This window comes from Rhineura floridana, chromosome 3 (assembly GCF_030035675.1).
Source record: "Rhineura floridana isolate rRhiFlo1 chromosome 3, rRhiFlo1.hap2, whole genome shotgun sequence".
Classification (NCBI taxonomy): domain Eukaryota; kingdom Metazoa; phylum Chordata; class Lepidosauria; order Squamata; family Rhineuridae; genus Rhineura; species Rhineura floridana.
In genome coordinates this window covers 98,297,901-98,432,405 of record NC_084482.1, presented here as the reverse complement: position 1 = coordinate 98,432,405, position 134,505 = coordinate 98,297,901, and the positions used below count along the sequence as shown (strand labels likewise).

The 134,505-nt window shown below is 40.5% G+C and overlaps 3 protein-coding genes and 1 long non-coding RNA gene across 10 annotated transcripts; 2 read left to right on the top strand and 2 right to left on the bottom strand.

The window, feature by feature from the left end:
* The first annotated feature begins 18,247 nt into the window (after positions 1 to 18,247).
* Positions 18,248 to 20,125, top strand: LEAP2 (liver enriched antimicrobial peptide 2). Its single transcript, XM_061617025.1, has 3 exons — positions 18,248 to 18,394; positions 18,905 to 19,041; positions 19,783 to 20,125. Exons 1-3 carry the CDS (start codon positions 18,338 to 18,340, stop codon positions 19,817 to 19,819), a joined length of 231 nt encoding a protein of 76 aa, XP_061473009.1. The 5' UTR covers positions 18,248 to 18,337; the 3' UTR covers positions 19,820 to 20,125.
* A 531-nt stretch (positions 20,126 to 20,656) lies between these two features.
* On the bottom strand, positions 20,657 to 95,293 carry AFF4 (ALF transcription elongation factor 4). Of its 4 annotated transcripts, XM_061617021.1 has the most exons (23): positions 94,836 to 95,289; positions 77,393 to 77,480; positions 76,829 to 76,955; positions 72,246 to 73,037; positions 70,268 to 70,312; positions 69,145 to 69,231; positions 62,679 to 62,715; positions 59,484 to 59,532; positions 57,428 to 57,448; positions 56,322 to 56,376; positions 55,721 to 55,758; positions 55,347 to 55,509; positions 51,404 to 52,324; positions 39,279 to 39,367; positions 36,974 to 37,208; positions 34,257 to 34,354; positions 33,122 to 33,185; positions 32,846 to 32,982; positions 32,591 to 32,662; positions 31,805 to 31,898; positions 28,975 to 29,018; positions 27,843 to 28,063; positions 20,657 to 26,176 (listed from the first exon to the last, which is right to left on the bottom strand). In XM_061617021.1, exons 2-23 carry the CDS (start codon positions 77,395 to 77,397, stop codon positions 26,058 to 26,060), a joined length of 3,513 nt encoding a protein of 1,170 aa, XP_061473005.1. In that variant the 5' UTR covers positions 77,398 to 77,480; positions 94,836 to 95,289; the 3' UTR covers positions 20,657 to 26,057. The 4 variants fall into 4 exon arrangements, with proteins under 4 accessions (XP_061473005.1, XP_061473006.1, XP_061473007.1 ...); XM_061617022.1 differs by lacking the exon at positions 77,393 to 77,480; XM_061617023.1 differs by lacking the exons at positions 77,393 to 77,480; positions 94,836 to 95,289 and adding an exon at positions 75,890 to 75,957 and having other exon boundaries at positions 76,829 to 76,906.
* On the top strand, positions 42,199 to 43,527 carry LOC133380215 (uncharacterized). The gene is made up of 3 exons (XR_009761385.1): positions 42,199 to 42,283; positions 42,644 to 42,751; positions 43,067 to 43,527. It is a non-coding gene; the product is annotated as an uncharacterized LOC133380215 (long non-coding RNA).
* A 7,052-nt stretch (positions 95,294 to 102,345) lies between the features above and the next one.
* Positions 102,346 to 122,642, bottom strand: ZCCHC10 (zinc finger CCHC-type containing 10). 4 transcript variants are annotated; one of them, XM_061617020.1, is made up of 5 exons: positions 122,505 to 122,605; positions 115,028 to 115,033; positions 107,910 to 108,068; positions 105,918 to 105,959; positions 102,346 to 104,441 (listed from the first exon to the last, which is right to left on the bottom strand). In XM_061617020.1, exons 1-5 carry the CDS (start codon positions 122,588 to 122,590, stop codon positions 104,153 to 104,155), a joined length of 582 nt encoding a protein of 193 aa, XP_061473004.1. In that variant the 5' UTR covers positions 122,591 to 122,605; the 3' UTR covers positions 102,346 to 104,152. The 4 variants fall into 4 exon arrangements, with proteins under 4 accessions (XP_061473004.1, XP_061473001.1, XP_061473002.1 ...); XM_061617017.1 differs by lacking the exon at positions 115,028 to 115,033 and having other exon boundaries at positions 122,515 to 122,642; XM_061617018.1 differs by lacking the exons at positions 115,028 to 115,033; positions 122,505 to 122,605 and adding an exon at positions 122,439 to 122,461.
* Positions 122,643 to 134,505: the final 11,863 nt, after the last annotated feature.

Below are 134,505 nucleotides of genomic sequence, written 5' to 3'. Positions count from 1 at the left end.
CTGGGAACTAATATTAACGTTGTTGTGTGGTGTTTGCAAGAAAACTGTCCTTGGTTACAGAAATATCCCCAAACAACATTATATGGTTGGTGCTAACTCATTGACACCCTCACACCTAATTTCCACTGTGCTGTGGGCCCTGCAATAGAACTTCCAACAGCTGTTGACCATTCGTTGGTTTTCTTATCCTCTACTCTACTGCATTAGGTGGTAGCATTCAATTGTTCCAGAAGATGCTGGAGGTAGAGCTCCATAACCAAGAGCAGATGCCGCTGTCTGGGTGGTTGGATTTGGAGCAGGCACCCCTTGCATCCTTTGCTCTGTCTCTGGGCCTTCCCTTTCCATCCTAGCTTCTCAGAGAAAATGGGGTTTGGTGAGGCGGTGGGAATAGCCTGGGCAAATAAAGGGGTTTCTCTGCTTTGGATGCCATAAAGGGGGTGGGTGTTCATAACACTTTCCTGGCATTTATCATTCCCACAATTTGTAAAACAAAACTTACTTTGGTTGTAGAAGTCTTTTCCAAGAGCCAAAGGTGTGTCCTCTGCAACAATAGGACTTTGGAGATGCGATTGTGAGTTTGTTTCCTCCTTTGTCATGTGACTGCATGCTTGTTTGCTTGGGAGGGGAAATTTGACTCCAGTGTCCTTTGCTGACCTATCCCTGACCAATTTTCCATGAAAAAACTATGGGTGTGTTTTTTTATTGCCTCAACCCTCTAACATTGGCTGGGGTAGAAATACACCCCAATGGCAAAATTCAATGCATTTATGGGACATTTTACGCCCCAGGTGACAATTTTCATTGCATTACTTGTCTTGCTTATACATAAGGTTTTATATTTGACACCCAGTCTTGATATTGATCTATTTTCTGTTCTTTCCGTAAATTAAAACTTCCAAGCTGGCCTTTTGGATTAAAATTCTCATTCTCAACCAATAAAGCAATTGGCGTAATATCTTGATGGTAATGTTGGTTTATATTTATCCCATATTGATGATTATACATTAATTATATAGTTATCTTTTTTTTTAAATCATTAATTTTATTCAAATTTTCAAACACAAAACAAAACAAAAAAGAAACAGATTAAACAATAAAATGAAATGTTGACTTCCGATTTGTTGCAGATCAGTTATAGGTCTATGATATATAACAAACCTGTCTCTTAATATATTACAAAATCACTTTCCTCCAGTAGTTATCTTAATTAATCATCAAATCTCATTAACATCACTTTATTCTTTCCGCAAAAAGTCAAAGAGAGGTTTCCATTCCTTGAGAAATATATCCATCGATTTTTCTCCAAATAAACATGTCAATTAATCCATCTCATCAAGTCTGCTAGGTCCAGTAATTTCAATAGCCATTTTTCCATTATCAGTGTTAATTCCATCTTCCAACTTCCATCCTTGCACCCATAATAATCTTGCTGTCATAGTCATAGTCATATAGTAAGAGTCTGATGGGAATTTCCCTCATCACAAATATTTCCTTGCCGTCAATTCTGAATGTGTTGCTGAAACATTGTTGTAAAGTCATATCTCTGTTCCTCTTTTTTACGAAATGCACTAGCACATCTCTTGAGAGTTTTTCCATTGTCACATATCTGGAATTAATTCTATAAATTTTCTCTTTTTCAAGTTCCATCAAATCATTCCAGTCCAGAAATTCCATAGAAGCATTGATAACTTTATCTCTGATATCTTTATCAATTTCTCCAGGGACAATGCCGAATTCCAAACAGTAATCTTTATCTCCAGGATCCACAAACTCCAAATCTTTTTCCAGTTCCACATTTAATATATCTGATCCAATCTCCAGAATTTGCTCCTTCCCTTTAATTTCTTTTTCATCTTCTATTGCTTGTCCATCTGCTCCTTTTCTCATATAATCCTTTATTTCTTTCAACTCCTGTTTCACTTTACCAAATTCAGTTGCCATCTCTTGTCTACTCTGTCCCAGTTCTTGTTTCGTTATCTTAATCTCATCCATTATCTTAAACATATCCAGAGGGGAAAACCCTTCCAGGGATACATCCAGGGTCTCTGCCACTTCTTTGATTGTCATTCTTAAAGCTGAAGAAAAAACCCTTCAAATTTACAATATAGCCACAATTCCCAAGCAAAGAGTAATTTGCTTCTTTTTCCAGCAATAAGGGGGTTAATATTCCAGGCCTGTTGACATCATCTGGCCAGCACAGTTCTTATCTCCCGCACGTCCAAGAATGCAAAACAAATTTGGTTCACAACGCCGAACAATTAGTAACATACACAAACAGCAGATTCGTCTAAAGAAAGTAGTCCAAGAAAAAGTAATCCCAGACATATATCAATCAAATAATCATCTAGATCAGATTTTCTCTTCGGGTAAATTGCCCCTCATCCGTTTTAATCTTTATAGTTACCAAATTCAGGCCAGCTTTTTGCCATAAAAAATAAGATAAGCTTTTTAAATTTTCTTTCCTCCTCCTTAATTCCTTGTATAAAAGAGAGAAGTGTAACTCACCCAGGTATCTTGATTTCTGATTCTTAAACAAATCTCTTTTACTGTAGTAATTTAAGTCAAATGATAAGATTAGACAGAAGGAAGCTCGCCCGTTATCTTCAGTGTAACATCCAGTCTTTTATCCATAAAAAGTTTTTGAAGGTGCTAAAAGCTCTTATGTCTCATCCAGACAACTGTATAATGTGTGACATGATTGCTTTGTGTATTCATTATTTTTCAGTTGTCCATATGACGGCGTGCGCTTTTGCGCATTTTCACGCAGTTAAATCCGCTTTGGCATTACCGTGAAAAATGCGATTTGCTTTTTTAAACCAGTAATCATCTGCTGCAACATTAGGGGCTTGGATGTAATACCGCAGTTTATAGAAATGTAGGCGGTCCATGGGTGGACCTTGGGCGTGTCCCAGTACCCCTTCTGTCATTACCATCCAATAATGGATTTTCACTTCTGCGCATGTGCGCGAATGTGCTTGGAAAAGCCTGGGAAACTGAACCAATCAGAGCCATGTACTTCCCAGATGTGGAAATGCGCATTTCCGCACAAGCAGGTACTGCAGTGCACTGAGGAAGGTTTGGGATAGGAAGTGCTGTGAGGTAGCAAGCTCAGCGCAGCGGGAGGTGGCAGTGGCTACATTTCCCCCCCTTCTGGCAACATTGTTAACAAGCCAGGGCTTGGGGGAGGGGGATCTCTGCCTCCCCCCCTTGCACCCCCTCCCACCCAGCCCCCAGCAGACTTTCCTAGCTAAGGAACCCCGCAAGGCTGCTGGATCCCTTGATTCTTGGTGGCTGCTGGTAGTGATGCGAGTCCAGGGCCTCCCATCTCCCCTTTTGCACACGCACGCATGCACACACACACACATTTCCCTCTCCTCCCGCCGCTGCCGTTTCTGCTGGGCCTGGAGCTGATCCTTCCATCCAGAACCAATTGTTCGCACTTGGACCTTTGCGCTTGGACGCAAGAGCGCGAAATTTGAATTTACGAGCCAGCAAGCGGGCGCAAGGCAAGGGCAGAGGCGGGCGCAAGGCAAGGGCAGAGGCGGGAGGGACTGCAGCGATTGCCTCTTTCCCCTCCTCCTCCTCTGTGTTCCCTCCCTTTCCAGAGTTTTGGAGGGTCCCCATTAAAAATTGGTGCTGTTAGAAGGGGCTGCTCCCCATTAACATGACACGTCCTTACTTGCTTGCAGTTCCATGAGAAATAAGTGGAATTGCTGGGCGTGTTTACCCCCAGTAAAATACATACATTCAGTTTAGCGCAATATCGCAAATGAAAGCAATAATACATCAATTATTGTCAGATAAGTGGTTTGCAGGTCTCTTTTATCAGAGGGAACACTTCAAAGCGGAGAAAGGGGAATGGATGTGTCCAATATGCATGTGTGTGTGCAAAAGGGGCGAGGGGAGGCCCTGGACTAGGCACCACCAGCAGCAGCCACCAAGAATTGAGGGATCCAGCAGCCTTGCGGGGTTCCTTAGCTAGGAAAGTCTGCTGGGGGCTGGGTGTGAGGGGGGGGAGGTGGAGATCCCCCTTCCCCAAGCCCTGGCTTGTTAACAGTGTTGCCAGAAGGGGGGAAATGTAGCCACTGCCACCTCCCACCACACTGAGCTTGCTACATCATGGCGCTTCCTATCCCAAACCTTCCCCAGTGCAGCTGCTGTGAAGTAGCCTCCTCCACCACCAACTCGCAGGAGCCGTGGAAGCTCAGCATGGCTTGGGTGCTGCTGGGGCTCCTGCTGTTCCTGGGCTCCAGGGTGGCACAGGACCCTGTCCAGGCACCCATTGGGCTCCGGCTGCCCTCAACTGCACAAGGCAGAAATGTAATAGCTGTAAGTGGAGCTGTAAAAGAGCCAAAAACTCGGTGAACTCCATTACAGCCACTATTACCAAATCAACAGGAACTTCAAAATTTTGCACTCTTACGTTCAAATGTTTTTTGCTACAGCGTGTCGGGCACCAACAACCATAGAGACTGGTGGTCTACCTTCCTAGACATGACACACAGTTCTGGAGGAATAGGTAGAATTGCCAGCCGTGTGTATCTCCAGAATGTTTACTATGCATAAAGGCAAAAACACATACATTCGTTTTTGCGTAATATCGCAATTACAAGCAAAAGAATATATACAGCCATTATGGAGATACACACACCCCTGCTGGCTCTGCTCCAGAGTGGCGAACGGCAAGGAACTCCATTATAGCCACAGGAAATTCAAACTTTCACGCTCTTATTGTGCTTCGTTGCAAAGGGGGAGAGGAGCATATGTCATATTTTGTGGACCAATTGGCTGATAGGGGGGAGTTATGGGCGGAGCTGGGGAAAAGAGAGAAGTACAGGTACTCCCGCTGCATGTGCGGGCGCAAAAAAAGCATTTTTTTAATCGAGAAAGAGCGAACAAACAGGCAAAGTGAGGACTGTCCGATGACAAACCGGATATGGAAAACATGGATTATCCCGCTCCATTTGGATGAGCTCTTAGCGAGCAAAAGCTGACTTATTTGTATTTGCCACATAATACATGTATAGATCTGGAATTCCTGTTTCTCCTCTCCATGTCTTGCTAGATAACCCTTGTTTTATCTTGTTCCAAATGAAATTGCTTGTCATTCTTTGCTAGTCCCATGTTTGTGTTTGTTAGCCTACATAGAGCATTTTGAAATAGCAAGTTAATCAGTAGTATATTCATTTTGATTACATTAATATCCTTATTGCTGATAATTTTAATGTATTACAATTTGTCAGGTCTCTATAATTTTAATGAAAGAGCCACCATTGTTTTAAAAGAAATCATTAAATTCTCATGTACACCTAAATATTTTATATTTTTTTACTTTCCCTCTAGTTTTGCCCATCCAGCTATCTTGCTTCAATTATTTTTCCTGCAGAAAAGAAAGAAAGAAATATCATCTATCTTTTACTATACTTTTGAAAAACTTTCTTGTATGGAGACATTGCTATCAGACGCTTCCTACAATATCATCTGCATATATACCCATCTTATGTTTTATGTCTAAGATCTTCCTTTTAGTTTGCCATTCCATTTTTATAGTGAGATACATGCAATTACAATGCAATTGCAAACAGTAAGGGAAATGGGGGGGCATTAAGGGGGCAGTAAGGGAAATGGGGGTATGTAATACAAGCTGATGGGAAAGAAAAAAGGTGTTCTCTGAGAGCTCCAAATTCCTGTACTATGCTGCTAGCTGGAGCTCTGAACAAGAATGCTCCTTTTAGCAGCTGGGGATACTGACACACTTTTTTTGCAGCCTTTTAATTCTAAATTCTGTAGTATTCTAAGAATGAAATTCTTTACATGCCTGCTCAGTCATGCTCTGGATTAACTATAAATCTGTGTTGGACTTCTTCTTTGCCTTTCCTTTCTATGCTAATAGCTACAGGTGAGGTGACCGTGGCCCTGACTTCCAAAATCTGTGTCCATATGAATGTTTTTTATCCCAAATGTTTGGAATAATCATAAAAATGCAGTTTGTACTGGTTGTGGGTGGTAAACTGAGAGAAGGGTCCTAGTTTAGTGGGTAGAGCACAAGCTTACATACTAAAGGTCCCCGGATCAGTCTCCAGCTAGGGCTGTGAAAGACTCCTGTCTGAAATCCTGGAGAACTGCTACTGGTCAGTGTAGACGATACTGAAGTAAATGGGCCAATGGTCTGGTTAAGTCTAAGAGCCTCCTGGGAAACTGATAAAGCACAAGACACTTCAGAGTCTTAGAATCAGGTGAGTAACTGTTTTAAATTCTTAATACTATGAGGAAACAGATTCCTTGTTTAACCTGAAAACATAATGTCCTTAGGTCAGTATAGTAGGTAAGATTTTCTCTGAATGTTTATCTACTCTACACTACCAAGCATAAGTTGAGAGTAGATAGTTTGTCTTATTAATCCATGATAAGAATCTAAGCAACTCAAGACCAGGAGTGGTGTAAATATGTACATGTTATTATGAGGTCTGTTAACAGGTTCAATAAATCGACTAAATTGACTGATTAACACTAAACAGATACTTGAACATTACATAGGTATACATGTTCTGGAAAATGTGCAGCAACTGTGCCAGCCCTGTAGCCAGCCCTCCTCGCTAGGTGGAGCAGCCACATTTCTAGATGGGGCATTTTGGGGGTGAGGAGGTGCATAGTGCCAGCCAATCCCCCCTTCCCCCTCACTCCTCACCAACGCAGGGTGTTAATTTACATGAGTGAAGTTTAATCTGTTGAATTGTCTCACCTTTTTTTGGGAAATGGAAATGAACTGCCTTCAAGTCGATCGCGACTTATGGCTACCCTATGAATAGGGTTTTCATGGTAAATGGCATTCAGAGGGGGTTTCCTATTGCCTAACTCTGCGGCTAGTCCTCCCCAGCTGGCTAGGGCCTGCTCAGCTTGCCACAGCTGCACAAGCCAGCCCCTTCCTTGTCCGCAACTGCCAGCTGGGGGGCAACTGGGCTCCTTGGGACTATGCAGCTTGCTCACGGCTGCACAGGTGGCAGGGCACGTAACCCCTGAGCCACTCACTGTGGGGTGATCTTTAGCTGGCCCTTGACACCCAGGAGACATGAGCGGGGATTTGAACTCAGACTCTGGACTCCCAGCCAGGCTCTCCTCCCCACTGTGCTATACCAGCTGTTTTTGAGAGATCCCCAGAAATACCAGAGTCAAAAGCTTGACTTTGCCTCTATAGGTACAGTCCTCTTTCAGCTGTGGTCTGTCCCTCTGTTCTGATTCTTCATGCACTGAACTATGTCGGCAATGCCAGTGAGCTCCTGAGGTTGGTTTAGATACTGGATTAGGTATCTCAGTTTTAGATTCCACCCAAAAAACAAACTTGTCTATACTAAAGTTTAGGGAAGGGCAGAGAAAACAAATATTTTATGGTGTTTGTTAACTCTTTCTTGAGAATCCCCCATTCAAGGGAACACTTTTTAACTGGTTGCTATAGAAAGGACGTAACTACGTAATTGGAAACTAACTGTGGAAAGCAGTTGGATTTTTTTTTACTCATTGCTGGGTTGATTTTTCTACCCAGAAACCTCAAAAAGGCCTCAAGGTGAGCGGCACACAAAATCAGACAGTAGGTCAAAGTTACAGCTTAGGAGGCCAGCCAGCTAGATAGTTACAGTGTACACAGCAGCATTTCTATTCCTCTAGAGCTGTTTTGATCCTCTGCCATCAAGTACTCAAGAGAAAGGAAAAAATAGCCACTATAATGAATATTGTGATTGTTTAAAGAGAGTAAAGGGTAATGTAGTGTAGCTATTTTTCAGATCACTTTAAGTTACCTCTTTATTTCACCCTTGAGCAATAAGCACCCAATCTTGCTCTATTCATTATAATAACTGTAAAATAAACAAACTCTTCCTACTTTATGCAGGCAAACAAGCATACTACTTTATTATTCACTGAGTAGAGAACACAACCAACAAACAGAGAAGCAGAGCAAAGGAAAGTCCAAGGAGTGGAATCTATTTCTAGTTATAATAATACAAAGTTCTAATATTTAACTCTTCAAGGTTCATGTTACAATACAGGCTGTTTTTTCCGGGATCATTTAAGTATAGGGTGATTGTGACCATGAAAAATCTACCTTCAGTCAGGTAGTCTTGAACAAGCAGTGTTTTGGGGGCTCTTCCAGATGAGGCATTTGTTGTGCACTTGCCCTGCCTTATTCACTGAATTTTTCAGAGGACCCTATTCTTAAATTGCTCCTATCTTTATTTAAATGGAGGCTATCATTGTCTGTCATGTCACAAATTAAAATGAAGACAATTTTTAAAAAATGCAGGGGCAGTGAAGAAAAGCATGGGGAGTGCACCCATTTGTCCCACTCTGGCTACAGGGATGGTAATAATAAAAACAGTTACCTATGTAGAATAATATGAGAGTCAACTGCTGGGACTGAGAACATGTGCAGTGGCCATGGAGCCTCAAGCCAAATGAGGAACGCAAAGGCCAGAACATATACCCTGGATTCATTTGAACTTGTTGCACATACCTTGAATATTAATTTTCATATGGAAACACTAAGAAGTGTGACCTCTGATGTTGTTGTGCCACACAAATATAAATGGAGGTTAGAAAAATGGCAAATATAAATGGAATGCACACTCTTGTCTCTGTGTATAGATTTTACATTCAAGTTACAGATTAATTTAAAGATATGTGAGACACCATAACTTTTCCCATCCATACGGTGACTCTAACAATGTTTTATGGCATAAAATATTGTTACATTCACAGTATGGTCAAGAAAATAATAAACTATATATTTTATTAAAAATGACTCTCTTGTAAATGAATACCCTAGCTAGTTCTCTTGTTCTTGCTTCATCCTCGTGGAGGGTTTCTTATCTGCATTCTACTGAAGTACTTAGAAACCCTCTTCAGATCTTTACACATCTGAAGAACAGCTTGCACAAAGTGGTATGCCTCTAAGTGTGCTGAGCCAGCATATGTAATGCGGCACAGCACCCAGTCATGAAAATCAAATCAAATCAAATTTTATTATGCGGTCATAGACCCAATATACCCAGTCATGAAAAGTATAGTGTGATTATGCGTCTGATATTCATGAGCCTTACCTTTCATATGCTGTAAAAAGAGTCTGATGAACTCAGTATGTGTCCATGGGATAGATGCCTACTACTTAGATTCATGGCAGGAACATGAAAAGCTGCCTTGTACAGAGTCAAAGCAACAGTCCATCTACTTCAGTACACTGGCAGCAGCTCGCGAGGGTTTTAGATAGAGAGTCTTTCCCTAGATGCTGGGCATTGAATATGTATGCAAAGCAGATGCTCTACCACCAAGGTACAGCCCTTTCTCCATGCACTGTATAGCGCCCCCCCCAGTAGTCCAAGATGGCCCAAGTCATTATGATACCTAAGACAGAAGATCCAAATGGCTCCTGCTGCTGTGGTAAAAATAAACTAACACAATTGGCTGCCCTTTCATCATTTCTCGAAAACTGCTCCTTCATTCTTTCTAAGACAAGACTAGGAGAAGATCTTATTGGATGCTGAGGGGTGGGGAAGACAGAGATTCCTAATGTGCTCATGGCAGTCCTACCAAGCTCCCCATAATTTTTTGACCCAGCTTTGTGGTTTGGAAAAGGACTTATCACTGGATGTTACCGCAGACCTCATTTGCTAATTTCTCCCACATTTCAGCAAAACTAGCAGTGGACGTTTGATTTGGAGTTTATGGAAGCTGTTCTTCACCAGCCTTTTCAGCCAATGGGCGAGGAGCGCAGTAAGCATGGGTGAGGCCTGGGTGGCTTTTGCTCAGAAAAAAAGCGCATTTGGATAAGTTTAGTGCAGGAGGGAAGAGACAGGCAGCTGTTGTTTTGGCATGTGAAGGGGTTTGGGAAATTGAGCAGTGGACTCTTGAAATGCAGTTTGGATGCGTGAGGGGGGGGAGCTGAGATGGAGGACAGTGCTGCCACAGGGATTTTAGGAGGGCAGATGTGCAAGAGTCGTGCATTTTGGAGTGTGAAGGGTAGTGTCAGACACTGACAGCCAGCATGGTGTAATGGTTGTGTTTTGACTAACTCTACTCTAGCCTTGGAGCTCACTGGGGAGCCTAATCCGCGCCAAACGCTTGCTGTGAGGATGAACAATGGAACAGCAACGCTGCCTCCAACCCTCATCCTGACTTCTTTGGGAAAGAAAGGGTGAGACAAATGTAATACGTTAGTTCTCCATCCTAACAGCGCCTCCTCCACCAAAGGGAGAGGGGGGGCGTCTGATGCAATTGGCTCGTTGCCCCACATGAGGGTGGGGCCCCGCCTGTCGTGAACGCGTGACCCCTTCAGCTGAATTATGAAGCCGCCACCATACATGAGTGGAAGCTGGTCGGTCCTGAAAGGGTCGGCAAGCTTTCTACTGTTTAGCTGGAGTAATTCCATATTAAGCAGTGTGGAAGATGGCGGAAAGCAAAGGCTGAGAACTCGGGTCACCTCGCGTGTATGTATGTACGTACGTGGGATTTTCCCCTTCCCGCTCGAGTCCTGCAGAGGGCGCACCGAGCCCTCGTCCCTCAGCTGTGGTTGTTTCAGTGCGCAATGGAAGCCGGGGCTGAGTTGCGGGTACCTTGCGAGTGAAAAGCCCCCTCACACCCAGCCCCTCTTGACGATGAAGGACGAGAAAGGCAGAAACCTGTAGCAGACTATAGAAACGACAATTTGCCAGCGGATTAGGCTGTTGTGCAAAGAGTCAGCACTCTAAAGACTAACAAGTTGCTTACAGCATAATAAATATGTTACTTCTTATGGGGCCACCCAAGACTCTCTGTTGAAAATGACAAGTGGTCTGATGCGATATGTGACTTTACTTCTGGCACTGGCTCTTTGTTCTGAGGAACTTGTTTACACGCACACAGGAGCTTTTAGTTATTTATTGCAATTTTTTGTACAAGACTTGTTTTTTAAAACTGTTTTTCTTTTCTGCACCTGAAGGGCATTCCTAGAGTATGTATCTGCGAGGTGAACATATTTTGTACCAATCCCTAGGTTTACACACACACACACCCCGAATCCTGGGAATTGTAGTTTGCTGGTTATTGAAAGGTCTCTGTCCTTGTTTTTACAAACCTTTCCTTGCAAGATAGAAATTACTATTAAACTCAGGCATTCAGCACTCCATGTTTACTCAGAAGTTTAATCCCAGGTATAGCACAGTGGGGAGGAGAGCCTGGCTCGGAGTCCAGAGTCTGTGAGTTCAAATCCCCGCTCGTGTCTCCTGGGTGTCAAGGGCCAGCTAAAGATCACCCCACAGTGAGTGGCTCAGGGGTTACGTGCCCTGCCACCTGTGCAGCCGTAGGCAAGCTGCATAGTCCCAAGGAGCCCAGTTGCCCCCCAGCTGGCAGTTGCGGACAAGGAAGGGGCTCACTTGTGCAGCTGTGGCAAGCTGAGCAGACCTTAGTCAGCTGGGGAAGATTAGCCTCAGAGGGAAGCAATGATAAACCCTCTCTGAATACTGCTTACCATGAACACCCTTACTTACTTAAATTTATTACACACCCTTCACCAACAAGTCCCATGGCAGATTACAACTGTTTAAAACTCAATATTAAAAAAAATTAAAACAACTCTGGCCCTCAGGAAAAAAAAGCTTGCCACCCTAGCTGGATAGCAAGGGAAGCATTATTAACTGTAGTACTTTATGTTGGCTTTGCTGAAAAAGCTTTTTAACATTTGCACTATCTACCTTTGGTTGGTAAATGAAATATAAATATTCATGTAGCCTTTGCTTGCACAATGGAAGCATCTATTTGCAAACCTTTGCTGCTGAATGATAAATAAAAAGGTATCACAAAAAGTAAAGGTCTCTGTGTTGGGCCATAAGAAAAATTCAAAAATCCATATTAGACAGATACCCTTATTAGGCTAACCAAGATATCACAATTACACAATAGTGTGCAATTTTTCAAATTCTATAGAATTTGTTGTGAAACTAGACAAAGGCAAACATTGGTAACAGATGGGTTTCATATTCTCAGTTACAGACAATCAACCGTTGGATGTTCCTTCTTCCCAGCATCCATAGGGGTAACATGGAACCAGCACCTAACAAAGCCTCACCTGTATGCGTTTTATCTCCTTCCACATCCCATTTTAAGTCTTTGACCAGGTGCAGAATCCATGCCTTCACCATCAGCCACTCTTTTTCTCTGTCTGCACTTGTTTCCTCTGTTTACCATCCCACCCAGAGGTAGCCAACATGGTGCCCTCCGCATATTTCTGGACTACAGCTGCAACTACATTATCTCTGATTACTGACCATACTGCTGGAGCTGATGGGAGTTGTAGCCCAACATTATCTGGAGGGCACCAAGCTGGCTACTCCTGAACCCAATGAAGCGTTCTGAAGAAGATAAAACTTTCACACTATTTTGTGACATTTTTGTTGACTTAATAAAGTTATTGCATTAATAGGGATTTTAAAAAAGCAAGCCACTCTTCTTGGCTGCATGAGCGAGAACTTCTAAGGAGTTGGTGTCCTCAGTATTTGCTGTTGGATATGTGGAAATGGGTGAGAAGAAGAGGCAATGGCGAATCTGACTCACATATGGCCACTTCTGGTAACCTACTGGAAGTGGGAGCAAAGTGCTATGCACATTAACTACATTTACATACTGCCTTTGTACCAAAGCACTCAAGAGATTCTACCATTTTAAAGGAGTAATTTTCAAGCAAATATGCATGCTGCCACCACATGCCATAAGGCAACTGGAAAACCATGTTGGCTCTGAGGACACAGATCAGCTTTGGCCAGAATACCACCATTGAAATGATGGAATGATAAGAGCCCAAGGACACTTTTTTCAGCTGTGGTCTGTCTATGCTCTGTTTTAATAGGGGGTAAGGTATGTCTCAAGCCCAGCAGTTGAATGTGGGGGGGGGAGACTGGAAAAGAGTGATGGGAGACAGTGAGAGAGAAAGCAGTCCTGCCAAAAGAATATGTTATACCCCTCCACCCTAATGCACAGATTGTTGGCTGTAGCAATGGGCTGCTGTGTGTGAGAGATTGTGCGTGCTCACCCACTGATGGTTGATGCATGGCTAGAGGAGGGCACAGAAGGTAGAATAAATGTAGTGGTTGAGGCAAAGGGGCTCAAGTTTAAGAAGAAGCACTGAAGGCTGTGGGGGAGGGGAGGAGAGAGCACAAGTTAACAAAACAAATGTGCAAAGGTGGGATAGTTAAACAGGCAGTGGGCTTCATGTAGGCAGAATGCTGAAGGGTGTCTGTATGACCCCTGGTGAATAAGGATACGAGTGGCAAAGAACAGTGTGGCTGAATCCTGCTATGACGTGGCATTATCTTATCTAAATTATGCACTCACTTGGCATCATTCAGCATCTCTCCTTTGTGTAATTCTATGAACTGATAACCTCTCCTTTAAAAAAATGAATTGAGAAGAATCATTTAAGACATTTTGCTGCCTGAGGCAAAGGACACGATGGTGCCCCCCTCCCCACTGTTCAAAATGCAGAAGCTGACTAGACTGGCAGTTGAACCTTCAATACTGGCAATGGGACAGAGTCATCCACCACATCTGAGGAGAGCAAGCTAGTGTTATGGTTGTGTGGTAGGCTAGCTTTGTGGCAGGGGACTAAGGAAGAACAGCTAGGGGGCTGCCAGCCCACAGCACCTGCCACCTGAGGCAATTGCCTCACTGTTTCTAATAGCAGGATCAGCCATGTTTTAAGATTTTGCTTAATAGGGTGCATTGGAAGTATTTTAACAAAATTCTGTCTACAAACCAACATGCTGCTACAGGAACAGAAAGGTATACCTCTTTTCTGCCCTGTTTCCCTGAGAGGTTTCACTGCTGAGGTGAAAGGAAGCTGCAACAAATGGATTGTGCACGCACCCTTATTGTAACCACATCAGACGAAGTAATGAAAACTGCCGTTAACTCCAAGTTTTACAGATGAACTTGCAAGGCTCTCACTTCATGCTGTAGATCTGTCACTAAGATTCATCAAGCTTCTGGGCTATCAGAATCAGATTTTGATGTTATAATTTACAAAATCTATTCTTTGTGCACCTTCTTGTATTTTGAACACTGGAGCACAAAACGTCCATTTCATCTTACTGTACAATCTTGCCTTCATATTTAGGAATGGAAGCGAATTGTATCTTGCTTTCAAGATTTGCCCAATTAGAGTTCTTTTTTAAATATAACAACTGTGGGCATATGTCTTGGGTTGCCGTCCTGAACCACAATAGTGGGGTTTAAATCTGGGTGTAATCCCATGCATGTTTACTCAGAAGCAAGTCTTACAGTGCAGCTTTCACCCACAAAAGTTTGATGTCTTTGTTCTATCTGTACACCTTGCACTTTGTACTATGTACTAGTACAAGAACAAAAGTTCATGCAATTTTAACCACAAACCCATGTATTCTGTTCCAAAGACAGCGTGGAATCTTAAAATGCTGTTTTAAAATACAGTATATAGAAAGTTATCTTTATCAACTCCATCTGCAGACTTGATCTTAAAAATGTTCAGGAGTTGTGTTTAAAAAAAATAAGAACATAACACATTAGTATTTTAGCGTTTTTTAAAATCTTTTATTTCTTGTGTCAGCCCTGTTAGATTGCAACCATTCCTATTTCAAATATAAGGAACTGAAACTGAGAAGAACTCTTGCAAAGTTGCTGAGTTTACCTTCCTGAGCCTAACACAGCTTTACAGCTGCAGGTCTCTTCAAGAGGCACTACTGTTGGAGTACTATTGCACTCAACACAATCACCGCTTGTGTACTCTTTCCAGGATTCTTGTGTTTCAGTCATAGGGTGCAAGGCCTCAAGCTGATGATGATAACCCAGAAATGGGTCATCTTTGTTGGAACTGGGTTACCAAACACTGAGGAACCGCAAATGGATCTTTAAAAGAAGCTGCAGTATGTATTGGGGAACAAAACCTTTTACTGGGCATACAGAGAGAAAGTTATTTTCAGAAAGCAGATAAACTGGGGTGGCTGAAGGGACTGAGAAGGTTTGATTGAGAAAGTATAGATGAATAGTTTTGGATAAAGCCACACCAAATAAATCTTTGGTGTGTTCTCTCCTCTGGAAAATTTTAGCCAGGAATTCTGTTTGTCAAGTGAGAGCGCTATTTCTGTTGAGAGTATTTTGGAACAAGCCAAGATTAGCTTCCTAGAGATTTAATTAATAACTATACTTAGAAACACGTGAACAGAGCACATTAAACAGAGTGAACAGTGTTGGATTCAGAGAAAGTCAGCATTGTGATTTATTGGGGGGACATAGGTGAAATGAAACATTAAATAACTTTGGAATGTTTGCAGATATCTGCAGTCAAGTGGAACTAGGGCATAATACACCTGACCACTGAGCATGTGGCTAGGCACCTTTTTTGGACTTGGGGGATAAAATTGAAGACATATTGTAACTTATTCATAGTGAATGGGTTGCATGACAGCTCCACCATAGGCTCAGATTGCAGCTGGATGCTTAACACAGTCTCTCTCTCTGTCTCCCTATTGGAGTAGCCACTCAATTGCAATTCTGATGTGGTGGAGCTTTACATTTGTCTTCAGCAGGAATGACACCTATGGCCCACGAAATGTTGTTCGACTCAACTCCCATCAGCCCCAGCTAGCACGACAAATGATCAAGGATGATCGAAGTTGTAGCCCAGCAATATCTGAAGTGACCGCATTTTTCCCAGCCCTAGTGTACACTATAGCAATCTCAGTGGAAGGGTGAACACATCAAATCCTTCCTTAAAATGCAGAAGCTGTAGCAGGCACAACACATATGTTGCAACCAAGCACAAACTGACAACTATTCTATTGGCTACAATAGGGAAGGCCTCATTGGCAGCCACTGGGTTGGAGGGGGGCTATGTTCAAATTTTCATTCAGCCATAAATCTCAGGAGGGTAAGCCTGAGCCAGTGTCTTGGCCTAACCTTCTGCACAAGGTTGTTGTGAGGATAAAATGGAGTACCGTAAAAATTACCTGAGCTCATTGAATCAGGGGTAGCTCACCTCTTTTACCCTGTGGGCCACATCCACATCATCATCATCATCATCTAAATTTATTACCCACCCTTCACCCAAAAGGTCCCAGGGCAGGTTACAACAGTTTATACAGCTTTAAAAACCTTTAAAAACAACCCACAATCACAACATCACAAATATACATCTCAGGTGTCAAATGCCACGGTAAAGAGGTGCGTCTTGAGCATTCGCCCAAAACTGTACAGTGAAGTTGCCAGATGCACCTCTGGGGGGGGGGTGTTCCACAACTTAGAGGTTGAATGCCCTCTCCACCCACCCACCTCTGAACTACATCCATCCTTGGCCAAGCCTGCAGGGGTTCCATGCCAGTGGGGGGAGGGTTGCCACTTTACATGCACACACATAGCCCCCTTCCTCAGTTGATCTACAATATCCAGTGCCATGATGGGGAGGAAAACTGCCCCTTCCCACTCATCAGATATCTATGGGAAGCCTGCAAGGAGGACCTGAGTACAAAAGCACTCTCCCTTCCTGTAAGTCTCAGCAACTGGTATTCAGAAACATAATTTCATTGGCGATCACTCGTGGCTGAGTAAGATTGTCTTCCAAGAGAAGGTCTTTGCTTGGAAGACGCCTGTGCGTGAATTTGTTTTATGCGGGGAGATCGGCGCATGACAATCAACACGCAATCTTGACAGAAAAGGGCTTTGATCCAATGGCATGGATACCACGACGATTGGAAGTCTTTTATCTGCTGCAGCCTTCATCTGCCTTCACAGCCGTTGTAACATACACATTGTTATCCTCCATCTGTTCTGCTGTTGAGGACATTCTTGGATCGTTCTTTGTCTGGTTCCTCTCCCTTGACCTTACCACCATAGGTGACCCTGCTGGGAGTACATGACTCTCGATGGCATCCCTCACAGGGCTCATTGGAACACGCAAGCCCACTCACCACTACAAGGTGACAGATCATCCATCGTGGCTGCTTGATTGGCCAGGCTTCCCTTCAGCCTCAGCAGATTAGCTGTGGGATGGTGCCAGCAAGTGACATCCAGGGTGTGGCATGTTCCCACTGATCCCTTGGCATGTTCTGAAATGAACACCTTAAAGGCTGGGTATATAGGGCTTAAGGGTTGATCTGTTAACCATCCAGCAGCCTTTCCAAAAGTAATTAGTCAGGAACTGTATCCCTTGAGATGGGTGTGTCTGCTGAAAATGCATTTCCTCCTGACTGCAAAAAGACACTACTCACTTGGCAAAACCAAGTTGCTTAAATCCTCAATCGTTGACTTTTTCCCCACTTCTCATGATACAGGCAGTGGTAGTTGCTTCAGTTCAATTAGCTGTAAGAAACACTGTGTGCAAAAAAAAGCTTTCTGATCTTGACCATTGACTAGAGATGGGGAAGAAATTAGATTGTTTGCATTTAAAGTCCAATCTATCAAATTCACACTTTCCAAAGCAATAGAACTGAAACACCACCATTTTTCAAAATTTACTCTTATCCAAATTTTGTTATGCAGTTTTCCAACCAGTGTTTATAAAAATGCATATATTAGGGGAAAATATGCATAAAAATGTATATGCATTTTAAAGCTTTGTTAAAAATGTTTTAAAGTTTTTTTGTTTTAATATGTTTTAAAGTCTTTTTGTGATGTTTTAAAGGGTTTTTTGGTGCTTTTGTTTCCCGCCCTGAACTCCTACTGGGAGGAAGGGCGGGATATAAATTAAATAATAAATAAATAAATGCAATATATTAGTGAAAATAACATACAAAAATGCACATTAGGAAAAATGGATTGGAAAAATATGTACATAGTCAAATGCATACAAAAATGTGTTTTAGAATAAATTTGTGCCAAAGTGCCAAAACATTTTAATGAAGTTTTTTCTTTTAATTGCAAATTGCTGCAGAAATGTGGAGGATTGAATTTAAGATTGGAAAAATGAGAAACAGAGAACCAAAACTGACAGTTCTTTCTACCCCACCATTAACTCATTTGCAGGTACATGGTAAAACACTGGATGAAATCTAGGTTTAAAAAAAGGAGCAGTTGGCATGTTTGATACATTGATCAAAGTACAAGTGTTTGAAAAGTAAATATATTTAGCCTCCAGGACAGACCTTGGACTATCAGTTTAGTAGACATTAACTTATTAAATCCCTTTGCCTCACAAGGTGACCTTTGCTCCCTTAATAAGCTGGCAGCTGATGCAATGTTGATTTGTATCTATAAAAGTCCCAGCACAGCAGCTGAGCAAGTATGTCCAGAACATCCATAGCATCTTTTGGAAAACCCATTGTTGCGTGTGGAAAGGCATCCAAAGATAATGCAGTGTTTGAAAGTTGTGGCAGTCATCTTAGCTTGTTCAATCCTGCTGTCTCAGGTAAGAATGCTTCTGGTATTTCATTGTGAAGTTCAGGCAAATGCTACTTTGTTATTTGTGTGACATTGCATTACATGCATTTCAGCAGTTTTTATGCCTAGATATGACAAGTTAACTGAGGCCAGCATTAAAAGCAGCATCAAGTTTGGAAGAAAGCTTTGTATATTGTAAGGGCTTTTGAGCAGAGACATGTTGCGCTGACATACAGGATCTGCGTGTGGACTAGGCCATTCTGTGTCATGGTCAAGGGCCTGTTTTACCTTAATTGTAACAGAGCCCCACATTTTAACTGTTCACTTGTATAGGAGAAAGTTTGTGCATTTCTGCATGTGTGAAGTGTTACGTTTTTAAATTCTCACTGGCCTGGGGAATGGTTGGTACAGGAAACAATAGCTTCCATATGGAATGTTGACGTCAGACTTCAGTCAAGTGCGAAGAGAATCAAGAGGGCTTAATATCTAAATAGATCTGAATATCATGCATCACAGCTGCACTACAATTATGTTTCAGACACACTGTGCCTCTCTGCATCCACAAAACTCTCAGCTAGTAAGGCAGAAGCGAATGACACCTTTCTGGAGAGGGATCTCAAGGCCAATTGGAGCATCATGCAGGGATAACAGTGAATGCACCACAAGACTATGCAGGTAATTTCATTTTTGAAACAAAACACATGAGTTTCATGCTGCATGGGAAAGCCATTCAAGTCATCTTGAACATAGAGGAGAACCAGGGTTCACTGATGTCGCTTCAGGCTTGCAAATTAGGGGGGAAATCCAGGGGGAAAAGGATAAGAATTGCAAATCTAGGCTGTTCCTTTTATAAAATATTTTAATTTGAATAGCTGAACCTTTAAACCACACTAAACCTTTAGTAGTCTATGTTATATTTACCAAAATATTACCGTATAAATTACTCTTATTTATATAATTTATATCCTGCCCTTCCCCCAGTAGGAGCCCAGGGCAGCAAACAAAAGCACTAAAAACACTCTAAAACTAGAGATGTCTAATGTGAAAAGTTTGGATCAAGACACTAAAACCCATATTGATTAGCAATTTCTAGAACGTGTTCTCTAGACACTATAATGTTCCCTGCAAATATATATAAACTTACCACCAAGAATTAAAAACCCTCCTATTTTGGATATGCAGTTCTAAGAACAAAATCACTCTGTGCTAATGAAATGTTTGTTAGTGGCACCGTTACTCTCTCCTTAAAACAAATCCCAGAAATAAATTAGTTTTAAAAATAACTAAATATAAGAACATCCAACTTTGCTTTCATTTTAAAGAGCTCAATTAAAATGGTATTCACTCCTTTCTCTGTACTTTGGTTAGTACCAACATGCCTAAAACAAGTAAACCGATTGTTGCTTTCTTTTCCAGAAACAAACATTGTTCTTTAAGAGTATCACAGGAGTGATTCTTCACGAAGGAGAAGAAAATGCTGCTACTTTTGATACTGCTGCTCCCTGTTTATTTATTATCACCTCTCCTGACATCACATCCTTATATTTAAAGCTTTTCAGTTAAGGCTTCAGTTGTGTGGACAGCTATAAAGGACTTCAACATTCCAGAAGCACATTTTAATTTAGGTTACATCTTTCTGTTCTATTCCAAGGTGGCCCTTTAGCCAAGCTAAAACAGCTTAAATTTATCTTTCTTTTTGTATTGTTTGTTTATAATGTTTTTCTATGCAAGACATTAAAGAGCTGTTAAGCAAACACAATTTGCTATTTGTATTGCACACCAGCCAACAGGGAAGATCACAGTCTGAGTAGAGTACTCTGAGCAAAGCTGAACTATAGACCTTTACCATTCTGCAGGAGCTAAGGGAATTATGTGGTTTAGAGTCCATTGAATTCTCAAGCCATTATCCAGCTTTAGTAAATCAGAAAAAGCCCACATCCATAAGACCAGCAAGCTTCTCAATACCATCATTGATTCCATCTCTTTTTCAATGTTTACTTTTTTTCATCAGACATCATCTATTCCTTTCAAACTTTAATTGTGTGGTGGGTAATGTTGTAATTAGCTTAGTATTAAGTTTTACAGTGTTAATTATGTGTAACTCAATAAAATGAAGTTTCTCCCACTTGGACACATGGAACATATGAGAGCAGAATACCTGTTCACTCATTGTCAAACAAAACAATTTTTTCTGATCCAATTTGCAATGTGCAATGCTACTGTAGAAAGGCCCATACAAAACAATTCAAGCACAGTGCTTATAAAGTTTAATACAGAAAATCTATTTGATATTTATTAAACTTAGTTTCTCCAGTTACAGTTTTGCATTGTACAAAGCATTTAATGACACAGTAGTTAAAAAGATCTTTACAAATTGAAATGTGATACCCTTTTCTCCAAATATTTAATTGCCATAAATTTGTTTAAAAATACACATTAAACGCATATTTCAGACACTAAACTTTCTATAATCTCAATACCACAAAATACATAGATATACTATACAGATGTGGAAAAAAATCTAGTTAGTATATAATACTTTGCTCACCATTAACATACGTGAAATGCACATACTGACTTAGAAATCCTAATTTGGAGCCCCAAAGTACCCTTTTGAAATTTCAAATGTATTGCAAAGGAAAGGGGGGGGAGATCACAGTTTTGTTTTAAAAGTTTAGTTTTGGTTGAAAACAGATGACTAATACATTGATAAGTAACAAAACATATAAGACATGGACATGTCATGTACAAAGCATACAACAGAGAGCCATCCTGCCAGTCATTATCAGTACCAAGCTGCATGCTCAATGTTTTTTTTTCTGATAAACTAAAGGTTAAAAATAACCTCCCCCCAACATTTGCCCCAAAAAGAAAAAGCCACCTTTACCAAATTAAATGATAAAGGATCTTTAATAAATATATAAGCACTTTATCCTCCATATACAAAACTTCTTAAAACCATTTAAAAGGGGAATCAAATACAAATGTCAGCAACTGTGCTTGCAGAGGCTTTTTGCCTGGCCCACAAAGCCAGATTCTAAGGTATTTTAATGTAACCATCTTGGAATGCTGGCTGCCAATACTGATACGATCTAAAAACTAGGAGAAGGGAAAATTTTTAGTCCAGTTTGCCAGCATCAGTTCTGTTCACTGTTACGTTACCAGAAACAAATGATTTGCCAATACATTAACAGATGGAATTGAGAAGCAAAGCCAGAACTAGTTCTGTTATTCTGAGCGGGGAGCAGCAGTTCAAATGTCTTCAACTGAGTTTGCTTAAAGCTTAGGTGAACTGGGGGCGGGATGGGGGAGATGGAAGGGAGAAGGCATTATGTAAAAAATGCTTGCTTTTCCACAAACGTCTCAACTCCAGTGAGAATGTTATAATTAACCTATTTTCCATAACTACTATTTAAAAATGCCATAAACATCCCAGAACCCACCCCCCAAAATGAAACAATTTATCATACTTTGTACAGTTAGCCTGTATTTTCTAGGTCTTGGGGAAATCCTGAAGTTGCTGAACAGAGCACACTAGTAAAAACTTTGGCTACACTTTGTTGAAAGATATCCAACATTTACTTAACTATTGAAAATCCAAATTTCCCACAATACTGATTTCCACTCAATTTAAAGTTGTTCTGTCCTTGATCCAAATATTTATGAAATATTTGCCATTCAAGATTCTTATCATATGGTCTGGATGTTGCTTATTTCTTTTATGGGAAAAATGCATTCAAACTTGATTTGCTCAGGTCCACCTAAACCCCCTTAATAAAAATACTGCAAAGTTTACAGTGCAGGGAAATGTTACTATATATAGCAAAAGTAGTATTTCCCAGTATTTGCCAAATCTGGCAAGTGTTATGGTTATCTGCCTACAGCTGTGTTTCACTTGTCTTAGGCAAGCATTCAGTTATGCCCATAGACTCTATATCTGCTGTGGCCGCTTATAACATACACTACAGGGGCTCTATTGTATAAAATCGTGGCAATCAAGCTTCAATAATCTAAAAGAAACTGACAGCACTCCAGCATAATATGCAAAGTTTATCACCATCACCCAAATGAGGATGGCTCAGCACTCAATAAATATATTGATATAGTCAGCTGTACTATAACCTAACACAAGTATAACAAACTTTGGACAGACTTGAGTTCATTCATCTATATATGCATGTAGATATATGTATAAGAAACATGTATATTACAAATTGCATACTGCTGTCAAAGGTCAACAGCCAGTTGCTCTGCTTTACAGCCAAGATATAAATCATATTGAACTGAACATGCTGGGTTATCTTGGTCTGGTATTCTGAATGTTCATTTAAGACACAAAATGAAGTAGCCAAGTATCAACAAGGTCAGTAGCTCCTAGGTGTTTTGTTAAAGGGATCTGCCATCAGAATAGTTCTTTAGTTTGGGACCTGCTAATTGAAGTCTACTTCATCCTCAATCAATGAAGTGAAACATTTGTAGCTGCTTGTGCTACAGTGTCTCACCCACCCACTGCCAGCCGCCTGGTGAAACATCCAGAGTTCCACTGGTGGATCTCCCACCACCTTTCATGGATTGCTCTCCTCTGACTCTGCACCTTTGAGAGAAAATTCAGAATTACTTGAACACCTGAGCAAGCCTAGTCTATTAAGCAGTTTTTAAAGGCTCATCACTGGGATATACAGCAACACTGATATGTGTAAATACACAATCATAAACCCATTATCTAATATTCCAGAGTTTTCACATGAAGACAACAGCACAATATGTGTCAGTGCTCAAAATATACACATAATGCATCTTAAAGGCAGATTTAGGATGTCAGCTTGCTTTTGCTCTTTGAGAAGAAAAGCAAAAGCTTATGATGTGTTCGCATTTAACAATTAACTTTGGCAAATTACTCATGCGCTTCAGAGACAAAGGAATTCAGAGTTAGATGGTGTTTTGAAATTTTGTCAAAATTCCAATTTAACTGGTTAGAAACTGCTAGACAATTTGCATCAAGGAAGGAAGAGTACTGCTCATATTTAGGACATACGAATACCACCTCTGTGAGGCATACATTACAAAAAATAATGTCTGCTACCTTAGGTCTACATTTAAAAACTAGAGGGGCCTTGCTAAATTATTAAACATACAAATGTCTAGGATTCCTATGAAAAGAAGCTTTTTTTAAAAAAATCCAATGTGATATAGAGTATTTTACTTTTGAAAACAATGTTCTTTAAAAAAAAAAAGATTTTCCCACTGGCAGTTATGGTAACTGGGTATAAAAACAAGCCAAACCACCCTGCTGATCACCACAGAAATACAAAGCAAGTGAGCTTGTAATCCAACAACTCCTAACAATGTAGAGGCCTCAGTATGATGAGTGTACCAGGCACTTCTGAAGGTTAAGAAAAAAACCCAGCCCATTAGATCTGCTGTACCTCTTGGGACCAAATCACATGAAAGTGCACCTGCTTTAAAATTGCTTCTCATGATTGATACCTCTACACAAATAGCTCACAAGAAATGGACCACAGAAGTCTGTCACAAACCATTTCTTCTCTTTTTAAAAAATAACCTCAGACTCTCTTAATCTATGTGCTAAGCACATACACAGTGAACTGCTTGCCAAGGGAGCAGTTTAAAGACGGTTCCTTATGACAGCAGTTGTGTGTGCACTGGCTCAAACAGCAACACTGAAAGAATATGTAGCAGTTTAATACATTATCACCTATCAATGTTTAACAGAAATTCAGTTTAAGAAATCTTTTAAGAATGTTATCAAATATGTTGTGGCATAATCATTTGTATGCAAAGATGTGACTTTATATTCTTTCTCCACTCTTACAATGCATTCTTGTGGATACAGTGCAACAGTAAACAGTATTAATCATTGTGAATACAGAACCAGTGGGTAGTAATTTCAACTGAATCAATTCAGAGTATTAGGGTATGAACCTGTGTATTCCTTGAAGTACAAAACATTAGAATACAAGGCTCTATGAATAAGCAAGCTATAGTTTAGTGACTATGATTTATGAAGTTTCTCAACGTCCCAAGGACACACTGCAGTACTAATTAATGTAGAATTCTATTCCTTCTTTTGAAGCTTGCCATCATTTTGGCACATAGCTATTCAGCTAGACATAAATTTAGTGCAATCATTTTCTTGAACATGCACATTTGCATCTGGGGTAAGGTTCAGGGACAAGGGCAGGTAAAGCAGCATTCCACAACCCCACATTGAAGGGGTTCAGAGTTTGACTCTAACCAATGTGTATTCTCAACAAATGACAGCCACTAGCAGTATTAGGAAAAGGAAGTGGAATTTTACCAAAGTACTGCAGGAGACCAACTGGATACAGTATACTGGGTCCTAAGTGTAAAACCTCTTGTAAACAGTACTCAAAATCTTCATCTAAAAAGGCATAAGGCACACCAGACATATTAGGGACGCTAAGCAATATTCTTTTAGTCAGACAAGCACCTTCTATGGAAAGGTATTCTGGTTAGTAACCTTAACACAGTTAACTTAGAATTCCATGAATGATTTTTGCTGATCACAGTTATTTCCTTTAAAATTAAAGATTCTGTTCCCATCACAAACATTAAACGCTAATGAAGGTGTCATAAAAAAGGATAACAGCTAGATTTTAAATCAACTGGACATAACAGTTCAGAATGTCCCTGCAATCACAGGTCTAATCTCTACCCCACATTGCCCACTGTGTACTCCTGTCCGTGAGAAAACCAAGGTTATTGGTTACTGCTCACATTTTCCAATTAATCACTGGAAATGAGACAAGCATCAATTTCACATAGGAGTTAAAAGTTAGCAGCTTCAGTGTCTAACAATTACAAGCAAGGAAACAGAGGCTGCACCAAAGCACAAGATTGTCCACTGGAAACCATTCCTTATCTACATCTGCAGACTGAAGCTCAGTTGTGGCCCACATTATTTTAATATTGCATTAAATGCAACTATCTGTAAGGTTTTGAGATTGTTAGTGTTAACACATGTGTTTTGAAGCTAAGTTTCCACAGAGATCATTTAAAATCTCACTTAAATAAAACAACTTAATGTATAGAACAATATCCTTAGAACTTAGTACAATGGTAAAATTGTGGCTGTCATTTAGGGGTTGACTGAGATATTCATGAAAATGTGTCCCTACACTTTAGAATCTATCAACCCTGACTTTCTTTTACAAGCTAACCACCACAAGACATTACAGAATAACAAAGTTCACAAAATATTTAAATAAAGTGTCTACATTTAATCTTCTCTAAGTATTTGATCAGGTAAAATTTATAGGAAAAACTGCTATATCTTAAAACAGCCCAAAAATAGAGCTTTCAAAAACAAATTAAAATAAATACGTTTTAAAACAGAATTGTTAGGCATAATTACTAGAATTCCAATCCAATTGCAGCTCAATGAATCCCCCTTATATTAAAACATTGCAGAGTTTAAACTATTTTTTAAATATCTTAAAAATGGAACAACTGAAAAAGTTCATTAACATGATGGTTTGCAGGTTCTCACACACATGATGCTGGGAGACACATGAAAGCATTCCTTAATCTCAGTTTCTGGTAAGCAATGCATTATGGCAGTCTTCCTTATTTTTTATGACACAGTGTTGAAAAACTAAGAGGCAGCAAGAAAAGTATCTTCTATGATTTAGATTTCTTCAGTCCAGTTATCACTTGGCATCCGAACGCAACCAATGTAGTCCCTGTCTGGTGTAACGTACTAAGTCTGTCATGACACTTGCATTAAAAATCAGAGGGCCCATAACTTTATCCAGTTCAGCAAAGAATTCTACAGAAAAGAAGAAATAACCAGATTGAAATATACCTTTCCACAAGACATTTCCTAAGATTAAAATGGTGACAAATTCACATGTAAATTTTTCTGACTGTAGTGCTAATCTCTAAGCCAAAGTAGAGACTGGAAACAAAATCTAAAAAGCAAGACATGGAGAACTCTTCAGACACAGCAATGACTGAAGAGTTAATTAAGATACTCTAGTATTAAGAGTCTTGCTTAGGCACAATCAAAAACCACAAGCTGCTGTAGATGAAAAATGCATTCAGACTTTTATGTTTAATAATTAAGGAGGGAAATAAGAGGCTCTCCATCATTTCTTTTAAAAACATCATCTTGGTCTTCCTTTAGTTACACTTAGGAAGCGTTATGTAGTAGGGGTCACCATCTCAGTGCTTGCACTCGTGAAGGCCTTCATCAGCCACCCTGAGGGCAAGGGCCCAAGACCAGGAGCTTACATTATGTTCAAAAAGTAAGTCTCTAGCCCTCCTAGAAATAAGGTTTTGAAGCAAAATGTGCAGATACCCGTCTCAATGATCTCTGTGAAATGAGCCAGCCTGGCTGCTCCTGCCTGTCAATGTTTTTAGCCAATCAGCGAAGGCAGAACTGTGACTGAGAAGTGAGTTGCTTGGACATCAGGCAACAGGAATCCTTGCGGTCCTAAAGAGCTGTTGTTTTCTCCTCCCCTTTGGAGCATTTTCCTGCTTCTGTCCTATTTTCTAGTAGTCCTTGGAATCTCTGGAGTTTGCCCATCATTTCTAGTTACTCTAGCCTCAGGACATTTTAGATGGCTACCCACGACCTTTCTTGCAGCCAAACGAATTGTTATATAGATACAGATAAACAGGTTTTGTACTGTATGACAGCAACTTAAGAAAGATCTCCTAGATGCTTTTAAATATTTGGTCTATTTGCAAGGTTGCCCTTGTGTGCTTCTTTGAGAAATGAAGACTCTAGCTGTGCTCAGGCAAACACCTGAATACACGAGCTTCAAAAATGGGAATGGAGGTGTGGGTGTGCAAGCAATCCCTGCTCCCAACATCCCCTGGTCTTACGGGCTGCTCTTCATAGAATCATAGCAGAGTAGAGTTGGAAGGGTCCTATAAGGCCATCAAGTCCATCCCCTGCTCAGGGCAGAAATCCAAGTTAGACTCAAATTAAATCCACTTCAGACAAGTGAAGGCCCAAAGAAGGTTTCAGCTGAATGAGCTAAGAAACTCTCCCAGTTATCTGAAGGTTCCTGCTTGTGGAAGAGTTTCTTATGCATTCTACTGAATGTACTTAGAAACCCTCTTCAGACCTTTGCACATCTGAAGAACAGCTTGTACTGTTTGGGGATGAGGCTTGCTCCTGCCACCACTCCTGATTTTATAGTTCAGGTGTTCAAGCAAATGCCTGAACACAGCTTGTTAGAGGCTCAGATTGTTATCAACTTCGCTAATTTATGCTGCTTTTACGGGTTTTTTTTAAGTGTGAGTGTATGGGGAGGGTGCACATGTCTCTTGAGGTCACAGGATGTACCACCTAAAAGAAAGATATAGACATTTTACAATGTTGAGTGCATCATCAGCAACAATGTCTGATGTACTAATAAAAAAAATATTATTATGGTCTACTCATATGTCAAGATCCAACAGACCTTAATGCAGCCAAGTCTTACCCTTTTGCTCTCTGGCAAGCTGATCAGCTTGGTCCCAAATTTCAGTGGCATACAGAAAATTGGAAGTAACCTGGACATAACTGGCTGCCATCTGGTGTATCCTTTGTGGAATAGTCACTGAAGAAGTGCTCCCTGAAGGGTTGGTTGATCCTGAAGAGTAATTTCCTGAATTTCCTGGAGACAGCTTTGGAGAGACTGGCGATGGCATACTGGCTGGTTTGCTAATAATGAAAAAGATAATACACATTTGTTTGTTACCATCCACATTAAGCCAAAACAGAACATGTGTGATACCGATACGGTTATATAATATGAAACCGGGTTTCTGACACTACAGGGACAATTTGAACTATTAAAGCTGGTGACACCCATTAACTGTGGATCCAATTCTGCACAGTTCACATTGTGTACAGTCCAGGATGCCAGATATGACATTAATCTCCCATACAGCATCCTTTTGCATGCATATACCCTGATGCAGAGGGTGCTAAATCTTCCTGAAAGCATGTATGTTTAAGGTAATATATATTACCAATATATATTTGGTACTAGACTGGGTCCCAAATGTGCAAACTCTTATATAAACCACATAACTCCAGTAAGTGCTATGGGTGACATTACTGTTCTGATATATAATATAATCTTGCAAGTTAATTATTAGTGCTCGTCCCTCTCCATGTGTGGGAGACTGACTGATTATAGCCCTATGTGAAATGGAAATGAACAGTTAAAATCTGACCCATACATGAATCTCATGATTATAGAAGAAAAGAATTCTACCACATGAAAGCCAAAATCCTCAGAATACAATATCACACCGACCCTTGGAGAAAATGAAGGGATATGAGAGAACACAGAACCCACTGCTTTCCTGATGCTTCAAGTACAGACACCTAGATCTCACATTTCAGTTGTACCCAACCGTGTTGCTTAGCTGACTGTACAGCTTCCATCAGCAAACAGAAAGAGCTCCAGAGGATAGTGGGAACCCTCCCAGAGAAGATTTAGCGGGAGGATAGGAGGGGTAATTGCTGAAAATTACTTCTCTCCCTGTTCTACTGATAAAAGTCTTATGGTCATCTGAGTGACACCACTGCATACACCCAATATCATGCAGTGAAGAAATGCTTACCTTCCCATACCAGGTGATGGTGCTTGAGAATTGTTATAAGAATTCTGTTCAGGAAAAACAATCCATGAAGTTTACATTATTAAATGCTGAATCAATAAATTGTACAATAAAAACTAGAAAATACAGTGACATCACCAAGAGCTTTAAAACAGGTAATTAAAAAAATCACAGTACTACTGAGAGATTGAGAAATGACTGGAGCTGAATTCAGGCAAGATTACAATGTTGGTCATAAATGGTTACTATGACAATTTGCAAGTAAAAAGGTAAAGGTGTCCCCGCATTTATAGTGCGAGTTGTTTCCAACTCTTAGGGTGACATCTTGCAACGTTTACTAGGCAGACCATATATATGGGGTGGGATTGCCAGTTCCTTCCCCAGCCTTTCTTTACCCCCCAGCGTATGCCAGGTACTCATTTTACCGACCAGGGATGGATGGAAGGCTGAGTGGACCTTGACCCCTTTTACCAGAGATTCGACTTCCTCCTTCAGTTGGAATCGAACTCTGGCCGTGAGCAGAGCTTCGGCTGCGTTACCGCTGCTTACCTCTCTGCACCACGGAGGGTCATAATTTGCAAGTAGGCCTGTGTAATTAAGTAGTGAAAAAGAAAGTATCCATAAATACTGAGGTTAAGTGAAGATTTTCCTACATTTTTCATTATGTTGATGCAAGATTTCAATACTATGAGTGCAATGAACAGGGATGGGGAAGCTGTGGCCCTCAAAATGTTGTTGGACTCTCAATTTCCATCAGACCCAGCCAAAGTGACCAATGATCTGGGTTGATGAGAATTGTTATTTGACTTATTATTTGTCTAATATATATATATATATATATTACATATAATGAAAAAAAATCAGGTTTAACAATATTACCATCAACACTCAAAAAACCTGCATGCACAGAGGCAGCAGAAGCATTATTATCATAATGTCTGAATGGAACAAGAGATCTGCCTCAACCTGGTGTCAAAAGGATGTTAATGTTGGTGCTAAGCAGGCCTCACTAGGAAGAGCATTTCACAGTTGGGGACATGACTGAAAAGGTCCTCTTCCTTGTTGCCACCCTCTGAACCTCCCTCAGAGGAGGCACCTGGAGAAGGGCCTCAGATAATGAAGGCAAGGTCTGAGTACATTCAAGTTAGGAGAGATGCTCTGTTAGATCGGGGTTGCCGATGTTATTGGGCTCTGACTCATCCAACATAACCCCTGACCACTAGATATGCTGGCTGGAGCTAATAGGAGATGAAGTCCGACAACATCTGGAGGGCACCATGTGGCTATCCATATGTTACATATTGGGGTCTTGAGCTGTATAGGCCTTTGTAGGTTAAAACCAGCATTTTGAATTGGGCTTGAAAAAATGTAGGCAGCTGGTGTAGCTGTGCCTGAAATGGTATGATACGCTCAGACTGCTTTATTTCCATCAGCAGTCTTGGTCCTGCATTTTGCATCAGTTAACAGTTTCTGAGCAGTCTTAAAAGGCAGAGTCCCACATACAGAGGTTACTTCAGTAGAGACTACTTAAGCCAGGTTATCCATGTCCACATAGGGACATAATTGGGCCACCAGTAAGAGCTGATAGAAGGCACTCCACACAACTGAGGCCTCCTGCCTACAGTAATGGATCCAGTATATCCACCAAGTTATAGACCTGCTCCTTCAGGGGCCGTGCGGCTCCATCTAGAACAGGCTGTACAGCATTCATATGGCCAGAGAAACCACTCACTAACAGTATCTCAGTCTCGTTTGGATTGAGCCTCAGTTTATTGGCCCTCATCCAGTCCATTACCGCAACCAGTCACTGGTTCAGCACATTCAATGCTTCACGTGCAGAAGATGAAAAGGAGAAATAGAGCTGTGCGTCATCAGCATACTGATGAGAACACACTCCAAAACTCCATATGATCCCACTTAGCGGTTCATGAGATGTTAAATAGCATGGAGGACAATACCAACTCCTATGAAATCCCATACTGGAGAACCTGCAAGCTGGAACAATATTCCCCATGCACCACCTTCTGGAGCTGGCCTTCCAAGTAGGAGTAGAACCACTACAAAGCAGTGCCCACCACATCAAATTCAGAGTCTCCATAAAAGGATACCATAGTCAATGGTACTGAAAGCAACTGAGAGATCATGGAGAATCGTCTCACTCCCCCGTCTGTCTCCTGACACCATTTCTGTACCAAACCCAGGCCTCACAATCATTTCCTTCAGTAGGTCAGTGCAGGAGATTATCTGCTTTTGGAAAGTTCTTTTTCATCCCTATTTTAACTTTAGTGAGTGGATGATGAATTGGAAAAGTGACCACAAACCCACAATAATAGAATTATGTGATTATTAAGGCCACTGGAAGTAATTCAAAAGGAAACAGAATGAGGAATATAGGACAACAGAAAGGGAACTGCATAAAGCAGCCAGAAATATTAGTGCTGGGGTGCTTCTAAAAATGTTAAAGATCAAGTGAAGCAAATGAAAGAATACAAGCAATTTAAAAAAAAGGAAAAGAAAAAAATTAAACTCTTAAAACAATTATGGATATATCTGCAACTAGCCATAATAGCTTCAGGCAGTATTTATGAACTGCCATGAGTCATAGGTTGTACATGTGCACATGCACTTCTGGCAGACAACGCCACTTTGTTTTACTACATGCAAACACATGTCCAATGGTCAAAGGTCTCCATGGCTATATGGGCTCTTGATCCAACAGAACTGTTTACATATATTAATAACTATGATATTCATTTAGGAAAACTGGAGAAATGAATAAACTTTTGAGTTAGGTCATTCATTTGCAAAACCACACTGAATTTTTGTTTTTTACCTTTAGATGTTCAGTCAGCGTCTTGGAATACTTCAATGCACTCTCCTTCTTCAGCTTGAAAAGTCTTAAGTATAATAGGGACTGGCATCTAAGACTAGTAAAGGAAATAACACTATCACTTTAAAACCTTGCCAATCATAGTACAGGTAGCATCTATCAGAAAATATACAGTGCACTTCCATTTAGAGTGTAGTGTATCCAAGAATACTAGAATTAAAGACTAAACAAAGACTAAAGTGATCCTGAATATATTTTTCCACAAAATTCAGTTACAAAAAATATAGCCTATGTAAACTTTTCACACTGTCCTGATTGAGACTGATTGCTAACATAGCTTCGTATTTCTAGTAATGGCTTTGCAGAATTAACTTAAACCTACCAGTAGATTAACAGTTTGATTCAGTGCAGATTTCACATAGACTGTATCATTTTGTTTAGTGGTGGAGCACATGCCTGACTTGCAGAAGGTTGCAAATTCAATTCCTGGCATCATCAGTTAAAACAGGGTGGAGAACCTGTGACTGTCCAATGCTGCTGGACAACAACGTCCATCAACCCAGTTCATGCTGGCTAGGGCTGATCAGAGTAGAAATCCAGCAACATCTGGAAGGCCACAGGTTCTCAGGTAAACAAGATGACTTGAGATCTTGAAAACCTGCTGCAAGTCAAGAGCAAACAGTATGGGGCTAGATAGTAAGCTATGTTTTATCCTCATCACAAAAAGAAAGTTCATATGGGTATATTCTGGCTCAAATGCTATTCAACTCAAACTCAAAGTATATATACCACAGCACTGCTAGCCTTTTGTCTGCTGCAGTTGCATCTGGTGCTGAGTAATTCTTCAGTTTCATAGTGTACCTGCAACCAAAAAAAAAATAAACAATTGTCAGGTCAGCGCTTCCAGTTCTTACTCACTTTTCCTTCATGAAAAAATACAGTTAACCTGAGAGCAGAATATTGTTGTCCAGTGTTAGGCATTCATGCCTGAACTCCTAATCCCTGCTGTGATGACACAGTTGTAGCCTGCTCTGTATCACTTACTTGATCAACTCCACAGTTTCGGAATACATAGGGAACGGGGACTTTGATTCCTGAGCGTTTTTCTCCAATACATTCCCACATTCAATGAATGAAACTACAGCATCAAGGTAGTACACAGCTTTCTCAAACCTGTCGGACTGAAGAAATATAAAAACGTAGAAAATCAATTCATAAAAGGATTGAGGATTACTGCCGTGTCAGTCTGAAAACATTTATGCCAACCTAGGACAATAAGCAATACCTCTTAAATAGACAATGATTTAGCATTTTCCTTACCAATGCATCAGCACTGTGCTTTAACTTCTTTGCTTCTTGCAAGTAGTGATCTGCTGAGTAAGTTCTGCAACATAAAATGAAATGAAACCCATGAGTCTGATAAAATCAGATCAGTCTACTTATCCTTCTGTGCCTTTTCCATTTCTGAAAGTCTGCATTACACCCAGGAGGGGGTGAGGGAGAGAATGCAACAGCTAACTGTAGCAACCTAGAGTACAACTGGACAGCTATGTCTACACTGTAGTAAACAGAAGTGGGAAAGCCCTTGTTAAAGGCTTCTGCAGTGCCATCCTTGTAGCAGGAGATCTAAGCTGCTCTAGCAGCATGTAGGATAGGGTGACAGGAGCCAGTGATGGCTTCCTTCTCCCATGAAAAATAAAAAAACCTTAACTCCCAGGCCTGACAATGCCCACTGGACACCCCTCCTGCACTGGCACAATGCATTGTACCCCAACACTGCTGCTTTGGTCTAAAGCCTGCTTCCATGTACTAGAGCAAGAGGATGAAGCTTGCTCTTGTTCTGGTGTTGGGGCATAGCACCAGCTCTTCTGTGTCACTGGTGCTACACAGCAGATGTGTAGGATTGGGCTCCAATTCCACAACAAACATGTCTGGACTTTGTTTTATAATACCAGGTTTGGGCCAAAATCCAAACCATCACAGAAGAGAAATAACCCTTAAAATGAAGAGTTGAATTCATAAATATTGTGAATGACACCCTGTTGCCATTGTTAAGTATTAGCAATTCAAGCTAACAGTCCCTTCCCTAGCAACTTAGGACACTGCCTTATTCGATCCTCAGTCTATCTAGCTCAGTACTGTCTACACTGCCTGGCAGAGACTCTCTAGGATTTCAGTCAGGAATCTTTCCCAGCTCTACCTAGGGATGCCTGGGATTGAATCGGGGACCTTTCCCATGCAAAGCATGTGCTCTGCTACTGAGCTAGGGCCCTTCCCCTAATGCCTGAGACAGTGTATTTTGAAAAAAACCTAAACCAGTTCAAAGAAGACTTGCAAAAATGCTACCAATTCTTTAATAAGAACAGACACAACGCCATGCTGATGTTAGAAAGTATAAATATTCATCAGACATTCTAAACACAGAGACCAAATACTTGATTTCTATGGTTCTCACCTGTCATCAAACACTAGCTTTGTTCTCCGGGACTTCGAACTATCTGTAGTCATGGTGGAGGCAGAAGCACAGCTTGAAGAATTATTTAAAAGCTTTTCCTTTAAAGACAGATCACAATTAACACTGATTTTTGGAAAACAAATGTTTATTACTTGTGCTTCACTTGCTGTGCTTAGGCTGGCTAAATGCAATCCAGATGTGTGTCATCGTTCATGTTTACCACACATACAGCTTGACAGACACAGATGTTACCATATTGCTCCAACAATTCAAAATACAAACAGGAGAAATCTTTAATTAGGAATCAATTGTTATTGTTTGATATAATAATAATTTTTTATTACATTTATTTCCCGCCCTTCCTTCCAGAAGGCGCCCAGGGTGGCATATATTTAGTTAACAATCAGTTTATCTGGCATCTCTTAATACTCATAACTATATAGTTTTGTTGGTTTCCATTCTCAGTGCTGTTCCAACCTATGGCTGCAGTAGAACAATGCATGGAAGATCCAATTACAGTCATACGTCTGAGCAGAGGGTGAATATTGCCATTATGCCAATCCAGCATACAACCAAAGATATTTTTTCTTTCCAGACACACTGCAATATATTTTTTTTACAAAGAAAGCTGCAAGTTCCAGGATGGCCAACGTTCTAACATCTAATAAATGCATAACAAATTTCAGATACCCTCCATGCTTACCAGTGTTCCTATTTCTTGTAATGAAACAGTTCTCCCTAATGATTACTATTTCTCTCCCCCTCTTCCAACCCTCCAGCACCTGTTTCCTTACTCTTCATGCTAAGACAGAAGTGTAATTTGCCAATCACTCTCCTGGGACTTCTCGCACCTTTCTGTTCCTCTTACGTATATGTGTTCTTTTCGCATCTGAAGAGTATCTAGAATCTTATTTCTATTCAACTTTAGTCTTCCTTTCAATCATGATCTGTATCTTAAGGGCTTTTCATCTGAAATAATTCTAGAGAGGTTTGCCAACCAGATAAAAAAACTTCACTTCACCCTTTACTATTATGTAAAGATATCAGTTCTCAAACTCGGCCAACTAGGGTAATGCTTTATTAGAACACCACAAGCCTATGGTAGTAGGAGAATTATTAAAACCCAGCAGAACTATGAGGGCATACTAATTACCCTAATTTAAAATTGGTCCAGACATGACTCAACACAGGCTTAAAAAGAAGGGTGACAAAAATCTATTAAAATCAACTCCTGCCACATACACAAGCTGTTTGGAATTTCCCCTATGAAGCCACCATATAGGCCAACTCTATTTCTCATAAAAACCTAAGAGTCTGAGAAATTGCAGCTACATTCCTTAGCCACTTGTTTACTTCCCAAGTTCCTCCCATTGTCCTAGTTTCTAAAATTCTGCAGTTTTGCCTCACACATAAGTAAATTTACTTTTACTTACCAATTCATTCACTACTCCTTTCCTATTAATGAATAGCTGACTATGGATGAACAGAAAATGTCTAATTCAGAGTAACATTTGCACCTTTCTCCTAGCACCCAGCACACCAACTTTGTTGTCTATTTAAATGTGCTCTCATTTCCACAAAGATCCCCCTGACAGGTGTCTTATGACTCAATTAAATCAGAGAACTCAAATGTTTGAAACTATAGCCCTAGTCAGAAGGAACAGCTAAACTCCTACAACATGTGAGTGGAAATACATCTACTCGTCCCACCCTCTAATGTCCAGGCATATAGCATAAATGCTTGCAAGGAGGAAGCTTTTGTGTATACAGCTGTACTAACAAAATCATCCATGCAATCTGAATTCCAGATGGTGCAGGGTTCCAGATTGCACAGATGCCTTTGTTTGTACTACAAGTGCACACATGAAGGCTTCCTCCCTGCAATCATCTGTGATGCACACATGGACAAGAGGGGAAGGAAAGCCAGAATGATTCATGTTAGAGGTAGGGCTAGTGAGTGAGGTTTACACCCTCATGTTTAATGTCCTGCCCAAGCACATTGAAGTCAGATGCAGATGCGATGGTGGGTTTTTCTTTAATAGGGTTAATGGAAAATTTCGGTTCAGAGCACTTCATGAATCAACTTACACAGAATTCCACATCTATACAGCGTAATCAGGTACGACTACACAGAGCTAAGACATTGTTGCAGAAATTAGGCATGCCCCCTTACAACCCTTAAGTAAGTGTGGGCAGCCTTGCTCTATTACATGAGAAAGGTGTCACGGTATAGTATACACACATGCGAGCACTCCTCCTTCGTGGGACAGGGGGAACAGTTTGGGCCTACCAGCACAGTTGCCTATGTGTCCAAAGCGAGGGTAGCAGAGACACTTCTATGAGGTCCTCTTCCTTGGGAGGAGGGGTGCACAGCAGCAACAGAGGGGTTAGTGAGGAAGGGGGTGAAGGGAAGGTGAATGAGCGGCCTCCTGATCAACCAGCATCTCATCAGTTGTGATTGGACCTATGGGGGTGGAGTTATCACTGTCAGCAACACTGAAACTTTCAGCCTCAACCCCCTCCGATTACAAATCACTAGGGCTCTCCCCCAAGTCTCATTCCATTTCCTCCTCTTCTTCCTCATTGCTCCAAGGCTGTTACACAGCACTCATGACATCTTATTCAATGTGCAAGGGCTTCTTTTGAACAGGGCTTACTTATATGATTGGCTTCACAAAAAGAGCAAACAAAGGGCAAAGGACAAGGGAAAATCTTACCTTTGCTTCCTTAGTATTACTTGAGGCCTTCCCTTCAGTTTTCTTTTGTTTAGACGAGCTACCTTTACTGCTGATACTCTCCTTATTGCTGTTATTGCTCGATTTCAATGATGAAGATTGACTGATTGTTCTCTTCCGAGATCCATGCTCTTGCTTGGACTCTTTCTGGATGACTGGGGTTGTGGCTGGAGATGGGAGAGGATCCTTCTCTTTAACAGCAATTTGCTTTGTTGATCTGTTTCACAGGGAAGGAAATAAAAAAAATCAACCCGTGCAAGTTATTGCAGCCCTAAAGCTATGCAAATGAGGGTGTTGTTTTTAATTCCTCTGCCTCATCAACTACAAAGCAGCTCATTCTACAAAACTATTATATTTCTATTTGAAAAGGAGACAATATTTCTTGGTTCAAGTACCACTGGCAAAAATGACGAGTGTAAGCATGCAGATTGAATAAAAGATGACACCTCTAAAACTTTCAATTCTGGTAATGCAAGGAGACAAGGTACTTGTGCTCAATTTTGGTCAACTCTCCCTGACACATCCCAAGCTTTTTAGGGTGGTCTGACCTTCTGGAAAGACTTTGGGATACTGTGGAGGGGCCAGAAAAGTCTCATTCCGGTCACAGTACTTGAATATGAGCCAACAGTGTGATATAGCTGAAAAAAAAAACCCAAATGCTATATTAGGCTGCATTAACAGAAGTATAGTTTCCAAATCACGTGAAGTACTAGTTCCCCTCTATTCAGCACTGGTTAGGCCTCATCTTGAATATTGCATCCAGTTCTGGTCTCCACACTTCAAGAAGGATGCAGACAAACTGGAACGGGTTCAGAGAAGGGCAACAAGGATGATCAGGGGACTGGAAACAAAGCCCTATGAGGAGAGACTGAAAGAACTGGGCATGTGTAGCTTGGAGAAGAGAAGACTGAGGGGAAATATGATAGCACTCTTCAAGTACATGAAAGGTTGCCACACAGAGGAGGGCCGGGATCTCTTCTCGATCGTCCCAGAGTACAGGACATAGAATAATGGGCTCAAGTTGCAGGAAGCCAGATTTTGACTGGACATCAGGAAAAACTTCCTAACTGTTAGAGCCATACGACAATGGAACCAATTACCTAGAGAGGTAGTGGGATCTCCGACACTGGAGGCCTTCAAGAGGCAGCTGGACAGCCATCTGTCGAGAATGCTTTGATTTGGATTCCTGCACTGAGCAGGGGGTTGGACTCGATGGCCTTGTAGGCCCCTTCCAACTCTACTATTCTATGATTCTATGATACTTTCAAGCTATGGCTTAGGATCCAAGCCATAGCTTGAAAGTACTTAGTGAGAAGCTTCTTCTGGACTCCCATTACTTTTTGCTAACAGAACATTTTCCTCCAAAACAGGGGTGGGAACCTGGGACCCTCCAGGTGTTGTTGGATGTTAATTGGTTAGGGATGATAGGAATTGTAGAGCAGCAACATCTGGAGGGCCACAGGTTCCGCTGCTCTATAGCAATAACGGCAAACTAGTGGCCTACAACCAGGGTCTAGCTCTTGGCCAGTTTTCCATAACCCTAGTAGCTCTCTCAGGTATAGTATTATTTATTTATTTATTAAATTTATATCCTGCCCTTCCTTCCAGTAGGAGCCCAGGGTGGCATAGTAAAAGGTTTAGCTACAATTTCACCTGTAAGAAAACATACGTCACACTTTCTTACACACCTATTTTTTATTTTGTATGAAATATGCAAGAGAGAGTGTGTGTGTGATATATACGCTATGCATGTACTTCCTAAATCTTTTCCCCTGAATAACAACATTACTATGAAACCTGGTTTTTAAATAACCACAGTGAAAGAAAGCTGAGTAAAGAAACAACAAGTAAAACAGAGAAGCTATCATGTTATTGCTATCTAAAAAGATAGTGATGGTGAACTAGAAGATACTTGCCATGATCCAGAAAAGCACCCCCACACACAAATATTTTGGAGTTTCTCTTACAAGTCGCTTCTTCAAAAACTGTAATTAAAACCCCCAAATATTAAAGGTGTGGTGGGGCATTTGGCAATGCAGCTTATTAGAAGAACTATTGCTGGGAACAGAGATACACTTTTCTCCTAATTTTACCTTTAAACAAGTCCTATGCCAAACTAAAATTGATTTTTTTAAAGCAGTTTGGTAATTCTGTAGGGGCAACTGATGAGAAAAGGCTGGAAACTTGTGTGCATGTGGATCCTTTACATGGAGAGCTTAAAAACTGTGTGCTCTGGAAAACCTCCATTGTGCATTTCAGATCTTACATACTGTAGACAGGCACTCACTCTCTGTTACTAGAAGTTTTGTGTGCTGAAGGAGGCTTTTCTTCCAGTTTAGTTTTCTTGCTTTCAATGCCTTTGCTTTCTTCTGCATTCTAAAACAAAATAAATCACAAGAGATCCATTGGGACAAAGCTTGATGATCTCACATTAAGTAACCGCAGCTATGTTTCACAGATCACCCCAATGAATTAAGCCACTTGCACCATTAAGATCGTCATACAGCAAATATAAAAACATTATCTACAGAAATGCTACAAGATAGTGTCAATAAATTTTACTGACAAAATCCAACAGAAGGCCAAAGCACATTGTAGATGTCATACTCCTGCAACACAAAGAGAACTGAAATATGATTTAAATTGTTTCATGCATGCAAAAATGTGACAGCTCAGTTTACTCCCACTATAGACTGTCAAAACGGCAACGGGTCTTGTTATGCAGACATGAAAGCCTCTATATTGGGTCTCACTAATGCCAGTGGACATTTATTCTTATTTACTAGGTTAAGAAATAAGCGTTTAAAGGCTTACTTTAGCATTTAATAAAATATACCTATAGTATTTGCAAATTGCTCCTTGTAACACATGTGTTAAATCTTTCATAACAATAGAAAAAGAAAAATGAAGCATGAAATTACTTTTCTTATGGTGTTCAATACTGTAAATTAGATCAGAAAACAGGTTTACCATGTAATTAAAATGAAATATAAATGTATACTGCTGACAAAGTTGACTTCAAATTTGGCACGGAACATTGGAAGTGTTTGCATAATTAAATCCTGGGTTAACAAGCCAGGATATACATGATCTGGTTTAAAATTAACTTCTGAATCCTGCTTATTGGGGAGTCATTAGCCATAGCTCCCCATTCACATGTAATCAGAAACTATGGTTAACTGTGGCTGCCTAGTTTTGTTTCACTGCTTGTAGGACAGGAGAAGTAAAGCGGTAACAAAGGGATTGCATGCAGATGCACTCAGCTCATGCATATCCAGGCTTTAACCCAGGAGCTGATCATGCAAACATAGCCACAGGAAGTGGTGCTGTGAGCGACTTATGCGGAGTAGTGATTAAGAGTACAGTCCTATGCAGACACTTCCTCCATATGCTTGCTGTACACATTGAGGAGTGGAGTGCAGCTGCAATCTGCTGATTTGCTACCTGACATTACATGCCCCACTGGCTTTTCCTACTCTCTGACATCAATGCATTCAGTGTAATATTTGCGTAAGTCTACATGCGCAAAGCTGTGACCAGGATTCTCAATCGTGTAAGACCCTGTGTGTGGGTAAACATAAATGTCCATAGAAGATACAATGTTCAAGTGTTAGCAATTAGCTCACTGGACAGTCTTAAGGTCGGTTTCAAATCCCTCATCTGCAATACAGGAACAATAATGGAACTACCTACTATACAAGGTTGTGGTAAGGGTTCCTGGCAACGATTCACAAAAGCATTTGCCATAGTTGCCATGGCAGCCCTAACCTCTCCTCTCATTTCAGCGAATGAACCAAAATGCTCAAGGGAACATTAAAGCTGGGGCAAGGAATGCTTTTGAGCCCAAGGGTCACATTTGTTTGTGGCAAACCTTCCAGCCAAATGCCAAAAGTGCATGAAGTTGCATTTTTGATCCTTACCTTTGCCAGTCAATTTATTGTAATCAAATACTACTTCTAACATGATAAACCTGAAACACAAGCTATGCATGTATACTTCGTGGGCATGATGGGATGGAGCAGTATGCTAATTCATACATGCGTAAATTGCATGCATGATCACTTTGTCACTTGGCATGTGATGAATTGTTACTAAATAACTGAGGGTAGGTTTGCTTTAAAATGTTTTTAGATGTTCTAAATGCTTTATATGGTTTTAGTTTTTAAGTGTTTTAAAACTTCAAACTTGTTCTTTTTATTTTAACTTGTACTGTTTTAACTTGTATTGTTTTAAGTTTTTGCTGTGTACCACCCTGGGTCCTTTGGGAGGAAGGGCAGGATACAAATTTAATAAAATAAATAAATATATGAACTGAATCCTTAGAAAAGCATTGCGTTTGAGATGGACACCCCCTCTCCTATTTAGAATGAGAATCTTAACTAACTTGCAGTTGGGAAGGCAATCACCCCTCCAGTTTTAGAAGAACTTGAAGCTTGGAGGTGAATCAAAATAAGAAACTATTGTTAATTAGAGGATTCCTGCTTTGATTGCTCGTGCTACAAAAGAGAGAGTGGACAGTATGCAAAAGCCTCATTCATATCTTAGCTTATTAAGCCAAGATATGAACATCTGAACTGGGCTAATATCTCAGGTTTTATCTAGGATAATCAACACACTTAGGGTTTTTGTTTGTTTGTTTTAACCCGTGAATTGCTCCACTGCTGTGGACCATATTTTACTTTCAAAAATGTTAAAAACTGATTCTACCACCACCACCCTGGAAATATATAACCTTCTAATATTACATTATTTACATTGGTACAAACCCCAAATGTGAGAAAGCATGGGTTTTAGTAAAACAACCTATTTTAATTCCCTGTCAAAAAAGAAAAGTAGAAAAGAATGACGGTTTCTTCAGGACACAGGAGAAACATTTTTCTGCAGGATCAATTTTCATAGGCTTGAATCTATTTCTCAGATACAACTTTTTCAAGCTAGATCACTGAAACTCTCTGCCCACAAAGTTTAGGAATATTGCCCTGGAGTTTCTTTTTTAATCAGGATTCATGACGAAATAAGATTTTTTTGGCATGTAAGATCTTTCACCTAGTATCCTCAGAATAGTGCAGAAAGTTTAATTTAAAAGGCTACTGAGGAAAGGCTCTGTAAAAAGGGGGGGAGAGGGAGGAAATTGCTGTATTCCAGTAATAACACAACTTGTAACTGTTCCTCACTACAAAATATTCCTCATATTCCTCTTAAGACTGCAGTCCTGTGCACACTTACGTGGGAGAAAGCGTCACTGCAGACCAAAAGCAGACAGAGAGCGACCAAAGCAGAAATCAAGCTCAGGTCAGCATGTCTTCTCCATTGCTTTTAGTCTTGAATCTCAAGAAACTCCAGTACTTTTTGACTTTCCCCATCTTCCTATTTTTCTAAACCTTCAGAATATGTGCAAAGCAACAGTAATGTGCCATTCAAACCATCAATTTTAAAGGGGGAGGGGGAACTCATGGCCCATAACCAGCCTGCTAAATGTTTTTCCACTAGCCTCCCAGCCACCTACTATTTTTTTGTGGTGGTTGTGACAAAAACATACACATGCTGCAGTGTTCCCAGCAGCTCCTCCCCCTTCTTTCACACTCCTGTTATCTTTTTCAGCATTTCTAGAGCACTTAAACACCCCTTGTTTAGCATTTCTTTTGTTTCCAGGACTGCTCAGCTTTCATTGCCAATCCTCGGAGATGACTGGAAATCAAGAGGCTCCACCTACCTCCCCCAAAGTTCCCTGGACAGCAGAGAAAAGAAGAGTAATTTAAAGTAATGAAAAGCAAGTTAAAAGTAATGTCTTATTCTGGGAGGAAATAACAAGATCTCCACAGAAACCTATATCTGTAGTAGCTGTTTATAAATGTTTGTTGGAATGCTGTAAATTGGATGTTCAGGATCTTAGAGATGAATGGAATAGAGAGTTAGAATGTTCTTTTTTCAGCTCAATCAATGGAACGTAGCTTTAGCATCTATATGCAGTGTACCTTTAGATTTAAAATTGAGACTGATTCAACGAAAAACGATGTTTGGGGTATACTGAACTCCACAGTGCCTTCACAGGAATGAATTGTTTTTTTTCTCCAGACAGATCCTGGTGCTGTAATGCTGAAAACATCTCTTTGAGGCATATGAGGAGGATATGTCATGTGGTGTGTTTCTTCAGGTCAGAAATTATTGTTTGTATTAACTTTGCTTTGGAGAAATCCTTGATATTTGTAGATGTTCATGCACTCTTAAATTATGTGATGTGGGACTAACGGAGTGACAACAAAAGTGGCTTTTGTGAGCCCTTATGGTGGCTAAGAGACTTATATTACCAGGCTGGAAGGACAAACACCCACCGGTAGTCAAAAAATCTCACTGCCATTTCTACATTCAAATTCATGGCCTATAATCATCAACCTCGTTTAGATACCTATTCAGATATATGGACTGCTTTTTTAATCAATATATTTAAATTAGAATTGATGGACTATTCCTACTGTTAATGTCAGCTGACAATATTTTAACTCTCTCCTTGATTACTGGTCAACACTAATTTTATTGCCAATGATGTTTGATCGATTTTAGAGTAATTTTGTGTCGCTGATTCCGAATATGGCATCGGTTTTGCTAGATTGGCTCTAATTTTTGAGATAATGGATGCCCCCATTGAAAAACATAACGAATTCAAAAAAATTAATGGTCAGGCATAGCCTACCCACAAATGACATGGAAACTGTCTCAAATCATACAAAAGTAAACACATGAAATAGCTAATGGCGTTGTATTCAGTACAATAACATTAAAACAAAGTAAGCTGATTCAGATAATCACAATTAATGCATAGAAAAACGCTGTGTGTACAATTTTCTTTTATGTGGGGCATCAGGACAATCATGTTGGAGGCTCCAGCAGTAGTCTGCCATCATGTGTCTGTCCCATCTGCCTTGATACCTTTCCTCCATTACCTTTATATCCTGATGGAACCTCTCCCCTTGTTCGTCACTAAAATCACCAAGATTATCCGGAAATCTGTCTAAGTGGCTATGGAGATAGTGTACCTTTATGCTCATATTAGTACCCAAATGTTTAAAGTTAGCGAGCATGTTTTGCACCAATTCTTCATAATTGTCTGCTTTGTGGTTACCCAAGAAGTTCTTGACAACTGAGACATAACTGCACCAGGCAGAAGTTTCAACATCATTCATAAATGTAGTGAAATTCAAATCATTGATGAGTTTATGAATTTTAGGACCATCAAAGATTCCTGCTTTTAGTTTTTCCATAGTCAGTCCAAGGAATGATCTACAAATGTATTTGAAGCAATCACCATCTTTGTCCAAGGCCTTAACAAATTGCTTCATCAGTCCAAGCTTGATATGGAGTGGTGGGAGAATGATTTTTTCTCTGTCAACCAATGGCTTGTTAATGATGTTCGCTGCACCTACAGTCATGTGTTCCCTTGAAGGCCATGTCATTTTTTTCCAATGATCTCGCTTTGCCCTACTATCCCACAAGCAGATGAAACAAGGGTACTTCGTGTATCCACTTTGCTGCCCAAGCAAGAAGTTCACCATCTTTAGATCAACACAAATAGGCCACTGGTGCTCATGATAGCAGAGCTTCTGCAAGACCATTTTGATATTTTCATATTCTTCTTTAAGTTTTGTTGAGTGAGCAATTGGAAGAGATGCATAGCGGTTACCATTGTGCAATAAAACACATTTCAAGCTTCTGGTGGAGCTGTCTATAAAAAGCCGCCAATCTTCTGGTCGATATTCCGGTAGTCCCATTTGGAGAAGAAGTCCAGGAATGTTATTGCAGTATACAAGTTCTTCATCTTGGCTGAAGTATGGAAGAAGTCCCTCCTCTCTTGTCCGATAAGCTGTTAAGTTAACTTCTGGCTATAGACAGTTCTTTTCCATTAGCCTGGATGCTAAAAGTTCAGATGCTTGCTTTGACAGACGGAGGTCTCGTATCAGATCATTGAGTTCTTTTTGGGAGAACTGCTCAGGTGTTGAAAAGCTTTCTTCATATCCACTTCCAGGGCTACCACCTGTGCTACACTCCACGTCCAGCATTTCTTCAACATCTGACAATGGAAGGTCAGGCAGTGAGGTAAACACTGGTACGGGAACGTCTTCGCTGTGTGGCACAGGTTGCCTTGCTGAGTCCAAATCAGGATACTCCCACTTATGTTTCTTGTAGCAATTGAAGCCTTTCACATTCACAACACAAAAATAACAATCATCGTGATGGTTTTGCGGCTCTCTCCACACCATAGGCCCACCAAAGTTTAAACGTTTCCTTTCTCCATTTTTCCACTGTCGTAGGCACTCTACACAGGTTTTGCAAACTATCCCTATCTCCCTGACCAGGTGCCCTACCCCACAGTGTCCAGGGTGTGAGTGTGTGTATTTGAAGTTGGGTGGTTGGGACAGATTAGGGATTCTGTTGGTGTACCGCCCACCCCGCTGCTCAACAGTCTCCCTTCCTGAGCTAGCCGGGGTGGTCTCGGGGCCGATGTTGGAGTCCCCTCGGCTTGTGGTGCTGGGGGACTTCAACATCCATGCCGAGGCCGCCCTGTCGGGAGTGGCTCAGGACTTCATGGCCTCCATGACAACCATGGGTCTGTCCCAAGTAGTATCTGGCCCCACTCATGTTGCTGGCCACACCCTGGACCTTGTTTTCTGTGTGGAGGGGGATGATGGTGATCTTGGTGTGGAGGAACTTTCTGTAGTTCCTTTGTCATGGACAGATCACTACCTGGTGGGGTTTAGACTCACTGGGACTCGGAACCTCTGCAGGGGTGGGGGACCGATTAGGATGGTCCGCCCCAAGAGGCTGATGGATCCGGATGGTTTCCTGATGGCTCTTGGGGATTTTCCTGCCGCCTTGGCAGGCGATTCTGTCGAAGCTCTGGTTGACCTCTGGAATGGGGAAATGGCCAGGGCGGTGGACATGATCGCTCCTGAGCGTCCCCTCTCATGAAGTGGAGCCAAACCAGCCCCTTGGTTTACCAAGGAGCTGGCAGTGATGAAACGGATGAGACGGAGACTAGAGCGACGTTGGCAGAAGACTCGGAGCGAGTCTGACCGAACATGGGCTAGAGCCTCCTTGAAGGCCTACTCCGTGGCAGTGCGGGCAACAAAGAAATCATTCTTTTCTGCCACCATTGCATCTGGAGGGAGCCGTCCAGTGGAGCTGTTTCGAGTGGTCAGGGGTCTTTTACATTCTGGCCCCCGAGAGGATAATATAGATGACTCAACAGCCCTCTGTCAAGAGTTTGCACAGCACTTTGCAGATAAAGTCGCTCAGATTCGTTCCGACTTAGACGCTATAATTGATACAGTCTCAGGGGATGTAACTTTGGCTCCTGTCTGTCCAATAATGATGGATTCTTTTCAATTTGTACAGCCCGAGGATGTGGACAAGATCCTTGGAGAGGTGAGAGCCACCACGTCTGCTAGACTCTTGCCCTTCCTGGCTTATAAAAAGTGCCAGAGAGGGACTGGCTGAGTGGGTGGGGGGAGTGGTTAATGCCTCCTTACACCAAGGCAGAGTTCCACATTGCCTACAGGAGGCAGTTGTAAGGCCTTTGTTAAAAAAGCCCTCCCTGGACCCCTCCATAATGGATAATTACCGGCCAGTGTCCAATATTCCATTTTTGGGTAAGGTAATAGAGCATGTGGTGGCCTCCCAGCTCCAGGGATTCTTGGATGAAACAGATTATCTGGATCCATTTCAATCTGGTTTCAGGCCTGGTTATGGGACGGAGACGGCTTTGGTCGCCTTGGTGGACGACCTACGCAGAGAACTGGACAGGGGGAGTGTATCCCTGTTGGTTCTGCTGGACCTCTCAGCGGCTTTTGATACCATCGACCATGGTATTCTTCTGGGCCGCCTTGCTGGGATGGGACTTGGGGGCACTGTTTTGCAGTGGCTCCATTCCTTCCTGGAGGGACGAACCCAGAAAGTGGTGCTGGGGGATTCCTGTTCGACCCCTTGGCCATTGACCTGTGGGGTCCCTCAGGGCTCAGTTTTATCCCCTATGCTATTTAACATCTACATGAAACCGCTGGGAGAGGTTGTCCGGGGCTTTGGGGTTCGGTGCCATCAGTATCCTGATGACACCCAAGTCTATGTCTCCTTTCCACCTAATTCCAAGGAAGCTGTCTCGATTCTAAACCAGTGTCTGGCGTCAGTGGTGGACTGGATGAGGGTGAACAAATTGAAGCTTAATCCAGACAAGACAGAGGTGCTCCTGGTCAGTCGTAAGGCGAATCAGGGAATAGGGATACAGCCTGTGCTGGATGGGGTTACACTCCCCCTGAAGACACAGGTTCGCAGTTTGGGTGTGCTCCTGGACTAAGCGTTAAATTTGGAATCCCAGGTTTCTGCACTGGCCAGGAGTGCTTTTGCACAATTAAGATTAGTGCGCCAACTGCGCCCATTCCTTGAGCCGTCTGATCTGGCCACGGTGACACATGCCTTAGTTACATCCCATTTAGATTACTGTAACGCGCTCTACGTGGGGCTTCCTCTGAAGACTGTTCGGAAACTTCAGTTGGTACAACGTGCTGCAGCCAGAATGTTAACTGGGGCTGGTTACAGGGACCGTACTACCCCCCTGTTAAAAAAGCTCCACTGGTTGCCAGTCTGTTTCCGGACACAATTCAAAGTGCTGGTGTTGACCTATAAAGCCCTATACGCTTAGGTCCAGACTATTTATCAGACCATATCTCCCTGTATGAGCCTGCCCAGGCCCTGAGATCCTCAGGAGAGGCCCTTCTCTCAATACCCACATCTTCTCAAGTACGACTAGTGGGGACGCGTCAGAGGGCCTTCTCGGTGGCTGCCCCTAGGCTTTGGAATTCCCTTCCTAGGGAGGTAAGAATGACCCCCTCTTTGCAGTCCTTCCGCCGACAAGCAAAGACCTTCCTATTCCAACAAGCCTTTGGAATTGAAGGCTAAGGATAGGGTGTGAAGGGTGCTGCATTGCTAATGTCTATTATATCATTTTTAAACTAGTTTGAACTTTTTTGGCTATATATGTGTGTATGGTTTTAATATTGGAAATAGTTTAATCTTATTTTAATGTAGACTTTGTATGTTTTTAATTATATGTATTTTTTATCTGGAAGCCGCCATGAGTTCCAGTTTTGGAAAAATGGCGGGGTATAAATAATGATGATGATGTTAATAATAATAATAATAATAATAATAATAATAATAATAATATGGGGAGCCCAAGACTTATCTTGATCTCCAAGCTTCACTCCAAAATAAGCAAGATATGCTTGTTTTACAAAGTCAGTGAGGTTTTTTCTTTGTTTTTGCAGAGTGTATTTGCCACAAATGTAGCAGAATGCATTAGGATTGTTTAAGCAGCCTCTTCGTGATGAACTCACATTCCTCTTCAAAAAAAAATAAAAATATCAATATGATATTATATGCAATGGATAAACTTGCAAAACAACGTTCAAGAGTAAAAAGACAGACCAAACCCTGCTGCATATGTCAGCAGCTACAGGTCATATTGGGGTACAATAATCATTTGAGGGGTATCCATTATCTCAAAAAGTAGAGCCAATTCGGCAAAACTAATGTCATTTTTGGATTTAGCACCCCCAAAATACCCCAAAGTCATTCAAACATCCTTGGCAACTAAAAAAAAAATTTTTTTTGTTGGGCTGTGGTATTTGTAAAAAAACCACATCTAAATAAATAAAATCATGAGTCCAATGGTAACAATGATGACAATACTACTACTGTTGCTACTACTACTACTACTAATAATAATATTGTGGCTTGTTTCCAAGCTTGTAACCACTGTGTCCCAATTCAGACAGAATGCAAAACTATGGTTAAATAGAAGCTTCCTGGGTCAACTGCTTGTACCACAATGGAAAGAGTGAAGGGGCTGATGTGCACGGGCAAAAGGCCTGTTCATATCTTGGCTTATTAAGCCAATATATGACTGTCCAAATGTGGCTATTAACTTCATTCTGTGATAAAACATAGCTTTTTAAAAGAAATGCATATGATAGTGTTACTGGTAGACTGGACTTCACAACTGGCTAACAAAAAGTGATGACGCCAGTCTCAATGTGCAGATCCTTGATTTTGAGCATTTTTGAGACATGCCTTAGGTAAGATAAATATCTTATAAATGCTAATTACTCTTTAATACTGGATCATGTATATAGTCACCGAGAAGAGTTTGGAGACAGCTTTGACCTAACTAATCCAGCTTAAATGTATAGTGGCCACACCAACACTGTCGCTATGGGTAGTATTAAATGCTAATCCTATTCAGAATTGACCCATTAAAATTAACACACATGACTGACTTAGGTTCATTAATTTCAATGGGTCTACTCTGAGTAGGACTTAGTTGCATACAACCCTATAACAAGAATAACTATAATTCTTTAATGAAGTCTTTCACAAGGGACAAGAAAAATGAACAATTACTTAGTTCTTTCTGGCTTCCTGCTCTTTACCAGGTAGACAAACATATTTTAGCTCTTAGTTCTTGTTGTTTTGAAATATTAAGATTTTGTTGTCAAGATTTTTGAAAATGGTATTGTTCTTATTTGTATTTTGTACTTGTGTGTGTGAGCCGCCTTGGGGGTCTTTTTGACTAAAATGCGGCATATAAATAAACCATAACATAACATAACTTAGTTCACTGTTAAAAGTCATATATAGGAGGAGCGAACTGTGAAGATTTTATATATTCATACAGGTAACATTTTGTCCCACTTTTTCAATTAAATGCAAAAGAACTACATGTATTTAAATATGGTTGGAAAAGAGTCGGAACAAAACAGCAAGCAACATACAACACTGCCCACGTGGACATTCACTTGTATGATAGCGTCCCTCTTCCTCCCCTTCTCCCTGCAGCCCTTCCCCATGTCTCTCCAAATCTGCTCCAGAGGATCCCCCAAACCTCCAGAGCAGATTTTGTGGGCATACAGAACCTGTTTCACCAATGGTATCCATTCTGCTGATAGACAAATGCCATATGATTTCACCCAGTGTTTGCCCCATTACAGCTAGCAGCCTCTCAATCCTTGCTGTGCTGGGTTTTTTTTCCCAATGTTAAGTCACTTTGGCTCCTCAAACAATAGGTTGCTTGCTGTGATTAGCTATCACAAGGGAACGTTGGAAAGTATGCAGTCAATAGCAAACAGATGGCCACATATTTGTTCCAAATTCAGCATAACCTTTAACATGTATAACTATTCTAAGCAGCCACCAACTAACCAATCTGGTAGCAGCTTAACTATAGCCACTGAACACTGATAGACTTCCAACAATCACAAAACAATCACAAAGGAAGAAGCACCAAAGAAACTTTCAAGCAAGCAGACGAGTGTGATTAAGGCTCCCCTTGCAATGATATGTATAAATGCAGAGTTAAACAAAATTATTTTAGGCAGACGTTTAATCTGTGTAAAAAAGGCATTTGTTGGCACACAGCCATAAAGTTGCAAAATTAATGCAAAAGATGGATAAGATCACCCAAGCCCATCTCCTTACTAACACAGGACTATGTGTAACAATTAAATCCTCTCAGCATGTATATAAATCATGTTAAGGGTGTTGCTTGGCATCTTTCACTATCTTCTAAATTGACTGGCCCCCAATTTAGCACATACATTATTGCTTAATTGATGTCTTGTTCCATTCACATTAGATACCAACACACATTTTGGTCAGACTACTGCCTAAACATTTAAGCAACATTTATAATCAAGAACAGAAATTTGCATAAATTTGCAGTTAGTGGTTTAACATGAACGTGGAGATTCCTCCTATTTCACTATCCCCCTAGCATGGGCAAGAGCAACAAATCATGAACCCTGGCTTAGTATTACACCTGAAATGGGGTTTGTTTAATTCAAATAAACCATGATAGGTAAGTCAAGAACAACTCTTGTCTTCACTCAATGTGACACTAAGCCAAGGACTGGTTTGTTGCTACTGTAAGCAGAGGGGCAAAGCAGGAGCCAACTACACATTCACAGGAAACCATTAACTATGGTTTATAGCAAGAGAAAGTCAACATGGTACCCTCTAGATATTGCTGGACTACAACTCCAATTACTCCTTTGGCCATGCTGGCTGACAGTGATGTGAGTTACAGTTACCCCTAGTTTATAGTGATGTGCAAATGCAGCTACTGAATTACAAGGTTGTCTTATTCTTTTGTTTAAAATTTTCTTTCCCTCAGTAAAGTTATGGAAGTGACATTGTAAGATCTTCAACTAAGTGCACACGTGCCTCACCAAAATTAAAAATGTTAAATCAGTTCTCAACATTTTTCAACAGATCTTTGATAACAGAGAAGCCATCAGGTTTTTAAAATATACTTCATTAACCCTCCATTTAGATAAAAGAGACTAAAACTATATACTGAAAACTAACCTGACATAACTTATGCTTCCGCTTGCCCTTGGTGGAACTTTTGTCAGAGGATGTTTTCTGGGTCTCTCTTGGATGCTTCTCAGACACATTTTTCCTCTCAACTTTTGATGGGTCTGTGTCTTTGTAAGGCTTCCCTGGTATTCTGGTTAAGAGGCTCAAGTCAATCTTAACAATAAGGGGATACCTTTCATCAGGATCACTGAGTGGTGAAAGGAGTTCCTTCTCTTCCATAGGAGAGAACATTCTTTGCCGTAAAAAGCTGTCATCCTCCTCCATAGAGGGTTTAACAGGAGTCCTATTGCTCTCAGAATATTTGGGGGTTTGTGATGAAGGAGGCAGGCTCTCATTCTCATCAGAATCAGAGGATGAGGTATCAGTTTCTATGAATTCCTTGGATTTCTGGGAGGACTTGTTTGCAACCTTGCACTTCTTTTTCTCTGTTGTAGGCCGAGGGGAAGATTTGGGCTCCTTCTTTATGTTGGGCTTTCTGGAGCCTTTTGTGGCTGCCTTGTGTCTGTTTGAAGGTATATTTGTTGCCATGTCCAATGGAGTTTCACTTTCTATTTTCAGCCCCCCTCTGGGCTCTTCCACAGATGGTTTGTCTGCCTTTTTGGGCTGTTTTTTACCTACAGTCCTCCTTTGGGCCATGCTGTCACTCTGAGCAGGTGACTTCTGTCTGCTCCGATTGCCCTCTGATCCTTTTTGGCCGGTTTTCGAATCTCTCCCAGGAGTGGAAATGGAATCTTTAGATCCACTTTGATCTGCATATCCACTCCCTGTGCTCTGATCTCTACCCTCTTTTTTGTAGCCTTGTGTTGATGGGATGTTACTATCCACAGAAGAAGCTGGTGATACTTTATGTGGATTCACCTTGTTCAGCCAGTTGTCAAGCTGCCACTTGTTTGTTGGAGGTGGCTCAGGCTAAAGAAAGAAAAGGGAGAAATCTTAAAAGACAATAGGTCCACTTCCTGGGTGGCTAATAAGCTGCACCAAACAATAAATATGAACATTTTATTACAGTCTTTCAATTTTGGGTGTGGTCATCTATTATGCTGTTCACTCCTCTGCTGCTATGTTGAGGAAACTGCTGATTTTGAAGTGTGTACTTTCTGTCACTTAGTCTTCATGTCAAAACAGGGGAGAGGGGCTGCAATAACGTGCTAGGTCTTCTTCACCAAGCAGCAGGGACAGCTTGCCACTTGTCTATTCACCTGAGACAAGGAGATTAATGTCAAATTTCAGGCTGATTTAGTAACTGTGAAACAAACGTGTGGGACCTGCAGCAAAATGTTGCAATGCATTCCACCCCCTATGAGCCATGCTGACTGGAGCCTTAAATAGGAACCCTAGGAGGAATGTTACTGCCTGGGGCTCCAGGCAGCAGAGAGCAGAAGCCTTGTTCTGCTGTTGAAATCTCTAGCTGTCTACCAGCCCAGTACCTGAGTATTTTATATCTATATATAGTGTTGGTGGTGTCTGGAGAGTGGGAAAAGGGAAATGCATCTTTTTATCTCCTTCTTCCTAAACATCCTGCATAGTTCAAGGAGGATTTTTTTTAACCTCATGGCACACATGCTCCCAAACACTAATTCCAGGATACTTAAAAGCTGTTAGGGCTTGAGCCTCCTCTCCCCATATTTTCCTCCCAACTGACAACCTAATAGTTTATGTCTCAATTGCTGACTAGCTGATTTGAGTCAGAGTTTGCCTAACTTCTGGTCCCTATAGCAACTTTGTCCATTTCCCAAAGGCAGAAGTAAGAGCTGCTCATAGAAAGCTTTTTCCTTAGCTGTGATTGGCTAGCAATGCCCCCCATCTCTGGCTAAAGGTAGCAACAATGACAGGAGTTCAATGTGAATTCAGAGAATTCCCTCTACACACAATGCATTTAACATTCCATAGGACCTGGAAGCTTACAGGCCACCCTGTGTTATTTATCTATTTGATTTATTATTTGATTTATATCCCACCTTTCCTCCCAGCAGGAGCCCAGGGTGGCAAACAAAAGCACTAAAAATGCTTTAAAACATCATAAAAAGACTTTAAAAAACATTAAAACAAAACAACTTTAAAAACATTTTAAAAAGCTTTGAAGACATCCTAAAATAAGGTTAAAAAACATTGTTTTTTTAAAAAGGTTTAAAACGTATTAAAAAGCAATTCCAACACAGAAGCAGATCTGGTAAGGTCTCAACTTAAAAGGCTTGTTGAAAGAGGAAGGTCTTCAATAGGCACCGAAAAAATAACAAAGATGGCACCTGTCTAATATTTAAGGGAAGGGAATTCCAAAGGGTAGGCACCACTACACTAAAGGTCCATTTCCTATGTTGTGCAGAACGGACCTCCTGATAAGATGGTATCTGCAGGAGGCCCTCACCTGCAGAGCGCAGTGATCAACTGGGTATATAAGGGGTAAGACGGTCTTTCAGGTATCCTGGTCCCGAGCTGTATAGGGCTTTGTACACCAAAACTAGAACCCTGAACTTGGCCCGGTAGCAAATGGGCAGCCAGTGCAATTCTTTCAGCAGCAGGGTGACATGTTGGCAATACCCTGCCCCAGTGAGCAGTCTCGACGTTGCATTTTGCACCAGCTGCAGTTTCCAGACCAACATCAAGGGCAGCCCAACATAGAGCGCATTATAGTACTCCAGCCTGGAGGTTACCAGTGCATGGACAACAGTGGTCACACTATCCTGGTCCACAAACAGCTGCAGCTGTCTTACCAGTTGAAGCTGGTAAAAGGCACTCCTAGCCACTGAGGTCACCTGGGCCTCTAGCCACAAAGATGGATCTAAGAGCACCCCCAGCCTACAGACCTGCTCTTTCAGAGGGAGTATGACCCCATCCAAAGCAGGCAACTGACCAATTATCTGAACTTGGGAAGCACCAACCCACAGCGCCTCCGTCTTGCTAGGATTCAGAGTTAGTTTATTGGCCCTCATTCAGCCCACCGACTCCAGGGAGCAGTCCAGGGCTTGCACAGCCTCTCCTGATTCAGATATTACAGAGAAATAGAGCTGGGTATCGTCAACGTACTGCTGACACCTTGCCCCAAATCTCCTAATGATCGCTCCCAAGGGCTTCATATAGATGTTTAACAGCATGGGGGACAAGATGGTACCTGCAGCACCCCACAGCACATCTGCTGGGGGGCCGAAAAACAATTACCCAATGCTATTCTCTGAAAATGGCCCTGGAGAAAGGATCAGAACCACTGTAAAACAGTGCCTCTGATACCCATCTCACCAAGTTGGCTCAGAAGGATACCAAGGTCAATGGTATCAAAAGCCGCTGAGAGATCAAGTAAGAGTTACATGGTCACACTCCCCCTGTCCTTCTCCCGATAAAGGTCATCCATCAGGGCGACCAAGGCCGATTCAGTCCCATAACCAGTCTTGAACCCAGACTGAAATGGGTCAAGGTAATCTGTTTCATCCAAGAGTACTTGCAATTGCTGCACCCTCTCAATCACCTTCCCTAAAAAGGGGGTATTTGCGACTGGTCGGTAATTGTCGCAGACCAATGGGTTTTGTGTTTTTGTGTATACTTCTGCATACATAGGAAGTCCTGTGAGTATGTAAAAATCTCTGCCTTGTTTTTGGATATGTCTGCTTCTGACCTGATAGCAAATGCAGTTGATTGAATGTCTGTTAGAAAGAATGAAGTCATATCTTGTGGGGCTAGGCCTTTGTATGGACTGTAAGAGACTAAAAATAATTATATTTTCTATAGATGTTCCAAGTTACAAACCAAAGAATGGGGTCAAGTAGATAGACTAGAAAATGTTATTAAGCTTCATACATAGATAAGCTTGTTACAAACAGTGCATGCCTCCAACATTCAAATTCCCCCTTTTTGTCAAGTTACTGCTGTGCTGTTAACATATCTAAGAGATATTAAGACCATATGCACAGGTATAGTTTGAAAGGGAAACAAGTCCTACCTCAGGAGATGCACTCTGTGATGGCTCATTTGCCTCACTGTCACTTGAACTACTTTCACTTTCAGAGTCTGAACCAGAACTGCTCTCAGATCCACTATGGCTGCTTGAGTCGTCCCTAGAGTTGTCTGCCCCTTCACTTGTATGCTGGGAAGGTTCAGAATTACTGGGGGAAAACAAGGTAGAATAAAGAACAAAGGATGTTTTAGGATCTTACCCATACTTTGAAAAGTAAATAACCCAATGACTACTAAGAGCTAGTTGAAGTCACAAATCCTAAATGGCTCTTGCTTTAAACAGAAGTTTTAATTCCCACAGATGAATTGTTACACCATTACCAATTCACGTTATAATGCCAGGTATCAACCAATATTTACCTTCCAGGTGTACCTCTTGGCACCGTCTTATCAGAATCCTGTAATTAAAAGAAAAGACCCAAATTAGCATCGGCATCCTTGTACCAGGTATAACACACTCATTAAGGATACAGGATGAACATATTTCACTGCCTTTCATTCACATAAAAATTAATCTATTAAAATGAAAACTAAGAAATACATTGCACTTTGCTAAAGTTTGCAAACAAGCTACAGACAGAAACAATATGAGATCAATCAGGCATCCAAGGAGGGTTATACTTTTTCAAATGTCTTTTGACAGGCTTTGTATGTCAACTGGCAGCTTTGATTTGCAAATAATCCCCCGTCAATTGCAAAGCAGCCCAATTATCCCTTCCTATGCTTTCAAAACTGAGAGCCAGTGTGATATAGTGGTTAGAGTATCAGACTAGGGCCTGGGAGATCATGGTTCAAATCCCCTGACTGTTCTAAAATAGTGTGTTAATTGTTTTTATATCTATTTTTAGTTTGGGGCTTTTTTATTTTTGTATTTTGTATTCCTTTGTTTTGGTTATGCTGTTAGCTCCCTTTGCAGCCTGGCAGAAAGGCAGGATAGAAACTAAAACAACAACAAAATAACCTGTTCTCCATCACTGTCTTCACTGCTGCTGAGTTTCAAGTCATTTATGAGAACGCTAGGGGAAAAAAGAGAAAGGAATGTGGGTTTTTTGGTTTTACCAGATACTACCATAATTACTTAAGAATTTAACCAAACCTATGATTATATCCATTAATTTCCCTCTTTACATAATGCAGTGATACTTCACTGAAGAAGTGTACTGAAAGTCCTGAACTGTTTACATCATTACAAGGGTGACAGAAGAAATTAAGACACTTAACATCCTTATGGTCTACTGCAGAATGCAAAAAGTAGATAGAATCAAAAGGAAGGTAGTTATATTAAGTAGCACCAATAGTTGCCCTGGTGGAACAAGGAAAACACACAGGGCATTGCATCATTGCAGGAACACTGAATGGTACAGCCACACCAGTAAATATTCACCATGCAAGTCACATATTGAGAAAGAGTATGCTGTGGGGCTGAATACAGGAGCAGCACCATTAAGCAGAATCCTATCTATATTAACAAGACTAAGGACCCCACGTGCACCAGTCCAATGTTGCTGCCATAATACTATCCTATACTGAAAATGCAGTCATCAAGTCCAAAGGCCAATATCTCACAGTAGGAAGCAGAGACAAATGCAGTATGGAAAAAACTAAGTCTACACTATTAAGATCACAGACCACACATGACCAACACCAAAAGAGTAGGGGACAGGGAAATGATAGTTAGTGGGGAAGATGTTGAACAAAGGCTCACACAACAAATGGTGTTCCATCAGACTACAAAATGGCAACCAGCTTACATCAGTGCAGCTGCTGATACAAGCATCGATAAAATCAGGGCCCCAACTAAATACAGCACAGGCTGCAGAAATGATGGCATAAATTAATTGTAAGCCATTTTTAGGTTCACCGCTTGCTTAACAATCACGGCAATATTTTTTAACAGAATTCAAGTCCGTTGACTTGAATTCTTTCATGCTTTACTATGAATGCTCCAAGAGCTGGATTAATTAACATTAATTAACATTGTGCATGTAACTAAATATGAATAAAATACTTGTATTAGCAAGAATTTAAAAGCAACACTTGACATCACTAACAAATACAGCATCTTACTCTGTCTGATTTGATTCGCATCTGGAACAAAAACAGAAATAGGATTAAATAGGATTAAAATTCTTCAACCTAATAGGTAGTTTTGGAGTATCCACTAAAATAAAAGTTGCTTGACAATGATAGGTTACGACATTCAGGCTGATCTATGTATGCAGCAGAAGGAAGCTCATCTAAAGGTGATAAAATGGAATGTATCCATATCCAACTGCATGTAGGGGATACCATTTTAAATGTTCACGTAAATAAAAATCCTTCCCTAGACATGGAAAACTAATATGTTAGGGAGAACAGTTCCAACAGCTCTTTGCCTTCTATGCTAGTCTTTTTTTTAATTTCAGCGTTTTAAACATGGGGAAACACTCAAGAAATTGCAACCCTCACCTGCAGTGTGAAGTGGTGAAAAACACTCTACCACAGCCTTTCCCAACCAGTGTGCCTCCTGATGTTGATGGACCACAACTCCCATCTTTCCTGACCATTGGCAACGCCGGCTGAGGCTGATGGGAGTTGTGGTCCAACAACATCTGGAGGCACACTGGTTGGGAAAGGCTGCTCTACCACCTCAGCAGGTTCTCACCTCATTCTGTTTTATGTTTAAGACCAGGTCTTAGTCTGATCATACAAAAAGAGATTAGAAGGGCTAGAAAGGTATTTTTATAAAATGCAGCTAGCTATATTCTCATGTACCACATTTTTCTAGATTGTAAGCTCCTTGGGCAGACCTGCTCCTCTTTTTTTTGTAAGATGCTTGGTACATGGATGATATTAATAACTAAAACTAAATATTTACAATGCCAGTCTCCCTGTCATATCTGCCAGTCATATTTGACAACAACAGCTAGATCACCTCTAAAAATCACCAGCAGCCCAGACCACATTTCTGGGACTCTGTGAAAACCTACAAGGGAAGAGTATAATGATAGGCTAAAGAGGGGGGAAACTGGCCACGTCTTGATATACAGAGGTAATGGGAAACCCCAGAACAGTATTCACGGTTAAGTTTTACAATAGTTTGAAAACTTATTTTTATTATTATTTGATTTATATCCCGCCCTTCCTCCCAGCAGGAGCCCACTTCACTGGAGTTGTCAGAGTTCCATTTGACTTAACTTGGGAAACTGGAAAGCAATTTCCAAAGTTAATTTGCTAAATAATTTCCGGGGAGGAAATTCTCAAGGCCATAGTCAGGGGTTCACAATTTTACTCACCATGCTCATTGCAGTGAGTGTTTCATCACCCTCTGGCGAATGTGACAAGAGCTTAGAGGTAGAGGGGAACTGGGAATCCTACCCACAGTTGTACTGTGCTCAGAGCCACAGCACAAATATCGGTAAGAATCCTTAGAGGAACATGGGCGTTGTTCTTTTGGTGCTAGGCTGCCAAAGCCCTTGGAACACCTCAACAGCCCAGCCCCCAAACAAATCCATTCTCTCCCTCAGCTCTATGTTTGGAGCAGAAGTGGGGAGAAAGTGACTGTCCAGTTGTTCTGGGCTGTCAAGGCCATCTAAGTGCCTCTGAAGCCCAATGCAACTGTGGGGATGATCCCTCGGCTCTTCTCCAGCTCCAAACTTGGATCTGGATTCGAAGAGACTGTCCTTGACCTTGGACAGAGCAAGGTCATGGACAAGGGGCAGAGTCTGAGGATCACAAATTTTGGCTTGGCTACTAAAGCCAGCCAAAAATTGTGGAGCCTTGGCCATAGTAATCCCTCTCCTTGAAATGTAGACCCCATTCTTATATGTCTGTGAAGTATTGAGAATTAAGTGCACCTGGGTGCAGCAAGTTCATGCAAAAGTGACAGCCTTGTGCATTAAGTAATCAAGAAGTATCACTCCCCGCTTCCATACTGTGTTACTATCCTGAATAAGAATTCCCATTCACCCATAATTATACACTGAAAGTGAGCAGATTAAAAGTACAGTGATGTCCTATGCAATTATATAGATTGTCTCTCTGTAACAGTTCCATCTATATGAATCAATATGGCTATTTTTATCACATATACTTTCATAATATTTCTGTAAATATAGTAAAGAAAATTATAAGGGATACTTACGATTTAGACTGGTGGACATTAGATGTTTTTGATGAAGGATTGTATCTTTCTGGAGGCGAGAAAGATAAAATAACTGTTTAAAACTAAGTTATAAAAACATATAAACTATCAAAAATGATATATATGGAGGCAAGAATAGCTCAGATGAAGATTGCAAGAATCTTCAGTTGCTAACACACTGCAATACCTCAGACACAATGCAGGTTGTGTAACACAGTCCTATCAGTTCATTTGAACCCTGATACAGTAACCTTTCTGTTTCTGATTTAATTCCCTAAGCAGAATCATTGAGCACTGTTGGCAAGAAGATTCATGATACAAATAAGTATACACTAGACTTACTACTCTAGTCATTTCTTTACCTAATGTAAAAAAATCCAGAGTGAAAGACTAACTTTAAAATCAACTACAGAATTTACTGGACAGGAAGTGATACAATAGTCTCACTTGTTCATTTTACAAGTGTAAATGAATTCTTCCCTTAACATAAGTTAAACACTGTTCTAGACTAAAATGTGCTATTTCTTATTTCATGCAGTTACTTAATGATTTGACTAGCAATGCTGTTATGTTAGTAGCAGCTTCATTATCACCCCTGCTTGCAGAGCTGAGCAAGAAACTTTTTGTTCTCAAAGACAAAAATATGTCTAACTTCAAAATACTTCACCCTAACATGTTGCCCAAAGTCATCAGATGCTTCAGCCTTAAGTACCAACATGAGGGCCGATAAACTGAGTCTGAATCCTAGCAAGACAGAGGCGCTGTAGGTTGGTGGTTCCTGAGTTTGGATCATTGGTCAGTTGCCTGCTTTAGATAGGGTTGTACTCCCTCTGAAAGAGTAAGTATGGGGGTGCTCCTGGATCCATCTTTGTCGCTAGAGGCCCAGGTGACCTCAGTGGCTAGGAGTGCCTTTTACCAGCTTCTGCTGGTAAAACAGCTGCGGCCGTTTCTGGACTGGGATAGCCTGATCACTTCTGTCCATGCACTGGTAACCTCCAGGCTGGATTACTATCACGGGTTCTATGCAGGGCTGCCCTTGAGGTTGATCCGGAAGCTACAGCTGGTGCAAAATGCAGCGGCGTGACTGCTCACTGGGGCAGGGTATTGCCAACATCTCACCCCACTGCTAAAAGAATTGCACTGGCTGCCCATTTGCTACCAGGTTAAGTTCAAATTCTGGTTTTGGTATACAAAGCCCTATACAGCTTAGGAACAGGATACCTGAAATATCATCTTATCCCTTATATACCCAGTCGATCACTATGCTCTGCTGGTGGGCCTCCTGCAGATACCATCTTATCAGGAGGTCTGCTCCATACAACATAGCTAGCGGACTTTTAGTGTAGTGGCATCTATCCTTTGTAATTCGTTCCCCTTAAATATTAGACAGGCACCATCTCTGTTATCTTTTCAGTGCCTACTGAAGCCCTTCCTATTTCAACAAGCCTTTTAAGTAGAGATCTTATCCCAGTCTGTGTCTGTGTTGAAATTGTTTTCTAAGATGTTTTTAAAGCTTTTTTAAAAAGATGTTTTTAAAGATGTTTTGTTTTAATATATTTTAAAGTCTGTTTTTATGATGTTTTAGAGTGTTTTTATTTCTTTTGTTTGCTGCCCTAGGCTTCTACTGAGAGGAAGGGCAGGATATAAATCAAATAAATAAATAAATAACATCACAATCCTAATCATGTCTACTCAGGAGTAATTGACTGAATGGGGCTTCTTCCAGGTAAGCGGGGTAAGGATTGCAACCTGAAATAACTTGTTTTGAGCTTCTTTCCTGTTCCAGTGACAGAATATTTATACCTATGGGCTGCTGAGACATTTAACAGTTTGAACTGCAGCCATAGAGAACCTGAGGAAGAAACTGGACAATGATAGTAATTCACTGGCCACTGCAGCAACTGGGTTGCCACCAGAAATAGGTCTCCATGTCCAGAAGTCACTTAAGTAGATTGAGAACAGACTATCTAAACAGAGTGGTACTTTTTGAGAGGAAGGAGAAAGATACACTTTTTGTTATAATGGATTAGGCAACAGTGTACAAGTGGTGCACAAAAGGGCACAACACGTCTTCAGGGTCTTGATGCAAGTTATAAATACTAGGTTGGGTGCCCAGTGACCCTTTCAAGTTCACTTTCCTACTTAAATTCTTCTACTAATAAAACAAGAAGTAAGAGTTTTTAAAAATAATTTTATAAAAACTATAAAGAGGGGCAAGGCCTTAAACTGGTGTTCAAAAATTAAAATAAACATATAACAATCATCTGTCATTTCAACTGCTGGTGTGAAGTCCAATTAATCTTGGAAGTAACCATAGTTTGGCATGACATCTGAATCAGACTAACAACAATTATCTCATACTATAGAACCCCTTGAGGAAGGAGGAGGAGGAGTTTGCGAGCCTGCAGGCATGTACCCAATCACCAAACTATGATTTGACAATCAACTCCATGATATCTGGACTGAGCCACAGTCTAAGAATAACTGCTTCTGTTTTTACTGCTTAATCAGATTAGTAATCCTAGTTATAAAAGATATGTCTGATGTTGTGCATTAAATGGTCCAGTCCAGTTTCATTCACAGTGATTACAATCCTGGCCATAACTATTATTTTGGGAAAAGGCAGTTTTTAAAAGAACAGCTTTTGTTTAAGGAATGGCAGTACTCCAAGGGGAGAGAAGAGTAGGAATTGGCACGGTCTCACACAAGCTTCTGACAGAGGCAAGGACTGCTTTGAATTATGTCCCAATAAGGGAAACACAAAGCAGGCTAGACGCAAAGCTGTTCTGTTACTTATCCTTCTCACCTACAGAGATTACTTTAAGCTCTTCCTCCAAGGTGCATTAACCAGTAGAAATTCCTTATATTCTAACAGCAATTGCCACATTCAGAATATATCACACAGATGTGCTGCAAAATTCAAATGGCAACAAAAATATCACCAACTATGCAGCTTACTAATAATTCTCAAAATCATATCTTACTACTAAGTGCAAAAAAGTTATAGTAGATAAAATAAGAACATATGAACAATTTGATTCAGATCTTTTATTGGCCAGGCATTCCAACACATGAACAGAAAAACTATCACTAGTAAAAGTTTTCTTGAAGAAAATGAAGCATCCAAAAGAAAATTTGAATGTAAAACCTTAAAAAAGCGAGAGAGAGAAATAAAGAATTTGAATATACACTTACTTTGTTCTCCAGTGCCAAAATTAGATTGTTGAGTTTCCTGTAAAACCACAAACAGGTCACTTATCTGTTTAACAGAGAATACTGAAAGAGGAAATACTTTCGTTGTGTTTGCGTTAGATCATTTAAATTTTAGAAAAGTTTATACTTAGAAACTATGATTCCCTTTAAAGTGTTACCCACCCTGTCTGAACCTTCCCTAAACCTTACAGTCCAGAGAATCCTAAAAATGTAAGTCAAGTTTCCTATGTTTTTTCCTTATTATTTTTCAATATAAGAATACAATATAAAGAAAGGAAACAAAAACCATAAACTGCAGGAGAATTCTGGGAGGGAGGAGCAATTTGTACAAAATAAGTTACAGTGCAAGCAAGAGGAAAACTGGAGACCAGAAAGAGTGCAAAGCACACATAAATTGTTTCCTCTGTTTAAGGGCATTATTCACACATTAGATTCTCTCAACCAAAATGTTTTGACAAACACATTGCTATCCCTAAACATGTTTTTTAAGTGTAGCCACTGGATGAGAATGCATAAAAATGTAAAGTGACGACAGCTGACTACTGGAAAGGAAAAAGGAAAGGCCTATTCTACAGGATCTACGCACTGTGTAATATCAGGCTGGGGGTCTTTCTGGACTCAATTCTGGACATCTTTTGAAGACAGTTTGTACGTTTACTCTGTTTACATATGGTAGTTGGTAATTTATTGGTCCTGTATTTATGAGAATTTTACTGAGTCTGCTCCTGGTCTACCTCACTTGTGCACTTTATTGTGTCCGTTTACAAGTCTGCTGCTGATATACTTTTTGCACTTTATTGTCTCCACGGTTTAAAGTGCTATAATGTCATCTGCTGTCTTTGAGGTTCACAGCTGAAATCAGTACTTGGTGGGAAATAGTGAGTTATTGCCGTTAAGGGGTCATGCGTTGAGTAAACATCGTGGGATAGAAGGTCTGGAATGTACTGACGGGCATAGGGAGATATGGTAGTGAAAGGAGGATGGGCTAAATAAGGATAAGGGGGTTAGACAGTTCACACCTATCCACTTTTTGGTCCTCCTCCCATCCACCAAAGGCTGCATTGTCACCAGCCCTCAAGCCTTGTGGTGATGCTTTTGAATCCCAAGTTGGTACATAATGAAACACAGTTCATCCACAATCTCACTGTGGATGAGGCGACCAACCTGACATCTGTAACACCACCTTGCTGCTCAGTATCCTCCCTGTCCAAGCTGGCAGAGGTGGCCTCTGGCATGGCGTTGGAAGTTTCCAGGACAGTTGTTTGGTGGGATTTCAACAGTCCCGCTGGAGCCACCTTAAGAGGGCTGGCTAAGGACTTCCTGGCTGGCATGGCAACCATAGGGCTATCTCTGCAGAAAGGGATTTAGATCTGGTTTCATAACACAGCAAGTAGCAGATGATCCAGGAATGGGGGAGTACAAGGTAGCCCCATTGTCATGGTTAGACCATTTCCTGGTGAAATCTGGGTTGATGGGTAGCAAAAGGCCCTGCAAGGATGGGAGATCAATTAAAACATCTTCCCCTCGAGAATCAGATGCATCCCTGAATGTTTTGGGTGATTTTTCAACTGACAGTGCAGGCAGTCCTCTTGATCCCCTGGTTTCACAGTGGAATAGTGAGATGGAGAGGGGTATTGACAAAATTTCCCCATGTTATCTCCACTGCTGAAAAGCCAATGCAGATTCTTAATTTTCCAGGGACCTTAGGGTGATGACACAGGCCAGACACTGCTAAAGAGTAAGCAGTATACGTCTCAGAGTGACAATGACACAAGTAAGAGCACATAAATCATGTGTACTATGTGGCAGTAAAGGAAGCAAAAAAGGCTTGTTTTCTCTACAGTAGGGCCCCGCTTTACGGCAATTTGCTTTACAGTGCTTCACTAATGCGGCAGTTTTGAATTATGTCCCTGTCCCATATGTGCGGCACTTGTTCCATTTTTGTGGTGATTTTCCGATATGACACAACTGATGGTGCCCGATGCTCTGAGTGCGTCGTCAGAGCTTGGAAACATTCCTCCTACAGTTGGGCTGATGGGAGTTGTAGTTGAAACCCAAGCTCTGAGTCCAAGAAGAGTGTCAGGCGCCATTTTACAGTGTACAGTACCCAGCTTCTTTGTCTTCCCCTCCCTCCTCTTTCACCTTTAGTGTTTTCTGGTTTTTGGCTGGGTTGTTTTGGGGGTGGTTCTTTTCAGTTGGTTTTTTTAATCCCCTTTTTCCTTCTACCAGGCTCTTTCCCTGCCTGCCCTCCTCCTTTTGGGGGACAGCGGAGGCTGCTACTGCTGCCTCTGGTAGTAGCAGAGGCTATTTCCCTGCCTGCCCTCGTTTTTCGGGTCGGAGGAGGCTGCTACGGCCGCCTTTGCTTTAGTGGCGGTGCCCCCCCCATCCTTAGCTGGCTGAAGCTGTGAGTTGGAAGCTCGCAGCGGGCGACTGTCTCACGCCAGCTTTATGTGGCGCTGCTTCTGATCTCCCCCTGCTGGGCACTCGGCGGCGGCTCCTCCCTCCGCGGCTCACTATTGCGGCCGTTGGAGCTCGCCGGCTACTGAGGCAGAGCTCGCGGAGGTGGCGGCTCTCTTTCCGAAGCTTGTGGCAGCAGCTCCCTTTCTTTCACTCCTGGCAGCAGTGTCTGTGGGGGTGGTTGTCTGTTGCCACTCCCCCCCCAGCTGGATTTGGTTTGGTGGCTGCTTTTCCCAGCCGCTTGGCACTACCCCCCCCACCATAAGGAGGGCAAGCCGGGGGGGGGGGGGTAGGGCGATGCACAGAAAAGCGGAACATCGATCAGTTGTGTGGGGAACTTCAGGGGCCAAGCACTGTCAGCTGGAGCTCCCCGCACTACAGCTGATTGATGTTCCACTTTTCAGCAATTTTCGCTTTACGGCGGGGTCTGGTCCCTAACCTGCCGTACAAGCGGGGCCCTACTGTATTTCATATTCAAGGAGTTGTCCAGCACTGTTGTTCTGAGCACTGACTGAACAATGGAAGTCCAGTTCAGATGAAAGCACAAGAACCCTCTACTGCCAGCTGGAACAAATTTTGATAGCAAATTTTGATAGATCATGTGGGTCACAGTTGAAGGCATGATGTTACAATGTTTCTACTTCTACCTACAGGTTTCATTCCAGAAGGTGCTGTTGGGACTTCCGCTTGATCCCATGGCAGTCCATGGAGTTCTGCAGGGGTTCATTATGTCCTCAGTACTATTTAACATGTATATGAAGCTGCCAGGTGAGGTATTCAAGGAATTTGGATTTGAGTGTCATTAACAGACAGTTAACACCTAGCTCTATTTCTACATGGCAGGTGAAGTCATGCAGGTTCAGAACTGGTGTGTGGTCACTGTAATAAAATGAAACCAAATCCAGATAAGATGGATATACTGGGAAAGACAGTTCTTGGGCCTGGGAATTAGGTGAACAACCTGTTCTGGATAAGGCTGCACTCCCATTAAGGAGCAGGTACTCCTTCTAGGGTACTCCCTGATTCCACCTTTTCCTTGGAGTCTCAAGTGTCTGCAGTGGTGTGGAGTGCATTTTCCCAGCTTTAACTTCTGCACAGCACAGGCCATCCTCAGTGTCCTACCATTAGAAGCTATAATCACGTGGTGACATGGGGGCAGGTCTTCTGAGGTGGCACCCCAGCTGTGGAACTCCCTGCCCCTTGAAATTCAGCAAGTATCTACACTTCTGTCATTTAGACATCGGCTCAAACCTGGCTGTTGACAAAGACTTTCAGTAATTGATTGCTACAAATGTTCAGCTGAGAGATGTGCAATATTCTGTGGGTTTTTTGTATTATTGTGATTGTTATGGTTGTTTTATTGAATGACTGTTACCTGCCTCAAGATATTTGGATTAAGGGTGGGATATAAATATTTTAAATACGCAAACATAAAATTTAAAAAATCTAAAGGGAATCAGTAGATCAGATCAGTCAAAGCTCTAGCTGTAAATACCCACCAAAATGCTGTTTTCAAAGCCCACCTAAAGTGGACCAGATACCTTTCCTCATATAAAGTTAAAACTTACATGGTGCTTTTTCATAATGAATTATGCATAAAGGAGTAAATACCACTAGGTATATTAAATCAGTGTTACTACTTCTATCAGAAATATGATAATTCTGTTTCTGACTGTCTCTTAGGCCAGGCAGCATTGTGAAATTATTGTCCAAATGCTTTAATGTATTATTTCTTACATTTGGTAAAATTATTCATGAGAAACTTGATCTCAAACTCTTTGCTTCAAGGAAGAGAAGTTGAAAGGAATTTCAACTTAAAAGGCCTGAGAGCTATTGCATTCATAAGAATCAGAACAAAAATTTGGTTACCTGTCAACTTTGTACTAATGCTGAATTTTACCAGTATTGCTGGAAGGAAGAAATATTAATAAGGACTCAAGGGCCCATAAGAAACAAAATTTGCTCCTACATTTATATCAGGAAATTAATCTTGAGATTTAAGCAATTTCTTTAAGAATTCCTACCCTTCTAATGCATATGCATCACTGAGAAATGTTATTGAAACTCTCAGTTCACTGCAAGAAACAAACCACGTGTACCAATCTACAACTAGGCTGGTCTTGCAAAGAAAAAGAAAAAAAACACAAAAAATCTGCTACAAAAGGCCTACAAAAATGTAATAGTATGTTCCAACAAATGCATATGTTAATCAATTACAGTAAGCCAATGGCATGTACTATAAAACTATTAAAGGTGCTATAAAAAACTGTCTACAAAAGTTTCCTTGCATAAAAGTAATTCTGACTTGCCATAATCATTGTATACTATGCTTATGATTGATTATATCGATTTTTAAATGTTTTTAAAGCTTTTAAAAAATGTTTTTAAATATGTTTTAATATATTTTAAAGTCTGTTTTATGATGTATAGCACAGTGGAGAGGAGAGCCTGGCTAAGAGTCCAGAGTCTGTGAGTTCAAATCCCCGCTTGTGTCTCCTGGGTGTCAAGGGCCAGCTAAAGCCCAGTGAGTGGTTCAGGGGTTACGTGCCCTGCCACCTGTGCAGCTGTGGGCAAGCTGCATAGTCCCAAGGAGCCCAGTTGCCCCCCAGCTGGCAGTTGCGGACAAGGAAGGGGCTGGCTTGTGCAGCTGTGGCAAGCTGAGCAGGCCCTAGCCAGCTGGGGAGGACTAGCCTCAGAGGAAGGCAATGGTAAACCCCCTCTGAATACCGCTTACCATGAACACCCTATTCATAGGGTCGCCATAAGTCAGGATCGACTTGAAGGCAGTTCATTTCCATTTTTTTATGATTTTTAAAGTGTTTTTAGTGGTTTCGTTTGTCGCCCTGGGCTCCTACTGGGAGGAAGGGCAGGATATAAATCTAATAATATATAAATAAAAAATTTAAAGTACAGCATTAAAAATAATTAAAACAACCTAAAATCACAAAACAGGATGGGTCCTAAAAATATACATCTCAGGTGTCATCAGCCAGGGTAAAGAAGTGCATTAAGGAATAACAAGTCCAAGGTTTATGAAATAACATATATAACATATTTATGCAATTCATAAATCTTTGCCCTAAGGCCAGCAGAAACAGAAGTGCCAAGGAAGGTGCACTTCTATCATGTTTGTTCTCTTGGGGATAAGTTACAACATGATATTGAAAAAACATGCATGCTATAATCTCTTGATGAATTGTCAGAAAGCCTTTCAAGCAAAGGATATTACAGTTTTTCCACAATATGATCTCTGTTAAATGGAGGAGCATTCACTACAACAAAAAACCATAAACCAATAATTGAATTAAATAAAAATGACAGCAAATGCTGTAGCAATATTTTTAATCAATGCTACAAAACAGGAACCTTTAGAAGTCCTGCCTCACATCCTCTGGATATATATTTTTTTCCATTTCTTGTCTTCAATGATAAAGCTCATGAGGTATTGATAGAAGAGAGAGTTTACCCAAGTTTAATAAATAAAAAGGTTCTATTAAGAATCAGCTGAATCACCTGCTCACTACTGGCGTTGATAAACCTCACTGAACTGAACAGAGATCAAACCTGGATCACTCATATTGGACAGGCTGCACAAAATTTTAAGATGTCTAAAAGAACACAAAGTATTATGTATGGAAACAACATCGCTGAAGCTTCCTGACAGGAAGAGAATTTGAACAATTTACATGACCTAATGTTCTGAATGCATTAACTACATGTCTGTTGCAAAGGATATTTAAATTTGTTCTAGATGAAAGAAGAGACCTTTTTTTTTCAATATAAAAGGAAGACGTTAAGGAAAAATAAAGCCAAAACAGAAATTTCAAGAGCACAAAACAACATGAAGCTAATACAAACAAAGAGTGACAATGCTGGGAAAAAAATCATAATTATATTATAAAAATCTTGATCCACAAAAGGAAGTTTTCCTAATTTTAGAACCACTCAACTTCTGTGTGTAGTTATCATAATCTTTGTGCTATCCACTGACCTTTGTTGGGAATGGAAACTTTGAAGGTTCAGTTTTGCATGGTGTGTGAATAGCAGTCAATGGAGGTGGCCAAATATGGGTCATCTCCTGTAGGGAACACAAACCAAAGATTCCCATAACCACTGTACCTCTATCTTAACGCAAACCAAAAAGCACAACTTAAAGTATATAAATTAAAATAAAGGGAAAAGATGTCAAACGATGTAACAGAACTTACTCTTACTCTCCTCCTCCTTGCAGCCCCTCATGCCCCTCTAACCTATTCAGGAGGGTACCCAAACCCTCCAAAGTAGATTTTGTAGGAGTACAGGGGCCTGCAGGTGCAAGGAGAAGAAAAGGAAGTCCTGTTTATGTGAGCTGAAGTCAAGTGCTGAAGTAGATTAGCACTCATTGAAAAATGTTTGTAGTACTCCAATGCTATCAATGATCAATCTCAACAGCACTTTTAGATGAGAGAATTAAACAATCCTTCCATGCAATCCCTTTTGCCCCCCCCCACTGCCCCGAGGGTCCTCTAACCGTCCACAGCATATTTTGGGGGCTTCAGGGGAGAGGAGGAATGGTCTCCCTCACAATTCTGCTGATGTATGCCTTCTATCAGTATAGGGACATCCACAGGATTCTACTGGGTTTGTATTAAGAATCTTAAATAAACCAGCTATATGTATGAACTAACATAAAAGCTCTGGGTTAAAGAGTGAACAATGAGAAGGAGAAAGAAGAGGTAAAACTTTTTTTTTCTTGATTATATTTCTGAAAGACTAAAGACTAAAAGTTATTAAAACTGAAAGATACTATTTTTGTGGAAGTCATCACAAAAACTCTTTACATGCCTAATGAAAATCCAAAGAAAAATAAGGAATTATTTAATCCATCAGTTTAATTGCTAACTAATTTATTATATGGACATGCTTTTCCTATGGTAAGTATTCAATTAATTTTTAATGAAATGTTTTATTTATTTATTTTATTTATTTATATCCCACCCTTCCTCCCAGCAGGAGCCCATATAACTTAACTTATATGTTAAGTAATATACTGGGGCAATTCATTTTGGATTTTTAAAAAACTGTACACATTTAAGCAAGCAAATCCCAGAAGCCAGAATAAGGGTATGACTTACTTTTAGAATTTCATCAACACTGCTCATGTCGCCAGATGCTGATGCCTACAAATGAATGTTCAGAATATAATTGATATATTTGTATTTCAATGTTATCAGCTTTCTAGAAAAATCAATTATTCTAAAATTACCTAACATGTGGTTCAAATTCAGGATTTACTACCCAAAACTAGCATGCAAAAGAAACTATTAAGGTACAAGTTGCAGACAGACTCAGAGGAATTGCAGTTTTCATACTGAGAATGAAAATCTACTTTATGAACCTCTTTTAATAAATTGTTCACACGCTTAGCTTTTTATTTCTCATCAATGTTCCCTAAAATATATGCAGCTTAAAGAAACAATTTTCTTTTTAAAAAAATTGTGAGAAAAATGGTAATCTATGCAGTATAATTTTAATGATTCTGTTTAACAAAAAATGTTTTGGTGGAACCCAGTTTCTCACACCCATCTCATCAGATCCAAGACAAAAAAAAAAGATACTATGGGTGCAAACCTACTTGGCAGAGGCTGGTGGAAGTGGAGCCAGCAGAAGGAGCCACCACATCCTACCTATGTTCAGGAGCTACTGGGAGGGAGAGACGTTGGCTGCGCCAGCAGAGCTCAGCGAAAGGAAAATAAAGTCATGTTTCCTTCCACCACCCCTTTCCCCAGTATATTGGATGCCAGTACTGGGGGCCGCCAGACCAAGCCAAATAAGCTCAAGATGCAGTGCAAGTCCCCCTCCCCTCGGTTCCGTCCTGACACACATCTGGAATGCTCCTTTTTCCGGCCTTCCACCGGCTCTACTTGTTCCAGTCTAAACTGGGGGGGGGGGGAGAGACTTCTGCTGATACAGCCCAGCTACACCAACGCTCTCCCCCCTCCCTCTGCCATAGCCTGTATCCCCTTGACCTAATCCATTAAGAATTAGATGCCATTATGAACGCGGTTTCATATTTGAAATTAAGTATCAGATTGTGTCTTAATTATCTTAAAATGCAACACATTGCAGAATAATGACACTAGTTTTGGGTGTAGATGTACCTAGATGACTCTCAATTCAAGCAGATGCAACATAGATGCAAGTTACAGCTTTAACGTCATACATGATATAATTTATCTCACTTTCTTTTTAAGCAGGGGGTTGTATCCAGTCAGTCATACTGACCCACTGAAATCAGCACACTTAATTATGACTAAATGTCATTGTTTTCAATTACTCTATTCTCAGTATGATTTAGTTGGAGAGTTGCATCCTATACTGTGTGTGAGCAGAATGGACCTTCACTTGTGCAATGTGACTTCACCTTCCTTCCTTCCTCCCTGAAGTCCTCTGCATACCCTTCAAATCTGCTCCAGAGGGCTGGTGGGTCCTCCAGAGCAGTTTTGGGCATATAGGGGGCTTGTGGAGGGAAGAGAGGAAGATAAAAGTCCCGCTGCACAAGTGGAAGTCCACTCATGCAACTATGGATTCTACCCAGAGACATTTGTGACTGGGATGTAGATGAGGATGTTAAATGTTTGTTACTGAACCACTGTTATTAAATGTTAATGTTTAGCACATCTTTATTTTCCACTATGGCTGAGCAGATGCTCAGCTGGGTTGTAAACAAAATACATGTAAAATGATTTAAAATAATAAATATGTCATAATTAATTGTGTGTATTTCAAGTTATCATACATCTAAACAACAAAAACACATTCATGTAAACAACCTGTCTTGAAATGTCAGGTCAGACCAGCATCTTATAACATTTTCTCTGCTAAATGCCCAGTAACAGTAATCATGGCAGGTCAGAAAGCTATAAATCCTCCAATTGTCAAAGGGATAGAGAAAGCATTTTCTTATATTTTAATCAGATGTGCTCCTTATATTTGAACTCAGATTTCAGTAAAAGTATTTTTTCTAATCAGTCTCCTTCATCCATGGAATAACCAATGAGCATACTATAACCCTCCCCATTCCACCACCTCAAAAAAAAAAAGACAACTTACATCAAGTGGTTGTGAAGGAATTTTCAGCTTTGTTAGATGTGCTTTGCTACTAGGTTTCAGTTCATTCATATTGTTGCTATGAGTCTGGCTACTGTAGTGTTCAGAAGATAGCTTTGGTTCCATGGACTCCTGGCCATCCATAGGCCTTACATAGGCAGTAGGCTTTTGCAACATTGTGTTAGATTTAGACATAAGTGAAGGAGGGAAAGACTGACTACCACTAGAAAATGAAGGTACACGGGAGGGTGAGTCCCAGTTGGCATCAGGGTCTCGTGGAGATTTAGAGCGCTGATGCTCCTTGCTATGATGATCATTTCCATGAGACCTGGAATGGCTGGGGTTCAAAGAAGAAACAGTAGGTGGTTTTCCAGGGCTGGAAGAACGTGACTTTGAATGTTCTGATCCATGCTGGGCTTTTTTCCGGCTACTGCTGCTCCCACTACTGCCATATGAGTCACGATCATGCCTTTGCCCACTACTGCTAGTGTTACTGCCACTGTTGCGCTGACCACCATGCCCACTCTGTAAACCTATGGACCGCTTTTGTGATTGGGAAGAAGTGCTAGGCGCTGGACCTACAGGCGTCCATTTGCTGCTCTGATGAGAACCAGTACTGTGCCTCTGATCACCAAAGAAACTTTGGTTTGATTTTTCATCTGGTGTTGATGATACTGTTGGTTTAGGAGTTCCATCAAGCTTCTGGAGGGACCGGTCACCTATCAAATCCTTCATTTCATCATAGTTTCCAAGCATGCTTTGGATACGGCTAGATAATTTATCTTCTTTGCTGGTCTGTGTAAGAAATAAAAGCATGACACAGACGTACATTTTAAAATACACTGTATATTCCTAAGCCATTGTACAATTTGACTTTTAGGTCACTTGACTATGCAGAATAACACACTTTCAATTTATCTACAGAATAAAGCAGTCAGATTTTATTATTCACCTAAAGTAAGATAACTTGGGAACCACTTTATTTATCCACAATGGTTAATGATTTCACTAAAATTCATTTTGCCATGAAAATGCTTACGCAACTAACCATACTGTACACTTTAACTGAATAGTTTACTGGTACCAATTAAATATTAATTAACAGGCATGGCTGAAAACAAAGAAATTCTGGGACGGGCCTCTTGAAGAACCAGCCAGAGAAAGGCCTCACAGATTTCACAACTTCCTCCATCACGCTTATTACTGAAACTAGTATCAACTCTATCTGGATCGTTAATCAAATTAAAAACAGTTTTTTCACAATAATTGTACTTTTTTTTTCTTTTTTGATAGAGTAGGGAATATTCCACAAACCCCATATTCATGACAAAATATTCAAATTCTAGCAATGACTGGTTACTTGTTCATTAAATTTTAATTGTTCTTGTAAGAGTGTCGTTTCCTTTAGAAGGCTGAAAAAGAAACTGTCACTTTAGCTTTGCAGTATAAATAATAGATTAGAAGCCAGATCATTAACACCTCTTTTTTTAAAAAAACAACAGAACTCTAAAATGTACATATCATAGTGATAGCAGGGGTGGGACTTTTTATCCCTCAACAGGACAAATCCATATCTGCCCTACCCCTCACAGGCCAAATTTGACAGGTGAGCAAGACTTCTCACCTGTCAATCATCTGATGTCACTATGACTCTCAGTGCATCTTCAAAGAGGATTTCCCCCCCTTTATTTTAGCAACAGTTTCAATGAAAACCTCTTCCTGCTCCTGGAGTGAGGTCTGCTCCCACTGCCCATCAGCTGATGAGCAGTGAGAGTGAGCCTTGTTCCAGCAAAGGTGCAACTGGAAGCTAACTTTAAGCTCCCAATTGTTGCTTTGAAGCCACATTGGTACCTGCTCCACACCTGACACCACATATGACATCAGATGTAGAGCAGGTGGGCATGGTTTCTCATGAGTGGCCTGTCGGGCCAAACTGGGCCACCTGCTGGGCCACATACTGCCCAGGGGCCAGATGTTCCCCACCCCTGCTATACAGGCACAGCACTTTAAATTAAGGAAACCAAGAAAACAGTCGTTTAGAAATATCCAACACTGTACTAGTGGGATTCCCCTTCCTCTTGGCCCCTTGCAGCCCCTGTGCCCCCTGCGAGCTTTCCTCAACTCTCCAGAACAAATGGAGGGGCATGTGGAGAGGGAGAGAAGAAGGGGAAGTCACATTGCAGAAATCTGTTCTGCTGGATGGGAGGCATAACTGGATATCACCCATTTATCATTCCAGAAATACTGCCCTGGCCTCCTACTGGGAGAAAGGGCGGGATATAAATTTAACCAACAAGCAAACAAACAAACAAAATGCACAAATAATTCTCTGCAAAAATCCTAACCACATTTTATGTATATCTTCAACAATTAAAGTGGCCATGACAATCTGTCCCTCTACAGGTCTCTCAACCAATAACATATGTGGGCCCTTCCTTATTATGGTGACTGACTGTGCAGATGACCAAAAGGTGAAATCTCAATTTCTGGAGGCTTTCAGGATTCCTTCTGAAGCATCCTTGACATGCCACATTCACTTAGGATCCACTTGGCCCTAGGAGCAAAATGAAAAAGATGGCTACCTGCCAAGCTATGTTTGATTTACTTGGAAGACCCTAAAAACAGAAAAAACAGCTTGAGAACTTCTGGTTTATGCACGTTTAGATGTAAATCAAACTTTTAAAGTAGTGAAACTCCAGCAACAAAGCAAAATAGGCAGTAAATCTTCTCAAAGAACTGAAATTCATTATGTGTTCATAACCTGTACTTGCAAGATGTCTTTCAAGTAGTTTGCACTCCTCTTGTGCAATATTCGTGCACTTTCTATGAGGCATGTATTTTACACCAGGTTTCAAAAAACAAGACTGAAAACAAAAAGGAGTACTTTCCCTTCTTTCAGCTTCTCCATTATTTTTCATCTTCTTTTAATATGTTTAAAGGATAAAAGAAGCAGTCTGAGAGTGGGCAGCCCTTCTAGAACTGCCTACATTGTCCAATCCATACAGAACATGCTACAAACCTATTTTGGCAAATCCCAGAAAACTGCTCCAAATATTCTTGTGCCTTTTTTTTTTAATATAAGGGGGCTGAAGAGGAAGAAAACAAAATCAGTCAGCCACCTTGTTGTGCACTCCTTCCTTCACTTCTCATGTATTATTATTATTATTATTAAAGAAATTTATATACCACTTCTCACCATGTGTCTCAAAGCAGTTTACAATCATAATACACAAAACGTAAAGCACAGATTAAAACATCAGAGAGTAGAATATGAGAAAAGCATTCATGGTGCAAAGACCTCTTAAAACCGTAACCTGATGTAGGCACCTTTCCTTCCCTCTGTGAAGAAGCTACAAACCAGTGACAAAGGGGGTAGTAGGTCTCCTCACCTTGCTCTTCTTCATCCCTGATGTACCTCTAAGACTGAAATTAGGTGTGGGGGCTAATTCCCCACCACAGAGTACAGGGTGGAATCTACTCCACATGCATACCAAAATATATCTTGTAAGCAGTCTGATATCAAATGACTGCGAACAGTTTATTAGTCAACACAAAACCAAAAAACCTTCACCAGCTATTTACTTCTGCAACAAACAGGACACATATTCACACAAGTAACGGTAAGCCCACATATTATTCTTTTATACCTTGGATGAGTCTTCTAGAAAAGACAGACCAGAGTAATTAGCTTTTATTGCTTGTTCAGTTACCACACCTTGAAGAACACAGAGAATAAAAATGGTACTGAGAGGGGATGGAAGGGAAGAGATAAGACAAGCATGTACCCAATTTAACCTCAAATTCAGGGATATGCAGAACATGACATTGTTATTGAAACAAACAGGCTAAGTGATGCACAGCCTTAAAAAATTAACCTTTCACCAATCTGTTGCCAGAAAGAGATGCAGCTTCATAAAACATTTGCAGCTTCATAAAAACAGAGCCAGTATTTAAAACAAAACAAAACCCAAGTTTCTCAAAAAAGCAATTTTTCATAAGTCATCCTTCCTTATGGTCTGGTTTCAATCTTACTCATAACTACAATTAGATGGTGTTTAACTGCATGAATGAAGCAGATTAGCAATATCAACTATAATGAACCTTGTATACATAAAGCACCAAAAACATCAAGCTCTAACAATTACCTGTCATTTACAGAATATTCTCAACTAAGCTCAGAAATGTTAATATCCTGAATCACACTTTTGCTACAAAGCAACAGAACATTGTAATAATTACCTCTGCAAGTACTTTGAGTTCTAATTGTATTCTCTCCTTTCATATTTAGACTGTTCAGTTGCAAAATGGTTTCTAGTATGGATATTGGCATACCAGGATCTTTAATTTTTCCTTTTAAAAAAATTGTTGATAAAAACCCTTTGATGAAGCCCAGAACAGCCATAAATTCTAGTAATCTTATATTTCAGTACAATTACTTTAAAAATGCTCAGCTGCTATATAAACTATACTTATTCATAATATTTTAATGAAACCACATGATACTGAAGCCATATTAAAGGAAAAATCTATTTTAATTTGGAGTGTGATAAAACCTGCATTTTTTAAAAAAAATCTCATGCACTTACAACTTTATATGGTTCAGCAAAGAGAGGAGAGTTAGGTGGAAAGGTTTCTTCACCCTGCTGAATTTCTTGATTACGCCTCTCTCTTTCTTTGATACGCAGCGCATTCCGGTCTTCACGGTTCATGTTGCTATGAACAAAAACAGTTTGATTACATAAATGGATATAGAGGTAAAGGAAGTGATGAAAGGTCATCCCGGACAGTATGCAAAATGGCTTATGAATCCCCCTCCCCATTAAACACCCTCCAGGGGGTCTCTTTGAAATAAGGATGCCTGTAGATCACAACTTGTCTAACAGATATGACACTGGCAAAACTTACGCAATTACTTTGATATGCAAAACCAGAAAGCATTCTTTAAACAAACTCCTACTCTTAGATCATGTTACCTATATAATTAAATAGGATGATCAAGAATAGAATCAGATTTTTTTTATCAAATTAAACACATTATTAAATTCAACCTTTTAATTTTTTTATGGTTATGTCATTCAAATCACCTCCCACCAGCTGGCTTATGAACACATATTCCCATATACAACAATTGCCATCTACGTTTGATCTACCTCATTTTTCTTTCTTTCTGTCCCCAACAGAGCCTCCTTGGTGTCCATCCTCCGTAGCATGCTCTCAGCTTTGCTGTTTCTAGGTTCCCTAAAAATGACATTTCTACTCTAAATACATATTTCAGTAAACATCTCCAAAGTTACAGCAGCCTCTAAAAATGCCTAGATTTCCTCCCTGAATTAGGAACTCCTGATACTTGTGGGTTAAGAACTTGGAAGTTTCCTTTATAGAACGGGCTTACTGACATCTGATGTAACAGAACACTGCTTTAATTTGGCCTACTGCTCTAAATATAAGTCATAAATCTAAAAGAGACTAAAAGGGTCCCCCTTAATCTCAAGGAAGTATCTAAGTTAACAAGATGTTACTAACAACAAAGTTTGTGAATACTATGTACTGAGTGCTAGTCACACTGTTTTTCTTTGTGTCTAAATGACACAAAATCTAAAACAGCAAAGTCACACTAATATTGTCTCATGTTTAGATCACCAATTACTTTCAATGAAGGCTGAACTTTAGCTTGAATTTCAGTGGTGAGGAAAGGTTGGGCAAAATCCACTAGCAAATTTGGAGTGGGAGTTGACTCACAACGGCTACCATTTTTCTTTCCCAGATGTCTTCTAGAGGAATAGCAGATTCTTATATTTTCATGTGCAAGCTGCGTCTGCCAAATTTTTGGTCATTGCCCCGTTCCACTGCAGCCCCATTCCAGGCCTTTCCAGAGGGCCTCCCAACCTTCAGTAGAGGCTTCTTGAGGGTGGATGGACTGCAGTATGGAGGCTGTGGCAGGAAAGCCTCATTACACAATGAAGTTGACCTAGGGTTGTATCCAACTTTGTGATCAAAAGTCTACATCACACAGTTGGATACAACCTTAAGTCAACTTCATTTAAAAACTCTATTTTCACAAACCCAATAGTTTGACTTCTGCAAAGGTAGTTAATTTATTACAAGCAGAAGAAAGATAGCATACAGAATCTCCACAAAATTCACTTACCTTATTTAGTAGGGGTGGGGAATCTCAGAGTTGGTGGCAAAATACAGCCCTTCATATATCTCTCTGTCCCTTGAAATTCTTCTCAGGCTATACCCCTCCCCAACCTGCTCTGCACCCACCTTGAGTGCTTTTGCCTGGCTGGAATAGGCCCTTGGATTGTGACAGTGCCTCTTGCTTGCCTGGATGGAAGTGTGTGTGTAGAAACCTCTGACTTCTGTGTGGCTGGAAAGTAGCCTACAGAGTCACATCCATTTTTCTATCCACTTTTGCCTCTTGTCCCATCCAACACTGGCAAGAAGCCCAAGAAAGTTGCCCATGACAGAATGCAGCCCTCGAGCTAAAAAGGCTCCCTACTCCTGTTATGGAAAGATTATATAATGTGCAATATCTAAATACATTGGTACCTACCCTCCCAGTTTCCAGAGCGATTATAACTTCAACTAACAATTGCTTGATGGGACGCAATGAAGGGGTTCCTCACAAGAAACATCTGGCAGATGATTTATTGCACATAATATTTATGGTAAATCCATTCCTCCCTGCTGCAGATTGATCCTCCACATATTTTGTATAACCTACTGCCTTGGACAAAGTCAGTAATAACTTATTCTGTAAACCAAAATGGTACTAATGGGTTGTAACCAACACTACGCACATAGTGTTTCTGATAGCACATTGGGAGTTCCCCTTCCTCTTCCCACACACCATCAAAATCTGCTCTAGGGGGCCCTGCAACCCTCTGGAGAAGATTTTGAGGGTATGCAGAGGAGAGAAGATAAGGGGAAGTTCTGTTGTGCACGTGAAAGTTTGCTGTGGCCGAGGAATGGCAGCAAAAGATATGACCCAATGTTTTCAAACATAATACACAGTTTTCCAGAACCATGTAGGTATTATGATGCATTTTATATATTTATTTATTGAACTTATATACTGCCCCATAGCCGAAGCTCTCTGGGCGGTTTAATGATGGAATGCATTAGGAAATCATGAAATTCCTCTAGCCATGATGTTTAGTTTTTATATTGAAAACTCTTACTTGAAACATGGCTAGAAGGCAAACAATTAACTTTGTAACTTTCATTAACATTTAAGCAGACAAAATGGCAGCAGTTACAAAATTAGAAGGTTTAGCAAGAGATGCTGAAAGCAACAAAAAAAACTTTCTTCAGGTACGTCCATAGTAAAAGACAGAGAAAAGAAATGGTGGCACAGCTACTGAGGATTGCAAAATGATAACAGATGACAAAGAAAAGGCAGAAGTGCTCAATTCCTACTTTGGCTCAGTCTTCTCCCAAAAAAGGGTCCATGACCCTCCCGGGAAACAGGGAAACAGTAGAAGGGGCAGGATTGGAGCTTGAGATTGATAGACAAATGGTCAAGGAATACCTAATTGCTTTGAACAAGTTCAACTCGGCAGGGGCCAATAAACTGGATCCTAGAATATTGAAGGTACTGGCTCAAGAACTCTCAGAACTGCTGTCTATTATCTTTGCAAAATCATGGTGGACTGGTGAAGTGCCGGATGACTGGAGGACAGCTAATGTTGTTCCTACCTTCAAAAAGGACAAAAAGGAGGAACTAGAGAACTACAGACCAGTCAGCCTAACATCAATCCCTGGAAAAACTCTGCAGCAGATTATAAAGCAGTCAATCTGTAAACTCCGTGAAAACAATGCAATGATTACTAGGAGCCAACATGGATTTATGAAGAACAAATCCTGCCAAACTAATCATATCTCATTTTTTGATCGGGTACCCTCCCTTGTAGACTGTGGGAATGCTGTGGACATAATATATCTCGACTTCAGCAAAGCTTCTGACAAAGTGCCCCATGACATTCTGATTAGCAAGCTAGCTAAATGTGGGCTCAATGGAACAACTATCAGGTGGATCTACAGTTGTCTTGAAGGCTGCATGCACTGTGCGTGCATGGCTGCCATCAACCAAGATGGCATCGAGGGCTCCCCTATGAGGCTGATGCTCCCCTATGGGGCTAATGCCCCACTGCCATCTTGGTTGATGGCAGGCATGCGCGCTACTCTACACGTGCACATCTCTGCCATCAACCAAGATGGCAACGGGGACATCAGCCCCTTAGGGAAGCCTCTGCCACCATCTTGGTTGATGGCAGGTATGTATGCACAGCAAACACAGCATTCAAGACAGCAGGAAAGGTAGGTAGGGTGTGTGGACGGGTCTCACGGGCCTGCCATCTGTATGGGGGGGCTCCCTCTCTGAGATCTGCAGCAGGGTTGAGAGTCGATGCTGTCATGGAATGGGAGAGCTACCCAGTTTAGCATAGTTCATTTTAATTAAGCTATATAAGGCAGCTTTTTCAAAAACTAAACATAAGAAGAAGAAAGAAAACCATTGTTAAAGAGTCCTCCTAATTCAGACCAAATATTCCCCTAGTCCAGTGGCCAACCAGATGCTTCCAGGAAGTCCACAAGCAGGATACTGAGGCAACAGCCCTATCCAACTGCTGCTTCCTAGCATCTGGTATTAAGTGACATACTGCCTCTGAACCTGGAAGGTGCATATAGCTATTATGATTAGCACCCACTGATAGACTTAAGAACATCAACATCTTTCAAATTTCTCTTCTCCCAAGCATTTGGTTCTTAACTTTGGACGGGCTTCTGTTGTATAGCCTTCCTAAGAAGGGTTGATCCACCACCTTATACACTGTTTTTTAAAATTCTCTCTCTCTCTCTCTCTCTCTCACTTATTAATTGTAAGGAACTTTGAGTGCACATATTTGTGTAGAAAAGCAACTAACAAATTTAATAAATAAATACATTCTCAATCAAAAGATGTGAAAGGACAGTCCGGAGTTGTACGATGCACACAATAGGAACATGGAATGTGAGAAGCATCAACCAGGGAAAGCCAGAAATTGTCAAGCAAGAAATGGAACGCATCAACATTACAATACTTGGTGTGAGCGAACTAAAATAGACAGAAATGGGACATTTTCAATCAGGCAACTACAAAATATTTTATGCAGGAAATGAGAAATTAAGAAGAAACGGGGTTGCTTTAATAGTGAGAAGTGATGTAGCAAAAGCAATTAGGAGCTACAACGCAAGGTCTGAGCGAGTGATATCAATGAGATTAAACGGGAAATCTATCAGCATAACCATCATCCAAGTCTATGCTCCAACGGCAAACGCAGAAGAGGAATTGAAGAGATTTTACGCAGAAGTACAGGAAGAAATTGATCACACACCAAAACAAGATGTGCTGATAATCATGGGAGATTGGAATGCAAAAGTAGGGAACAGAGAAGAATTAGGAATTGTGGGGAAATTGGGCCTAGGAGACAGAAATAAAGCAGGAGAAAGACTTCTTAAATTCTGAGAAGCCAATAATTTGTTTCTTGCCAACACGTTTTTTGAGCAACCGAAAAAACGACTGTACACACGGACATCACCAAATGGTCAATATAGGAATCAAATTAATTATATAATTGGTAGAAGAAGATGGAGAAGTTCTACACTTTCTGCAAAAACAAGACCAGGAGAAGACTGTGGTACAGAGCATGAACTAGTTGTATTGAAAATTAGAGTAAAGCTAAAGAAGAAGAACAAAGCAATCATAATGCCAAAATACAATTTAAATAACATCCCAGAAGTATCAGGGAAGAATGCAAAAAGACAATACCTCTAGTTAAAAAGAGAGAAAGACCTCAATGGATGACTGAAGAAACTCTTAAAATGGTTAAAGAAAGCTGGAAAGCAAAAGCAAAAGGAGACAGAAACACGGTTAGAACCCTAAATGCAACAATACAGTGACTAGTACGTAGGGACAAGGAGAACTATTACAATAGTTACTGTATAGAAATAGAAGAGGACAACAAAAGGGGTAGAACAAGAACCCTGTTCCAAAAGATGAGAGAAATGAAAGGGAAATTTAAACCAAGAGGAGGGATGTTGAATAATCAACAGGGAAACACACTGACTGACTGAGATGAAATAAAAGGAAGATGGAAGCAATATACTGAAGAACTCTATAAAAGAGATGCCAGGATGACAGATTCATTCATGGAGGAACCGTATGATGATGAACCAGAAATTTTAAAACTTGAGATGAAAGCTGCTCTTAAAATACTTGGAAGAAACAAATCACCACGAATAGATGGCATACCAATAGAGTTGCTACAAGCTACTGAATCTGTCCACATTTTGACAAATATCTGTCAAGAAATATGGAAAACTAAACAATGGCCCACAGACTGGAAGCGTTCCATATATATCCCAATTCCAAAGAAAGGGGATCCCAGGGAATGCAGTACTTATCAAACTATTGCCTTAATATCCCATGCAAGTAAAGTTATGCTCAAGATTCTACAACAAAGGCTCTTACCATATTTGGAGCGAGAAATGCCAGACATTCAAGCTGGATTTAGAAAGGGAAGAGGTACAGAGATCATATTGCAAACATACATTGGATAATGGAACGGACCAAGGAATTTCAGAAGAAAATCACCCTGTCCTTCATAGATTACAGCAAAGCCTTTGACTGTGTAGATCATGAAAAACTATGGAATGCTTTAAAAGAAATGGGGGTGCCACAGCATCCGATTGTCCTGATGCGCAACCTATACTCTGAACAAGAGGCTACTCTAAGGACAGAATATGAAGAAACTGATTGGTTTCCAATCGGAAAGGGTGTGAGACAGGGGTGTATTTTATCACCCTATTTATTTAATCTATATGCAGAACATATCATACAGAAAGCAGGATTGCACCAAGATGAAGGAGGTGTGAAAATTGAAGGGAGAAATATCAATAATTTAAGATATGTAGATGATACCATATTAGCAGAAACCAGTAATGATTTGAAACGAATGCTGATGAAAGTTAAAGAGGAAAGCACAAAAGCAGGACTACAGCTGAACGTCAAAAAGACTAAAGTGACGACAACAGAAGATTTATGCAACTTTACAGTTGACAATGAGGACATTGAACATGTCAAGGATTATCAATACCTTGGCACAGTCATAAACCAAAATGGAGACAACAGTCAAGAAATCAGAATGCGGCTAGGACTGGGAGGGCAGCTGTGAGAGAACTAGAAAAGGTCCTCAAATGCAAATATGTATCACTGAATACTAAAGTCAGGATCATTCAGACCATGGTATTTCCGATCTCTATGTATGGATGTGAAAGTTAGACAGTGAAAAAAGCGGATAAGAGAAAAATCAACTCATTTGAAATGTGGTGTTGGAGGAGAGCTTTACGCATACCATGGACAGCAAAAAAGACAAATAATTGGGTGTTAGAACAAACTAAACCAGAACTGTTACTAGAAGCTAAAATGATGAAACTGGGGTTATCTTACTTTGGACACATAATGAGAAGACATGATTCATTAGAAAAGATAATAATGCTGGGAAAAACAGAAGGAAGTAGAAAAAGAGGAAGGCCAAACAAGAGATGGATTGATTCCATAAAGGAAGCCACAGACCTGAACTTACAAGATCTGAACAGGGTGGTTCATGACAGATGCTCTTGGAGGCCGGTGATTCACAGGGTCACCATAAGTCGTAGTCAACTTGGAGGCACATAACAACAACAAACACCAAATACACTAAAAGGTTACTGCTCTTTGTTAGAATACAGAAAAGAAAGCCCAACTAATTTTCAACAATGCTTTCTCATAAGTTATACAGAGAGTGTGAGAGTGTGTGTGTGAGTGTGTGTGTGAGAGAGGGTGAGTGAGTGAGTGTGTGAGAGAGGGTGAGTGAGTGAGTGTGTGAGAGAGTGTGAGTGAGTGAGTGTGTGAGAGAGTGTGAGTGAGTGAGTGAGTGTGTGAGAGAGTGTGAGTGAGTGAGTGAGTGTGTGAGAGAGTGTGAGTGTGTGTGTGTGTGAGAGAGTGTGAGTGTGTGTGTGTGTGTGAGAGAGTGTGAGTGTGTGTGTGTGTGTGAGAGAGTGTGAGTGTGTGTGTGTGTGTGTGTGTGTGTGTGTGTGTGTGTGTGTGTGTGAGTGAGAGAGAGAGAGAGAGAGAGAGAGAGAGAGAGAGAGAAGAGATGCATTATTAACTTGTCCTAGAGAAAGGAGGAGCAGAACACCAGAGAGAGGAGCAGAGAACCAGAACAGGTTGCCTAAATGGTGGAAGAATCTTCATCATTGCAAATATTTAATAGTAGGCTATGTGGGTAGATTATTTTTACATACTTAGGCAGGAATCATGCTTCTGCTAGAGGGGTGGTCTCAGGATCGACAAAGACCCCAGCAATTGTATGACACTATCATTTAAAGTTATCAAGATTTGTAACCATTGATTGAAGGTGTTTAGCATATTTCTGACAATTCCCAAAGTATTGCCTTATTTCAGTAATTACTTGGGCTCAAGAATATATGCGAGTCAATAAGCAGTATGTGGATATTTACCATTTTCTATAAATTCAAACAGGCAGTCTGTACTTCACTATCCATTATAGCTTATTCACTACCTTAACTTTAAGTTAGTCATACAATCAAATATTCAGGTTAAAGCTATTTGATTATTGACAAGTGACCAAGAAGTGAACTATGGCAAGAAACTGAAGTACTGTATTGTAGAAACACACTGGAATTAATGGATCTGTCATTGCGTTGATTTTACATCAAACTGGAGGTTATGCTCTATTTCTATTTTGAGCGCATTAACAGTTGAATCTGAAACTACAGTTTGATGTAAAATCAGACTGATTACAATATGTTGCTACTTAAGCAATTAGTCTAGCTGTTGGAAAAACAAACTTGGCCTGCCCAAGATGCATATTTTCAGCCTGCTATGCTTAAACTACTCCACTTAAGGAAAGGTGAGCATGGTCAATTAAAAACCTAGAGCACAACTAGAATTTTGCTAGAATATATCTTACCTCCCACTGTTTTATCTTGCGCAAACTAAGACACTGCTCATATCCACTGGAAACTATTCTGTAGAACAGTCAGTGTCATTATACCACAACTGTTTTTGGAGCTTTTTTTTACTGTTGCAAAGTGTTGCTGTAGTTCAGATATTCACAGAAACAGAAGCAAAAGAGAATGATTTACTACAGGAAACCTCACTAAAATTGCAAAGTAAATCAAACATATTATACAGCCACAAGAGTGGCTGTATACTATAGCCAGCATGGATTTTTCGCATTCCGCAATGTTAAATTGAAAATACCCCCATGCCATTCTGATCCTTTCCATAAGCTCATTTCAAAACAAAACCTTGCAAAACTTATAGACTTAAACTCAGAAACGCTTGCTTAAAACTCTCTAAATTTTCATGGTACAGTCAGAGAATTGACAGTTCAAAGTGTAAAAGGAGAGAGAAAAAACTTTTGCCCCTTCCCTTCCAATCCTCTCCTTCTGTCTCCCCCTCCTTCTGCTCCCCTCCCCATGGTCATTTTCACTATCCTAACCAGGAGTGCAGGGGAGTAAATCCCACTGAACTCAATAAGCATGCAAATGATCAATCCTTCTCAGCATACTTGCACAAGATCCCATTTCTTACCTCCCGGATTAAAAAGCAGAGAAATTCACTAATAGGCAAAAAACCTTGTGGTTTAAGAACATAACGAATCTGGGCAGTTATAGTGAATGCACCAGGCGATCAGGAGACCTGACCTCCTCTCTAAGATATTGTACTGCCCTACAAATTTGTCAAAATGCAAACACAATTTGGGTTGGTCTTTCACAGTCCAATCCACTTCCTGTGCAGCTTGGAAGAATTTGGGAAAAGAGAGGAAGAAAAAGGCAGGTCTGATGATTTGCATGCTTATTGAGTTCAATGAAATCTACTCATATGCAATCATGGCTAGGATAGGTAAAACTGACCATGGGGGGGAGGGGAGAATAGAGGGAAGGAAGAAGAGGAGAGCAGGAGGGGGAACAAGAGAATTGGAAGGGGAGGGAGGAGGGGTGAAGGAAGGGGAGGGAAGGGGCAAAAGGGAGGTGATGGGAGGGAGGAGGAGGAGAGGGCAGGTTTGATCATTTGCATACTTATTGAGTTCAATGGGATTTACTCCCATGCAATCATGCTTGAAAATGAAATGGACTGCCTCCAAGTCGATTCCGACTTATGGCGACCCCATGAATATGGTTTGCATGGTAAGCAGTATTCAGAGGTGGTTTACCATTGTCCTCCTCTGAGGCTGAGAGGCAGTGACTAGCCCAAGGTCACCCAGTGAGCTTCATGGCTGTGTGGGGATTTGAACCTTGGTCTCCCAGGTCATAGTCCTAGGATAGGTAAATCTGACCATGGGGGAGGAGGAGGGGGAGGGCGGGGGTGAAGGACGGGATGGGGAGGGGAAGGGAGGTAGAAGGGGAAAGAGGGAGTGGGTGGGGGGAGGTGGGGAGGGCAGGTTTGATCATTTGCTGCTTTTTGAGTTCAGTGGGATTTACTCCTATGCAATCATGCTTAGGATAGGTGAAACTTACCTGGGGGAGGGGAGGGGGGAAGGAGAGCAGGAAGGGGAGGGCAGGAGATTGGGTGGGTGGCCACTGGGCAGAGGGGAAGCCCCTTTCCTTTCCAAAAGGAAAACATTGTGAACAATATCATTCTTGTTCAGGGTTTCCCCCACCTTTTTATTTTACAGCAGGCACATGTAGCCTCCCAGCCACATTTAAACCAAAGCTGTCCCTGGCCACATCCACACCAGACTGTTATTTCACTTTAGGCAGTCATGGCTTCTCTCTAAGAATCCTGGGAAGTCTACTTAGTGAAGGGTACTGATAGTTGCTAGGAGATGCCCTGTTCCCCTCACAGACCTTCAATCAGAACGACTGACTATTAAACCGCTCTGGCCACTGGAGCTCTGTCAGGAGAATAGGAGTCTCCTCTCAGCACCCTTGATAAACTACACTTCCCAGGATTCTTTGGGGGAAGACATGACTGTCTCATGTGAAATAAAAGTCTGGTGTGGGTATGGCCCCAATTAGGCAAGCCAAGCAGCTGTGAGTCTGGCTTTTAGAACACTGACAGCTGGTTCTTACTGAGCATGCCCGACACTATCATTGAGTTCAAGCCAAAATTTCTTAAATTAATTAAAAATCAGCCAGACCTTTTTTTAACTATTAAAGTGCAGAAGATGAAGGTCAGAGTATGGGGCAAGATGAGTAATAGGATTACAGGTACTCTGTCAACATGGCTGATTTTTAATTAATTTCAACAGATTATGGGAACTCTTGACAGAAAAAAGTCCAAAAGGGGTCTGGTTTATTTCTCTCTCTTTTTAGACTTTGAACTCTCTATTCTCTCTGACTGTTTTGTGTATCGCCATGAAAATTTAGATGGTTGTTGAGCAAGTTTTGTTTTGAAATGACTTATGGGAAGGATCAGAATGGCACGGGGAGTATTTTTAATTTAATATTGCAGAATGTGAAAAATCCATGCTGACTACAGTATACAGCCACTCTTGTGGCTGTATAATTTTAGTGACCTATCAAATGTATTATTTGACTTCATTGCAAAAACAAGAACATCTGGGTCCACTCTCTTGAAGCATAAACGTTTCTGAACTTTGCTCCATATGAAGTCATATGGTCATAAGCTTAAGTCTTAACATATTGTCACAATTGCATTGTGTTACCACTTTGGGTAATAACTCCCTATTAGAGTTTGGCGCTCCCATTCCCTCTCCTCACTTTCAAATTTCTATTAAACCTTGGCACAAAAGCCATCTCTTCCATACACCTTTGCCTTAGACTGCAATCCTGTACCAACTTACCTGGGAGTAACTCCCACAGAACTCATTGGGGCTTACTTCTGAGTAAACATGTATGGGACTGCACTAATCTTAGCCCTCATTCCTAACAAAATTAAGCTAAACGCTGCATTTGTTTGCTTTCATTCCTTACTACCTGTGCCTCTCCCTTTCTCCTTTTCCCCCAGTCTAACATTTAGAATATAAACTTCTTAGGACAGAACCCTATATTTTACTGTAAAGCCTCATGTTACTGATAGCACTGTATAAACAACTCCCAAGCTTTCTTTCCCAGTCCCTGTCCTGCTAGCCCAAAATGCTGGCCCTCTGGTTAGGGTTGTGTCATTTCTGTCTTCTGTTCAGCACCTAACAAGTTACAGAAACTAATAGCAGTATCAAAACAGACAGATTAAAGTGTATTTTTAGTTTTATTCCCCTCTCTTCTGACTGAAAAAGAACATGTCTGCAAAAGCCCTGCAAAATTTACAATACAGGAATGTCTCTATTACCATTTTCACACTGTTACCATACTCTGTAGATTCAAACGTGTGCGGTGTAGTTGACACCAGCTAATTTTAGTTCATTGTAGCCAGTAATTCATACCACTTGGCTGCCTGCACTTTAGTGTGTACATTGCCATGCATACTGTAGCCACTAACTTCAGCAATATGCAAGGATATGATCTAAAGGCATAGCACACCAAAAGCTTTGCTAAAGCTAAACAGGTCTGGGTCTTGTCAGTGCCTGAATGGGAGACTGCCTTCAATTCCATGATGGAGGAAAGTGGATAAAGGAATGTAATACATTGTTCTAATGCCAACATAGATTGGGGGGCGAGCAGGAAAGCACAATTTTTAAAAAATTGTGTTCTTAAATTGTTCTTTGTGTTTTAAATTTGTATATTTGTTTTTATTGTTTTTAATTGCTGTAAACCGCCCAGAGAGCTTTGGCTATGGGGCGGTATATAAATGTAATAAATAAATTAAATAATAAAAAGGAAAGAAGAATGAAGGGACTTATTTTAAAGACAGTGGGAAACTTCATATGGTTCCTTTAAATATTTTAGATTTACAACAATTTTTGCTGTACCCCTGATGAAATTAACCAATTGTATTACACAGGCATAACTTCTACCTTGCCAGAGCACCACTATCTCATCATATGTTGATATTCACTTATTAAGACATGCCTCACTGGAAAAGAAATCTGGTTAAAACAAAGTATATCAAGTTGATGAAGCACAACTCAGCAGTGGGGCCCTGCTGTTGGAGCTTAGAAGATGACCCTGCTCCTTAGACAATACTGGGAACAGAAGGACATAACTGCAGCAAGGCTCTAAAGAAGCCTCAAGAAAGACTTGGAGCTCTGAGACAGTGACGGAAACATTACACTGCAGCTGTTCTAAAAGTATCACAGCTTTCAGACAACCAGATCCAGCATAATCTGGGGTGGTATATACATGCAATAAACAACAACAACAACAACTTAATGCTTAAAAGGTGGCATTGAAATAAAGGTGAACTGGAAGGATGGGACAGATCCAAGGCAACAGGATGAAAGGTGCACTACTGCTATTATTACTTGACACCAGAGGTAACTGGGAATGGGAAAGTCAACTTAGGAAAGAAGGCACAATCAGTTAACAGCTGAGAGTGAAGACTATTGGAGAGAAAGGTGCCACTGAGAGAAGCAAGCTAGAGCCATTTATACAAGTCACCCCAAGTCAGATAAACTGGAAAGGTATTTAGCATTCTTTCTGGCCCTTTTGAAAACAGTTCAGGCAGGAGCAAGTTCAGGTTTAAACATGAAATGTAGAACTATGTCTTTAACATGCAGAACAACTTTCATTTTGATATATTAACTTCCAAATCAGATATCACAATATAGCTATGACAGAACCAAAAAAGGTCCTCAAATGCAAAGATGTATCACTGAATACTAAAGTCAGGATCATTCAGACCATGGTATTCCCGATCTCTATGTATGGATGTGAAAGCTGGACAGTGAAAAAAGCAGGTAAGAGAAAAATCAATTCATTTGAAATGTGGTGTTGGAGCAGAGCTTTGTGCATACCATGGACTGCAAAAAAGACAAATAACTGGGTGTTAGTACAAATTAAACCAGAACTATCAATAGAAGCTAAAATGATGAAACTGAGGTTATCATACTTTGGACACATAATTAGAAGATGTTATTCACTAGAAAAGACAATAATGCTGGGAAAAACAGAAGGGAATCGAAAGAGGAAGACCAAACAAGAGATGGATTAATTCCATAAAGGAAGCCACAGACCTGAACTTACAAGATCTCAACAGGGTGGTTCATGACAGAAGCTATTGGAGGTCGCTGATTCATAGGGTTGCCATAAGTCATAATTGACTTGAAGGCATATAACAAGAACGATGAAGATAAAAAAAATGCTGACTTAACTGTTTCCTGTTTTGAAATTCATTACGTTATTTGTGTGTGCACACACAGAGACACGTACCCCAAACATGCGTACAAACTGGTTGACATAAGTAATCAACAAAGACTAACATAAGAACGTAAGAACATAAGAAGAGCCTGCTGGATCAGGCCAGTGGCCCATCTAGTCCAACATCCTGTTCTCAGAGTGGCCAACCAGGTGTCTGGGGGAAGCCCGCAAGCAGGTTTGCAACTTAACTAAATATGATCATACAGCCCATATGGCTTTTTCTGCACATATCCAAAAATAAGTAAGATAGCTTCCTTTATCACTCAGGCAGCAGTTCAATGCACACTTAATTTGGAAGCAAATCCCAGTGAACCAAGTGGGACTTTATTAATAGGATTGGGCTGCAAACGTCCAAACCTTTCCAGAAGTAAGAGGTAGCAGTTACTGGGCAAAGAGCAATTTTCTAAGATATAACAGTCTGATTTACTTTTCTGTTCAGTATAGTCATAAAGACTCTTATTTTGAGAACAAACAACTAAAGACAGTCAGTAGCTGGAAGGCATGAAGTAGATCATCATTCATAAGGAACTCCATATGACTTTAGAATTCTCTACTCCATGAAACCCACTTGGCACTTCCACGGTTGACATTTAGACACAAGGTTAAAATATGGCTGCTTATTAGAGCTTTTGGAACTCAACACTGAGGGATCACCTACATACAGCTAAAAGTTTGGTATATGGAGTTGATGTATTTTTCTGTTATTACTGTATTGTATTGTTAGGTGGATTAGCTTTTCTTTTAAAAATACAAAAAAGACTTGAACAATGAAGGACATGGTAGCATAAATGAATTCCCTCTTCTTGTTGTATTGGCCTTCACAGAGAAAGTGGAAACATTTTAGAGAAAGGAAAACTTAAACAGAACTTCAAAAACAAAAACTGTAAATATTAGTGATATTATTAATTTAGTACTTTTATATCCCATCTTTCTTTCATCACAGAACTCAAAATGGTGTACATAGGGTCTCTCATCCTGGTATGACTAGAGCCAAACCTGTTTAGCTTTATCAAGATGCCCGCATCAAATGCTGTCAGGCAGCATTTGGAAGAAAGGCTCAGTAGAAGAGAACATGCTGTGCCTAAGATTAGGTCTAAGGTGCAATCCTAAACACCTCCACTTATAAAAATCTCAGGTGCAAGGTGCTGGTAAGAACTTACCCAACAATCTTGAAGAAGGCTGACAATTTATGTAAAACAGCACTCAGCTAGATGAGCCAAGTATAAGGTTGCTCTTTATTGAACTCTCTAAGTTCAATTCTGGCTGCCAGCCTTTAAACAGGTATGTGAAACTGCTGGGGAATGACACGGGACAAAAAATGTCACTACTATATTTTTCTGCAGAAAATATTCTGTTTCTAAAATTTCAGTTTTATAGCTAGCAGCAAAATAAGCATATACAATAGCAATTAAACTGCAATTTACCTTTTTTCAGGTCAGTATCCTAAAATGTATATTAAAAATCACACACTTTATTCATAAGCAGAGGGGAAATAGATTTCCAATTCAAAAATTTCCAGAAACCTGCATCACTAGTCACTCAACTTATTAACAATATATTGACAAGAGCCAACTCTTTCTCAACTCTGCCTCTTTTAAAGGGCAGTGCAATCCCTGTATTTGTCTGAGGTCAGTAATGGAGTGGATGAGGCTGGATAAACTTAAGTTCCATTCAGGTTAGAGTCAAACTACACATGATACAGGAGTTCCATGATGGGACTCCCAACATCCTTATTTTACAAAAAGCAGTGTGGGTGGCAGGAATTTGGACTTGCAATCATGGGTAGGGGTCTAGCCGTCTGTCCCCATGCTGCAGCCCCAAGATAAATTTGTTCCACCCTAGAGGCTATTATCCGCAGAGGGGGAAACATATGGGCTTAAGAGCTTAAACCAGAAGTCGCCCCCACTTGTGGCTAAGAGCAGCTTTGGGGGAAGATTTGTCAGCAGGGAATAATAACTTTACTGACAATACTGTAAACAGTAATCTAATAACTGTTGGTAAAGTCTTTGTTAAATTTCAGTTCCAGTATATCCCAACATAATACTCTAGAATAAAACACAGTAAACCAAGAGACTTTTTAGTCTCTATTTTGTAATATATCAGAAAGTGAAGTCTAAACAAATTATGGGACTCAGATTGTAGACTCACCATGACTTAAAGCAGAATATTTAAACTAGCTTAATCCTATTATATTCAATGGGGTTTAACAGATTTAAATCCAAATATTCCAGATAAATTATCAGCCTAATAAACAGCAGTTATTTGCTGAAGAGGATGAAAGGCACAGTGATAAACAAAGGAGGAAAATGCAACATGTATGTGACCAATATTTTTCTTTGATCACTACTCTCTGCTGAACTTTTACTCCATTCACTCTTTCACAATGTTTCAAATCACAGTGCTAGAAAGATACTGTCCCAATTCCTTAGTTATATTGTAAATAAAGAAGTAAAAAAAATGTTTTTCACATTTCACTTATGGAACTCCCTTCCCACAGAGACATGAATGGTAACCATACTGCACAGTTTTCAGCAAATGCTGAAGAAACACCTCTTCACCCTAGCCTTTGACACCTGAGAAGTATATTTTAGAGCCATCCTATTTTTGTGATGTTTGTGATTTTAAGTTGCTTTTAATTGTTTTTAATTATGTATTTTAAACTATTGTAACTCACCTTGGGACCTCAGGGTGAAGGGCCGGTAATAAATTAAATTAATAATAGATTCCAGTTGTGCTGGATCAACTCTGATGATAGGACAGCAAGTCTAAGTCATGCAAATCTCATTCCTACCTTAGAGGAGTTCAGTGCAATTGAAAGCCTCTTCTATCAACAGTGTTGGCCCAATGATATATCATCAAAGCCTTTCTGGATCCCATCCAAACTACAGCTACAATTCTATAGTTGTATTGAAGTAGATCTAACACATTTTTGGCACATGTAAGCAGTAATTATGATTGTCCTTATTCAGGTAACACCAACATAACACATTAACTATGCCAGCAGCAGTTCCAATGATAACAGGCCTTTGTAGAAAGACTGCTCTGTCCACAATTGCCCAATTCACATGTTACACTTGTTCATACTCATAGTCAAGGACAGTTGGGATGTCTCATAAATACAAAACTAGGATTGTGTAAACCTGCTCTCAGTTCTACAATTAAAGAGTTATAGGAATGCAGTTAAGAGCTATAATTCAAAATTACACTTTATGTTATGCTGAATAAGATATTTCATATTAAGATTCTATAGGGGTAGCCCTCCCATCAAATGGTGAGATTATCACACTTCTGGGTACCAAAAAAAAGGCGGAGAAATCTGCAAATCATGTTCAGAGTAACTTAAGATACTTCTGCTGATTTATAGGAGTTTAAAAGACAGTATCAACTAGAAAACTGACTCAAAACACACAAAAGCACTGATTACAATTCCTCTGCCTGACCTATCCTAAGAAGTACTCAATATTTTAGTAACACAACAAGTTAAAGGAACAAAGTGCTATCAATGGAGTGGGATTAAACCCAACTAACCCAAGAGACAAAGGGGTAGAAGTTTAGGCTGCATGTCTACTCACAAGCAAGCTCCACTGGGTTCAATGGGACTCCCAGGTAAGTATGTATTAGATTGCAGCCTTAGTTAGCAAAATCATCACGAACAAGCTATATGCACCTCTATCTCACTTCGCTCTAGGACTTCTGGTAAAGAAAGGCGGTGCCATCACATGTCGGATTCCATTCTTTATTTAGACACACAGAAACGTGCGTGTACCCTATAAAGCTTTCGTGTGTGTGTATACATATATAGTGCTTGTACCCAAATGTATATATCTCAATAACTGTTGTCCTTCCGCGAATGTCTCAGTGAAGGATAAAGTACCGAGCGCAGTAAGAAACGAAAAGGAAAGGGATCCAAGGAAGATAAACTCTCCTGGATTTTGAAAAAGAGAGGACAGTGGAATTAAGGGCGTGGGAGAAGACAAGAAAGAAAACTAATTTCAAACTAGAGAGGGAGGAGTAAAAGAAGAAAATGCCTACCCATCCACCACCCCCTCCCGGAAGAAGAGAAGGGGGGGAGGAAGACACATCCCGAGGCGACGTCGGCCGGTTTTTTTTATTTGGGGGTGTAATAAGGGACGACAGGGATGAGGGAGAGAATGTGTTATCTCTAATGGGCTCTCCCTTTCACTATCTGGGGAAACGGGGCCTACCTTACCTTACCTTACTTTGTCTCGCCCCAACTTAGCCACTTAGATGGTGCCCACAGCCCACAGCCGTCCTGCCACTCACCTCCGTTGCCTGTTTGGCTACTCCCCAACCATTTCCCGGTTGCCGCTGCCGGGCGGGTGTGAGGAGGACCCGGAAGGCCCCAGCAGCCACCACTGAGGAGAGGAGGAGCAGGCCACGGGAGATCACCGCGAAAATAAAGGCGCGGCGGCGGAGTTCCATCTCCGGCTCCCCCGCCACTCCATGTCTAGAAGCCGCCGAGGTAGGGCTCGGCTGGGCTGAACCGAGAGGGCGGCGGTGTTAGGGCCCCCGCCAGTCTCTGTTGCTGTCGCCGCCGCCTCTCTCTCTCTCTCTGTCTCTCTGTCGTCGGATTACCCAGCAGCCCCCGCGTCAAACGCAGCCCCGCCGCCCCAGTCCGGCAGCCGAGAGGAGGGACCAAAGGCCCCACCACGTGACCCTCGACGGAAAGCAACCGCCGAAGAGGCGAGCGCCACCCTCACCCAGAAAGGAAGCGCTGGCAGTTGTGGGCTTGTCATGTGATTAAGGATTCTCTAAACGTCAAAGAGAACTGTTGCTCCCGCGCCCTCTGCAGGTGAATCTCTACGCAGCAAAGTGGGCGTCTCGCTTTATCCACAACCGCCTGCAGCAGCAGATCCTGGGGATACTAATAACGCGTCCCGCCCAGCGCATCCTGGGGATGAAGTTCTGCAGCAGACCCGGGGCGAGTGAGGGTGTAAATGCACACCTAGGCGCCAATTGAGGAATAGGTTCATAAGGAATAAGAACAGAGACACAATTTTTCACACAAATACTGTACCCACTAGGGCTGTAGGAGAGTTTCTTCTTACCATATCAGAAGCCTGCTTCACAGCAACTCGGAGGAGGGCTTTCAGTGTGCTGCCTTTTTTGTGCAACAGCATTTCTGTTGAGGTGCCCACGAATTTTACTTTCTGGAAACGACTGAAAACATTTTTATCTTGATAAGCTTTTGCAGCTGGATGAAGGTAGGAATGTGTCATCCCCAAGGATCTCTGCCTTAGGTTTAAAAACAATAATAAATTGGGGCTTTTTTGGTTTTAAAACCAATAATAAACACCTATCTTTAGTTGTTTTTGTGCGGTTTTAGTTTTATATTTGTAAATTGCCTTGAACTGCATGTAAAATGTGATCTGTAAATTATTAACAACATATAGAATTCGCTGCAACAAGAGATGACCACTAACTTAAATAACTGGTTTTAAGGGTTAAAAGGGATTATTCAAAGAGGGCAAGTCAGACTTATTAGCCAAGAAAGCTAAATGAAGTCTCCATAGTCAGTAGATATGCTACCAAGTACAGAAAGATTCTTCTTTATGAAGCTTAAAAATGTAATTGCAAGTTCTGACCGGAAAGATAACTCTTCTCTCTGCCACTAACAAGTCCCTCGGGGGAAAGAGAACCAACAAGCAACATTTTATAGCTGCTATGGGCTGAAATCACAAGAAAGGAAAAGTTGGTAACAAAGTCTAACTTTCAATACAGTAGTAAGCACAAGCTTGACTCTTCTGGGTAGTATTATAAAACAGGCCTTGAAGAGAGGTCACTTTGCTCACAGTCTACTGACTGGATAGACAGGAATGACAAGAACCTCCTACCTTTCCTAGACCTAACAAGACATTTACCTCATCCTATTGCCTATTCTCAGATTAGAATGATACAAATGCCTCAAAAAGAAAGCAAGCATGCAGTCATTTAACAGTGGAACTATTCCAATTAGAGTCTACTCAGACACTAGCATCAATCCAGAGATAGTTATTGGGAATCTACAATAAACCAGAATAATTTGATAATACCGAGTAACAAGTAAGCAGCACATACCACAGCCCCACACACTGTCTTTTTTAAATTTAGAAAGAGGTTTTTACAGGGTCTGCTTCCTGATGAGCACTCTCTGGAGGATTATGGTGTTTTCACAATATCTGTCTGCAAATACACAAACGGGGCGTGGCGCGGGGTGGGGGTGGGGAGAGACACTTAGCACTACCCTGTAAAGCAGGTTGGTTCCTCAAAAGCAACAGCATACCCGTTGAACCCTGCAAGCTGCAGAATTCTGTTTTCCTTTTGCTGGCTATTTTAAAAAATGCCAGACTGTTTCCTTCAGTCTTCTCCCCACCACAAAGTAGGTGGGGTGTATCTAGTATAGCAGGTAGTCATCAAGATAATTGAGAAGGTGTCTGTACAGAAACAATAGAGAAGGATATGCCACATTGTCCCTTGATAAATGTCCACAAGACATTACACTCTCCCTTTCATAGAGGTTGCCTGTTCTGTATTTCATCACAGTTCCAAAGATCAGACCAAATATGATTTGTCATTAGAGCCCTATCAATTCTTCAATAACAAAAAGTGATATTTTGCTTCCTATTACAAGGTTTCCAACTGAATGTTTAAATTTCCCTGCAACAGGAAACAGGGCACCCATGAGCTATTGGTAGATATAGGAAAATATCTGCACACATACACACAAAAATGATTTTATTGTGGCATACAGAAAACAGATTGGTTTGTATTCCTATTTCAGATTTAGAAAAAAAATCAACCAAATATGAAGTTATGTACATTATCTAAGAGCCAAAAAAATCCTTTCATGTGGCAGAATGTGTTTTATGACAATAGAGACATAAAATTCAGGGGAGATAATGCTATTTTGATCCATGCGCAGGATCCCAACCCACCCACCCGTGTAAAGAACCTGGTACTTTTTAAAAATGACAGCCAGCTGTTACTGATGGTAAAGCAGATCATGATACAAACTCAAAAAGGGTTAACAGGACATTGCCTTCTGTCAACATCCATGCATAGTATGTGATGGTCTCAAATGCCCTAGGTTAGATTAGGACATTAATTGGCCTTGACAGGACAAGTGCATCAGCTTGTGGATTGCTTTCATTTCTTTCCATTTGATGTCTTTCTTTGTCTTTTGTACTTTCCTGTAATTAATTATTGAAATTAAGTTGAATTGTTTGTATGATAGATCTCCCATTCCCAGGTTGAAAAGCAACAATAAAAACCTCAAAAGCAAGATGCACTTCAAATTATTTTAAGCCATTCCATAAATAGTCTAATTAAGAGGTGGGTTAAAAGAGTTTTGAATACATGTTCTAGAACAAACTTAACACTTACAGTTCTTAGACATTTTGCATCCTCCTTCATGCCCGCTTGAAAAAACACACAAGCCATGTCACAAAAGATTAAGAAGGAGGAAAGCATACACAGAATATTTTCCAATGTGCATTCTTCCAAACGTGTGCCTTGCTGTACGATGCTCAGTGGTAACACTAAAATAAATTCTTCCAGGTCAAAGGGCTATTAATAACTCATAAAATTAGTGCACTAAGACTTAGTCTTTAGTAAATATGTCTATTCTTTTTCTCAGTGGAATGATTGAGGTTGGGAAAGTTCATTTACCAATATCGGTTTAACATTATCAACTTAAGTACATAGGATGTCATTTATAGTTATCACAACTATAAAATGTGTGCTTAAATATTGCACCAAATATATGGTTGTATATTGTCCTGCACTTTGTCATTCCAAAACATTACATGTTCTACTTTTCAACAAAACAGTTATCAGCCTGCCTACCTTTTCTTACTCACAAAGTTGGTCAGTTTAATCATACAAACGATGTTCCTTACTTTTGACAGCCAGACCATAACTGGGGAGGGCGGCAAGAAGATTTATCTTTTTTTTTTATAGATTAAACTCATTTTTACTGCTGTTGAAAAGAAGAACAACTGTTTCCATATCCTCGGGCAAAACATTTGGTTTTAGATAAAATAACCAGTGGGTTAATAGCCATTTCTCCAATTAAATCTAAATTTGTTTCTAAAACACTTCAAATTTTGGACTTTTGAAAGATACCAGTTCCAGTTTCCATGTCTTCAGGAAGCACTGTCAATCCCCTCCAATACATCTGAAATAATCTATTTGCTTAAACACGAACACTTAGAAGTCTCTTTAGCATAGGAGCAGGGAAAGTCACCTTGACATCATTACGATTCTGTTTAGGCAAGACGATCAGACCTGTGACAATACCTCCCATGTACTAGCAATCAATGAATCTTAGAAAAAGTAACAGAATTGTAATAGCTCAAGCATCCTTGTACATAACCTCGAGGAAGCTTTGAAGAAAAAAGGGCTTAGTTAAAACATTTCCAAGCCTCACATATAACTGTTGTTGACACCTTATCTTCACTGGGACAATTTCTAGCCGGTTTAATTACACTAACAAAGTAGGAGTGAAACCTCAATAAGCTACTTAAAACCAATTTACACATTCAAAAAAAGTATATAGCACCACTGGCTCCAAACAGTAACGTTTCAGAATGCAGCATGACAACGGTCTGCCATGGGGAAAAAAATAATTGTTCACCAGAAAATGCTAGACTAGAATCCATGACATGTTTGGATTAACAGTGAATTAGTAGGGGACCATCAAATTATCACCCCAACCTGCAATCTGAAGTGGTAGAGAAGTGGTGACGAACCTTTTTGAACCCAAAGACTCATTCCCTTCTGAGCAACTTTCCAGAGCTACGTCAGTGGTAGATGAGGTCAGAAGCAAACGTTTCTGAAGCAATTAACGTACATTTTACCTTTGTACAGTAGTCTAGTTTCTGAACACCCACACACCTCTCTCTGTCCTCCATCCAGGAAAGCAAGAGGCATAACCAGAGTTCAAGGACACATTCTACAACTCGAAGTTGTGAAGCCTTTTTGGCTTAGGGCGGTATATAAATTAAATAAATAAATAAATAAATAAATAAATAAAGTAGGACCAGTGAGGGGTGTGGCCTAGGAAGAGTCCTGAGGGCCAAAGGGTTCCCTTCCCTCAGGATGACTGTGTCATGTGCTTTTTAAAAACATGCGATTGGCTCTTAAACTGAGATGGTAACAGCACTCTGTAACTCATCTTTGTTTTGTATTGCTTATTAAAGCATTGTATGAACATGACTATGGACTGGCTAGCATGCAATGGTAAGCTATAATCAGAAACAAACTATTACTTACCGTGAATGAGCAGAGCACAGTACATGCGATTTAATTGTACCTGCTCCACCCTGCTTGCCTCCAGAAAGACCATGAGCTTGCCTTAGTGTTTTGTGTGAACTACCACTCACAGCTTGTTTCTCTCTCTCTCTCTCTCTCTCTCTCTCTCTCTCTCTCTCTCTCTCTCTGTATGTATGTATGTATGTATGTATGTATGTATGTATGTATGTATGTATGTATGTATGTATATAACTGTTGTAGACACCTTATCTTCACTCGGACAATTTCTAGCCGGTTTAATTACACTAGCAAAGTAGGAGTGAAACCTTAATAAGCTACTTAAAACCAATTTACACATTCAGAAAAAGTATATAGCACCACTGGCTCCAAACAGTAACATTTCAGAACAGAACATTTCAGTCCTTTGTTTTGAGAGAAACAAACCACAGGTGCTAGTTTGCATGTAACACTAAGTCTCATGGTTTTCTTCCGGAGGCAAGCAGGGCACAGCATGTGCAATTGAGCAGCAGGCATCACACCCTGCTCATCTACTGGAAGCTATAGTTTGCTGTCCTGGGCTCCTTTGGGGAGGAAGGGGAGGATATACATTTAATAAATAGTTTGCTTCTACCTAGGGCTTATCAGTACATGCTAACAAGGCCATTAACTGCTCTTATCAATTTCAACCCCATTCTTCTGCATTCACATTAAGGATTCTTTAAAGTTCATATTTTATTTCATTTTTGACAGCTATTTTTTTCTTAACAGATCTTCGTTTTTGTTGATTCCACACTAGAGATCTCTTTAGCAAGATCTTTGTTTACGAACAAGAGACAAGGACCCTGCTAGAACAGATGAAAACTCTAATTTAGCCCAATTCTGTTCCCACAGTGACCATACCTCTGTGAAGTCCACAACCAGGACATGAAACCAGTAACCCACCCCTGCTGCATTGCAGCAACTTGTATTCAATAGCATATTGCCTCTGAATTAGGATTCAGCGGCATATTGTGTCTGAGCAAATCAAGTCCAATATAATCTCCATACTACTGTTGCTCTCATTCTCTTAAGTGATTAGCCAACAGTAGGTCCCTGCCATCTCCTAGATCAGGGATTCTTAATCTGTGGTCCATGGACCTCTAGGGGATCCATGGATGCGCTTCAGGGGGTCCAGGAAGCCAACATGGATTTGTCAAGAACAAATCCTGCCAGACTAATCATATCTCATTTTTGATTGGGTAACCTCCCTTGTAGACTGTGGGAATGCTGTGGACATAATATATCTCGACTTCAGCAAAGCTTTTGACAAAGTGCCCCATAATATTCTGATTAGCAAGCTAGCTAAATGTGGGCTGGATGGAACAACTATCAGGTGGATCCAAATTGGCAGAATTATGTTCAAAGAGTGCTTATCAATGGTTTCTTCTCAATCTGGGGAGAGGTAACAAGCAGGATACCACAGGGCTCACTTCTGAGCCCAGTGCTCTTCAACATTTTTAATAATGACTTGGATGAGGAGGTGCAGGGAATGCTTATCAAATCTGCAGATTATTCAAAATTTGGAGGGATAACTACTACCCATAGAATGAGATTTAACAGGGATAAGTGCAAAGTTCTACAGGTAGGAAAAAGAAACCAAGTGCACAGTTATAAGATGGGAGATACTTGGCTCAGCAATACATGCCAGAAGGATCTTAGACTTGTTGTTAATCACAAGCTGAATATGAGCCAACAGTGCGATGTGGCTGCAAAAAAAAGCAAATGCTATTTTAGGCTGCATTAAGTATAATTTCCAAGTTGTGTACTAATTCCCGTCTATTTGGCACTGGTTAGGCCTCATCTTGAGTACCGCATCCAGTTCTGGACACTGTACTTTAAGAAGGATGCAGACAAATTGAAACAGGTTCAGGGAAGGGCAACAAAGATGATCGGGACTGGAAACAAAGCTCTATAAGGAGAAACTGAAAGAACTGGGCATGTTTAGCCTTGAGAAGAGAAGACTGAGGGGAGATATGATAGCACGGAGTGCAGCACATGGAGAATGAGCTCAAGTTACAGGCAGCCAGATTTTGGCTGAACATCAGAAAAAACTTCCTAACTGTTACAGCAGTACAACAATGGAACTAATTACCTAGGGAGGTGGTGGGCTTTGTAACATTGGAGGCATTCAAGAGGCAGCTGGCCAGCCATCTGTTGGGTATGCTTCAACTTGGATTCCTGCATTAAGCCTTATAAGCCCCTTCCAACTCTACTATTCTATAACTCTATGAACCAGGCACAAAAAAATCAACTTCCAATGCAATAAAATAAATTTATTCAAAGTGTTGTGTGTATATGTGAATTGGGGAGGGGGGGCTTCATAACTTTCATCAGATTTTCAAAGGGGTCCATGACCCAAAAAAGATTAAGAACCACTGTCCTAGATATACCCTCCATTATCATTCATGGCTTCAAGTTCTCAATACCAGAATCAACTAAAGAAACAAACTGCAGTACTGGCACTGAATTTACATTATGTGAAAATAAATGATAAAGCTCTTAATTTGCATTTAATAATTTATTAATCTTTCCTCGTAAATGATACATTCTTTAGCATGACTTTCAAATAATTTTCTGGTAGTTTTAGAACTACAGTATCTGCAAAACATAGAAATGGTTACAGACTATAATGCACAACTTACACAAACATTTAAATAGAACATTTTTATTCAAAAGGCATTCTACACACTACATTTTCATAAAAATATAAAAAATAGTTCAATAGTTAATTCATATTTAACTTGACTAGGATATTTAAGATCTTCCCCCACATGTTCCCTCTTAAAAAGACTCCCACCAATAAGAAACTAAAAGGAAACTGTATCACAAATTAAGTGACTACTGCCAATTGCTAAAATTCTTCACAATAGCAAGTTAGTTCACTTCTGTAACTAGCAAGAAATGTACTGCAATATGATTTTTGCTATTATGTATCTGCCATTTCAAAGTTCATACAATTATATATAACTTGTGCTATGCAAAAAGAAATAGTTGTTCTAAATAAGTGATTGCAAATTAGAATACAATGGAAATTACTATATGACCAAAATAATCAAATTTATCTTACAGTTAAGAATTAGTATGCGAAAATAGCACAAGGGGAAATATTTAAAGATACTTTTTCCTCTTTTTTAATCTAGTTCCAATGAAAATAAATGTTTTTTTCCTCATTGAAAATATGACATTTGTATGTTATTACAATTTCTCTAGGCTCCTCATTTTAACACCCTCACTGGGAAACATTAAATTTTATGAAAAGGCACAAAGATGAACACTTCAGTTGCAACAGTTAACACTATTCTCCAAGCACAGTGCAAGTGCAGCTTAAGGAATGGCCTTTACGCTCTGAACAGGTCTTGTTAAAAAGATTAAAGCATTTAACCCTAGTCCAGAGATTGTGGTACATGCTGGAGAGAGGCATGTATGTAGTTGCGTGCAAGGATCTCCACTGTTAAACATGGTGGACACTGACAGTGTTGGACAGCACTGTTTGCTTAGGGGGTGGCGACAGAGAGCTTCCTGGAATCAGATTCCCCCTAGCACAAATATAGACTAGAATTTTTCAAAACTAAGAACATGAACCATCCCCTTCGGAGAGAGAGATCTTTGAGTGTAGTGATGTCTACCACTTACTACTATGCTAGGATCTCTGCACATCATCGTTTTGCATATGCAGGAACACATCCAGAAGGGCAATCTATGGACAGAAGCCTGTTTCAACATGCTGAACCAATCCTGCTGGATTGGCATGAACGTATGGTCCACAAATAACAGTGATCTCCAAAATCAGCAATTTAATATTGCAACAAGTATTTGACCAGCCAAGTGACAGAAAAAAGAAATTTGTTTCACTTGTATTGAAGGCAACATCATTCCCCTTTGACTGCTAGTGGAGATTAAATATGGCTTTGACATATCAGCCAACTGAAATAAAGCTTTGTACTTTTTATCTTTCTATCTTCCTTTTAACATGAAGTAAGTTGATACGAACAGAAGGTTGCTGTGTGACGTAACAGGATGATTCAAATAAATGTGTTTTGCTTTCTGGCATGTAAACATCAGGGTGACTGGACCTTATTTCATATAAACATTTGATAGATTTCTTTAAAAGCTAAGAAAAAAGTATTTCCTATGAAACAATAATCCACAAAAATACTCTTTCAATAAGCATTACTTGCCATTTAACAGTTTATGCCCTATCAACTACTATGTAAAACACAAAGGTTTTTCAGTTGTAAAAATTGACCTGTTAGCTTTGTTTGGCCATTATTCATTTTAGATGCTACTTATCGTTCATAAACACCAGAGTCCTAACACTGCACCAGATTATTTTTCTTCTTCTTTTTCTTTGGTGGCTCATCATCTGTGCTGCTGTCTGTGCTGCTGCTGCTGCTGCTGCTGCTGGAGGAACTAGAATCTGTGTCAAAGTCAGAGGAACTGGAAGAACTACTTGAAGAGGGGGATGATGAGGAAGTAGAAGTGCTTTCCTCACTGTCACTGTCATCAGAAGAAGAGGATGAGGAATCTTCACTCTCAGATGAAGACTCACTAGCAGAACTGATGCTGCTGCTACTGCTGGAACTCGTGACACTTTTAGACCTGCCCAAGAGTTAAGATGTCCAGCAGATATTATTCAGCATCACTGTACCAGTCAGTGACTAGCAAAGTCTACTAAAGCAATTTCAATAATAGAACAGTTCCCATATGTTTCCCAAAATGTTCTTAGGCACCCACTCACATAGATGGCATTTCAAGATACAACAATTGCTTATTTGAAAAAAAAATAGTTTTGGTTCTCTAATTATAAACGTTTAACTACTATTTAAAAGTAACTAACTATAAAAGCAGGGTAATATCACTGATATACAAATTACCATGAATATTAAATTCAAGTGTTAGGTGAGCTTCAGTGCCCAACAAAGGTCAAAGCAATTCCTAGTTTTGTATTTTATACTTGTGTCACTAACAAAAAACATTATTTTAGCTAGCAGATTCATATAACCAATTTTCTCTGTGACTGGGTTCTAGGCTCAAATACACAATACCACATGAGGGTATACCAAGGTCATGGTTTCCTGCTATATGGATGAGCTGCGACAAGTCTTTTGGGCTCATATGCTACTCCTACCTTTCACACCCCTAAAGATGAGATCGGAAGCTTTTGCTACAACAGTTTCCAGGTATGTCAGAATATGAAGACTCTGGCTTGTTTAAATTTAGAAGCAGAAGCTTCCAACCTCCTCTCCAGCAAGTGAAAGAGGAATGGCAGGGGGCTTGGTAGTGCAGAAGCTACAAGTTTACTACAGCTTGTTCACACAGCAGGAAGCTGAACCAGACCTAAGTGTCTGCAGCCTCTAAGTCAGCAGAGGTGAGGGTGGAAAATATTCCCAAGTCACCACAAATTGACAAAAACAATTTTTAAATTATATTATGTAACAACTGGCTTCATGAAAAACATTAAAAAGTATTTTATCATTAGTGGAATTCTGTTATTTCTTTTAACACAAAAAGACAAATGTGTGAAATACCCAAGAGTAGTTACTGTAAACCAGAATATTTCAGTTTTCTGAACTACACTGAAGTTTCTTTACCCAATAATCAGAAGAAGCTGTAGATGTGGCACATGAACACTTAAATTTCAAGGGTGCTATGGTTTTCAGATAGACTTAGAAATTAAAATACTGGATCCAGCTTACACTGGGTCCAGGACTTAAGTAAAATACTGGATGCAAAAAAAGAAAGTAAGTTACTACAGGCTAGGAAGCAAATTATTGCAGTTGAAATTCTGTAGGGAAAAACATTTTTACTTCTATTAATTTTGACAGCTACTTCTAATAAACTAATTTTATCTGTCAAATGATACTTCTATGTTTACCACCAAACACATGAAGAGGAAGAATAAATGGAATCTAAAAATTAACTGGAGTAGAACACATCATGCTAATATTAAAAGGCTACTAGAACTAAATCTACCTACGTTATACATATCTACTTCATTAGTCAAGCTACATCATTTATCACAGAACCAGTGCAACAGACAGGCAATTTGTTGTGTTTTCAGATTTCCTCACATACCTTTTTTTCTTGCTCTTCCTGTCTGTAGTGCATTCTCCAGAGCTAGTTAAAAGGGGGGGGATAAACAATAGTTCAATATTGTGTTTGTTTTTTAAAAAAAGATGCATAGTGAAGCTTAGACTTAAACAGTGGGGGGGGGAATCACACTTCCTAGAAGAAATAAATTGAACAGGCAAGTGGCAAGGATATAGGTTTTCCAACACAGGAGACAGAAATATTATGCAAACTGCCCTGGGTAGTTAAAGACCAGCATAATTTTTTTTTAGTGAAATTCAGCACCATACAAACAGAGCAACAGGACTTCCCCTCCTCCCCCCCAAACCCTCGCACCTCCCATAGCTGGTCCACAGCCCCCCAAGCCAGCTACCCAGCAAAGCAGATTTGAGGATACAGAATAAATGGAAGCAAAGTCTTGTTTTATGAAAGGAAGTCTATTCCATTCACACATAGACACCTTGGAACAATTTGCTTGTCTCTGTCCCAAATTGTCCCAACTCAAAGGAATAGAAGAATCTCAGTAGCAGTGCTTGGTAATTACTAGTGTTACTATTTACTGTAATAGACATTGACTATATTAGTATATACCATGTTTTTTTTTGTGTGTGTGTGTATACACACGCACACTAACCAGTAAATATACAGAATAAATTACAGTAAATATATATCAATCATTGCTATTATGAGTTTGGTAATAAAAAATCAAGGCTCCTGGCAAGGACCTTAGGAGAAAAAAGGGAGTGAAATCATATAGCTCATATTGCTAACCCTGGTGGCCATTTCTCTTACACAATGCAATCAATTCATGAAACTTTTGCAAATTATTATAAAGACCTGTACAGTACTGACAATCCCAACCTGGCACACATTGAGGAGTATCTCTTATCCCACACCTTTGCTCAACAACTATGCTGACTTCCTGGACAGAAGTATCACAGCAAATGAGGTCTTGACAGTAATCAAAGCTCTGAAAAATGATAAGGCTCCAGGGATGGATTGCTTTGGTGGAGTTTTACTAAGTTTTTCAGGAATCTCTGGCTCCTATTTTGGTTTCCTTACTCAACATTATTATGGATGGTGGCATGATGCCACCTTCGTGGAGGTCCTCCAGACTCATTGTTCTGACAAAACCGGGGAGATATTCTAATCAGCTTGGTTCGTAGCCAGGATGCAAAGATTCTGTCTGCAGTGCTAGCTAATCGGTTGGGAAGCATGGTAGGGCAATATGTAGCTAAGGATCCACAAGGACATTGTGGGCAGATTGTCGATTCAATTTGCAGGGTCTTGAACGTTATCCATCACAGCAGAACGGAAAGGGAACCAGCAACTCTAATCTCTCGATATTTACAAAACCTTCAACGGGATCGAATGGCCCTACATCCTTGGGATCCTTTGAATTTTGGGGAGGGATTTGTAAAAGTACTTCATAGTATATATTCGGAAGCCACGGTGGTAGTTAGTTGGGACAAAAAGTTTCAGAGAAGAGGGGAAACGAGTGAGAGTGGAAGGATAAAATCAAAGCAGTAAGGCAAGGTTTAGCTAAGATAAATGCAGAACAAAGACAACAAGGAAGCAAGTAAAACGCCAAACAAGCAAACAAAGATAGGAATGAGGACATCAATATTAAGGCAGGGAGAGAGGAGTAATATCAAACCAAGGAAGTATAATGAAAGGAAAAACTTTTCAAAATGAGATGTAGAAGGGAAAACAGTTCTGAACAGCAGAATGGAGGGAAGATGAAGCTGTACAACAGGCAAACCAGAAAGAAGAGAACTACAATGTTTAAGCAAGGGAATAACAAGACAGCAAGTCACACCATGTAAAGTTGCAAGAAAATGTGACTGCTGTATTACATCTGCACTAGCCTTTACTCCCCGAACATGCTTACCTTTCCCACTGAAATCAACAGGACTCAGGGGCTCTTAAACTACAGCTGGATCATGCACATGCATTTTTCTACAACTGGCGTACAGTCTTCTGCACCTCTGATCTTACCTCTGTTGTAATAGTTGCTTTTCCTTTTCTTTAAGTGCTTTTTTAAACTCTGTTGTCCTTGACGGTCTATGCAGATATTTTCTCTTTCCTGTACATTCATAGGTCCAGTGCCCAAATTCCAAACACTTCTGACATCTCACATGTTGCTTGTTTGCCTCCCTACAGAAATATCCAAGAGTACTTAAAACCAGATGTCTTTCATTTAAAAGCAGGCTATTAACCACAAGTAACACAAACATACCAGAAAATAAACAGTCCCAGCACATAAATGACCAACTATGGACCTCTAGCATGGGGTTCTATTTGAAATTAGAAGTTAATGGGAACAATGTACTCATCAGCTATGGAGGTGAGAGAATGACATACTGAATTGCAGGTGAATTGAAAAACAGAAAGAGGCTGTGGCTGAGAGGATGGCTTATGAGAACTGCATAGTGTACTCCACTGCTAGTATTGCAGGGTAGAGGATGAGTTCAATTTCCAGCCAAAAATGCCCAATACAAGGTTCTCCTTAGGTTATACCAAAGGCCAATGTAATTCCATCAGTCCTTCCTTCCAGCAAAAATCAAGCAGTCATTAGATGCCAATGTCTTGTGCTCCAGTGTTTCGCAGAGCTGTGTTGTGTTCTCAAGTGTTTAAAAAATAAAGTCACATTTCTGGGTGTGCACGGTGCTGACTAAATCCAAGCTACATTAAAGTCCAACTGTTCCCAATGGGCAGCTCTTACTTCCACCCCAAGGGAGGAGGTGGAGAGAAGAAAAAAACAGTTTAAAAGAATCAGGAGTTCCATCTCCTGACAATAGGGTGGCAATGTTAGGATCACAAGGAGATTCCTGCTGACTTTAAGCAATCCACCTGTGGTTGGGTTGTTTTTTTAAAAAAACAACAACTTCACAGCTTATGATCCCTGCCTTTTAATATTCATGATTGTCCTATCCAGTTTACTCTGAAGGATAGTAATTACGAAAAGGGAAATGTGCAAAGAATGTCTAATTTAGTCATTCCGTGCTGCTGCAGAAATCCTTTCATCTCTCTCCCTTCCCCCCCCACTACTGACTGTACCAGCAGGAGCAGCTGTTACACAAGAAAAAGGTACTGTACAGCTAGAACTACAGCAAGTTCCAAATAATATTTGATTATTCTTTCCACTGTCACAGCAAAAATAGGTGAAATTTGAATCTAGAGAGAAACATCTTTGAGCTCAATATAGGTCAAAGGTTCTCTAGACTGCCTTCAAGTCGATTCCCACTTATGGTGACCCTATGAATAGGGTTTTCATGGGAAGTGGTATTCAGAGGTGGTTTACCATTGCCTTCCTCTGAGGCTGAGAGGCAGTGACTGGCCCAAGGTCACCCAGTGAGCTTCATGGTTGTGTGGGGACCCTCTTCTCCCAGGTCGTAGTCCAACACCTTAACCACTACACCACATTGGCTCTCCCAAAGGTTCTCTAGTTATATACAATTATTTAACAGACATGGGGTGCTCTGTCCCGCTGCTCCCTTCACTCGCCAACTCGCTCATACTGCATGCTCCGCTCACCCACCTAACATACATCCAGGCACCCCTACTCCCCTCACTAACCCCACCCCCTCAGGCATCCCCACTCCCCTCGCCAACCTGCCTGCCTGTTCTGCCACTGCCCCACGCTGCTCTGGACAAACACTGGTAACACACAGAGCACCAGACTGGTGCAACTCGGTAGCACTACACCCTCCCCACACCCACTTGCCTTGTCTGCCTCACTGTTCCCACACTCGCTGATCTCGCTCGCCCACCTCGCTCACCCATTATCCTTGCTTCCCTCAAGCCCTCATCCAATTTGCCTCACACCTGCCTCGCCCCACCGTCGTCCTGCATCATGTCCCCATGTAATGCCATCATACACACTGTGTGACAGCTTACAAAAAATATGACATGTATAATAAGTGTTTACATTGTTTTACAGTACAGGACAATGGAAAAACCAAAGGAAAGTCAGCAGGACCCTTGTCTGCCCGAATTTCAAGGTGGTATAAGATTCTCAAGTACATTCTTTAAAATAATGTAATATACACCTTAGAACATTCTACAATACCACGTGACAGACTTCTGCTGGATTCCAACTCCAATTGTCCTATTCAGATTACTACATCATATTGCTTTTTAACTCCTTCTACCCCTCTGCCTGTCAACCAATTTGGAAGTTGGTATTATATACAAGTTCAAGGTAGATGCATATCCACAGCCTCATTGACTATGGCTCATTGGACTGTGCTGCTTAGATACGTTGGAGAGAACACACACACATACTTCTTAGAATTCCAAGAAGTGTATATTAAATACCCAACATATGGAGCTGTCGAGAAAATTAAGAAACCAATAAGCAGCTAGCCAAGTGTAACATGTTGTATATGTTTATGTATTTGTTTTCTGTTTCAACATTTAAGTGCTGCTGAAAACCTTTCTGTTCCACTATGCTTATTTTTGTTGTCCTTTTCTGACCCTTTTCCAATTCTGTTGTTGTTGTTATGTGCCTTCAAGTCGATTACGACTTATGGCGACCCTATGAATCAGCGACCTCCAAGAGCATCTGTCTACAATATCATTTTTGAGGTGACCAGAATTGTACACAATACTCCAAATGCAGTCGCACCATAGATTTGTATAACGGCCTTATGATATCTGCAGTTTTATTTTCAGTTTCTTTCCCAGGGTGAATAAAAATTTGTGTTGTTTTAAAATCAGAATTTTAATTTAATTTAACTTTTTAATTTAATTTATATTCATTTTTATTTAAATTGGTTTGCTTTTTTAAAAAATCATTAATAAAATAGTAAAGTTCTCTCTCATTCAATTCAGTCTTATTACAAACATGCCAAGCCTACACTTAAAAGTCTCATAAAAATGAACTAATTGCTCTATCACACTCACACACATTGAGTGACCTACCAATCAAACGCAAGCATTCATTTTGGTTTTTCCATCTCATGAAAATGGCTCTGCCCAGCCAAACTACAAACTCTTGCTTCTTGGAAGTTCTGGACTTTGTTTGTTTCTTTGAGTAAAGTTACATGTGCAAAGACACAGACTGGATGGGAATGGGATTGCTGTTCTGAGCTTATGTGGTGGCAGAGCTGGGCCACACAAAGCAAAGGAATTGGAACACAGACAATACAGAAAAGGACAGCTGGAGGCAGAGTAGAAAGTAACAGTGGAAAGGACTGGAAAGAAAAAAGGGAAGACATTTTAGTATACACACAGCTTCCAGTTCCTATATTCCCCTACGCTTTTGCCACAGAAGAACTGGCATGATTTATGGGCATAAGAGAAACCTTATCTGGGAGTATTTTGAAGAAATTCCTTCCCTGGGCAAAACAACCAGGAAAACTTCCCTAGGCAAAAAAGTAGGAGCTGAAACTCCAATTTCTGTTTCATTCGATCATTAAAAACACAGTGGGAGTGGGGAAGATGAAATCTAGTTATAAACATTTCAAGGTCAATGTATGTTTAGCATCATGATGACTTGTCTGTTGTTGTTATATGCCTTCAAGTTGATTACGACTTATGGCGACCCTCTGAATCAGTGACCTCCAAGAGCATCTGTCATGAACCACCCTGTTCAGGTCTGTGGCTTCTTCTATGGAATCAATCCAACTCTTCTCTGGCCTTCCTCTTTTTCTACTCCCTTCTGGTTTTCCCAGCATTATGGTCTTTCCTAGTGAATCATGTCTTCTCATGACGTGTCCAAAGTATGATAACCTCAGTTTCATCATTTTAGCTTCTAGTGATAGTTCTGGTTTAATTTGTTCTAACACCCAATTATTTGTCTTTTTCGCAGTCCATGATATGCGCAAAGCTCTCCTCCAACACCACATTTCAAATGAGTTGATTTTTCTGTTATCCACTTTTTTCACTGTCCAACTTTCACATCCATACATAGAGATCGGGAATACCATGGTCCGAATTATCCTGACTTTAGTGTTCAGTTATACATCTTTGCATTTGAGGACCTTTTCTAGTTCTTTCATAGCTGCCCTCCCCAGTTCTAGCCTTCTTCTGATTTCTTGACTGTTGTCTCCATTTTGGTTTATGACTGTGCTGAGGTATCGATAATCCATGACAAGTTCAATGTCATCAACTTAAAGTTACACAAATCTTCTGTTGTCATTACTTTAGTCTTTTTGACGTTTAGCTGTAGTCCTGCTTTTACGCTTTCCTCTTTAACTTTCATCAGCATTCGCTTCAAATCATTTCTGGTTTCTGCAAGTAGTATGGTATCATCTGCATATCTTAAATTATTGATATTTCTCCCTCCAATTTTCACACCTCCTTCATCTTGGTCCAATCCTGCTTTTGTATAATATGTTCTGCGTATAGATTAAAGAAATAGGGTGATAAAATACACCACTGTCTCACACCCTTTCCAATGGGGAACCAATCGATTTCTCCATATTCTGTCCTTACAGTAGCCTCTTGTCCAGAGTATAGATTGCACATCAGGACAATCACATGCTGTGGTACCTCCATTTCTTTTAAAACATTCCATAGTTTTCCATGATCTACACAGTCAAAGGCTTTGCTGTAATCTATAAAGCACAGGGTAATTTTCTTCAGAAATTCCTTGGTCTGTTCCATTATCCAACACATGTTTGCAATATGATCTCTGGTGCCTCTTCCCTTTCTAAATCCAGCTTGGACATCTGGCATTTCTCGCTCCATATATGGTAACAGCCTTTGTTGTAAAATCTCGAGCATTACTTTACTTCCATGGGATATTAAGGCAATAGTTCGATAATTACTGCATTCCCTGGGATCCCCTTTCTTTGGGATTGGGATATATATTGAATGCTTCCAGTCTGTGGGCCATTGTTTAGTTTTCCATATTTCTTGACAGATTTTTGTCAAAATTTGGACAGATTCAGTCTCAGTAGCTTATAGCAACTCTATTGGTATGCCATCTGTTCCTGGTGATTTGTTTCTTCCAAGTGTTTTAAGAGCAGCTTTCACCTCACATTCTAAAATTTCCGGTTCTTCATTATACGGTTCCTCCGTGAATGAATCTGTCATCCTGGTTTCTCTTTATAGAGTTCTTCAGTGTATTGCTTCCATCTTCTTTTTATTTCATCTTGATCAGTCAGTGTGTTGCCCTGTTGATTATTTAACATCCCTACCCTTGGTTTAAATTTCCCTTTCATTTCTCTAATCTTTCGGAATAGGGCTCTTGTTCTTCCCTTTTCGATGTCCTCTTCTATTTCTACACAGTAACTATTGTTCTCTTTGTCCCTACATACTAGTCGCTGTATTGTTGCATTTAGGGTTCTGACCCTATCCCCTTTTGCTTATGCTTTCCTTCTCTCTTTAACCATTTTAAGAGTTTCTTCAGTCATCCATTGATGTTTTTAACTTGAGGTATTGTCTTTTTGCATTCTTCCCTGATAATGTGACTTCACTCCATAGTTCTTCTGGTTCTCTGTCAACAAAGTTTAAAGCCTCAGATCTGTTCTTTATTTGATATTCTGCATTTTATTTAAATTGTATTTTGGCATTATGATTGCTTTGTTCTTCTTTAGCTTTACTCTGATTTTCAATACAACCAGTTCATGTTCTGTACCGCAGTCTGCTCTTGGTCTTGTTTTCTCAGAAAGTACGGAACTTCTCCATCTTCTGCTACCAATTATATAATCAATTTGATTCCTATATTGACCATTTGATGATGTCCACGTGTACAGTCTTCTTTTCGGTTATTCAAAAAATGTGTTGGCAAGAAACAAATTACTGGCTTCACAGAATTCAGTAAGTCTTTCTCCTGCTTCATTTCTGTCTCCTAGGTCCCATTTCCCCACAATTCCTAATTCTTCTCTGTTCCCTACTTTTGCATTCCAGTCTCCCATGATTATCAGCACATCTTGTTTTGGTGTGTGATCAATTTCCTCCTGTACTTCTGCATAAAATCTCTTCAATTCCTCCTCTTCTGCATTTGCTGTTGCAGCATAGACTTGGAAGATGGTTATGTTAATAGGTTTCCCGTTTGATCTCATTGATATCACTTGCTCAGACCTTGCGTTGTAGCTCCTAATTGCTTTTGCTACATCACTTTTCACTATTAAAGCAACCCCATTTCTTCTTGATTTCTCATTTCCTGCATAAGATATTTTGTAGTTGTCTGATTGAAAATGTCCCATTCCCATCCATTTTAATTCACTCACGTAAAGTATTGTAATGTTAATACGTTCCATTTCTTGCTTGACAATTTCTAACTTTCCCTGGTTCATGCTTCTCACATTCCATGTTCCTATTGTGTAAGTTGCACAACTCTGGACTCTCCTTTCGCATCTGTGCGGATCAGCCTCTGGGCTTCCTTTCAGCTTTGACCCAGCTGTGTCATTAGTCACAGCGCTACTCATACTTGTCCTTTGTTCTTCCCCAGTAGCTCGGTGAGTACCTTCTGACCTGGGGGTCTCATCTTCCAGCACTATCTCGTGTTGCGTCTTGGATACTCTGTTCATAGGGCTTTTGTGGTAAGAGGTATTCAGAAGTGGTTTACCATTGCCTTCCTCTGAGTTTGGATGCATCTTAGTCTGGTGTCTCAGCTTTGACCATTCCGCCTTGTGTGCCTCTGCTAGGAGTTTAGCCTCTTGGTCTAGACTCCTGACGGCATTGATCTTAGCTTCTTCAACACTCTCAAACCCCCTCACCACATTAAGGTGTGCATCCTAAAGGGAGACTTGTCTGTTAAGAGTTAATAAAATATGAAAGTTAAAAACAAGAGTTTGAGGACAGCCAGCAATCCAGAAAATTGCTGCAATTGCAATGTTAAAACATTTATGAAACATTTAAGATTTAGTTTAATAAAATATGAGCGCTATTGTGTTTGTGATTTAGTTCTTACCATTCCTAATGTACAGTTGCTGTATCTGCAGCTTGACACAGGCAGTATTATGTACTATTTCCTAAATTAATAAAAATCAAGTTATCTTGATTAACTATTACAAAATGTATCCTCGTAAAATGCTGTATTAAGTTGTAAATTAACATGTTTTAATAATGAGATTTGCACCATTGTTTAAGAAATATGTGAAGAACTGTAAGTGTCAGACTGGATTTAAATCAAGAGTTTCTCTTGATTTAAATCAATCCACCCTTTCCTTCCTCATGATCCCAAGCATGAAATTTGCCTTTTTTTTCACAGCTGCCACACACTGAGTCAACATCTTCATGAGCTATCCAGTATCCTAAGATCTCGTTTCTGGTCAGTTACCACCAGTTCAGACCCCATGAGTATACATCTGAAATTAAGATTTTTTTGCCCCATCATGCATCACTTTCCTCTTTCAACAAGCCTTTTAAGTTGAGACCTATCCCAGTCTGCATCTGTGTCAGAACTGTTTAATATGTTTTTAATAATGTTTTTAACCCTATTTTAAAGTAGTTTTTTAAAATGTTTTAATGCTGTTTTGTTAATGTATTTTAAGATCTTTTTTATGATGTTTTAAAGTGTTTTAATGCTTTGTTTGCCGCCCTGAGCTCCTGCTGGGAAGAAGGGCGGGATACAAATAAAATAAATAACAATAAATAATAATCACTTTACACTTGTTTACACTGAATTGCATTTGCCATTTTTCTGCCCACTCACTCAGTTTCAAGAGATCCTTTTTTGCTTTAACAACCCTGAACAATTTAGTATGATCAGCAAATGTAGTTATTTCACTGCTTATCCCTAACTCCACATGTTAACTGTGCTAACTATGAAAAAGTTAAAAAGCACAGGTCCCAATACCAATCCTTAGGGGACTCTATTTTCTACACTCCTCCATTGGGAGAACTGTCTGTTTATTCCTACTTTCTGCTTCCTGTTTCTTCACCAGTTCCTGATCCGCAAGGGCACCTTTCCTCTTATCCCATGACTGCTAAGCTTACTCCGGAGTCTTTGGTGAGGTACTTTGTCGAATGCCAACTGCATTACCTCTTTTAATATGCTTGTTGACACTCTTAAAGAACTCTAATAGGTTAGTGAGATAGGACTTACCCTTGAAGAAACCATGCTGCTTCAGTAAGCCTTTATTTTCTGTATGCTTGGTTATTTTATCTTTAACCATACTTTCCATTATAGCTATTTTCCATTACAGGGTTTTGGTTCACAAATATATACTTCAAGTATAAAGCCTTTAAGAATGCATAGAATTGTGATTACTGGCAAGTCATTATTGGGTGTATCTTCTCACAGATACACTTGTGTGAAAAAAGTAACATGGGTAGTCAACTTTGCACACATTCTATTAGAAGCGTACACAAACGTGCAGGATTTTCTACTGCTAACCTTCTTAAGATGTTAACTACTAAAGTATGCCATTGGCAAAAACATTAGAATACATATTTGCCACTGACCTCTATTGATTTAAAATTTCACCCAGGATCTGTTTAGGTGTTAGGCCACAAGATAAACTTTGAAGAAAGAGACAGAATAAAGTCATCAAGAATTATTAGAAGAATGTAGTGCGTTTCTGCCCTTCCTTAAGATGACCCAGTTTCTCTAGTCTTCTATCATATTTAAGTGGAGAAGTCATGTCTCCCTTTCTGTTGGAAAACTCTGTTGGAGTTGGAAAACTCCAGCAGCCATTAACAATGTGATAGCCCTATCTCTCAACTTCCACAAAGTGGTTAACAGCACCTTCTCTGGCTATGTTGCACTCATCTGACTGGCTGGTCACAGCTGCCAATCAGGAACAGAATGCTGCCAACATTCCTTTGTCCCTCACCATCCATCTGGCCATACAGCAGGACACAGTGTTACTTGCGAGGGGACCAGAACCCTATGCCTGTGAGTAGCTGCCTGAGGTAGATAGAAAATAAAGGAAAATCTCAAGTCTCTCATACACAATTCTGCCTGTTCCTTTTGCTCTTAAAACGTATTTTTAATAAACTCTTAAAATTAGTTGCTGACATTTTTTGTGTATTTGTGACTACCCATGACAGACTGCGTCCTCTCAAAAGTACCTAGATTTTTAGCCCATGCTACTCACTTACGTCTAGGAATTGGAGGGAACTAAGCTGGCTGTTTCCCAGGACAGAAAGAGATATAGACTGGAAGCTCCCTCATCTGCATAATATTAATCACTCGTTGCTTTGAGAATTGCCCTTGCCTCAAGCTCAGAGGAAAAGGAAGTTTGGTAGTAGCATACCTCAGATTTTGTAGACAGGAGCTACTCCTGTTCCCAGAAGAAGACAGAATGAGTTCTCAGGCTCCTTGCTATAAAGAGAACTCAACTATTTTGGGACTAATCATATTGATGGTTGTCATTATCCATTACCTTTGATATACATATTTTGTAATGCCCTACAGAAGCAGTGTCCTGCATAGCATTAAGAGTAATCACACTCCAATTAATATTGGAATGGCCTCATACCTAAAAATGAAGGAATGTCAATTTGACATAATTATTGGTATTGTATCTGAATTTTAAAAACTATTTTGTTTCAATATCTTAGACATCCAGATATGGAAAATAACACTATCTTGGAACTGATTTTCAGTCCAGTTGACATTATTAAAAATAGTTTTAAAAAAAGCTTATGTTGAAATTATAGCTTCACTTAATGGATGCTTTTCTACTTTCAGTGAAATGTTTGCACAACCACTCTCAAGTGTTCTAACCCATAACCAGTGGCGTAACTGGAATTTAGATGACTGGTTCACAGGCCAGCTGAATCAGAGTATGTGGATTTCATCAATCCTTGGGATGCAATGCAACTCATATATATAAAACAATCAATGGAAGTTTTATCATTGCCTCCAGTGGTGGCTGGATTACAATCATTACCTCCTTTGGGAGGAAGTTGATTTATATTTGAGGACTCATTTAACTTGGCTCTAGATTAATTTTCTAGTTCTAAAGCAGGACTGGGGAACCCTTGGCCCTTCAGATATTATTGGTCTACAATTTCCATCACTCCCAGACAGCACAGCCAATAGGATGATGGAAATTGTAGTCCAGCAACACCTGGAAGGCCAGCAGTGCCCCATCCCTGTTTTAAAGCACGATTTCTGTTTTGTTTTGTTTCAGAATTAAGGGATAATATTTTGACAAATTTAACAGTATATTTTATAACATGGAAAAGGGTGAAAACTATACGTATGGTTCAAAATTATCTTATACAATGAAAATCAGCACATGAAAGCTTAAAGAACAATTATTTACTATAAAACAACAGAACATATGACAAAGGGTAGGAAAAAAGCATCCAGAGCTACTCTCAACTTGCTGGGTTGTGGACATAGCAGTTACTGATTTTTACACACACACACACACACACACACACATCACAAGTTAGTAATATCAAAAACTGTAATATCAGTTAGATACTAGCACAACATTTATTTACAGACTATTAGATGGAGTTAATAATCAACATTACTATATAATGACAAAGCAGCTATTGTATAAAGGACAGTGAATGTCTACAAGTTCAAAAGACTTCTGAAAATTAAAACAGAGAATTTCTCTTAAACACAAAGGCTTTTTAGCAGATCTGAGATTGTTCTAGAAAGCATAGTATCTTTTTGGCATTTGGTTAAAAACTAAAACAGAAGTCTGGGCTATGGTCCAGAAGCCATTTAAATGGCAGTATCCTTTCTGACTTCAAATTGATTTCAACAGTAGGCTCCATCCCTTGATGCCTTGCAGATCTACAAAAACTAAACCAGTGAATGTCTGATATTCTGCTACATTTCTATTGCTGAAGTGAGACTATTTGGAAGTTATATATGTAAATCTACATATTGATGGCCCATCTAATAAATAAAAACGCACTAAAATTATTTTTAACTCAACCAAGTTTGATGATCTCTTGCAAGAAAAAGCCCCAAAGGATTAAAAAGGAAAAATATGTATGAGTGACTGAAGAGGAGTGCTAATTGAGGGTTTAGTTTTGATTATGTAAATTTTAATGTTCCCTTTTGTCCTAGGATATGTTTCCTTTTGTTGTAAGAATAAAATGGATAGAGAGAGATCCATTTTACAGGCATACATGTATGCTACCTTGAGCTCCTTGGAGGAAAGGTAGGATATAAATGCAGTAAACACTACCACTACTACTAGCACCACCACCACCACCACAATAATTCCTAGAGTTGCTTTACATGTTGTTTAATGTGCTGTAATCACTTATGAGCCTTTAGGAAAAGTCAAGATATCTATTAGTTCTAACTACGCAAGAAAAACCTACCATCATCTGTTCTATATTCAGAAGATTTCTATGCCATCCTTCAAATTAAAACTTTAAGAGCAGCATACAACGCATAAAGGTCATTAAAGCATGATAAAGATAACAAAGATTAGAACAGGAATAAAACTCAGCAAAACAGATAAAACACATATAGAACAAATGCTGATGCTCATGTCAAAGCCATAGCTACAATGCATGTTGCAGAACTGACTTGGGCTATAAATATAATTACTCCTACGTGCCCTCTCCCGCTAAACAGAGCCCACTTAGCTCCCGGATATTCTAGTAAGCTGGGAGAAATAAGCAGACTAAACAATGGCTTTAACACAAGCGATGGAAAATTTGGGCCAATCCAACTGATCCCAGTAAAGAGCTCACTTTAAGACCATACTCTGGGCCAGTGACAGCAGTTAAGAAATAATACTTCACCACTATTGAGGCCAGTAAAACTTTTATTGGTTTGTGCTCTTCTTCACCTAGGCCCACAAGCTGATTTGAAGGAACCCCTGGTAATCTCCTATGACTTATTTGCTAAACACTTTAAGATAAAATTGCTTGCACATGTTTTGACCTCTATGCTACTATTGCTGTGATGAATGAATGTGTCCAAAACATTAACTGGTCATAATTTATTGGATTAATTCCAGTTGTTGATGTCCAAGATGCTTGCAAGGACATGGATTTCCTGGCGATCACTCGTGACCGAGTAAGATTGTCTTCCAAAATAAAGTCCTTAACAAAGGATCTGTCTGAATCTGTATCCACCGTCAATGTACCAGTTCATGACTAGGGGCTTCTGGATTTCAGTCCTGCCCCTGCCACCATTCGCTGATTGCCATAGGACTTTTGTTATGGAAGACACCTGTGTGTGAATTTGTTTTATGTGGGGAGATCGGTGCACGACGATCAACACACAATCTTGACAGAAAAAGGCTTTGATCCAATGGCATGGATACCATGACGATTGGAAGTCTTTTATCTGCTGCAGCCTTCATCCGCCTTCACAGCCGTTGTAACATAAACATTATTATCCTCCGCCTGTTCTGCCGTTGAGGACTTTCTTGGATCGTTTTTTGGTTCCTCTCCCTTGACCTTACTGCCATGGGTGACCCTGCTGGGAGTACATGACTCCCGATGGCATCGCTCATAGGGTTCATTGGACACGCAAGCCCACTCACCACTACAAGGTGACGATCCAGCGAGGGGCAGGATTACCACTCATTTGCTAGACCCTTGATACTTATGGCTTCTAATGTCCAGCAAAAGATGGCTGACCAGCTGGATCTAGGTGGCCATCAATACCTCATTCTGATATGGAGTAGTTCTAGCTGTCCTGAAGAAAGAGACTGTGAAACCACTCCAGAAGAAACCCTCTTTGAACTGGATGTGATTTTGATTTAGTACGATGCAGTGAAACAAAAGCAAAGGTTTATGTTATGAACGTGATGGATTTTCCAACAATTTCTTAAAAGCTGTGTGAGAATGAGAAGCAGCTAAGAGTGTGTGCCTTGTACTACGAAAGTTTTATGAGTAATAGTCAGGAGATGGATTAGACTAATGCTTGTGCCTTTAATCCCCTTCCCCTTTATTGTCCTTAGTACAGTTAACAGCATTTGTAAAACACAGTACGATACTATTACAAACCAATACCTCAGAAAATGCCTTTTTTACCTTTATTATTTTACTCAGGAAAAGTATAAACAGGCTTTAAACAGTAGTTTAAAAATTGGATTAAAAATCAATATTGTGCAAGCCGTTTGCATGCTACAACTGAATGAGAGATTACTACAGACCCTACAATCTATGTTCAAATAGATCATATAGGAAAACTGAATAGGTCCAGGGATATAATTTGATATAAGCAAGCAGCTTAATTTTTTAAACCAAAGAACATGCACCCTTTTCAATGTTGCTTTGTTCTTCTGATATTCTTTCTGCAAACAACTGACCTTGACTAAATGACATAAGACAGTAAAGCAGTAATATTTAAGTTTAGTGCAATATGCTAAGCAGCATTTATGAGTACATTAAAAGACTGCATGGGTAATAAAAACGGGGAAGACGACGTCATACGCCCTTTTCACAATTCTTTTAAGCCCTCAAGGCTTAAAACCATAGATCAGCCTTTCCCAACCAGTGTGCCCCCAGATGTTGTTGGACCACAATTCCCATCTTTCCTGGCCATTGGCAATGCTAGCTGAAGCTGATGGGAGTTGTGGTCCAACAACATCTGGAGGCACACTGGTTGGGAAAGGCTGCCATAGATCATATCACTGTCACAAAATGGTTAGATTCACAGATAACACACTTCTGGTGCTAGCATCATTTCTGTATAGTCATTAATAATATGTCATAGCAACATTTCTAAGCTACTTTAAATAAGAATTGGTAAACTTTACAAATCCCCAATTTAATATTATACCCGCATAGTCTGCTAGGCTCCATATGGGATACAGGTGGACACCAAGACAAAGAAAATGACTTCAACTTTTGCTAAGAGTTCACTTTGAGGGAATCGGCTGACAACTGTTATAAGCTTAGTGTGCATATAATTTTTTTGAGATTGCAATCCTGTTCGTATTTACCCAGGAGTAAGCCCCTTTCAACACAGTGGTACTTACTTCCAAATAAGGATGCACAGGACTATACAGCACATAACATTTTTGTTAAGGTAAGAATGCAACTCACCACAATATCATTTTGCAAGAGGGGTTTGTATGGAGAGGGAACAGTCATATGTACAAAATGTTACATACAATGCTACTCTTTCAACAACAAAACCAGCTTTGATGGACAGGTGCTGCTAAACAAGGTAACATAACTAGACCAAGTAAGATGGTATATACCAAAACCAATACCACTAAGATTCACAGTAAACTACTAAGCCTACAACACTTTCCTATTAGGTAACACAGAAAAGAAAAAGATAAACACACAACTGGCAACGGGCACCCTTCTCTCCTGAACTTGTATAGGCGAGGGTCAAGACTGCGATTTTAAGCCTTTTAAGATGCCAAGATCTAGCATATTTACAATTCCTGAGCTTTCCACGTATAAACAGTCATAAGGAGCACTGTTCGTGGGTATACAGTATTAACAGTCACACAGACAAAGACAGACAATTCTGCCTCTTAAAAGAACAGTTTACACGTATATATTTCAAACTACTCCTGGTCTCTCCCCCACCCCGTTTTATTTGATTAAGACTACGTGACTCTCGTATCCGAGCTGGTTCTCTCGACTGTCAGGTAACAACTGGCGAGGTTCTGACTTCACAAAACTCTCCCGCAGGACCACCACCACCCGTAGCTTATCTAGAGGACATACAGCCTTAACAACCACATTTGCCTTTCCCCATAGCGCGACCTCACATCCCACCCACCAAAGTCCCACACACACTCACGCCTGTCTCCGAGCAATAAGGCGATGCATGGGAGTCGCCATCTTAGCCACCGGCCGGGCACCAACGCACGAGGCATGCCGGGAACTCCACCCTCCCCTTTTCCGCCGTATTGGATGAGGGTTTTGCACAGCCCGTCAAGCGAACCGGGGAGCGAAGGGTGGTACGGGGAGGGGCCATTCTTCCCCTCGTTCCATCCTCAGCTGTTTTCTTTAGAGGCAACTCTGGATTGTTCTTTTTCAGCATCCCATCTTAGTGTCGCAATGTTAGTTGCAAAATTAAGTTTTAGTGCTTTCCCTCTCTGGTTTCTAAACGATATGGAGTAGACCACTTCTTACTGCAGGTTCTTCCTTACGTTAAAACTCCATGTTAAGTGGAAAACTAAAACAGCAGGGCGAAGGGCATGGTTTATGTTTCTTTCTGGAGTGGTTGTTTTCTTCTTGCACTTTTTTTGTTATCTTTTGTTATAACGCGGGAGACCGTTCATAAACTGTATGCCCGATTTTACCGATTGAAGTTGACCATTCCACTTTACAACCTCGTGGAATGAGGTGGCAGAATCCAGAAGTGGTTAAAAACAATGGCCTGTTCTACTTCAGACTGCAGGTGGGGCATACAATTTCTGATTACACCATGTTTCTAAAAAGCGGAAGAAGAAAACCACCATATCAGAGAGAAACGTGTACCAAACTGTTTCCCTTTGCCGTTCTAGTTTTCTACCTGCAAGGAATTTTGCTTTTGTTTTTAATGTACAAGAGTACATGCAGTACTAAGTGTATTCCATCCATTCACCTCAGGACTCTCACCTCATTCCATCCTGACTTGTTCTGCTGTATGTGTAGATCCAGCCACTATGAGAAATATACAAAACGCAAGTGAGGCATCACTTTAGCATGCTGTTTGTAGCATAAGATCAGACTCCCAATAAGTGCCATGAACATGGTGTCATGATTAGAGCGTTGGACTAGGACTGGGGAGACCCCTGTTCGAACCTCCCCTCTGCTTTGAAACTCACTGGGCGATCTTGCCCTACAGTCCCTCAACCTAACATAGAATGAAATAGGAAGGGGGGAAAACATCTATGCTGTTCTTAACTCTTTGGAAGAAAGGTAGACAAAAATAAAATAGCTAACAAATGTGTGATATGCATGCAAAATACTATAAACCATTCAAGTTGACTTTCATTTGTGTTCACCCCCCCCCATAGATTGATCCTCTGTTGTAGTGGAATACTGGTACCCTGAAACTAGACTTCCATGAGATGGCACATCAGTCTACTGCAACTCCTGTCATTTCATCTTGCTGTTGCAGAGTTGTACATCTTTCTTTTACTTTTGTTCAAACATGTTAAGCACCCTGATACACATGGCTTGCATTCCAGCTCACAAATTAGATGCAACTGCAGGTTACAAGTGACATTGATGCCACTGGATACATAGCATATTTGGTGGCTGCAATTCTATGCACACTTACCTGGGAGTAAGTCCCACTGAATTCAATGGGACTTCTGAGTTGATATTTATCTTTCAGACTTCTATACTATCCTTCATAGCAAGATCTCAGGGCAGCTTACAAGTATAAATACAAATTAAAATCATATAAAATTTAAAACTTAAAACAAATCTCAGTGAGTCTGTTAATTCAGACTATAACTGCCAACAGATTATCTTAAAAGGGTTGCACAAACAGTTAGGTTTTCATCTGGCTTCTAAAATTATGTAGCGTTGGTGCTGGCTTAACCTCTACAAGTGGGGTGCTAACTGGGGTGATAGGCATAGGACTGTGCTTGTAGTTAACTACTTGGCTTTTTTTAGTTTCAGACAGTGTTTGCACTTGTACACAAGTTCAGTCCTGTCTGTTTTAGGTTCTGCTGGAAGATTTTCAAGCATCCTATATGGTTGCTACCTTTTTTAATGAACAGAAGGCCCATGTCTTTTAAACAAGCAGAAATCAGTAAATGAAGATTTTCCCCAGTGTAGAGAGATGCAGTGATGGGGGGGGGGTGTTCTTGATGCGTGCCTTTCATGTCACTAATGAAGGCACAGAGCTTTTGCTCAAAAAAATAAGGAGGGGCAAGCTTACATCCTGATAAGAAAGTGAAGACAGTTCCTGGACTTGAATTATTTCTGTCATCCCAAAGGGATCATAGATATGGCTGTGATCTTCTGCACACGTGTCTAACTTGGCAGTCCAATTTGTCTCAATTGCAAAAGAAAATGAGATAGCAATTCTCAGTGTGACATGCAGCCTGGGGAAAACCAGCAGAAAGGGGAAGTAATTACATTGAAGTAATTACATCAAATTGATGAAACAAGAAAAGTAGTTACCATGACAATAAATCATATGGAATTACTGGGTGGGGTGTGTGTAGAACTGTGAATATGAACACAGATCAAAATCCAAACTACTATTTGGGTTTTGTCCCACTTGCCTTAATGTATTTTAGGGCAGCCCTGTACAAATATGAGTTGCCTGTGCAGTTCTTCCACAACTATGAGAGGTATAAACGTACAAATAATGCTACAGCTACTGAGTCATCCGTGTTCCCATATCATGGCTCATTTAGCCCACTTAGCTGTTGGTGAGATTAGTCCATAGATCACTATTATGGGTAGAACTGGGAGTTGTGGATATTTTCAACAATGGCCACATGGTGAACTGCCCTCCTGCACCTGTGCTGGCAGCACAAACACCAGGCAGTAAGATCCCAGATCTCAATGTGATTTCATGTTAGTCTAAGTACACCATGGCTGTTCAGAAAAATGAATGGGAAGAAGCACCAAGTGTAAATGAGTGAGATGTATAAATGTATATTTCTACACTGTAGAAAAAAATGCAAGTCACTGGACTCTGGTAAGAATGCTGAGGATATGCATTTAAATGGTGCTTTTGGACTGGAGAATGAGAAGGCATAAGGACTGTAGCACAGAGGAAAAGGTGGAGATGGGAAATGTATTACCAAAATGTACCCTAGCTGCATGGGGAATACAGAGGCATCCCTGGGTGGGTGGGGAATGTAGCCAACTCACTTTCAGATGAAATTGCCTGGAAAATTGGTTTCTAGAAAAACTTGCACTGCTACAGAGAAAGGCAAATACAGCGGTGGCTTGTGCCCACTAGACTTGCTGGGGCTGCTATAGGGGCATGGCCAATGAGGTCTCGGCCAAGTTCTGTTCCCCCCACACACACCTTCCTCCCTTGCAAACATACTGTAGACACTTAAGCATTGGAGTTTTACAAATAGCAGCTAACTAAACTGTAAAGTGCTTTACTTTGGTTCAGAAGGGGTCCCTGCTGCCTCAATAGTTTCTCAGATGGGAGAATATTTGTGTGGCCTCCACCTGTTCTGGTTCTTTACCTATCCTTTTCCTTTGCAAAGAAACAGTGGACACTTAAAAATTGCAGTTTTAACAATACTGAGCACCTAACAGAGCTTTAGTTCTATCCTCACTCTGATGAGTGTGCACAGTTAAGTTGTATCTCCTTAGTAGTGAACAGAAACCTAGATCTCTGCTCATTCAGTAATGCTCTCCCAATCCTGTTTAAAAACATATACATACAAAGTGAGTGAGTTGCTAGAAACTCTCATTTAGAAGGCACTACAAAAGACTTGAGTCCTATGTTTGCTCTCATGAGTAAGCCCCACAGAACGCAGTGGAGGATTACATACTTCTGAACAAGATGAAGAGGATTGTGTTAGTAACCAGCAATACTTGGAAAGTTCATTTTACAAACGAACAAAACAGTTCAGGCTTATTCCCTGGTATGAAGAAAGAACCTCCCTGACTTGAGCATTGTATTCAAGTATGATGGATAATACTCTTGGCTAAAGATTTCCAGAGTTTCTTTTTGAAAAATAAAACCAATTCTGTAAACTGTAAGCTCCTATTGCTCAAAGAAAAATATATGGCGGGTGGGAAAAACAAGGAGCCAAAATGTTAGAAAAATGAGTCTTTTATACCATATGATCAGTTCTGAACACTATAGCAGGAACTTCCACAAGTTGCTCCAGCATTCCACTGATGCAGGGACTCAGACATTCACACAAGGTATCTCTAAGTTTCTTGGTTTTTACAAAAGCAGGGATTTGCTTAAGTCAAAATTCCTTCTTCTTTTGATAAACCACATCTACATAGGTTCACCTCCTTACTCAAAGTGAAATTGGGGCTGGAAGTGTGCAACAACTTCCACACATGCCCTGCTAACTAGATTACCAGGATGTCTGTGTTTTCATCTACTCTCCTGCTCTCTTCCATAATCCCACACCTGATTATGAAAGACAATCCTGGCTCAGAACATCAGGTCCTCTTGAAAGTACTGCTAAGGTTTTGGTTTTAATTAAAATAATTATAAGTTCTTGCTCTTATCGCTAATGGGAGTTAATTATCTTGCATAAGCCCATATCAAATATTCAGACGCTTTAAATAAAAATAAATAAATTTTAAAGGTCCCATTCCATTGGCGATCACTTGCGACCGAGTAAGATTGTCTTCCTAGATAAGGTCTTTAACGGTGGGTCTGTAAGTGACTGTGGAGGCCAATACTAGATCCACACAGTGAGGACATAGGTTTTCAGATGGAAGACAGTCGCAATGAGGATTTGCTAGATGTGCTTTCCGCTTAGACATTTGTCCCATTTGCCCTGTACTTGTGCTTCTTCAAAGTCCATAGCACCTTTGATAATAGCCAACTGCCAATTGGGATGCTCATGGGCCAAAACTTCCCAGTTCCCGATGCTCATGTTACATTTTTTAGATTATCTTTAAGAACACCTTTACATCTCCTTTTGCTGTCCACCGATATTCTGTTTTCCATCCTTCGATTGGGAGTAAAGTAGCTGCTTTGGAAGATGGTAATCAGGCATTCAAACAACATGGCTGGTCCAGCGAAGTTGATGTTGAAGGATCATTGTTTCAACACTGGTGGTCTTTGCTTCTTCCAAAATGCTAACATTAGTCCATCCATCTTCCCAAGTAATTTGCAGAATTTTCCGTAGACAGAGACAGAATCTTTCAAGAAGTTGGGAGTGGCGTTCATAAATGGTCTATGTTTCACAGGCATACAGTAAGGTCAGTAGTACAATGGCTTTGTAAATAAGCATTTTCATCCAGTCCAGCCCTCTTCATTCGTGGGGCAGTTGATGGGGAATTTTGAGTCACTGGATTGGGGGTCCTTGAAGAAACTGAAGACACAATCTTGAAGCAAAGACAGGCCTTTATTGATGTAAAGCGTATGCATGGTCAGTCTCTCTTGAGTGAATGGAGAGCTGCAACATGGCACTGCTCACCTGGGTTTTTTATACATTCCAGGACAAAGACATTAGTACATAGAGGTTACACTGTCTACATTATTTTCTAGACAATCAGGTTAAAACAATATCTAATTCCAGCACATTTCTCCTATAAGCTAATACTCCCAGTGCTAATCCTTCTTAGGCCTTGGATAGTACAGAGATGTTCAGTATCAGTGTTCTTTTCCCTTATCTTATCGTATGGAGCCAGGCTGTACCTAGCATTCCATGCATACCCTTTTGCCATGGATACATTTGCATCACAGAGATGTCAGTACAAAGGAGAGGATAATTTGACTGGTCTGTTGCTCCTTTATAAAATTATTATCCTTATAATTTCTTTTTTTTTTCCTGCCCTAATTTGCATCAATAATTTTTATTCAAAGTTTCAAAAAACAAAACAGAACAAAACAAAACAACAACAACAAAAAACAAATTAATAACTAGTACAATAAAATAAAATATTGACTTCCGATTTGTCGCAGATCAGTTATAGATCTATAATATATAACAAACCTGTCTCTTAATATATTACAAAATCACTTTCCTCCAGTAGTTATCTTAATTAATCATCAAATCTCATTAACATTACTTTATTCTTTCCGCAAAAAGTCAAAGAGAGGCTTCCACTCCTTGAGAAATATATCCATTGATTTTTCTCCAAATAAACATGTCAATGAATCCATCTCATCAAGTCTGCTAGGTCCAGTAGTTTCAATAGCCATTCTCAGTGTTAATTCCATCTTCCATCTCCATCCTTGCACCCATAATAATCTTGCTGTCATAGTCATAGTCATATAATAAAAGTCTGATAGGAATTTCTTTCATCATAAATATTTCCTTGCCATCAATTCCGAATGTACCACTGAAATGTTGTTGTAAAGCTGCATCTCTGCTCCTCCTTTCCACAGAATGCACCATCACATCTCCCAAGAGTTTTTCCATTGTCACACATCTGGAATTAATTCTGTAAACTTTCTCCATTTCAAGTTCCATCAAATCCTTCCAGTCCAGGAATTTTTTTGAACCGTTGATATCTTTATCTCTAATCTCTTCACCAATTCCTTCAAGGACAGCGCTGAATTCCAAACAGTAATATTTATCTCCAGGATCCATCACAGCCATAAAAATCAAATCTTTTTCCAAGTCCATAGCTGATATATCTATTCCAATCTCCAGGGCTTGAACCTTTCCTTTAATTTTTCTTTCATCTTCTTTTATTTGTCCAGCCATATCTTTGGTCTCATCCACCTCCCCTCTCACAGAATCCTGAATTTCCTTCAGCTCCTGTCTCATTTTGCCAAATTCACTTTTCATCTCTTGTTTACTCTGTCTCAGCTCCTGTCTCACCAGCTTAATCTCATTCATTATTTTCTGAAACATATCTAGATAGAGAACCCCTTGCTGTACATCCAGGGTCTCAGCCACCTTCTTGATTGTCATTCTTAACTATTCCCAAGCAAAGAACAGTTTATTTCTTTTTCCAGTCACAAAGGAGTTAATCCTCCAAGCCTGCAGACATCACCCTCTAGACAGCACAAACCGCCTTATCTCTTATGTGTCCAAAAGTGCAAAACAAATTTGGTTCACAGCATCCAAAAAATTAGTGGCATAAAAAAGTAAGCAGATTCGTCAAAAAAAAAAAAAGTAAACCAGAAAAAATAGTCTCAAATGTCATAAAATCAGATTTCCTCTTTAGATTAGTTGCCCCTCATCCGTTTATATCTTTAAAATGCTCAATTCCATGCCAGCTTTTTGCAATAAAAAACAAAGATAGGCTATTTCGATTTTCTTCCTCCTTAATTCCGTGTATATGAGAGAAAGTGATAACTCACCCAGGGATTCTTTGTTGCTGATCCTATAACAAATCTCTTTTACTGTAACGATAACAAAATGATAAGAGTAGATAGAAGGATGCTTGCCTGTTAAATACGTTTTTCTTTAAAGAAAAAAAAAAGTCTTGCTTAATCAGTTTGAGCTTGCTTGAAGTTCCCTGGCTCCGTCCGATGTTGCTGGCAGGTCCTTCGTTCCTAATGAATTCAAGTCCCCCAACAAGCACAACGAAGCTTGTGGATAATCTCTTAGTTTCTCCCTTGCCTGGGAGAAAGTTTTACCAGTAAAAAAAAACCCTTTTGGCTGGTTTTAAAACTGAAAAAGCTTCCTCTGAGACGAGAGCTCGCCTCAGAGACAGGCACAAGCTAAGCAATCCTTCCCGGAAGTCTATCTTTATAATTTCTAAAAGAATATAGTTTATCTACTTTTGAATATAAAAATTCCCCATTACAGATGGCCACCACGAATCTCCTCTCCCTTCCACCCTGACAATAAAAAAAAGGTCCAGCCCATGAAAAACCCAGATTCCCCATCCATCATTATGATGCCAGACAAAAAAAATTAGGGGCTGTCCTTTCCTATCTTTCCCACCCCCTACAATAAATAAGGCCCAGTCCGGCCTATGAAGAAACCATGAACTCACAGTGATATATTCAAAGACTGGTAGGCTGGCTGGTTGCAGAAAAGAATAAAATGTTGTGGTTGCTGCTGCTTTAAGGTGGTGCTTGCAAAAGGAGGGGAAAGTAACTCAGCCTCACAGAAGAGCAACAAGCAGTTTGCAAATGCATGCATCTGATTTATTATTTATTTATTTAAAATATTTCTATCCCACCCTTTTACCCTATAATAGGGCACTCAGGGCAGCTTACAATAAAATCGAGTACGTACATTATAAAATTGCACACAAAATAAATCTGATTGGCTCAGATTGAAATGCATGCCTCTGAGCATTGGGGAGGCTCTCCATAGTCCTGCCCTAACGCTATGGAACTTTCAGTGCATTTCTGAGGAACTCCTCCTGATTGGCTAGAGCTTATCCTGTGGGAAACAAAATCAAAATGGAGATCTGGGAGGGGCTGAGGGGACCTCTGCCCTTCCTAAGCACTCCTACTAGAATTATTATTGTTATTATTAGCCCTGGAGACAGAGGTAGGGACATAGCAATGATTCTGATCGGCTGTGCTCTCCAAGGATGATTGGTCGGAACAAAAGATGGACAGAAACAAGTCCAAATTGTCTCAAAATGTGAGGTACTGTATTGAATGTGAATGTAAGGAACAGAGAAGGGACTGGGCTATAGGTTTGGAGCTTTAAGGTGGGCAGTGCCCCATCTGCCCTTTGTGAGGGGCCTCCAATGAGCAAATATATAACTGAGCAGGGAAAGCAGTGCACTCACACTATACCTTCTGTACATAAGGTGATACATCTGCAAAGATCCTCTGTCTCCCATTCTCTCTCATCCAGCAAAACTAAGGGCTGATTCACACAGGAGCTGTTGTGCCCCAGACGAAGGGAGAGTTAGATCAGGGAGGGGAGTTAGAGGAGGATGAGGCTCCTTGGGGAGTTGGAGGAAGGGAGAAAAGCAGGGAGGATTCTGGCAGCCCTCAAACTCCCCTGCCCAGCACTTCCACTGAGGCAGCTCCTGCCCCACCTGCGAGTCCAACACTTGAGCAGTTGGGAAGTGATTCTCCGATCGCACCATCTACTCCCATGCAGGAATCCCCGCCAGACACTTCAAATGCTTCCCAGCCAATTGGCATCCAGCTTCCAGAGACTGCGCTGTCACCTAGCAAAGCCCTGCTGTCGGATGGGCCGTCTGGGACTCATCCCCCCTTGCCCCACGTGAGGAGGAATGAGACTTTCAAAGGGTGAAACTCAGGCAGAGCCACTGCTTATGCGCAAAAACCTTCCATACTTAAGCAGGTGCCTCCCAAGACACAAATGCTGAGTCAACTTTCCCCAAACGCTGAGACTATTTAGCTAGGATAGTTAGGGAAAGTAGTAATGTAATGTTTTATTTCTAGGCCGCCTTTCGGCCAAATAGACCCCCAAGGCGGCTTACAAACACAAAAAAATACAAATACAAAATACAAATAAAAACAATACAATTTACAAAAAAAAAATCAAACTAACGAAGTCCTAACATCTCTAAAAAAACAGGAACAGCAAACCAAAAGCATTCATCTTCCTGGTAAAGGGCAGTCCCCAGAAAAATGTCACTAACAGCAGGGGTGGGGGGCAAGGCAGGTGGAAATACTTGCCCCTTGATGGTCCCAGCACAGTCTCATCATAGTGAGTCAGAGTAGACAGGTATATGAAGCGCACCACTTTCGATGTAACTATAACTTTAATAAAAAGGGGGAAAGACATCACCTCACCTCTGTCTGAATCCTTTGCCTCTGGGCAGGACAGGAGCTGAACTTTGTATTAAAAATGCAGCTTTTGCCATTGGTATAGATTTGCAAGATTCACACTTCCCACCTTGCAATCCTCTGTTTTCCATTCACACTAATCTGCATTCCTCTCAAAAGGTTTAGTATCACTGTTTCCTTTTGGCCCCATTCTCTAATTTTACATGTGTACTCCCTCTGGTTACTCAGTTACTGGGAATGTACAAAAATTCTTCACTTGCACAGTACTTTAACTACCTCCTGCCCCTAACTGCTTCCGGAAGTTTAGCAGTTGAACAGAAGTGAGGTTATCTGTTCCCCATTTCTCCAAGGTCCCTTTTTTCCCAGAGTAAATTTTCCCCCTTGCCTTGCAAACACAATTTGCAATCCCCATGATTGGGCTTCAAGGCTGAAGCTGGAAGAGCGCCTAGGTGTGAAATTGACATGACACTTCCTATTCCTAGTAAAACCCTTTCTTCCTTTTTCTTTTTTAAAATTAACTAATCAGAGAGTTTGTGTGTGTGACTAAAATTATGTTTGGGTGGGGTTCCTACTCGTTTGTTAATACTGACCTTGATCTTGCTTTGCAAGAGTTGCAGGATCGCCTGCGGGTCTTATGAAGGAACTTTTTAGGGGAGAAAAAATTATTGCAGGATAACCGCATGTGCATGTGAATGGGGGGGGGACCCTTAAGGAATGATCTGGGGCTAGGAAATGTGGTTTTGGGGAGATGTGGAGGTGGCTCAGGCTACCCCAGAGTTGCTCCTTTCCCTCTCCACTGGGGTGGCATGCAGCAAACTGGAAAAGAAAAGCAGTGCCTTGTGTGCAGCTGCTGAAGTTGTTAGCTGGGGTCATAAAAGTGATTTCAGCTGAACAATTTATGCACTCTAGGCTGCCCCATTTCTATTGCATCAGGGCATAGATGATGACACCACATACTTCACAGCCCAGCATTCCCTTCCTTCCTGCAGATCGGCAGCACTGTGCGGGAAAGTGGTGGGGTAGAATCATAGAATAGTATAGTTAGAAGGGGTCTATAAGGCCATCAAGTCCAACCCCCTGCGCAATGCAGGAATCCAAATCAAAGCATTCCCAACAGATGGCTGACCAGCTGCCTCTTGAATGCCTCCAGTGTCGGAGAGCCCACTACCTCTCTAAGTAATTGGTTCCCACTGTCGTACAGCTCTCACAGTTGGGAGTGTTTTTCCTGATGTCCAGTTGAAATCTGGCTCCTGCAACTTGAGCCCATTATTCCGTGTCCTGCAGTCTGGGACTATTGAGAAGAGATCCCGGCCCTCCTGTGTGTGACAACCTTTCATGTACTTGAAGAGTGCTATCATATCTCCCCTCAGTCTTCTCTTCTCCAGGCTAAACATGCCCAGTTCTTTCAGTCTCTCCTCATAGGGCTTTGTTTCCAGTCCCCTGATTATCCTTGTAGTTCAGCTTTTAAAAAGTTTAAGTTTTAAAAAGAAAGAACAGGAGTGAAGGAAGCCAGTTTACTGGGACAGAAAGGGGCAAAAGAAAGGAGGTCTGCAGCAGTTAAGGAGCAGTCAGTTGGAACTTGCTTGTGGAGCTGTTGGAAACAAAAGTGGAATTCGTGGAGAGTTTAGTGGGTGGAGAAAGGGGAGTGTCTGAAAGTGACAATCCACCCCCCAGCAAAAGACATTGGCGCAAAGCACCTACATGGAGTAATGCTGTGAAGCGGGGGTGTTTCCTTCACATTTCACATTATCCCCGGATTGGTTTAATGCAGATTTAAAGGGAAAAACTGCGCCCTAGCTTCTTGTTGCCTGCAACATCATGTGAACCATGCAAATTAAACGGGGATGCAAGTAGTATCAATCTCACGTCGCCATGTGAACGGTCCCTAATTCTGTACATTTTCATGCTTGGGGAAGTAGGAGGGAGGAGAAATTTGATTCAGTTTGCTTTTAAAGGTGAATCTACCGAATTTGCACCTTCTGAAATATGTGAACAGAAACACAGCTATCCTTTGGAATTTATACTTCTATGAATTTTGTATTGCAGTTCTCCAACCAAACAATGTTTACAAAAATGCATATATTAGGGGAAATAGCTTGCAAGAACATGTACATCAGTCAAAACTGCATGCAAAAATGTGTTTATTAGGAGAAATGTGCACTAAAAGTTGGTAAATTTCTGGATTTTTTTTTAAAAAATGACAAATTGCATGGAGAACTGAATTTAAGATTGGAAAATTTTGAAACTAAGAGGATTGAAATTGACAGATCCCTCCATTCCTAGTGGAGTGCTTAACAATGCTTAATTGTACTGGTGTAATCTTTGGTGCAATTGTGCTCCAGATCATATATTGCCATTTGGACCAAGAAGTATGTTTTCAGCAGGATGTCCTCTTGAAGATTACAATTTAAGATCCCAGCTAGTGTCTTTATGGTCTATAAGGGTAGAGAAACACTGTTTTGCCAGTTCCAGCACATCTCCACCTCTTTTTTTCTGAAA

Excerpts from the sequence above, each read along its gene's own strand:
- AFF4 (XM_061617021.1), bottom strand. Across the intron at positions 73,038-76,828 it reads TTGCTGAACCATATAAAGTT|ACCAGCAAAGAAGATAAATT; the intron begins GTAAGTGCATGA and ends TTTCTTACACAG. Across the intron at positions 62,716-69,144 it reads AGTTTCCATTCCCAACAAAG|GAAACTCAACAATCTAATTT; the intron begins GTCAGTGGATAG and ends GTGGTTTTACAG.
- ZCCHC10 (XM_061617020.1), bottom strand. The coding sequence starts at position 122,590 with ATGCCTCGTGCGTTGGTGCCCGGCCGGTGGCTAAGATGGCGACTCCCA. Across the intron at positions 105,960-107,909 it reads AAGCAACTATTACAACAGAG|CTCTGGAGAATGCACTACAG; the intron begins GTAAGATCAGAG and ends CCTTTTAACTAG. Across the intron at positions 104,442-105,917 it reads AGGAAGAGCAAGAAAAAAAG|GTCTAAAAGTGTCACGAGTT; the intron begins GTATGTGAGGAA and ends ACTCTTGGGCAG.
- LEAP2 (XM_061617025.1), top strand. The coding sequence starts at position 18,338 with ATGCAGTGTTTGAAAGTTGTGGCAGTCATCTTAGCTTGTTCAATCCTG. Across the intron at positions 18,395-18,904 it reads GTTCAATCCTGCTGTCTCAG|ACACACTGTGCCTCTCTGCA; the intron begins GTAAGAATGCTT and ends ATTATGTTTCAG. Across the intron at positions 19,042-19,782 it reads TGCACCACAAGACTATGCAG|AAACAAACATTGTTCTTTAA; the intron begins GTAATTTCATTT and ends TTTCTTTTCCAG.